The 120453-nt window shown below is 44.3% G+C and overlaps 3 protein-coding genes across 3 annotated transcripts; 2 read left to right on the top strand and 1 right to left on the bottom strand.

The window, feature by feature from the left end:
- Window positions 1-6444: 6444 nt before the first annotated feature.
- LOC311112413 (atrial natriuretic peptide receptor 1) lies at window positions 6445-52601 on the top strand. Its single transcript, XM_084155525.1, has 28 exons — window positions 6445-6713; window positions 6900-6978; window positions 7172-7362; window positions 7622-7743; window positions 7849-7938; window positions 8060-8205; window positions 8330-8460; window positions 8808-8954; window positions 9080-9234; window positions 9778-9913; window positions 10443-10540; window positions 12111-12246; window positions 14227-14305; window positions 15635-15731; window positions 16610-16702; window positions 17197-17274; window positions 17468-17572; window positions 17718-17789; window positions 17977-18145; window positions 18435-18587; window positions 19168-19357; window positions 31866-32009; window positions 32349-32472; window positions 49159-49227; window positions 49944-50118; window positions 50367-50465; window positions 50949-51040; window positions 51794-52601. Exons 1-28 carry the CDS (start codon window positions 6707-6709, stop codon window positions 51839-51841), a joined length of 3225 nt encoding a protein of 1074 aa, XP_084011651.1. The 5' UTR covers window positions 6445-6706; the 3' UTR covers window positions 51842-52601.
- A 6652-nt stretch (window positions 52602-59253) lies between these two features.
- LOC311112072 (5-hydroxytryptamine receptor 4) lies at window positions 59254-66805 on the top strand. The gene is made up of 2 exons (XM_084155051.1): window positions 59254-59349; window positions 65235-66805. The coding sequence occupies exon 2, from the start codon at window positions 65249-65251 to the stop codon at window positions 66341-66343; it is 1095 nt and encodes a 364-aa protein (XP_084011177.1). The 5' UTR covers window positions 59254-59349; window positions 65235-65248; the 3' UTR covers window positions 66344-66805.
- A 10875-nt stretch (window positions 66806-77680) lies between these two features.
- Window positions 77681-101670, bottom strand: adra1d (adrenoceptor alpha 1D). The gene is made up of 2 exons (XM_084155735.1): window positions 100292-101670; window positions 77681-79546 (listed from the first exon to the last, which is right to left on the bottom strand). The coding sequence occupies exons 1-2, from the start codon at window positions 101241-101243 to the stop codon at window positions 78936-78938; spliced, it is 1563 nt and encodes a 520-aa protein (XP_084011861.1). The 5' UTR covers window positions 101244-101670; the 3' UTR covers window positions 77681-78935.
- Between the last annotated feature and the right edge of the window lie 18783 nt (window positions 101671-120453).

Here is a 120453-nt window from a genome sequence, read left to right as displayed (position 1 = left end):
ACACAGAGACACTTACAAAGCTCTCCCTCGCCCTCCATTTGGCAAATCTGACCATAATTCTATCCTCCTGATTCCTGCTTAGAAGCAAAAACTAAAGCAGTACCAGTTACTCGCTCAATATAGGAGTGGTCAGATGACGCAGATGCTAAGCTACAGGACTGTTTTGCTAGCACAGACTGGAATATGTTCCGGGATTCTTCCAATGGCATTGAGGAGTACACCACATCAGTCACTGGCTTCATCAATAAGTGCCTCGATGACGTCGTCCCCAAAGTGACCATACGTACATACCCCAACCAGAAGCCATGGATTACAGGCAACATCCGCACTGAGCTAAAGGGTAGAGCTGCCGCTTTCAAGGAGCGGGACTCTAACCCGGACGCTTATAAGAAATCCTGCTATGCCCTCCGACGAACCATCAAGCAGGCAAAGCGTCAATACAGGACTAAGATTGAATCATACTACACTGGCTCCGATGCTTGTCGGATGTGGCAGGGCTTGCAAACTATTACGGACTACAAAGGGAAGCACAGCCGCGAGCTGCCCAGAGACATGAGCCTACCAGACAAGCTAAATTACTTCTATGCTCGCTTCGAGGCAAGCAACACTGAAGCATGCATGAGAGCATCAGCTGTTCCAGACGACTGTGCGATCACGCTCTCCGTAGCCGATGTGAGTAAGACCTTTAAACAGGTCAACATTCACAAGGCCGCAGGGCCAGATGGATTACCAGGACGTGTACTCCGAGCATGCGCTGACCAACTGGCAAGTGTCTTCACTGACATTTTGAACCTGTCCCTGACTGAGTCTGTAATACCAACATGTTTCAAGCAGACCTGTGCCCAAGAACACTAAGGTAACCTGCCTAAATGAGTACTGACCCGTAGCACTCAGGTCTGTCGCCATGAAGTGCTTTGAAAGGCTGGTCATGGCTCACATCAACACCATTATCCCAGAAACCCTAGACCCACTCCAATTTGCTTACCGCCCCAACAGAGCCATAGAGGATGCAATCCCTATTGCACTCCACACTGCCCTTTCAAATCAAATCAAATGAAATTGTATTGGCCACATGCGCCGAATACAACAGGTGCAGACATTACAGTGAAATGCTTACTTACAGCCCTTAACCAACAGTATTTAAACTGCATCTACCACGCTGATCCTCAACACGGGGGCCCCTCAGGGGTGCTTGCTCAGTCCCCTCCTGTACTCACTGTTCACCCATGACTGCATGGCCAAGCACGACTCCAACACGATCATTACGTTTCCAGACGACACAACAGTGGTAGGCCTGATCACCGGCAAAGATGAGCCTATTGGGAGGAGGTCAGAGACCTGGCCGTGTGGTGCCAGGATAACGACCTCTCCCTCAACGTGAGCAAGACAAAGGAGATGATTGTGGACCACAGGAAAAGGAGGACCGGCACACCCCCATTCTCATTGACGGGGCTGTAGTGGAGCAGGTTGAGAGCTTCAAGTTCCTTGGTGTCCACATCACCAACAAAATGTCATGGTCCAAACACAACACAGTCGTGAAGAGGGCACGACAAAGCCTATTCCCCCTCAGGAGACTGAAAAGATTTGGCATGGGTCCTCAGATCCTCAAAAACTTCTACACCTGCACCATCGAGAGCATCCTGACTGGTTGCATCACTGCCTGGTATGGCAACTGACCGCAAGGCACTACAGAGGGTAGTGCGTACGGCCCAGTACATCATGCCATCCAGGACCTCTATACCAGGCGGTGTCAGAGGAAGGCCCTAAAAATTGCCTAAGACTCTAGCCACCATAGTCATAGACTGTTCTCTCTGCTACCACACGGCAAGCGGTACTGGAGCACCAGGTCCAAAAGGCTTCTTAACAGCTTCTACCCCAAAGCCATGGGACTCCTTTACAGCTAATCAAATGGCTACCCGGACTAATTGCATTTTCCCCCACCCCCTCTTTTTACGCTTCTGCTACTCTATTTATTATCTATGCATATTCACTTTACCTCTACCCACATGTACATATTACCTCAATTACCTTGACTAACCTGTGCCCCCGCACATTGACTCTGTACCTGTACCCCCTGTATATAGCCTCGCTACTGTTATTTTACTGCTGCTCTTTAATTATTTGTTATTTTTCTTATTTTTTTATTTTTGCTGATCTATTTTTTACTTAACACTTATTTTTCTTAAAACTGCATTGTTGGTTAAGGGCTTGTAAGTAAGCATTTCACTGTAAGGTCTACACCTGTTGTATTCGGCGCATGTGACAAGTAACATTTGATTTGATTTGATTTTAATGTCACATGCACAAGTACAGTGAAATGCCTTTCTTGCAAACTCAAAACCCAACAATGCAATAATCAATTACAATATTTTACTAGAAAAAAGAATAAGAAATATGAAATACACAATTAAGTAAGTAAGCAACTACAGTTGAAGTCGGAAGTTTACATACACTTAGGGTGGAGTCATTAAAATTCGTTTTTCAACCACTCCACAAATTTCTTGTTAACAACCTATAGTTTTGGCAAGTCGGTTAGGACATCTACTTTGTGCATGACACAATACATTTTTCCAACAATTTTTTACAGACAGATTATTTCACTTATAATTCACTCTATCACAATTCCATTGGGTCAAAAGTTTACATACACTAAGTTGACTGTGCCTTTAAACAGCTTTAGAAGCTTCTGATAGGCTAATTGCCATCATTTGAGTCAATTGGAGGTGTACCTCTGGATGTATTTTAAGGCCTACCTTCAAACTCAGTGCCTCTTTGCTTGACATCATGGGAAAATCAAAAGAAATCAGCCAAGACCTCAGAAAAGAAAATGTAGACCTCCACAAGTCTGTTTCATCCTTGGGAGCAATTTCCAAACGCCTGACAATAGTACGCAAGTATAAACACCATGGGACAACGCAGCCTGCATACCGCTCAGGAAGGGAGACGCGTTCTGTCTCCTAGAGATGAACGTACTTTGGTGCGAAAACTGCAAATCAATCCAAGAACAACAGCAAAGGACCTTGTGAAGATGCTGGAGGAGACAGGGACAAAAGTGTCTATATCCACAGTAAAACGAGTCCTATATCGTCATAACCTGAAAGGCCGCTCAGCAAGGAAGAAGCTATACTGTTCCAGAACTGCCATAAAAAAGCTAGACTATGGTTTGCAACTGCACATGGGGACAGATTATACTTTTTGGAGAAATGTCCTCTGGTCTGATGAAACAAAAAACTGTTTGGCCATAATGACCATTGTTATGTTTGGAGGAAAAAGGGGGTGCTTGCAAGCTGAAGAACACCATCCCAACCGTGAAGCACGGGGGTGGCAGCATCATGCTGCGGGGGTGCTTTGCTGCAGGAGGGACTGGTGCACTTCACAAAATAGATAGCATCATGAGGAAGGAAAATTATGTGGATATATTGAAGCAACATCTCAAGACATCAGTCAGGAAGTTAAAGCTTGGTCGCAAATGGGTCTTGACCCCAAGCATACTTCCAAAGTTGTGGCAAAATGGCTTAAGGACAACAAAGTCAAGGTATTGTCCCACCTATAGCTCAGTTGGTAGAGCATGGCGCTTGCAACGCCAGGGTTGTGGGTTCGTTTCCCACGGGGGGCCAGTATGACAAATTTATGCACTCACTAACTGTAAGTTGCTCTGGATAAGAGCATCTGCTAAATGACTAAAATGTAAATGTATTGGAGTGGCCATCACAAAGCCCTGACCTCAATCCTATTGAAAATGCGTGTGCGAGCAAGGAGACCTACAAACCTGACTCCGTTACACCAGCTCTGTCAGGAGGAATGGGCCAAAATTCACCCAACTTATTGTGGGAAGCTTGTGGAAGGCTACCCAAAACGTTTGACCCAAGTTAAACACTTTAAAGGCAATGCTACCAAATACTAATTGAGTGTATGTAAACTTCTGACCCACTGGGAATGTGTTGAAAGAAATAAAAGCTGAAATAAATCATTCTCTCTACTATTATTCTGACATTTCACATTCTTAAAATAAATCCTAACTGACCTAAAACAGGAAAGTCCTAAGCTTGGTGACGAGGATAGGGCTGCTGATTTAGGATCAGTTTTGCCTTTAAGATCACAAATAATATTACACGGACAGAGCGACCTGATCCTAGATCAGCACTCCTTCTGTGAGACACTTTATGAATACAGGCCCAGAGTTTGATTCTATTTGCCTAGAGTTTACAAAGGATATGACTGCCATCTACTGGATAATATTATGTACTGTATATGGGACTCTAGTGCATGGTGGTCCCAGCTGTTTTCTCATCTGTTATCTCTAGTTACAGAACAGCTAATCACCAGCCTAGACTCGGGAAAGGGAACCCTCCAATGCAAAATCCTTGAATTCAATGTACAAATTCACATTTTACATGTCAAAATGATTCCAATCCAGTAACCAGGTTCCCCCTGGGATGCAGAATATAAACCTAACAAGTTAGGACATGTTATGTCATGCTATGTTATGACATTGGCAAAAAAAAAAAATCCATCTCCAACATTTAGCTCAGCAGCCACCAGCACTAATGCGTGTCATCATCTTGTTGGTAATAAATCACAGCAGTAAAGCAACAGTCCATGACCTGATAGTAATGGAAGGTCACCTAGAAGCACATCAACACCTCTCTATGGTAGGCCTACTGACACATTACTCTCTCTCTCGCTTTCTCTCTCGCTTTCACCCTCACTCACGCAGTCGCAGGCACACATGCAATATCAACAGTGACGGAGAGTAAATGGCTGACCGATATCTGACTAACGAACAACTAGTGTCAGGGGTTAGGGTTTAGGGGGTGAGATGGTCATTAATGAGTCCGAGGTCAAAGGTGAGACTGAAAGGGGATGGAGGGTTAGAGTCTAACCAAACCTACTGTGGTGATAGATTAAACCTTTGGATGGGAAAAAACGAAAGTGTGTGTGTGTGTGGGATAGAAGGGGAAACTTTCCACAGGGCCTTATTGTGTGATTATTATTTTTAGGGATAAGATTAAAGTATAACCCCACAGCGGTTAAACTGACCCAGATGTTGTGCTCAGTGCTTTTTGGTCCAGGAGTAGGTTTAATCCGGGTCAGGGACTCTGGCCCTTATACTTTAATCTCATCTACCCAGTGTGACAATTCAATATTTTCGTGTTTATTAATCCAACATTTCTCACTGGAACATCGTCACCATGAATTACGTGCAGAAAATCAGAACGTGCTACCATGTGTTTTAACATTGACTTCTGAATAATTGCTACGACGCTGACTTGGGGCCAATCCTCAATATAAACATAACTGTTTTTCTAAGAGGAAGCTACTCTTTTCTTAAACCATCCATCTTCAGGCTGAGCAGATATCATTTTTTATCTTTATTTGTCATACAGACTAGTGGTGTTGAGTCTATTTGCAGTAGCGATGGGCCTCCTTTGGCTTTCAGCCTGTTTGGAGCTTCAAGTCATTTCCCACGATCCTGTTTTCTCACAGTTCATAGATAGGGGTATTTTTGTCCATTTTAATCCAATTAAAAAATTAAGTTTTTGTTTTATATAAACCTTGTGTTTTTCATAAACCTTTTGGTTATTTTACTTCCCAAATCCCCTGTGAAATAAGACAAATGAGATAACAACCATTCCAAAAAAGGGAATGGTTTGGAACTGCACTTGGAGAAATCTATTCAATTCAATGTAATATCCCAGTTGGGACTGCTACTCTGTAGCCCCAAGGAAGAAGTGAACCTGAACAACTTTATTTATTAAACATTAACAATTCAGGGTTGGGTAGGTTATTTTCTAAATGTCATCCATTACAGTTACTAGTTACCTATCCAAAATTGTAATCAATAACGTAACTTTTGGATTACCTGAAATTCTGTAACATAATTTGATTACTTTCTGTTACTTTTGGATTGCTTTCCCCTTAAGAGGCATTAGAAGAAGACAAAAATGATCCATTAAACGCCTTTGGTGTGTCATAATAGTGGTCTCTGATTTATGGTCAGACTCACTCAGGTGGACAAACTTAAACGTGCACCTTTTTTCAATTCTGAATTGAATGTTGTTGGGAAAACAGAAAATTGTCAATGTATTTTTTTCGCAAACCTTTTAGAATTTAAAAGTAATCCAAGCAATAATCATGTAGTTTTTCACAGTGTCTGTAATCTGATTACAATATTTTTTGCTGGTAATGTAACTGATTACCTTTATTGCTATTTTTTTTAGATTACATGTAACTGATTACTCCCCAATCCTGATTATCATTGACAATTGATGTCTACTAAATTCCCATTTATTTATTCTATGACAACAGGAAGTATTACTACCAATATAAACAAGCCAGCACTTAAGTGCTTCCATAATTGTCCATGTCAACTGTTTACTTGTGCAGTCGTTAAGTTAAACAAACTCGTGGTGCGTTGTATCTTCCCAGGGTTTAGCGAACATGTTGTAAGATTAATTTGAGAACCACAAGATGTATAATAGGCAATTGGGGAGCATGCATGTATTCTCTGGCCAGTAGTTGATGCAGTTGCGAGTGATATGTATTTGAATACGTTTCACGGATGCACGCGCATCTTATCAGAGGCTTTGATATACTAACTAGTCTAACTGATGGACAACAGGTGGTGCTAAATTGTAATTTACTGTAGTGGGGCATCGGAGAACATCATTTCGAAATATGCCACGTTTTTATAATATTTGACTGAATGACTGGTAAGTGAATTTCATATTGAAATGTATATTGAACCGATACTTTGTTGTAAACGGTATTTCTCATGTCTACTGTCTATATCTGTATTTTTTTAGTGTGAGTAGGCCTTATATTACTGTATTTTGTGTAAGGTGTCATGTCGAGATTTTTCTAAACAATTTCTGGATGTTGCACATTCAACCTACCAGCTCTCACAGTCTACATTCAACAGCATTTCTTTGAACGGTTTTCCAAATCTTACACGTTTGGGATTCTGAGTAAAACAAAGTGAGTGTTACCCCATGCAATTTGGAAACGTATTACTGTATAATGAGCCTATCATATGCCTTAGCTAAAGCATTATCAGAGCACATCCAGACACAAACAATATAGACTTCATTGAAGGCTTTGTCCTTTTATGGAGCCTCCTCCACAGTGAGTTAGCAACCAGGGTCCATTCTTACATTCCTGTATCTCCCAGAGTGATGGCGCTCCTGCTTAGGGCTCTAGTGCTACCTGTCTTTCTGTCCTCGGTGCCCTGGGTGACAGGGTCAACGTTCACCCTGCTCCTGTCCTTGCCCAACACCTCCATGCCCTTCAGTGTGGGCAGGATCGGGGCGGGAGCCCTCATCGCCATCGACGCCGTGAACCAGAGCCCCGATCTGTTGGCAGGTCAGTACACAGAGACATTGTATAGTATATAATATGTTATATATTATATAATATTTATAATGTAAAGAGACAGATCTGTTGTTTGCTGTAATGAATGGACAATAACGTTGTATTGTACTATTGTATTGTATTGTATTGTATTGTATGGCATGCAACTGCTGGGAGTCACTGAAGCACACTGAGAAACACTGGCCAAGAGGACATCAGAAGTCATACTCAGTCAATAGCCACTGTAAGTTACTGTGTTGTATGTCCTCAGGTCATTTGCTGAAGCATGAATACGTGGATGACGAGTGTAGCGATGTGAATGGCCCGGGGAAGATAGTGGAGCTACTGCACATACGGAACTACAGCGCTTTCATCGGCCCCGCCTGCTCCGAAGTAAGGTCACCACCTTCACCTGTATAAATAAATAAATCGTAAATCATATTGCACTAACTATATTATCTGCATTACAATCCAATGATGATAGAACACCCTCTTTAGGTGTGTGCGATCACTGCCAAGCTTGCAGCTTTCTGGAACATTCCCGTGGTCAGTCCCACCTGTGCAGACCAGCAATTTCTCATCAAAAAGGTCAAATATCACTTTAATATAACTCATATACCAATAACTAACTATAACTAACTTACATCCCTCAGAACCTGGAGTACACAGTTGCTACTTTATCACATGCTATTTTCTGTGACGGTGACAGGCTTACCCCACTCTTACCAGAGTGTTTGGCCCCTTCACCAAGATGGGCTTGTTCTTCGTGAAGATCTGTGAGAAGTTTGGCTGGAGACGTATAAGCATTATCTACGACCACAGACCTGCCTGGATCATCCCTGCTGAGGGAATCAGGTACGATACGACGCCGCACGATACAATACAATAGATACACTTGAAATAGGACACTGGAATGTGAGGTAGGGCTACATGTAGGGAGGAACCTGAGAAAATGAGCTACCGTTTCTATTTCTATAAGGTATCAAGCTGAAGTCAATAATATCACTGTGGCTAAATACCTGGAGTTTCGAACACCTCTCGGGCAAGACAACACTCACACAGCCCTCACACAAGCACGTATGCTACAGGAGGTTGCCGAGGTGTCTCGCAGTAAGTCATTTTTTGGAATGTTCTATTAGGTTATTGGCTCTGTATTCCAATGTCCACACCAGCGTACTATTTACAATTAACATTTACATTTACATTTTAGTCATTTAGCAGACGCTCTTATCCAGAGCGACTTACAGGAGCAATTAGGGTTAAGTGCCTTGCTCAAGGGCACATCGACAGATTTTTCACCTAGTCGGCTCGGGGATTAGAACCAGCGACCTTTAGGTTACTGGCACTACGCTCTTAACCACTAAGCTACCTGCCGCCCCGGCCATGCATTCTAACTGGTATACTAGTATGGGTATTTTAATGTAGCCTATATTTAGTATTTGTGTCTTGCCCTGTAGTCATAGTGATCTCAGCGCGTGGGGAGGTGGTCAGGGGCTTCCTGATCGAGGCCCACAGGAGAGGCCTCACCACAGGGGATTACGTCTTCTTCTGCTTCGAGCCCTACAGGCAGGAGGAGATGTTTGGCAAATTTGACTGGAAAAGAGGTAGGGTGTGTCCCAATTGGCACCCTACGATACAATACAATACAATACTACATGGGAATTTTGGGAATGCTACTGGAATTTTACAACCTTAGGACAAATCCATGAATGGTGTTGATGTGTTGTAGGAGATGTGGATGACTCTGTGGCTAAGCAGGCCTACAAGGCTCTGTTTCTACTCTCTCTGTACAAACCCAACGACCAGAGGTACTGGAACTTCTCCAACGACGTCATCCGCAGATCCAGAGAGGACTTTGGCTATGGCTACGCACCCAACGAAAAGGTGTGCTATAAAACATTTACATTTACATTTTAGTCATTTAAAACACACACACCTGTCGATTGACCCTGTCTGGAGTGCCAGATGGGCTGGGCTTTCTACTTTTGGGACGATTTCATTGATTCCATTGCGCCAGGCAAGCTCAATTCAGCGCAGCTAAAAGATTTGACCGATTTCCAAATACTATTTTGAACCCGGGTCTGGTACTTAGCTACTATGTTTAGCTGTATATATACTGTACACTCTTAGAAAAAAAGGTGCAATCTAGAACCTAAAATAGTTATTCGGCTGTCCCTGTAGGAGAACCCTTTGAATAACCTTTTTTGGTTCCAGGTATAACCCTTTTGGTTCCAGGTATAACTCTTTTGAATTCCATGTAGAACCCTTTCTACAGAGCGTTCTACCTGGAACCCAAAAGGGTTCTACCTGGAACCAAAATGGGTTCTCCTATTGGGACAGCCGAAGAACCCTTTTGGAGCACTTTTTTCTAAGAGTGTATATACAGTATATGTAACTCTCTGTTTCTGACTGTTTGTCCAATGGCAGGTGTCGGTGCTGGCAGCCATAGCCCATGACTCTGTATGGCTGTACGCTCAGGCTCTGAATGAAACCCTGGCGGAACACGGAGACCCGTACGACGGCTTCACCATAACCCGCAAGATGTGGAACCGAACCATCACAGGTCAGCCATTTTGTATTATTTATTTCACCTGGTAGTTATAACTTTAATGGTTAATGGTTGCAGTTAAAGGTCATTGAGATTATATACAGATATGATTTACAGTTATTTACAAGAGTAATTGTATTTTATTTATAAAATGCAATTATTTCATTTTCTTTTATCGTTTTGCACAGCAGTCCCATTGATGTCAAAATGCCTATTTTTCAAGGGAGACCTGGCAGCTTCATTGCCTCACAGAGAGATGTACAGGTAACTGCAAAAACAAAGAAAAAACTTGAGTAAATGAGGAATACAAAGTATATTGAAAGCAGGTGCTTCAACAGTTAATTAAGCAATTTACATCCCATCATGCTTTGGGTCTTGTATAAAAATAACCTGTAGCCCATTATTTTGGCCCAATGCCTTATTAAGACACTATGTTGGTGTTTCCTTTATTTTGGCAGTTACCTGTATATGACTGTATTTAAAACATAATGACACATAAGGTGTGGATAGCCCATATGTTCGTTTTCTGGACTCTATCCGTTAGGTATCCAGGGTGACGTTACCATGGACGCCAATGGAGACAGGGAGACTGCCTATATGATGAAACACATCCAGGGCGGAGACAACGATAGCGAGTTCAAAGTCAGACGCTGATACACTATCACTCTCTCTCTTTCTCTCTGTCACTCGCTCTCTTTTCTTTCTATCACTCTCTCTAACACTTTCTTTCTATTTCTAGCACTTTGTCACTCTCTGTCTCTCAGTCCTTCTGTCTCTTACATCACACTCTCTATGTCACTCTCTTTCTTCATCTTTGTCTTGCCATACCTCTGTCTCTCTCTCTGTATGTTTGCCTATTTCTCTATTGAAAAAATAAGAATATAATAATGTATCGCTCTCTCTCTCTCTTGCTCGCTGTCACTCTCTCCCTCCTGCCCCTTTTATAAAATCTCCTTCCCCCTCTCTCTCTCTCAACTCTCTGTTTTCCCTTTATTTTCTGCTAATGTCTACACAGTGTTCACATCTTAAGCAACCACTTTTATCACAGCCTGTCCAAAATGTAAACACTCTTCTGAACAATTACAGTGCTGATTTAATGCTTTGCCACTGTATCTATTGTCGTTTTGCTTTTCAACCCCAATCTGTCTCGTTGGCCCACATTTCAGTTGTCTGATTTCAGTGTATTTCTGATCCTGTACACACACACACACACACAAATTGTCCCGGAATCTCCAACCATGCCCAGCTGGCACTGCAGGCACGCTGAAGCAAATGCTCAAAGTATTTGAATAGCAAACAAATACTACTTGAACCCAGGTGCAGTAATAGAAAATAACAACTGAGAGTTGCAGAGTGGCGGAGGCCCCATTATACAGGTTAGGGATGGCAGACTCCTACACAAAAGGGCGACATGACGGGCAGAATCCTGGGAGAGAGAGAGAGAGATAAAGAGAGAGGTGGACATGCAGTGCAACACACACACGACCCTACTCTCCTCTCAAGTACCCACCTAGGACCAACTTGGCCATTAGGGCCACTACTAAAAGCTCTTGAGAGTGCATTCTCTTAATTACCGCCTTGAAATGGCTTTGAAGATTGGATCTTAATGTTTCAAATTGTAGTTGTTGAAATAAACGTATTTTGTTGCAACATTCTTCTCTGATGGCCCCTCGTTGCTGGTTTCATTGCAGCTAACCAAAATGAAGGACTTTCTTCCTGTCCCATGTAATTTTGGTTTCTGTGAATGTGGTTTCTTCCGACCATGCATCACCTTTCAAGACTCATGTCTTCCCAGGAAACGAGTGATGTGGCAATAAAATGAGTCAATTTAAAGAAGATCTAAGGGAAATGTAAACAGATCAGCCAGGAGGTTTTGAGCTTGCCAATAGTGAGGGCATGCATACTGGGAAAACAACAATTAGAATTGGCATGCACTGTGAGACATTCAGTATTACAGTAGATCTGGCTCGTATTTTGGATAGCAGATGGATGCTATATTGATTACCATGGCAAATTAAGATCATGCCAGCAACTACTGTATGTGACATCCATAGACCATTTCTAAAAGGAAAATCACTCGTAAACGTTAACTTCCTGGCCCTTCTTACTGTGATTGACTTCCCTGAAATGGGCTGCGTCCAACACACAGCCTTTAATGTGCACATTTTTTAAAGTAACCCTTAGATGGTCATGGTATCTTCTCCCCTGGTAGGTTATCGCCAATTACTTTGGTACGAATAAGGCTTATGAGCCAGTGGAGGGGGTCCAAGTCTACTGGCCAGGAGGGAGGAAGACTCCACCGAAGGACACACCCGACTTTGACTTCAAAGATGAGCTCTTCAATAACGGTACTGTGTGTTTGTTACACCAATGGACCTTCTCTAGTATTCTCTAGTCTCCGCAGTACGCACATTATCATTTTGTGTTGAGTTGATAGCTGACCCTTAACAGACCTGCTTGGGTTAGGTAGATATGACCAAAAATGCAGCTGCTGGTGAAATTTTGTCCCATGCTTTCTGGTAATACTTTTTGTCAGTTTAATGCAATGATGTATACAAACCCTGGATTGCTGATGAAATGCGCCATTGAGAGGCTTTGAAGCCACCGGTCGGCCATATTGGCACTCTCCAGTAGGTGCAGTCATCCATAGGAATTAATGGAATTGTACAGTATTTCAATTAAATGTTTCAAGGACAAAATGTATTTAAGTATTTTGATGTTGTAGTGGGGACAGTACCATTAGTAATCCAAAAATATATATACTTTAAATAAGGAAAATTATGTATATATGTTTCTATTTTTATGTTTAGCTCACGTAATATAATTTAAAAGTATGCATTAAGGTGTCTGTAATATTATAAATGTGGCAAAAACGAATGTAGACATTAATAAATGCATTTCTATAGCTTCCAAAAATATTTTTTTGCAACGTGGGGGAGTGCCAAGATGGAGGCAAAGTGGCTTCAACACAGCACCTCCTGTTAGCCATCTAGTGTATATATAAATCATTGGTCTCATTATATAAATGTATAATTTATTTAGTCATAATTTATTTCCAATCTTTATTCATTTATCAAAGTAGATTAATTTGATTAGTTCATTTGTTTACTTGATGAAGAACAGCAGGCAGCAGGCATTGTGGTCTGTCCGCTCCAGGCTTGTATGTCCTTAGATGTCATGTAAGTATTGTCACTTGACAGCATATGCAGTGTGTTACCACACCAACAGGCGGAGCCAGAGCCCCATATATCCTCTAAAGCTGTGTCTGTTCTGTTGGTGTCGGTTCAACTTCTCTGCTCTCTGATATGCTGTGTATGCACCTGATTGCTCCGGCTACACCATAGTTCACCCAACTCCCATCAACCCCGGTAACGGCACTGTCTCCCCCAAGATTAACACAAGGAGGGAGGGAGAAAGAGAAAGGAGGGAGCCAGAGAGAGGGAGAATGACGGAGGCAGAGAGAGAGAGAACCAGAGAGAACGAGAATTGACTCCCAAAAACAGTTACACATTGAATTATTCACTAGTGCCTGCTGGACGAAAGGAAATCTTTATTTTATTTTCCACTGAAATATGGACTTCTTTTAATACCGTTTTATTAAAGTCCCCCCCAGCTACCTAGGTAGACCTCAGTCTACCTCATAACGGTCTAGCCAGGGTTATGTAACAGGGATTCCATCCCAAATGGCACCCTATTCCCTACACAGTCCTGGTCAAAAGTAGTGCACTGTTAAGGGAATAGGGTGCCATTTGAGACGTAACCAGGGTTTTATTCTTTGTTATCAATTGTTTTCTATCCGGAATTCTCTCTGGATGGATTTGATATGTGGTCCGAAAATGTTTTCTTTGCCGTTGCTTCCAGCTTGGTTTGGCAGACAGGGACTCGTACATATGGCCCCGTGAAGAATGTGTGGAACTTATTGATGTTTGGGCTTTATTATATATATTTTTAAAATTAGTATTAAGAAGGGATAATGTGGAAGAGATGCAATAATGCAAATGAGAAAGTTTTGTTTGGCGACCTGTTTATGAAAATAACACTTTTATACATTTATGAGTAAAATAATCCCCTTAAAATGATGATGAAGATAAAGATTTTAACTTCTAATCTAATACATTAGATACTTTATTTATTTATCCTTTATTTATTCAGGAGTTTATATTGAGATGAGCAAATCTATTTCCAATTGAGTCATGAAAAGCAATAACATAAATGTTTAATAAAAGGTTTGTCTGAAAACAGTCTATGCTACCATATATTTCGGGCAGTACCATTTGGCATTGTCAACCTGTTATCGAAGCTTATGCTACAGTGTATTTGTGTTGCAGAGAGGAGGTTTGCGATAGCTGTGGGGACCATTGCTGTTTTCCTGGCCACCGGGACACTTATCGTTTGTCTTCTCTACAGGTACACACACACACACACACACACACACACACACACAGAGACACACACAGAGACACACACACACAGACAGACAGACTCACGCACGCACGCACGCACTCACTCACTCACTCAGTCACTCACACACCTAGTATTGTATTTTTTCCATCTAGTGGTAGTCTAGCCGTGCAAACGTACAACATACAGCACTGTTCCGGTAAGTAATGTGGATAGTCCATAATGTGGATCTCGCTCTATCACTCTCACTTGCTCTTACTTCGTGATTAAAGGAGTTTTTCAGCAAACGCAGGGATTTTTGAATATTCCAGAATTATTCAGGAAAGTGGGGAGAGGACGTCATAAGGCTCACATTGCTTTCAAACAAAGGATGGATTAATGAAGAATGAATCTGTACTGACTTTTTCTCGTCATGAACTCACTCAAAGCCCCGTGTGTGCGTGCATGTAATTGTGTGTGTGTGCGGTGTGTGTGAACCCACTCAAACCTGTGTGTGAGTGAGCATGCATGAAACTATCATCCTTAGGAAGAAGTCATTATCTCGGATGTCTCAGTATCTCAGCCTCTAGTTTAGCCTCTATTACCCTTTCATGTGATAAATTGACTTTTCCTTTCCAAATGATTACTTTTAAATTATCATTTGAAGTGGGAACATTTATGCTATAATATGAATGGCGTCGTGATCGCTAGTCCTGGAATGAATGAGGGAGTAGGCCTTGATGCCCACGAGCATTAAGAATGACGGTTCAATAATAGTTAATAATAGAGAGAGAGAAAGGGAGAGAGAGAGCGAGAGAGAGGGAAAGAAAGAGAGAGAGAGAATGGTACACTGTACTACTGTGAAGGCCCTATCTGCAGCCGACGTGTAGGCATTGTGTTCACAACGCATGAAACAAGTTCTGACATTGTTTATTAGGTAGAGCAAGTTTGTAGATTTGAAATTGTGTGTAAGTCCTATATAATAGGTCTGAAGTATTGTTGCAGACACTAAAATGATCTAAATGTATGAAACAAGAATTGACAATTGTGTTCCCCTACCTGTAAATGAAGTGTATGAAATACATTTGACATTGTGTATAAAAGCCAATTGAACAGGTGCCAGTGTTGTGACCCAGGTACAAACATGTGCATGTGTGACAGAGTGGAAATTCCACTAGTTACATATGCACTAAACCCCCATGGAACAGGCTTTGATGTTGCTTTGCACTGTTATATGAGATTTACATACAATAGAAAACCTGCACAGGTTCTCAAGAGAAATACAATTCGATGTAGTGTAAATTGCAGGGTCATCATGATGTTATTGAACCAGGAAGTACTTCTCTTGTGACACAGGAAGCACATCATCCAGAAGAAGGTGTCTGTGATCCTATGGAGGGTTAGCCCCGGTGATTTCACCATGATGGAGCACAGCTCGTCCTCGGCAGGAAAGGTGAGGCAGGGGAGGAGGAGTTTGAGTCACTGGCCACGTTCCAGGCTGACTACACTGCAGACGCCTGCTAGATCTCCCACGCCTGGATAGGTGTTTAACATATCAGCTATCATCTGATGCCTGACTGCACATTTTATGACGTACACGTTACCTTTGGTTGATGCCAAACCCCCCAAAGCATGTATTCCCTACAGTAGCACCTTACTCTCCTTTCCTTAAAACTGCAGCGTTACGACCGTACTGAAGCAAGCACTTCATTTTTCTATTCCTCTACTTTCTTTTAGAGCATAATTTCATCATTATACATTTTTCATTTTGCCATGACCATACTGCCTTTACTATTGTGAATTGGTACTCAACTTTGCGCACCCACTCCTCTCAGTTACTATGGCCTGTTTTGAATGTGTAATGAAAAGCATAACTACAAACAATTCAGTGTGATGCCATATGCCATTTAGCAGACACTTTTATCCAAAGCAACTTACAGTTATGGATGCATACATTTTAAGTATGGGTGGTGGCAGGAGTCGAACCTGCTGTCCTGACGTTGCAAGCGCCATGCTCTACCAACTGAGCTACGGTGGACCACAGAGAATGGCGCGCACGCACGCACACCACACCACACACACACACACCACACACACACACACACACACACACACACACACACACACACACACACACACACACACACACACACACACACACACACACACACACACACACACACACACACACACACACACACACACACACACACACACACACACACACACACACACACACACACACACACACACACACACACACACACTACTTCAATGGTCACGTGGCTCATATAAAGTTCATGATAAAGTAGACTGCTGTGTGTTTACTAGGTACCGTACCTCAACTCCATCCACGCTTCTCTGGAGTCCATCCTCGGAAATATGAAAGACAAACCATCCTCCCACAGAACGGCCGTTTATAAAGTGAGAATTGCTTGTCCTTATTGGTAACTTTTATGATGTTGTTTTTGGCCCTTGAGTTTTTCCTGTTAGGGATAATTAACTTCTGATTGGTTGTCCTAATTGGCAACACTTTACCTTTACAATGTTGCATTTAGGGCCTTGAGTTTTTCCTATAACTTACCTGACTGGAGGGGGAGAGAGAGGTGAGAGGGGGAATATAACTTGGGCCCAGAGTTTTTCCTGGCTACAAACTCTAGGGCTAGGCCTTATTTATATTCAATCCCCACCATGCCTCAGACGTGGAATAACTATACTTTGAGACTTTCTTACCGTAATACGCAGGTGTCCAAACTCGACACCTGGTCCTGTGAAATTACATCTAATGAAATGATCCTGCTGATTAGAAGCCAGGCTGTGCCATTATGTATTTTCCGTCATCATCATTATCGTCATGGGGCTTTGGGTTATTTTTAGTCTGCCATTTTGGCTCTGTCGTTCCCCCCGGTTTCTTTCAGGAGAACATCTGTTCAGTGCGACTGCTGAATGTGAAGAGTGTGTGTCTGAACAGAGAGCTGCTCACTGAACTGAAACAGGTGAGGCCCTCCTCGCTGTAGAGAAGTGTTTGTGTCTGTTATCGTTATCGAGTGTTAGTAGAGAGTGGAGTGCTTAATGTAATGTTTATGAATACTGATGCTGTAAGTTTATAATTTTATCATATCTGTTTTATATGGACTCCTCTCTCTTTCTCTCTCTCTCTCTCTCTCGCACATGCGCGCGTGTGTGCAGTGTAAAGATTTGAGCCACCCAAACATCTGCAGCTTCATCGGTGCTTGTCTGGAACCTCCACAGCTCGTTCTGCTGACTGAGTACTGCCCTAAAGGGAGCCTGCGGGTAACCCACACACACACACACACACACACACACAGACAGGCAACATTACACACACCACTGCTTTAAACGCACATAACCCTCTCTTCACTGCTTCTTCGATACATCACAAGAGCAATAAAGTCCAATTGCACCTCCCGAACTCCAGGACATTTTGACGAATGGTTCCATTAAGCTTGACTGGAGCTTCAAGTTCTCCCTGATGCTGGACATTGTCAAGGTACATTTTCTCACAACTCTAGATTTTTCATGCGTTATGAGTTACATAATGTATATGACTGTCTCAATGGGAGTGATACAAGGCAGACAAAACTGAAGTGGAAGTTGATATCAGTGCAATTCCAGTCTATGTGGGAATTGGTTCTATCAAACTGAAATGTGTGTGTGCGCGCGTGTGTTCGCTTTAGGGGATGGACTACCTGCACCGCAGCCCCCTGCGCTCCCATGGTCACCTGTCGTCATCTAACTGTGTGGTGGATAGTCGCTTCGTCCTCAAGGTGACCGACCATGGCCTCAGTCTCCTCAGAAGACCCCCAGGACAGGACGAGAAGGGCTGGTCCAAAGAACACTGGACATGTAAGTGTAGGGTCGCAACATTTCGGTAACTTTCCCAAAATTCTCAGGTTTTCCAGAAATCCCAGTTTCCCTGAATCAGGAGGGAATAAGCAGGAAATCCATAGTCTTCCAACCAGGATTTCTGGAAAACCTTGGAATTTTGTAAAGTTACCATATAAAAGGAGGGAAAAGCGAGAGGGGCGAGAAAGAAGAAAGAAGAAGAGGGAGAAAGAGATGACAGATACACAGTGGTAAACAGTGTAACTAACAATATGAGCTTTTCATACATTAAGCCCCTCTCTCTTCCCAGCCTTACTGTGGAGGGCCCCGGAACTGCTGAGGGACAGCATGCCCTCCTCTGGCACCCAGAAGGGGGATGTCTACAGTTTTGGCATTATTGTTCAGGAGGTGGTGTACCGCAGCGGCCCTTTCCACATCCCCAACAACAACCTCAAGGCAAGAGGTATGTAGAGAGAGACCCCCATACCTTACTGCTCTGGGGTGTGTTCTCTCCTCCTCACTGTCTTATTCAAAACTCTCTCTCTCTCTCTCTCTCTCTCTCTCTCTCTCTCTCTCTCTCTCTCTCTCTCTCTCTCTCTCTCTCTCTCTCTCTCTCTCTCTCTCTCTCTCTCTCTCTCTCTCTCTCTCTCTCTCTAACACTTAATTGGCTAGGTTAGCTAGCTAGCCACATCCAGAACAAGCTCACTACTAAACTGACATCGCAATCCTACTATCGTGGACACTTGTCTCCAAGCAGCATTTTTTGCTTTTATGTCCCTGTAGCTGTCAGCAGTTGTGTCAAAAAGACACGGTTTTGAAGATACTGCGAAAATAATTCTCTCCTCCATGTGTCCAACAACCGCATGCGACCATCTGCAACATGTGTGTAGATACCTGCATTCAGTATAGTTGCATAGCTGTGCATAGCTCTCTCTCTCTCTCTCTCTCTCTCTCTCTCTCTCTCTCTCTCTCTCTCTCTCTCTCTCTCTCTCTCTCTCTCTCTCTCTCTCTCTCTCTCTCTCTCTCTCTCTCTTCCCCCCCAGACATAGTGGAGAGGGTCAGGGCCGGGGTGGGCGTGGGGGGCGGAGGTAGCCCCCTCAGGCCCCACACGGACAGGGCAGAGTGTCCAGAGGGTGTGGAGGCTCTGCTTTGGGCGTGCTGGAGTGAGAGACCCAGCGACCGACCAGACTTCTCCTCCCTCAGGGTGACCGTAAAGAAACTCTGCCCCAGCGGGTGAGACATCACAGTCCACAATCACATATACACTGAGTGTACAAAACATTAGGAACACCTTCCTAATATTGAGTTGCACCCCCTTTTGCCCTCAGAACAGCCTCAATTCGTCGGGGCATGGACTTTACAATGTGTCAAAAGCGTTCCACAGGGATGCAGGCCAATGTTGACTCCACTGCTTCCCACAGTTGTGTCAAGTTGACTGGATGTCCTTTAGGTGGTGGAACATTGTTGATACACACGGGAAACTGTTGAGCGTGAAAAACCTAGCAGTGTTGCAGTTCTTGACACACTCAAACCGGTGTGCCTGGTATCTACTGTACAAAGGCACTTAAAGCTGCAATATGTAACTTTTTGGCCAACCCGACCAAATTCACATAGAAATGTTAGTTATAGATCTGTCATTCTCATTTAAAGCAAGTCTAAGAAGCGGTAGATCTATTCTATGTGTGCCATGTCTATGCTTTCCGTTCTTAAGTTCAGTTTTTGCATCTTTTACATTCTGTTTTGTGTATCAGCTTCAAACAGCTGAAAATACTATATTTTTTATTATAGAAAAGATAGTGTTTCACAGCGGTTTAGATGGTACAATTATTCTCTACACTATACTTGCTTGTTTTGTAACATACAGTGGGGAAAAAAAGTATTTAGTCAGCCACCAATTGTGCAAGTTCTCCCACTTAAAAAGATGAGAGAGGCCTGTAATTTTCATCATAGGTACACGTCAACTATGACAGACAAATTGAGAATTTTTTTCCCCGAAAATCACATTGTAGGATTTTTAATTAATTAATTTGCAAATTATGGTGGAAAATAAGTATTTGGTCACGTACAAACAAGCAAGATTTCTGGCTCTCACAGACCTGTAACTTCTTCTTTAAGAGGCTCCTCTGTCCTCCACTCGTTACCTATATTAATGGCACCTGTTTGAACTTGTTATCAGTATAAAAGACACCTGTCCACAACCTCAAACAGTCACACTCCAAACTCCACTATGGCCAAGACCAAAGAGCTGTCAAAGGACACCAGAAACAAAATTGTAGACCTGCACCAGGCTGGGAAGACTGAATCTGAAATAGGTAAGCAGCTTGGTTTGAAGAAATCAACTGTGGGAGCAATTATTAGGAAATGGAAGACATACAAGATCACTGATAATCTCCCTCGATCTGGGGCTCCACGCAAGATCTCACCCCGTGGGGTCAAAATGATCACAAGAACGGTGAGCAAAAATCCCAGAACCACACGGGGGGACCTAGTGAATGACCTGCAGAGAGCTGGGACCAAAGTAACAAAGCCTACCATCAGTAACACACTACGCCGCCAGGGACTCAAATCCTGCAGTGCCAGAAGTGTCCCCCTGCTTAAGCCAGTACATGTCCAGGTCCGTCTGAAGTTTGCTAGAGTGCATTTGGATGATCCAGAAGAGGATTGGGAGAATGTCATATGGTCAGATGAAACCAAAATAGAACTTTTTGGTAAAAACTCAACTCGTCGTGTTTGGAGGACAAAGAATGCTGAGTTGCATCCAAAGAACACCATACCTACTGTGAAGCATGGGGGTGGAAACATCATGCTTTGGGGCTGTTTTTCTGCAAAGGGACCAGGACGACTGATCCGTGTAAAGGAAAGAATGAATGGGGCCATGTATCGTGAGATTTTGAGTGAAAACCTCCTTCCATCAGCAAGGGCATTGAAGATGAAACATGGCTGGGTCTTTCAGCATGACAATGATCCCAAACACACCGCCCGGGCAATGAAGGAGTGGCTTTGTAAGAAGCATTTCAAGGTCCTGGAGTGGCCTAGCCAGTCTCCAGATCTCAACCCCATAGAAAATCTTTGGAGGGAGTTGAAAGTCTGTGTTGCCCAGCGACAGCCCCAAAACATCACTGCTCTAGAGGAGATCTGCATGGAAGAATGGGCCAAAATACCAGCAACAGTGTGTGAAAACCTTGTGAAGACTTACAGAAAACGTTTGACCTGTGTCATTGCCAACAAAGGGTATATAACAAAGTATTGAGAAACTTTTGTTATTGACCAAATACTTATTTTCCACCATAATTTGCAAATAAATTCATAAAAAATCCTACAATGTGATTTTCTGGATATTTTTTTCTCATTTTGTCTGTCATAGTTGACGTGTACCTATGATGAAAATTACAGGCCTCTCTCATCTTTTTAAGTGGGAGAACTTGCACAATTGGTGGCTGACTAAATACTTTTTTTCCCCACTGTAAATTAGTCTTGCCCATTTACCCTCTGAATGGCACACATACACAATCCATGTCTCAATTGTCTCAAGGCTTAAAAATCCTTATTTAACCTGTCTCCTCCCCTTCATTTACACTGATTGAAGTGGATTTAACAAGTGACATCAATAAGAGAACATTTCACCTGGTCAGTCTGTCATGGAATGAGCAGGTGTTCCTAATGTTTTGTACACTCTGTGTATATCAAAGATGTCAGAATAAGAATACAGTGATACTGTGTTGTAACACCTTAACGGTCACCAAGATGTCTGAAGATCTTGGCAGTTCAACCCAATCACTCCGACCATAAGATAGATAGGATGTTTTTTATTGTCGCAGTTCCAGTTCAGTGTGTCAACCGTACTTGCATTTTAAGTACACTGTGCTCCCTCTAAATGTTGTAGTGTTAAGGGCAATAAAGGCCCTATTGGGACTAAAGATCTCTGAGAGGGCTGTTGGGCATGTTATACACAGACCTGTGTTCAAATTATATACTACTGTTCAAAAGTTTGGGGTCACATAGAAATGTCCTTGTTTTCGAAAGAAAAGCAATTTTTTTGTCCAATAAAATAACATCAAATTGATCAGAAATACAGTGTAGGCATTGTTAATGTTGCAAATGGCTATTGTAGCTGGAAACTGCTGATTTTTAATGTAATATCTACATACAGTAAGGGAAAAAAGTATTTGATCCCCTGCTGATTTTGTACGTTTGCCCACTGACAAAGAAATGATCAGTCTATAATTTTAATGGTAGGTTTATTTGAACAGTGAGAGACAGAATAACAAAAAAAAATCCAGAAAAACGCATGTAAAAATGTTATAAATTGATTTGCATTTTAATGAGGGAAATAAGTAGTTGACCCCCTCTCAATCAGAAAGATTTCTGGCTCCCAGGTGTCTTTTATACAGGTAACGAGCTGAGATTAGGAGCACACTCTTAAAGGGAGTGCTCCTAATCTCAGTTTGTTACCGGTATAAAAGACACCTGTCCACAGAAGCAATCAATCAATCAGATTCCAAACTCTCCACCATGGCCAAGACCAAAGAGCTCTCCAAGGTTGTCAGGGACAAGATTGTAGACCTACACAAGGTTGGAATGGGCTACAAGACCATCGCCAAGCACCTTGGTGAGAAGGTGACAACAGTTGGTGCGATTATTCGCAAATGGAAGAAACACAAAAGAACTGTCAATCTCCCTCGGCCTGGGGCTCCATGCAAGATCTCACCTCGTGGAGTTGCAATGATCATGAGAACGGTGAGGAATCAGCCCAGAACTACACGGGAGGATCTTGTCAATGATCTCAAGGCAGCTGGGACCATAGTCACCAAGAAAACAATTGATAACACACTACGCCATGAAGGACTGAAATCCTGCAGCGCCCGCAAGGTCCCCCTGCTCAAGAAAGCACATATACAGGCCCGTCTGAAGTTTGCCAATGAACATCTGAATGATTCAGAGGAGAACTGGGTGAAAGTGTTGTGGTCAGATGAGACCAAAATGGAGCTCTTTGGCATCAACTCAATTCGCCATGTTTGGAGCAGGAGGAATGCTGCCTATGACCCCAAGAACACCATCCCCACCGTCAAACATGGAGGTGGAAACATTATGCTTTGGGGGTGTTTTTCTGCTAAGGGGACAGGACAACTTCACCGCATCAAAGGGACGATGGACGGCGCCATGTACTGTCAAATCTTGGGTGAGAACCTCCTTCCCTCAGCCAGGGCATTGAAAATGGGTCGTGGATGGGTATTCTAGCATGACAATGACCCAAAACACACGGCCAAGGCAACAAAGAAGTGGCTCAAGAAGAAGCACATTAAGGTCCTGGAGTCTCCAGACCTTAATCACATAGAACATCTGTGGAGGGAGCTGAAGGTTCGAGTTGCCAAACGTCAGCCTCGAAACCTTAATGACTAGAAGAAGATCTGCAAAGAGGAGTGGGACAAAATCCCTCCTGAGATGTGTGCAAACCTGGTGGCCAACTACAAGAAACGTCTGACCTCTGTGATTGCCAACAAGGGTTTTGCCACCAAGTACTAAGTCATGTTTTGCAGAGGTGTCAAATACTTATTTCCCTCATTAAAATGCAAATGAATTTATAACATTTCTGACATTCGTTTTTTTCTGGATTATTTTGTTGTTATTCCGTCTCTCACTGTTCAAATAAACCTACCATTAAAATTATAGACTGATCATGTCTTTGTCAGTGGGCAAACGTACAAAATCAGCAGGGGATCAAATACTTTTTTTCCCTCACTGTAGGCATACAGAGGCCCATTATCAGCAACCATCAGTCCTGTGTTCCAATGGCATGTTGTGTTTGTTAATCCAAGTTAATCCTAATTGATCATTAGAAAACCCTTTTGCAATTATGTTAGCACAGCTGAAAACTGTTATGCTGATTAAAGAAGCAATAAAACTGGCCTTCTTGAGACTAGTTGAGTATCTGGAGCATCAGAAAATGTGGGTTCGATTACAGAATCAAAATGGCCAGAAACAAAGAACTTTCTTCTGAAATTCATCAGTCTATTCTTGTTCTGAGAAATGAAGGCTATTAAATGCGAGAAATTGCCAAGAAACTGAAGATCTCGTACAACGCTGTGTACTACTCCCTTCACAGAACAGCGCAAACTGGCTCTAACCAGAATAGAAAGAGGAGTGGGAGGCCCCGGTGCACAACTGAGCAAGAGGACAAATACATTAGAGTGTCTAGTTTGAGAAACAGATGCCTCACAGGTCCTCAACTGGCAGCTTCATTAAATAGTACCCGCAAAACACCAGTCTCAACGTCAACAGCGAAGATGCGACTCCGGGATGCTGACCTTCTAGGCAGAGTTGCAAAGAAAAAGTCATACAGTGGGGGAAAAAAGTATTTAGTCAGCCACCAATTGTGCAAGTTCTCCCACTTAAAAAGATGAGAGAGGCCTGTAATTTTCATCATAGGTAAACGTCAACTATGAAAGACAAAATGAGATTTTCTTTTCCAGAAAATCACATTGTAGGATTTTTAATGAATTTATTTGCAAATTATGGTGGAAAATAAGTATTTGGTCAATAACAAAAGTTTCTCAATACTTTGTTATATACCCTTTGTTGGCAATGACAAAGGTCAAACGTTTTCTGTAAGTCTTCACAAGGTTTTCACACACTGTTGCTGGTATTTTGGCCCATTCATCCATGCAGATCTCTAGAGCAGTGATGTTTTGGGGCTGTCGCTGGGCAACACAGACTTTCAACTCCCTCCAAAGATTTTCTATGGGGTTGAGATCTGGAGACTGGCTAGGCCACTCCAGGACCTTGAAATGCTTCTTACGAAGCCACTCCTTCGTTGCCCGGGCGGTGTGTTTGGGATCATTGTCATGCTGAAAGACCCAGCCACGTTTCATCTTCAATGCCCTTGCTGATGGAAGGAGGTTTTCACTCAAAATCTCACGATACATGGCCCCATTCATTCTTTCCTTTACACGGATCAGTCGTCCTGGTCCCTTTGCAGAAAAACAGCCCCAAAGCATGATGTTTCCACCCCCATGCTTCACAGAAGGTATGGTGTTCTTTGGATGCAACTCAGCATTCTTTGTCCTCCAAACACGACGAGTTGAGTTTTTACCAAAAAGTTATATTTTGGTTTCATCTGACCATATGACATTCTCCCAATCCTCTTCTGGATCATCCAAATGCACTCTAGCAAACTTCAGACGGACCTGGACATGTACTGGCTTAAGCAGGGGGACACGTCTGGCACTGCAGGATTTGAGTCCCTGGCGGCGTAGTGTGTTACTGATGGTAGGCTTTGTTACTTTGGTCCCAGCTCTCTGCAGGTCATTCACTAGGTCCCCCTGTGTGGTTCTGGGATTTTTGCTCACCGTTCTTGTGATCATTTTGACCCAACGGGGTGAGATCTTGCGTGGAGCCCCAGATCGAGGGAGATTATCAGTGGTCTTGTATGTCTTCCATTTCCTAATAATTGCTCCCACAGTTGATTTCTTCAAACCAAGCTGCTTACCTATTTCAGATTCAGTCTTCCCAGCCTGGTGCAGGTCTACAATTTTGTTTCTGTCACGCCCTGGCTCTGGGGACTCTAGTATGTTGAGCCAGGGTGTGAGTTTTCATGTGTGTTGGTGCTAGTTGTTGTATATCTATGTTGGCCAGGGTGGCTCCCAATCGGAGACGGCTGTAGCTCGTTGTCTCTGATTGGGAGTCATACTTAGGTAGCCGTTAGGCATTCATTCATTGTGGTTTCTTGTTCCGTGTTGGTTCGTGTATGTAACCAGGGACGTCACGTTTTCGTTTTGTTGTTTTGTTCGTGTGATCATTATATAAATAAATATGTTCGCATTCAACGCTGCGCCTTGGTCCTCCTCTCTCACCGACGATCGTGACAGAAGAAACCACCAAGACTGGACCAAGCAGCGTGTCCAGGAGCCATCGCCAGGGAGATCTCTAGCAGATCTCCTTCGCCTCCTCGACTGGGTCAAGCCGGGTGAGGAAGAGAAGGGCTTGACATGGAAGCAGAAGGGCGAAAGGCTGGCGAGGGACATGGAGACCTGGTCCACGGGTAGGAGAGACCGCCAGAAAATTTTTAGGGGGGGGCTAACGCCGTGGACGACGGGCCAGCAGGAGACCGCGGCAGAGCGGCCCAGCGGGTTGGCAGAGGAGGCCGCCAGGTTACGGGGGCCACTGGTCGAAGAGGGGATGGAAGGTGTAGAGGCACGGCGAGAGGTACTGGGGTGTGTTACCAGTCCGGTCCGGCCCATTCCAGATCCCTGCGTAGGACCAGTGGTGTGTGTCCCCAGTACGGTCCGGCCTGTTCCTGCTCCCCGTACCAGGCCAATGGTGCGCGTCGTCAGCCCGGCTCGGCCCGTTCCTGCTCCCCGCACCAAGTCAGTGGTGCGCTTCGTCAGCCCGGCTCGGCCCGTTCCTGCTCCCCGCACCAAGTCAGTGGTGCGTTTCGTCAGCCCGGTTCGGCCCGCTCCTGCTCCCCGCACCAAGTCAGGGGTGCGTTTCGTCAGCCCGGCTCGGGCCATTCATGCTCCCCACACCAAGCCAGTGGTGTGCGTTGTCAGTCCGGCACAGCCCGTGCCTGTTCCACTGGTGCCTGGTTCAGCACGGGTCAGCTTCTTCACGCCGGAGCTAGAGCAATCCGCTCCACCAGTGTGCAGTCCAGCTCCGGTCAGCAGGGCCAGACCGGACCAGGGGTACTTTGGGGGGTTAGAGAGCGAGTTGGGATCATGCCCGGAGCCGGATCCGCCGCCAAGGCGGAGTGCCCACCCGGTCCCTCCCCTGTGGTATTTGGTTGGCGCGGTCGGAGTCCGCGCCTTTAGGGGGGGGTACTGTCACGCCCTGGCTCTGGGGACTCTAGTATGTTGAGCCAGGGTGTGAGTTTTCATGTGTGTTGGTGCTAGTTGTTGTATATCTATGTTGGCCAGGGTGGCTCCCAATCGGAGACGGCTGTAGCTCGTTGTCTCTGATTGGGAGTCATACTTAGGTAGCCGTTAGGCATTCATTCATTGTGGTTTCTTGTTCCGTGTTGGTTCGTGTATGTAACCAGGGACGTCACGTTTTCGATTTGTTGTTTTGTTCGTGTGATCATTATATAAATAAATATGTTCGCATTCAACGCTGCGCCTTGGTCCTCCTCTCTCACCGGTGTCCTTTGACAGCTCTTTGGTCTTGGCCATAGTGGAGTTTGGAGTGTGACTGTTTGAGGTTGTGGACAGGTGTCTTTTATACTGATAACAAGTTCAAACAGGTGCTATTAATACAGGTAACGAGTGGAGGACAGAGGAGCCTCTTAAAGAAGAAGTTACAGGTCTGTGAGAGCCAGAAATCTTGCTTGTTTGTAGGTGACCAAATACTTATTTTCCACCATAATTTGCAAATAAAATCATTAAAAATCCTACAATGTGATTTTCTGGATTTTTTTCTTCTCAATTTGTCTGTCATAGTTGACGTGTACCTATGATGAAAATTACAGGCCTCTCTCATCTTTTTAAGTGGGAGAACTTGCACAATTGGTGGCTGACTAAATACTTTTTTCCCCCACTGTATCTCAGACTGTCACACCCTGGCTCTGGGACTCTATTTGTTGAGTCAGGGTGTGTTTATTCTATGTGTGATATGTCTATGTTGGGGGTTCTAGGTTGTCTGTTTCTATGTTTGCCTGTGTGACTCCCAATCAGAGGCAACGAGTGTCAGCTGTCGGCTGGTTGTCTCTGATTGGGAGCCATATTTAACTGTCTGTGTTTCACTTTATGTTTGTGGGTTTTTGTTCCGTGTCGGTATTTGTTTACCGTGGACTTCACGAGTCGTGTTTTGTTTGGTATACTTTAACTAATTAAAGTCATGTTTGTTTCACACGCTGCGCCTTGGTCTACTCACTCCTACGGCGATCGTGACAGAAAAACCCACCGTAAAAGGACCAAGCAGCGTGTCCAGGAGCAGGCAGACTGGACATGGGAGGAAGCGCCAGGAAAGGAGATGGAGAGGCTGGCGATGGCCCAGGTGGGCAAAGTGTGGTCCTGGGAGGACATGCTCGGGGGCAAGGGACCTTGGGGTAGGATTAAGGCCCTGGCGAGAGAGGAGCAGCGGCGTCAGCAGTGCCATCGTCGAACGGACGAGAGGCACCCCCAATAATTTTTTAGGGGGGGGGCACACGGCATGGGCGACTGGGCAGCAGGAGGCTGCCACAGGGCGAAATGGGAGACGAGGAGAGAAGGCCACCGGGTTACGGGAGCCATTGGCGAGAGGAGGGAAGGAAGTTGTAGAGGCACGGCGAGAGGTACTGAGGTGTATTGCCAGTCCGGTCCGGCCCGTTCCTGATCCCCGTTTAAGGCCAGTGGTGTGTGTTCCCAGTACGGTCCGGCCTGTTCCTGCTCCACGCACCAAGCCTACGGTGTGCGTCGCCAGCCCAGTCCGGCCTGTCCCTGCTCCACGCACCAAGCCTACGGTGTGCGTCGCCAGCCCTGTCCGGCCTGTCCCTGCTCCACGCACCAAGCCTACGGTGTGCGTCGACAGCCCAGCCCGGCCTGTCCCTGCTCCACGCACTAAACCTACGGTGTGCGTCGCCAGCCCAGCCCGGCCTGTTCCTGCTCCACGCACCAAGCCTACGGTGTGCGTCGCCAGCCCTGCCCGGCCTGTTCCTGCTCCACGCACCAAGCCTACGGTGTGCGTCGCCAGCCCTGTCCGGCCTGTCCCTGCTCCACGCACCAAGCCTACGGTGTGCGTCGCCAGCCCAGCCCGGCCTGTTCCTGCTCCACACACCGAGCCTACGGTGTGCGTCGCCAGCCCAGCCCGGCCTGTCCCTGATCCACGCACCAAGCCTACGGGGTGTGTCGCCAGCCCGGCCCGGCCTGTCCCTGCTCCACGCACCAAGTCTACGGTGCGCGTCGCCAGCCCGGTCCGGCCTGTTCCTGCCACTCACACCAAGTCTACGGTGCGCGTCGCCAGCCCGGCCCGGCCCGTTCCTGCCACTCGCACCAAGCCAGGGGTGCGAGTCGTCAGTCCGGCACAACCCGTGCCTGGGTCATCGGTGCGAATTCAGGTACCGCTCAACTGCTCCACTAAGGAGCTGAAGCCTACCGCTCCTGCTACGTCCAGTCCAGCTCCAGCCAGCGGGGCCAGACCGGACCAGGGGCGCTATGGGGGGTTTGTTGGAGGGTGGTGGGCAAGACCGGAGCCGGAGCCGCCGCCGAGGAGGAATGCCCACCCAGCCCTCCCCTGTTTTGCTCGTATTTAGGCGCGGTCGCAGTCCGCGCCTTTAGGGGGGGGTACTGTCACACCCTGGCTCTGGGACTCTATTTGTTGAGCCAGGGTGTGTTTATTCTATGTGTGATATGTCTATGTTGGGGGTACTAGGTTGTCTGTTTCTATGTTTGCCTGTGTGACTCCCAATCAGAGGCAACGAGTGTCAGCTGTCGGCTGGTTGTCTCGGTGCGCGTCGCCAGCCCGGTCCGGCCTGTTCCTGCCACTCACACCAAGTCTACGGTGCGCGTCGCCAGCCCGGCCCGGCCCGTTCCTGCCACTCGCACCAAGCCAGGGGTGCGAGTCGTCAGTCCGGCACAACCCGTGCCTGGGTCATCGGTGCGAATTCAGGTACCGCTCAACTGCTCCACTAAGGAGCTGAAGCCTACCGCTCCTGCTACGTCCAGTCCAGCTCCAGCCAGCGGGGCCAGACCGGACCAGGGGCGCTATGGGGGGTTTGTTGGAGGGTGGTGGGCAAGACCGGAGCCGGAGCCGCCGCCGAGGAGGAATGCCCACCCAGCCCTCCCCTGTTTTGCTCGTATTTAGGCGCGGTCGCAGTCCGCGCCTTTAGGGGGGGGTACTGTCACACCCTGGCTCTGGGACTCTATTTGTTGAGCCAGGGTGTGTTTATTCTATGTGTGATATGTCTATGTTGGGGGTACTAGGTTGTCTGTTTCTATGTTTGCCTGTGTGACTCCCAATCAGAGGCAACGAGTGTCAGCTGTCGGCTGGTTGTCTCTGATTGGGAGCCATATTTAACTGTCTGTGTTTCACTTTATGTTTGTGGGTTTTTGTTCCGTGTCGGTATTTGTTTACCGTGGACTTCACGAGTCGTGTTTTGTTTGGTATACTTTAACTAATTAAAGTCATGTTTGTTTCACATGCTGCGCCTTGGTCTACTCACTCCTACGACGATCGTGACACAGACTGGCCAATAAAAAGAAAAGATTAAGATAGGCAAAAGAACACAGACACTGGACAGAGGAAGATTGGAAAAAAGTGTTATGGACAGACGAATCGAAGTTTGAGGTGTTCGGATCACAAAGAAGAACATTTGTGAGATGCAGACCAAATGAAAAGATACTGGAGGAGTGCTTGATGCCATCTGTCAAGCATGGTGGAGGCAATGTGATGGTCTGGGGGTGCTTTGGTGGTGGGAAAGTGGGAGATTTGTACAGGGTAAAAGGGATCTTGAAGAAGGAAGGCTATCACTCCATTTTGCAACGCCATGCCATTCCCTGTGGACGGCGCTTGATTGGAGCCAATTTCCTCCTACAACAGGACAATGACACAAAGCACAGCTCCAAACTATGCAAGAACTATTTAGGGAAGAAGCAATCAGCTGGTATTCTGGTTATAATGGAGTGGCCATCACAGTCACCTGATCACAACCCTATTGAGCTGTTGTGGGAGCAGCTTGACCGTACGTAAGAAGTGCCCATCAAGCCAATCCAATTTGTGGGAGGTGTTTCAGGAAGCATGGGGTGAAATCTCTTCAGATTACCTCAACAAATTGACAACTAGAATGCCAAAGGTCTGCAAGGCTGTAATTGCTGCAAATGGAGGATTCTTTGACGAAAGCAGAATTTTAAGGACACAATTATTATTTCTATTAGAAATCATTATTTCTGACCTTGTCAATGACTACATTTCCTCCGCATTTTGCTATATTTCCTATTCAAACTAATTTCATGTATGTTTTCATTGAAACAACGACCTTTCTAAGTGACCCCAAACTTTTGAACGGTAGTGCATATTTTTTATTTCAGACACCCCAATTTTAAGCATAAGTCTGGCATAATGGAACCAATAAAATAGTCCCTAAATCTCCAACCATGCCCAACTGGCACTGCAGGCAGGCTGAAGCAATTGCTCAAAGCATTTGAATAGCAAACAAATACTACTTGAACCCAGGTGCGGTAATAGAAAAGAACAACAGAGAGTTGCAGAGTGGCGGAGGCCCCATTATACAGGTTAGGGATGACAGACTCCTACTCGCAGTACACAAATGGACGACATGACGGGCAGACTCCTGGGAGCGAGAAAGAGAGGGCGAGGGACATGCAATACAGCACACACACAACACACACACACACACACAGTCTCTAGGGACAGGCAGTGTCAGCATGCATCACAACAAGCATTAATCCTGCTCAGAGATAGATAGAAAGAGAGAGGGAGGGAGAGAAAAATAAAGAAGAAGGTAGCATGGGGAGCAACCGATAAGGAGGGGAGAGGTGTCAAATACACACACACATCCAGGTGACATCCAACCAAACTTCCTTTGAGCATCCAACTAATGCCCTTTCCCGTAGCGTGTGTGGGTGTGCCTATGAGCGCACCTTCATCTGTGCATGTGTGCATGTGCCTTTGTCTGTGTGTGTTTGTTTGTGTGTGTGTGCATCTGCATGCATATGTGTGTATGTTTTTGTGTGTGCATACATGTATACGTTCGTGCTTGCACTCCTGTGTGTGTGTGTGTGTGTATTTGCCCATGTCTATGTGTGTCCGCCACCAGCGTGGGCGAGAACATTCTGGATGACCTGCTGTCCCGCATGGAGCAGTACGCCACCAACCTGGAGGAGGTGGTCAGCGAGCGCACCGCCCAGCTCCTGGAGGAGAAGAGGAGGGCCGAGGGCCTCCTCACCCAGATGTTGCCACGGTAACGCACCCCCACACACACTCGTCTCCTTTCGGTTTCGATGCAGATGCGTTAAGAAGGTTTGTCGATTGTAAAGGAGCAACCTTTTTTTTATCTTCTGTCTGTCTTTGTGTCTGTTTTTCTCTATTTTTCGCTGTGTTCATATCTGCCTCTCATTTGACTAGCAGCCTGTCTTGTGGACACTTGGGTGGGGGTGGACAACAATTGACCTTGTGTATATGAAACACCAGAGCATCATTGTCCACTTTTAGAAGCAGTGCAAAGTTCATGCGATCCCATGTTTGTGTTTGTGTCTGTCTGTGTGTGTCTGTTGTTTTGATCTGGTTTCTGTATTTATAGATCGGTGGCTGTCCAGCTGATTGCTGGTAAGACGGTGCAGGCGGAAACCTACGACTGTGTCACCATCTATTTCAGCGACATCGAAGGATTCACCGCCATGTCGGCCAATCTCACGCCAATGCAGGTAGTCAGATAACCTTGGACCTTCTGTCTCCGCACACTGAAGGGGGAACCAGATTTCAAGGGTGCATGTGTCTAAAATGGGGTTATAGGGCTCTGGTCAATGTAGTGCACTATATAGAGCGGTGGTATTCAAACTATTCAAACAGCGGAGACCTGGGGACCCAAATCTAATGACACAACCTTAAAATCTGTAAATTTCGATTTTTACATCAACAAATAACCTTCAATGCAATGCATTCTCATCTCTTATCAAAATGAAAAGAAACAATACAGGTCTATCTGTTCCTCAGTTTATCTCTGTCCAATGTCCTTGACTACACGCCCAGACCAGCTGCAGGGAGCTAGAGGGGACCCTCCTTATGAAAAGCACATCATTGGTAGGTAGCTTAGTGGCAGGTAGCTTAGTGGGTAAGAGCATTGTGCCAGTAACTGAAAGGTCGCTGGTTCTAAACCCCGAGCCGACTAGGTGAAAAATCTGTCGATGTGCCCTTGAGCAAGGCACTTAACCCTAATTGCTCCTGTAAGTCGCTCTGGATAAGAGCGTCTGCTAAATGACAAAAAATGTAAAAAAAATGGTAGTTAAGAAATGTCTCTACTATTGTTAAGCATATTAATATTAAACAAATCAGGTAAATACTTGTATTCCCCATCATTCCCCTCTTTGAGACTACTAGTCTCAACAAAATCTAGTAGTTTTAAAACCAACCAGTGAAAATAAAAAGACAGAACACCTTCCAGATGTAACATATGACATGTATATAATCCTTATGAGGAACCTCACTTCAGGTTACTGCGTCTCAAACCATTTACCCTCTACACATACCATATACAGTTCTAACTTGCTGCTGATGATTAGGTATAACAAAGATAGTCAAGTGGATTCTTTCTCAGTAAAGAGTTTGCTCCCAGAGTACGGCTGCCCAGGAGAGAACACCTGGCAATCACAGAGTCTGGGTTTTCAGCCAATATTCCACTCCTACCGAGCCGACCCTGTGAGCAAACCTTTGACTACAACAGGCGCAATTCTAAGTATGCAACAGGTCAAACATCACAGTCTTCAGCAGTAAAGGGTAGCTCAGCTAATCCTTCGCAACCTACATTCTGGCCCTAGGTCATGGCACATTTGGCCTTGAATTTCTTACCAGTTATAAACACATATTGTAGCAGAACTTCAACACGAGGATGAGCAGCAAAATCAATATAATGATGAAAACATTTGCATATTCAGATTTACCCCTATGGGAACTCCCACAAGCGGTAAACCCGCTCCTACCTTAACCGGCCCCAACCCACACACCAAAAACAATTTTTGTCCAGATGTAAGATTAGCAACCATTTCTGCTCTAGATAAGAACAAATTGTCCTCATTGTTGTGAGGGCCCAGCCGGGCTCTCTTCCGACGATGACCATCTGCTTCTGGGCCTCTACTCCGGGCCGGCGTTGGGTCCCTTTGGCTCGGGACCTTCTTCCGTCACTAGGGTCTCGGCATCCTCAGCTTCCTCATCTCTCGGTCGTCGGTTTCCATGCGGTACTCTGGTGCAGTGGTTTAGATGATACCAGGTCGAGCTCCCCTCGACCCTTACGACAGTTAGTGTAGCCTGGGTGACGGTGTAGGGTCCCTCACGTCTCTGTTCGTTCCACTTCCTTCTGAAGACCCTGACGTAGACCTTCTCCCCCGGGAACACTGGTCGTGGTGGATTCGCCTCTGGTTCTGGAACTCTGCTTCTCTCCTGTTGGTATATAACTTAATGTATAACAGTTAGTTGCCTGATATACTCTTCTAATTCCTTTTCCAACTGTTCTAGAGGTGGACCCTCATATGGTCCTCTAAGAACTGGCACTGGCATGGGTCGACCCGTAAGCATTTCATGCGGTGTTAGATGCGTTATTCTGTTAGCTTGCATATATGGAGACCAGAAACCCTGTTTTCTAAGTTGCGTTACTACCTCCCCTCTTCCACAATGATCAAACCCATTAATTACTGCTGCTTATATTCTTCATATAATTTGCATATTTACCAAAAGCCCCAGGGGACCGGTAATTCCCCCTTTGGACACATGACTCACATCGTGATTCATGCGCCCAAAAAACAAAACAACACTGCCTGTTAAATCAAAATAACAAATCAAATTAGAATGATAACCCTTGATAACATCTTAACTTCATTGTATCCCATAAGGTAATTCAAGGAATAGTAAAATTGACTAGCGACAGGTGTCCCTCATTCAGGGCTAGTTCTCTTTCTCTGTCCTTGTCATGGTCCGAATCACACATAGGACTATTGCTAAATTATAAACTTCTTCCTAATCATTAATGTTTACATATTATATTTAAATCTCACCCAATGTCTCTAGGCTCTCTAGTGAGGGTGATCAGGCCTCACCAGAAAGTCAGAACAGAGGTCAGAGGGCATTCAACCCAATTAAGTGAGTGTCTCTTTCCCTTTCCCCCCCCTGTACCTCAGACATTATTTAAAGACAGTTCAAACATCATGTGTACCAGGTTTATACTGGGTTTTTCAGTACATTTGTTTTCAGGATAATTTACATGTGTGCAACCAAAACTCTGGCAATAGAAACATCAGAAAATGTAATTGATGTGCCCTTGAGGGTGTATCATTTGTAACCTGTGAAAAATCCACTAAACCCAAAAAAAAACACAAGAAATCAAACACGGTATTAACACCATTAACAAATATTCATAACAAGTGTGTTGTGTGTGGTTATTTACAAACCATATGGTACAAACAAACAAAAATTGCCAGGCCTTATTTAATTCTTAGTGTATGTAAATTGCTGTCCTTTGTAAGTAAACACAAACAAGTGTCCACTTTCTTCTGCTAAAGGTACACTAAAAAGTGCTCCACATCAGTCTATTACTGAGAACTATTTTGCATCTGGTGGAACGTTTGTTAACAGTGTGTGTAGATTGGGCACCTCTGCTTGGTAGTCTTCAACTACGTCATTCACTGCTCTCAGGTCATGGACCAGTCTCCACTTCTGTTTGTCTGCTTTTAGTACTGGTAGCAGTCACTCTGGGTTTTAACCAGTACTCCTGCTTCTAGTTTTACTGGAACTGTCAAAGGTATTAGCTGCGTTTGTCCCGGAAATCCTACTGTCTTTGCATATCTACCTAACATGGGGAGGTGAAAGGCATAATTTGGACTTACACATGAGTAAGTTGCTCCAGTATCCATCATCATGGGTGTGCCTCTATCATTCATCTGAACCTGCAGCATAAGTTCTTCATCAGCCTGCATAGTTACTGCCACTAGCTGACCCTCCCCTCTAGGATTCTCTTGGCATCCCTAGTATCCCTGATTTGTTCCTCCCCACGGGTTCACTGGGCCCTGTGGAGCCCGTGTCTGAGACTGCCGCCATGCATCTGAGCTGGTGTCATTTCTTTGCCAATTACCCTGTTGTGGTTGTCTAGGCCACCACGGTTTGGTAGGACAATTCCTTCTTGTATGTCCTGATTGATTGCACCTCCAGCAGACACGTAGAGGTCTTCCTGGTCCACCATTTTGGTATGCCTGCTGCTGTGGTTGGTGCCCTTGATTCCTGGGTCCATTATTTTTGTTTTGCCACTGTCCAGGGGATTGTTGTGTGTACACATTCACTACTGGTATGGCAGGAGCTCTTTGTCCTTGCGGTTGAGGCGGTGGTTGTGAACCTCCCTGGAGAACAGGTGCCATTGCGCCCTCCTCTGGCAGTACTGGAGTAATCACTGGGGCTTGTGTTTTCTTTTTGTCCTTTCTTGTCAGCTCTTCCAGCTGCATTTGTCTCAGTTTTCTGTGAATGTCTCTTCCCTCTCTGTCAGTTTCTGTTCGTCCTTCCTGTATTTCTCCATTGCGTGGATAACATGGTCGCAGAACTCTTTGTGTGACTTTGACGTTAGTCCCACCACATCCTCCAGTCTGCTTCTGACAGGCGTTGGCATTGCCTCCATCAGTGATGTCCTGAATAGTGTTGTCATCAGTGGATCCCCCTCTGGGTCTTTTTCTGATTCTTGTCGCCACCTCTTGAGCTGGTCCTCCAGGTAACCTGCCGGGTTTTCTTTATCCCCCAATGGCTCCCCTCTCAGTGCTTTAGGGTCTGTTTTGGCTGGATACTCTATTCTCAGAGTGTGCCATAGTCCTGACCTAGTTCCTGTGGCTATGTGTATCAAGTCATAGCGCACAAACAAGTAACAATGTTAGCTCCGTTACTGCCCATATCTCCACACAGCTGTGCCCTTGGAAGATAGTAAAAGACAGAATGTACTGAAAAACTGTGGTCACTGAGGCTCTGTCTTAACCATGTGACCAGGTTACTCAGAAGCAACGAGAAATTGAAACAATACAGGTCTATCTGTTCCTCAGTTTATCTCTATCCCATGTCCTTTACTACACACCCAGACCAGCTGCAGGGAGCTAGAGGGGACCCTCCTTATGAAAAGCACAGCATTGGTAGTTAAGAAATGTCTCTACTATTGTTAAGCATATTAATTGTTAACTATTAATATTAAACAAATCAGGTAAATACATGTATTCCCAATCAACACACAGCTGTATCTCAGCAGAAAACCTCCATGTATATTTATGTGTGTGTGTGCAGTAGCGGTGCTTAGGTAAAGTTTATTGGGAAGCCAAGCCAGTAAAAAAGCCATATTACAACCTATGTTGTGAGATTTGTGTTGTTTGCTCTTTAACCCATTTGTTCATACCCCACCGTGATATACAATAAGGCCGTGACAACAGAAAGAGAACAGTCCCACATTGGTGGAATGAATTAAACTACAGATACGTTTGTTTCATCTCAAAACCGGAGAGCAACATCTGTCCGGTGAAGTCCACAAAGCAAATATTGCATGTAACAAACAGTTATATCACCTGTAACATGGTCAAGCAAGTTCATGTTTTCGACAGTTTACTAAACAACTACTGATTTACAGTGCCTTCGGAAAGTATTCAGACCCCTTGACTTTTTCCACATTTTGTTACGTTACAACCCTATTCTAAAATGGATAAAAATATAAAATACCCCATAATGACAAAGGGAAAACAGGTTTTTAGAAATCTTAGCAAATGTATTAAAAATAAAAAACAAAAATACCTTATTTACATAAGTATTAAGACCCTTTGCTATTAGACTCTAAATTGAGCTCAGGTGCAACCTGTTTCCATCCATCATCCTTGTAGATGTTTCTACAACTTGATTGGAGTCCACCAGTGGTAAATTCAATTGATTGGACATGATTTGGAAAGGCACACAACTGTCTATAAATGGTCCCACAGTTGACAGTGCATGTCACAGCAACATCCAAGCCATGAGGTCGAAGGAATTGTCCGTAGAGCTCTGAGACAGGATTGTGTCGAGGCACAGATCTGGGCATTGAAGGTCCCCAAGAAGACAGTGCCCTCCAGCATTCTTAAATGGAAGAAGTTTGGAACCACCAGGACTCTTCCTAGAGCTGGCCGCCCAGCCAAACTGAGCAATCGGGGAAGAAGGGCCTTGGTCAGGGAGGTGACCAAGAACCCGATGGCCACTCTGACAGAGCTCTAGAGTTCCTCTGTGGAGATGGGAGAACATTCCAGAAGGACAAACATCTCTGCAGTACTCCACCAATCAGGCCTTTATGGTAGAGTAGCCAGACGGAAGCCACTCCTCAGTAAAAGGCACATGACAGGCCGCTTGGAGTTTGCCAAAAGGCACCTAAAGACTCTAAGACCATGAGAAACCAGATTATCTGGTCTGATGAAACCAAGATTGAACTATTTGGCCTGAATGCATCACGTCTGGAGGAAACCTGGCACCATCCCTACGGTGAAGCATGGTGGTGGCAGCATTATGCTGTGGGGATTTTTTGCAACGGCAGGGACTGGGAAACTAGTCAGGATCGAGGGAAAGATGAACAGAGCAAAGTACAGAGAGATCCTTGATTAAAACTTGCTCCAGGGCGCTCAGGACCTCAGACTGGGACGAAGGTTCAGCTTCCAACAGGACAACGACCCTAAGCACACAGCCAAGACAACGCAGGAGTGGCTTTGGGACAAGTCTCTGAATGTCCTTGAGTGGCCCAGCCTGAACCTGATCAAACATCTCTGGAGAGACCTGAAAATAGCTGTGCAGCAAGAGGATCCGCAGAGAAGAATGGGAGAAACTCCCCAAATACAGGTGTGCCAAGCTTGTAGCGTCATACCCAAGAAGACTCGAGACTGTAGTCGCTGCCAAAGGTCCAGGGTCTGAAAACATATGTTAATATGATTTTTCCTGGGGGTTTTTAAATGATAAATTAGCAAACATTTCTAAAAACCAGTTTTTGCTTTGTAATAATGGGGTATTGTGTGTAAATTGATGTGGGGGAGAAAATGCTTGCTAGCCTAACTTACTTGCATGGGCAACAATCAACCAGCAAAGTTAACTAGCTAGTTAACGTGAGCCTACTAGACTACATATTTAACTTCAATCATCTCAGGCCAGTGTCACAATATATGAATGTATGGTTAGATCAGAATCACTGTCATAATCATTGGCCTGTACAGAGAATGAAGTCAAAACCTCAAGTCCAAATCCACATCTCCATTAATGGCTTAGGAATAGGCCGATTTAGCAAGCTACAGTGGGGAAAAAAGTATTTAGTCAGCCACCAATTGTGCAAGTTCTCCCACTTAAAAAGATGAGAGAGGCCTGTAATTTTCATCATAGGTACACGTCAACTATGACAGACAAATTGAGAAAAAAAAATCCAGAAAATCCCATTGTAGGATTTTTAATGAATTTATTTGCAAATTATGGTGGAAAATAAGTATTTGGTCACCTACAAACAAGCAAGATTTCTGGCTCTCACAGACCTGTAACTTCTTCTTTAAGAGGCTCCTCTGTCCTCCACTCGTTACCTGTATTAATGGCACCTGTTTGAACTTGTTATCAGTATAAAAGACACCTGTCCACAACCTCAAACAGTCACACTCCAAACTCCACAATGGCCAAGACCAAAGAGCTGTCAAAGGACACCAGAATCAAAATTGTAGACTTGCACCAGGCTGGGAAGACTGAATCTGCAATAGGTAAGCAGCTTGGTTTGAAGAAATCAACTGTGGGAGCAATTATTAGGAAATGGAAGACATACAAGACCACTGATAATCTCCCTCAATCTGGGGCTCCACGCAAGATCTCACCCCGTGGGGTCAAAATGATCACAAGAACGGTGAGCAAAAATCCCAGAACCACACGGGGGGACCTAGTGAATGACCTGCAGAGAGCTGGGACCAAAGTAACAAAGCCTACCATCAGTAACACACTACGCCGCCAGGGACTCAAATCCTGCAGTGCGAGACGTGTCCCCCTGCTTAAGCCAGTACATGTCCAGGCCCGTCTGAAGTGCATTTGGATGATCCAGAAGAGGATTGGGAGAATGTCATATGGTCAGATGAAACCAAAATATAACTTTTTGGTAAAAACTCAACTCGTCATGTTTGGAGGACAAAGAATGCTGAGTTGCATCCAAAGAACACCATACCTACTGTGAAGCATGGGGGTGGAAACATCATGCTTTTGGGCTGTTTTTCTGCAAAGGGACCAGGACGACTGATCCGTGTAAAGGAAAGAATGAATGGGGCCATGTATCGTGAGATTTTGAGTGAAAACCTCCTTCCATCAGCAAGGGCATTGAAGATGAAACGTGGCTGGGTCTTTCAGCATGACAATGATCCCAAACACACCGCCCGGGCAACGAAGGAGTGGCTTCGTAAGAAGCATTTCAAGGTCCTGGAGTGGCCTAGCCAGTCTCCAGATCTCAACCCCATAGAAAATCTTTGGAGGGAGTTGAAAGTCTGTGTTACCCAGCGACAGCCCCAAAACATCACTGCTCTAGAGGAGATCTGCATGGAGGAATGGGCCAAAATACAAGCAACAGTGTGTGAAAACCTTGTGAAGACTTACAGAAAACGTTTGACCTGTGTCATTGCCAACAAAGGGTATATAACAAAGTATTGAGAAACTTTTGTTATTGACCAAATACTTATTTTCCACCATCATTTGCCAATAAATTCATTAAAAATCCTACAATGTGATTTTCTGGATTTTTTTTCCTCATTTTGTCTGTCATAGTTGACGTGTACCTATGATGAAAATTACAGGCCTCTCTCATCTTTTTAAGTGGGAGAACTTGCACAATTGGTGGCTGACTAAATACTTTTTTTCCCCACTGTAGCTACTGCAGGACATCAACACAAGCAGACCAGAAACAGACAAGTTTTTCTGACAATTATTATGTTTAGCTTTGAGCGAGTCACTGGTAGTTCCCGAGACAGAAGAGTCATTTTCCTGTGCGTTTTTGCTGCCAACTTTACTTTATTTTCCTTTTTTCCATCGCAACTTTTTTCCCTCATTCAACTTTTTCACTCCGGACGCTTTATCTGGACATGGTTCGTCAACATCTTCAACAGCCGAAGCTAAGTAGTAACATTAACATGATGTCTTCTAATTGCAGTCGCTGTACTCATAATATACAGGAGAACGATCGCCTTACGGCGAAAATAGCTGTGCTACAAGCCCAGCTTCAGACGCAATCGTTAGGCAAGGGTAATTTCAGTGTAGGAAAGGAAGAAACAGCGTCTGTGCCACCAGTAAGTACAGATAGTAACGTTAGTATAAATCCCCCCGCACAGTCCCCGCAGCCGGACAACTTTCTCATGGCTTCTGGAGGGAAATACTGTTGGAATGCTCAACCGGTGTCGCTCATTCAGCCGACAGAAACTTTCAACCGGTTTTCCCCATTATGTAGCGAGTCGGAGTCTGAGTCTGAGTCTTCTCTTGTCTCTACTCCTCCCGTTACGGGGTCTGAGACGCCGAAGGCTCCCACCATTAGCTCTGACAAATTGAAAACCCTAGTCATTGGCGACTCCATTACCCGCAGTATTAGACTTAAAACGAATCACCCAGCGATCATACACTGTTTACCAGGGGGCAGGGCTACCGACGTTAAGGCTAATCTAAAGATGGTGCTGGCTAAAGCTAAAACTGGCGAGTGTAGAGAGTATAGAGATATTGTTATCCACGTCGGCACCAACGATGTTAGGATGAAACAGTCAGAGGTCACCAAGTGCAACATAGCTTCAGCGTGTAAATCAGCTAGAAAGATGTGTCGGCATCGAGTAATTGTCTCTGGCCCCCTCCCAGTTAGGGGGAGTGACGAGCTCTACAGCAGAGTCTCAGCACTCAATCGCTGGTTGAAAACTGTTTTCTGCCCCTCCCAAAAGATAGAATTTGTAGATAATTGGCCCTCTTTCTGGGACTCACCCACAAACAGGACCAAGCCTGACCTGCTGAGGAGTGACGGACTCCATCCTAGCTGGAGGGGTGCTCTCATCTTATCTACCAACATAGATAGGGCTCTAACTCCTCTAGCCCCACAGTGAAATAGGGTGCAGGCCAGGCAGCAGGCTGTTAGCCAACCTGCCAGCTTAGTGGAGTCTGCCAATAGCACAGTCAGTGTAGTCAGCTCAGCCATACCCATTGAGACTGTGTCTGTGCCTCGACCTAGATTGGGCAAAACTAAACATGGCGGTGTTCGCCTTAGCAATCTTATTAGGATAAAGACCTCCTCCATTCCTGCCATTATTGAAAGAGATCGTGATACCTCACATCTCAAAATAGGGTTACTTAATGTTAGATCCCTCACTTCAAAGGCAGTCATAGTCAATGAACTAATCACTGATCATAATCTTGATGTGATTGGCCTGACTGAAACATGGCTTAAGCCTGATGAATTTGCTGTGTTAAATGAGGCCTCACCTCCTGGTTACACTAGTGACCATATTCCCCGTGCATCCCGCAAAGGCGGAGGTGTTGCTAACATTTACGATAGCAAATTTCAATTTACAAAAAAAAAAATGGCGTTTTCGTCTTTTGAGCTTCTAGTCATGAAATCTATGCAGCCTACTCAATCACTTTTTATAGCTACTGTTTACAGGCCTCCTGGGCCATATACAGCGTTCCTCTCTGAGTTTCCTGAATTCCTATCAGACCTTGTAGTCATAGCAGATCATATTCTAATTTTTTGTGATTTTAATATTCACATGGAGAAGTCCACAGACCCACTCCAAAAGTCTTTCGGAGCCATCATCGACTCAGTGGGTTTTGTCCAACATGTCTCTGGACCTACTCACTGCCACAGTCATACTCTGGACCTAGTTTTGTCCCATGGAATAAATGTTGTAGATCTTAATGTTTTTCCACAAAATCCTGGACTATCGGACCACCATTTTATTACGTTTGCAATCGCAACAAATAATCTGCTCAGACCCCAACCAAGGAGCATCAAAAGTCGTGCTATAAATTCTCAGACAACACAAAAATTCCTTGATGCCCTTCCAGACTCCTTCTGCCTACCCAAGGACGTCAGAGGACAAAAATCAGTTAACCACTTAACTGAGGAACTCAATTTAACCTTGCGCAATACCCTAGATGCAGTTGCACCCCTAAAAACGAAAAACATTTGTCATAAGAAACTAGCTCCCTGGTATACAGAAAATACCCGAGCTTTGAAGCAAGCTTCCAGGAAATTGGAACGGAAATGGCGCCACACCAAACTGGAAGTCTTCCGACTAGCTTGGAAAGACAGTACCGTGCAGTACCGAAGAGCCCTCACTGCTGCTCGATCATCCTACTTTTCCAACTTAATCGAGGAAAATAAGAACAATCCAAAATTTCTTTTTGATACTGTTGCAAAGCTAACTAAAAAGCAGCATTCCCCAAGAGACAAATCAACTGTACATTTCGGTGTTCCTCAAGGTTCCGTTTTAGGACCACTATTGTTTTCACTATATATTTTACCTCTTGGGGATGTTATTCGAAAACATAATGTTAACTTTCACTGCTATGCGGATGACACACAGCTGTACATTTCAATGAAGCATGGTGAAGCCCCAAAATTGCCCTCGCTAGAAGCCTGTGTTTCAGACATAAGGAAGTGGATGGCTGAAAACTTTTTACTTTTAAACTCGGACAAAACAGAGATGCTTGTTCTAGGTCCCAAGAAACAAAGAGATCTTCTGTTAAATCTGACAATTCATCTTGATGGTTGTAAAGTCGTCTCAAATAAAACTGTGAAGGACCTAGGCGTTACTCTTGACCCTGATCTCTCTTTTGACGAACATATCAAGACTGTTTCAAGGACAGCTTTTTTCCATCTACGTAACATTGCAAAAATCAGAAATTTTCTGTCCAAAAATGATGCAGAAAAATTAATCCATGCATTTGTTACTTCTAGATTAGACTACTGCAATGCTCTATTTTCCGGCTACCCGGATAAAGCACTAAATAAACTTCAGTTAGTGCTAAATACGGCTGCTAGAATCCTGACTAGAACCAAGAAATTTGATCATATTACTCCAGTGCTAGCTTCCCTACACTGGCTTCCTGTTAAGGCAAGGGCTGATTTCAAGGTTTTACTGTTAACCTATAAAGCGTTACATGGGCTTGCTCCTACCTATCTTTCCGAGTTGGTCCTGCCGTACATACCAATACGTACGCTACGGTCACAAGACGCAGGCCTCCTAATTGTCCCTAGAATTTCTAAGCAAACAGCGGGAGGCAGGGCTTTCTCCTATAGATCTCCATTTTTATGGAACAGTCTGCCTACCCATGTGAGAGACGCAGACTCGGTCTCAACCTTTAAGTCTTTACTGAAGACTTATCTCTTCAGTAGGTCATATGATTGAGTGTAGTCTGGCCCAGGAGTGTGAAGGTGAACGGAAAGGCTGGAGCAACGAACAGCCCTTGCTGTCTCTGCCAGGCCGGTTCCCCTCTCCACTGGGGTTCTCTGCCTCTAACCCTGTTGCAGGGGCTGAGTCACTGGCCTGCTGGTGCTCTTTCATGCCGTCCCTGGGAGGGGTGCGTCACTTGAGTGGGTTGAGTTACTGACGTGATCTTCCTGTCTGGGTTGGCGCCCCCCCCCCCCTTGGTTTGTGCTGTGGTGGAGACCTCTGTGGGCTATACTCGGCCTTGTCTCAGGATTGTAAGTTGGTGGTTGGGGATATCCCTCTAGTGGTGCGGGGGCTGTGCTTTGGCGGAGTGGGTGGGGTTATATCCTTCCTGTTTGGCCCTGTCCGGGGGTTTCTTCGGATGGGGCCACAGTGTCTCCGGACCGCTCCTGTCTCAGCCTCCAGTATTTATGCTGCAGTAGTTTATGTGTCGGGGGGCTGGGGTTAGTTGGTTATACCTGGAGTACTTCTCCTGTCTTATCCAGTGTCCTGTGTGAATTTAAGTATGCTCTCTCTAATTCTCTCGTTCTCTCTTTCTCTCTGAGAACCTGAGCCCTAGGACCATACGTCAGGACTACCGGGCATGATGACACCCTGCTGCCCCCAGTCCGCCTGGCCTTGCTGCTATTCCAGTTTCAACTGTTCTGCCTGCGGCTACGAAACCCCTACCTGTCCCAGACCTGCTGTTTTCAACTCTAAATGATCGGCTATGAAAAGCCAACTGAGAGACCTGAGCCCTAGGACCATACGTCGGGACTACCGGCCGTGGTGACTCCTTGCTATCCCCAGTCCGCCTGGCCTTGCTGCTATTCCAGTTTAAACTGTTCTGCCTGCGGTTATGGAACCCCTACCTGTCCCAGACCTGCTGTTTTAAACTCTAATGATCGGCTATGAAAAGCCAACTGAGATTTATTCCTGATTATTATTTGACCATGCTTGTCACTTATGAACATTTTTGAACATCTTGGCATGGTTCTGTTATAATCTCCACCCGGCACAGCCAGAAGAGGACTGGCCACCCCTCATAGCCTGGTTCCTCTCTAGGTTTCTTCCTAGGTTTTGCCTTTCTAGGGAGTTTTTCCTAGCCACCGTGCTTCTACACCTGCATTACTAGCTGTTTGGGGTTTTAGGCTGGGTTTCTGTACAGCACTTCGAGATATTAGCTGATGTAAGAAGGGCTATATAAAATAAAATTGATTGATTGATTGATTGAGAGGATGGCTTTCACTTCAGCAGTAATAAATTCATGAACTTCTTTGAGGAAAAGAGCATGACCATTAGAAAGCAAATTACGGACTCCTCTTTGAATCTGCGTATTCCTCCAGGGCTTAGCTGTCCTGGATCTGCACAGCTCTGCGAGGGCCTGGGATCGGGAGAGACACTTAAGTGTTTTAGTACTATATCTCTTGACACAATGATGAAAATAATCATGGCCTCTAAACCTTCAAGCTGCATACTGGATCCTATTCCTACTAAACTGCTGAAGGAGCTGCTTCCTGTGCTTGGCCCTCCTATGTTGAACATAATAAACAGCTCTCTATCCACCGGATGTGTACCAAACTCACTAAAAGTGGCAGTGATAAAGCCTCTCTTGAAAAAGCCAAACCTTGACCCGGAAAATATAAAAAACTATCGGCCTATATCGAATCTTCCATTCCTCTCAAAAATTTTAGAAAAAGCTGTTGCGCAGCAACTCACTGCCTTTCTGAAGACAAACAATGTATACGAAATGCTTCAGTCTGGTTTTAGACCCCATCATAGCACTGAGACTGCACTTGTGAAGGTGGTAAATGACCTTTTAATGGCGTCAGACCGAGGCTCTGCATCTGTCCTCGTGCTACTAGACCTTAGTGCTGCCTTTGACACCATCGATCACCACATTCTTTTGGAGAGACTGGAAACCCAAATTGGTCTACACGGACAAGTTCTGGCCTGGTTTAGATCTTACCTGTCGGAAAGATATCAGTTTGTCTCTGTGAATGGTCTGTCCTCCGACAAATCAACTGTACATTTCGGTGTTCCTCAAGGTTCCGTTTTAGGACCACTATTGTTTTCACTATATATTTTACCTCTTGGGGATGTTATTCGAAAATATAATGTTAACTTTCACTGCTATGCGGATGACACACAGCTGTACATTTCAATGAAACATGGTGAAGCCCCAAAATTGCCCTCGCTAGAAGCCTGTGTTTCAGACATAAGGAAGTGGATGGCTGAAAACTTTCTACTTTTAAACTCGGACAAAACAGAGATGCTTGTTCTAGGTCCCAAGAAACAAAGAGATCTTCTGTTAAATCTGACAATTCATCTTGATGGTTGTAAAGTCGTCTCAAATAAAACTGTGAAGGACCTCGGCGTTACTCTTGACCCTGATCTCTCTTTTGACGAACATATCAAGACTGTTTCAAGGACAGCTTTTTTCCATCTACGTAACATTGCAAAAATCAGAAATGTTCTGTCCAAAAATGATGCAGAAAAATTAATCCATGCATTTGTTACTTCTAGGTTAGACTACTGCAATGCTCTACTTTCCGGCTACCCGGATAAAGCACTAAATAAACTTCAGTTAGTGCTAAATACGGCTGCTAGAATCCTGACTAGAACCAAGAAATTTGATCATATTACTCCAGTGCTAGCTTCCCTACACTGGCTTCCTGTTAAGGCAAGGGCTGATTTCAAGGTTTTACTGTTAACCTATAAAGCGTTACATGGGCTTGCTCCTACCTATCTTTCCGAGTTGGTCCTGCCGTACATACCAATACGTACGCTACGGTCACAAGACGCAGGCCTCCTAATTGTCCCTAGAATTTCTAAGCAAACAGCGGGAGGCAGGGCTTTCTCCTATAGATCTCCATTTTTATGGAACAGTCTGCCTACCCATGTGAGAGACGCAGACTCGGTCTCAACCTTTAAGTCTTTACTGAAGACTTATCTCTTCAGTAGGTCATATGATTGAGTGTAGTCTGGCCCAGGAGTGTGAAGGTGAACGGAAAGGCTCTGGAGCAACGAACAGCCCTTGCTGTCTCTGCCAGGCCGGTTCCCCTCTCTCCACTGGGGTTCTCTGCCTCTAACCCTGTTACAGGGGCTGAGTCACTGGCTTGCTGGTGCTCTTTCATGCCGTCCCTAGGAGGGGTGCGTCACTTGAGTGGGTTGAGTTACTGACGTGATCTTCCTGTCTGGGTTGGCGCCCCCCTTGGTTTGTGCTGTGGTGGAGACCTCTGTGGGCTATACTCGGCCTTGTCTCAGGATTGTAAGTTGGTGGTTGAGGATATCCCTCTAGTGGTGCGGGGGCTGTGCTTTGGCAGAGTGGGTGGGGTTATATCCTTCCTGTTTGGCCCTGTCCGGGGGTTTCTTCGGATGGGGCCACAGTGTCTCCGGACCGCTCCTGTCTCAGCCTCCAGTATTTATGCTGCAGTAGTTTATGTGTCGGGGGGCTGGGGTTAGTTGGTTATACCTGGAGTACTTCTCCTGTCTTATCCAGTGTCCTGTGTGAATTTAAGTATGCTCTCTCTAATTCTCTCGTTCTCTCTTTCTCTCTGAGAACCTGAGCCCTAGGACCATACGTCAGGACTACCGGGCATGCTGACACCTTGCTGTCCCCAGTCCGCCTGGCCTTGCTGCTATTCCAGTTTCAACTGTTCTGCCTGCGGTTACGAAACCCCTACCTGTCCCAGACCTGCTGTTTTCAACTCTTAATGATCGGCTATGAAAAGCCAACTGAGAGACCTGAGCCCTAGGACCATACGTCGGGACTACCGGCCGTGGTGACTCCTTGCTGTCCCCAGTCCGCCTGGCCTTGCTGCTATTCCAGTTTCAACTGTTCTGCCTGTGGTTATGGAACCCCTACCTGTCCCAGACCTGCTGTTTTCAACTCTTAATGATCGGCTATGAAAAGCCAACTGAGATTTATTCCTGATTATTATTTGACCATGCTTGTCACTTATGAACATTGAACATCTTGGCATGGTTCTGTTATAATCTCCACCCGGCACAGCCAGAAGAGGACTGGCCACCCCTCATAGCCTGGTTCCTCTCTAGGTTTCTTCCTAGGTTTTGGCCTTTCTAGGGAGTTTTTCCTAGCCACCGTGCTTCTACACCTGCATTACTAGCTGTTTGGGGTTTTAGGCTGGGTTTCTGTACAGCACTTCGAGATATCAGCTGATGTACGAAGGGCTATATAAAATAAAATTGATTGATTGATAGCTTTGGATGTGATTTGATTATTGTGAAGCCAAATCCAAACTGACCTCTCTTGGGGGGTGATTTGCTGCGCCAGGACATCCCACAGTTGAGCTCAGCTCAACGCTGATTGGCTAATAATTGTATACTTTTTTTATCAAGGGAGGCCAAATGCTTGCTGGCATCAATCGATCAAATGCTACGGCGGCAACATTTCATACCCTTTTGTTCCAGACAGCATCAGATACATGAGCCACACATACTGAGACAGAGGGGGCTCTGTTTCCCTCGCTAGGAGGATTTCACCGGTGAGATTCAGCCACTTGCAAATTGACAGAAAAATATGAAAACACAGAGAGACTAAATATATATATATATTTTTTTAATCAAATATTTGAGGAAGCTTGGCTTCCCTTGGCAACCATGAATACATGCCACTGTGTGTGTGTGTGTGTGTGTGTGTGTGTGTGTGTGTGTGTGTGTGTACGTATATAGGATCTTAATTTGGTCACCCTGTTGCAGAAGAACTTCCCTGCAATGCACGAAATGTAAAACTTGTAGTGTATCAGAGGTTTAAAAAGGATACTGAAGTTTGTAATTTCCACTTTAACATTTCAAATTTGCATCATTCACATTTCCTGTTGCTGCGGGATTATTTTCCTGCTGTAGCGAACTGGCTCAAATTAAGATCCTACATCTGTGTCCATGCATGTGTGATTAGACCAAAAAATTAATCAATGCTGAAAGTTTCTTTCCCTTTAGGTGGTGAACGTGCTGAATGACCTGTACACGTACTTTGACAATATTATCGACCACCACGATGTTTACAAGGTAGTCCAACAATCTACAGATGTAGGATCTTAATTTGATCACTCTTTTGTTGCTGAGAAAATGCAAACTTGTAGTGTATTTGAGTTTTAAAAGGTTGTCTAAAGTTTGTATTTCCACATGGAAATTTCAGACTTGATTTCCCCTAATGAAAAATGTATCAATCCCTACAAAAATGTCCATTAATTATAATCCACATATTAATTCACATTTGCTCAAATTAAGATCCTACATCTGTATTGCTTGTTATATTACACTGTATTGATACTGTATTCAATTAACGTTAAATATTTTCTATTGTTTAAATTTTAACAAAAAGACATCTACCTGTATAGCACAGGAGGTTTGTGGCTCCTTAATTGGGGAGAACGGGCTCGTAGTAATGACTGGAGCGGAATTCTGGAATGGTATCAAATACATCAAACACATGGTTTCCATGTGTTTGATGCCATTCCATTGCTCCATTCCGGACATTGTTATGAGCCGTTCTCCCCTCAGCAGCCTCCTGTGATGTATAGATTAGAAATGTACTGTTCAATGTGTGTAATGATGTATGCATGTTATATGTCTGTTTTTACCTTTTTACCTTGTAAGCCAGAGCGCCGAAGTCTAATTGGCATTTTGTGACAATATAATTATCTTATCTCCTTCATCTGAGTGGGATCGACATCGACTACTGTACCAACAAAATGGATGACCTGTACCATCCTCTTTTTCAGGTGGAGACCATTGGCGATGCATACATGGTGGTATCTGGCCTGCCCATTAGGAACGGGGACGACCATGCCAAGGAGATTGCCCGCATGTCTCTGGCAGTGGTGCGGGGCATGAGACAGTACAACAGTCCACACGTGCCCCAGCAGCAACTCAAAGTCCGCATTGGACTCCACTCAGGTACAAAGCAATCCTTAACTAAGATAAACTGTAGTCTTAAGGACAAGAAACATTATAACGAACATCGGCCGTCCGCAGTAGATCGCCTGCTGGGTTTTGATGAACGGTGGCAATTCATCATGTAGAATCGTTGGGAAATGAACAGGAAACGGCGGCTGATGTTCTGTGGTCAGAGGTGATAGGACGGCCAACCGCTTTTAACCGTTCGTCAACACGGCCTGTTTTGGCCTTTAAAATCTGTCTCTCAGGTCCATGTGTGGCTGGTGTAGTGGGACTGAAGATGCCCCGGTTCTGTTTGTTCGGAGACACAGTTAACACTGCCTCACGGATGGAGTCACATGGCTCACGTAAGCTCACATCACTACTTTCTATACTCTCAAAATGTCTCCCTTCATTCGATATGTCTTCAATGGAAATATGCAAATCACATACAAATGAAGGCTTTTAGCCGTTAAAGCTGGAGTGCCTTCACTGCCTCGAATGAAATATATATATTTTATTTTATTGCCAAAAGGAATTGTATTTTTTTTATTGCCTTTCATCCAAAGTGCACCCTTCCTAATACTCTGATAATAAACAATGTAAGCTACAGTAAGTAGCACTCCCACTAGCACCAACCATTCTCTTCAGTATTCATTATGTCTCTACTGTTCTCAAAGGTTCTTGAAACCACTGCATTCAGAATTGGTGCGTTAACCAAAATCAAAACATACGATTCCGTGTAGAGGGTCGGCACTCCAAAAAGAGAGTGGTTATTTGATGCTATTTATTCATTTCAGAGGCAACAAGAGTAAAACAAACATGTTGATAGTGTTTACTGTCCTCTTCAGCATTGAAGATCCACGTGAGCAGCTCCACCAAAGCTCTCCTGGACACATTTAGGACGTTCCGCTGTGATCTGAGAGGAGACATCCACATGAAGGTACAGGAGCTCTTTACACACATAAATATCATAGAGGACCACTCTTCACTTACACACCCACAACATGCTGCACTTAGGCCTACCTCTAAACTACCATCTCTGACATCAGCAAAATGAAATTATGGTTTCAAAAACACTTTAATGGGTTGTCTTTTTAGGTTGTGACTTGTGAGCATAAAGACACATTTCCTGTGAGTTAATGGACAGAAAAGTACATCTTATCATACCTTATCTTATATCATTAGTGATATAACCTGGGGATGTGTCCAAGTGAATGGTCATTTTATCCAAAATGGCTTACAGATGTCGCAATGTCCTATCACAGCTGAGGGGAGACAATTCTAAAAACTCTGATGTAATAACCTGATACTCATATGTTTCCCATATAGCTTGGTGAGATGGCTTTAGGTATATGCACTGGTTCAGGTTAACAAAGCATATACAAGTAGACCAATTCCGCTAGGACTTGGCAGATCGTTCTGTAGATAGAGAAGAAGAGAAATCCAAATTAAACAAATGGGTTAAAGCTTTTTGAATGAACCCTATCATCTCTCATTTGTATCTATTAAGGAGGATACACGAAAGCATACCAAGTCTACAACATTCTTGTAAAGTAGCGGCCAGTTTAGTTGACTGGCCACAGCTGGGGCATGGGATAATAATACGTTTGGCTGCTTTTGACAGCTTTTATATTGAAGGCAATTTCTAAGTTTGTCCACTCTAGACATTTTCCCTCTCTTTGTTTTATTGCAGGGGAAGGGGCTTGTGAGGACATTCTGGCTTTTGGGAGAAGACCAGTGAAAATGTTATGTTTTCTGTAATTTGATTTGGTCTGTCTCTCAGAAGTAAAGAGCAAATAAAAAATTAAAACATCTAATATATTTGTATGTACTGTAACTTATTTTCCTATTTTTTTTGATGCAATTTGTAGTTTGAGTGCAATGTCAAGGATCACTGAGCAAATGCTTATTCTTTGGAAAATGGATGTAGTATCAAAATATCAAAGCTATCACCATTCCAATTCTTGGATGTTGTGTACTGTACAGTATTTTCTCTACCTTTATGTTTTTGTATGGCTTCTTATTTATTGGTTCACCTTTAAAGAGCCAACTCTATTCACTAGAGGTTTTATATATTTCTACATTATTTTATATATACAGTATTATGTTTTTTAAATCTTATATCTCATTGCATGATCATTTATTAAAAAAAAATATTAAATAATTATTTCACAAATGATTGATGTGTGAGTGTCACGGATTCTGCCGAGGCTGCTCCTCCTCCTTGCTCGGGCAGGCTTCGGCGTTCGTCGTCCTCGGAGTACTAGCTACTGCCGTTCGATGTTATCGGTGTTTGTTTAGTTTTGTCTGTATTGTTTACACCTGTTCGTCATTATGTTTAATTGTTTCCCTTATATTACCCCCGTCTCTCATCAGGACATTGTGTGTGATTGTTTTTCCCTTCACGGTTGTCATTTTAGTGAGCGGGTTATTTCCTCCCTGCGTGGAGTTATTTTCTGTGTTCTTTTGGATCCTTATCGGATTAAAGTACATGTCCGAGAGTTCTGTATCCTGCGCCTGACTTATTTTACCGCATCTCACCGACAGTCGTGACAGTGAGACTCTAGTAGAGTGTAAAATTTCTGGTATGTTATGTGATCCACTACATTTCTCCTGAGTGGTGCAGTGGTCTAAGGCACTGCATCGCAGTGCTAACTGTGCCACTAGAGATCCTGGTTCGAATCCAGGCTCTGTCGCCGCCGGCCACGACCGGGAGACTCATGGGCGGCGCACAATTGGCCCAGCGTCGTCCAGGGTAGGGGAGGGAATGGCCGGCAGGGATGTAGCTCAGTTGATAGAGCATGGTGTTTGCAACGCCAGGGTTGTGGGTTCGATTCCCACGGGGGGCCAGTATAACAAAAATATTTATTCACTAACTGTAAGTCGCTCTGGATAAGAGCGTCTGCTAAATGACTAAAATGTAAATGTAAATGTAATTTCTCACAACATTTCTTTCTTTGTTTATAACCAATTTGGATAGATTACGCAACTAATGGAACACTTTTATTGAGCAGTGATAATGGTAATTTCACTCTGTACCAGAGAGATAAGCTAGTTCAGCTTAGTTCACTTCCTAAAGGGGTGCAGCCTATGTCAGCACATTTTAATGGAAAACATTGTTTATCATTGTTTTGACTCAGTGGCAGATCGTTTAGGAGAGATCAGTCATTAGAAGGACTAAATTAGACTTGACAATAGCAGGCCATTCAGGCCATTGACCAAAAGCACACACACACACACACACATACACACTCGTCTCAAGTACCCACCTAGGACCAGCTTGGCCATTAGGGCCATTACTAAAAGCTCTGGAGAGTGCAGTCTTTTAATTATCGCCGTGAAATGGCTTTGAAGATTGGATCTTAATGTTGTTTCAAATTACAGTTGTTGAAATTAACTTCTTTTGATGCAACATTCTTCTCTCTTGGCCTTCGCTGCTGGTTTCAATGCGGCAAAACAAAATGAAGTACTTTGTTCCTGTCCCATGTTATTTTGGTTTCTGTCAACGTGGTTTCATCCGACCTTGCATCACCTTTCAAGACTCATGATTTCCCAGGATACGAGTGACTGACAATAAAATGAGTCAATTTAAAGAAGATCTAGGGGAAATTTAAACAGATCAGCCAGGAGGTTTTGAGCTTGCCAATAGTTAGGGCATGCATACTGGGAAAACAACAATTAGAATTGGCATGCACTGTGAAACGTTCAGTTTTACACTAGATTTGGCTTGGATTTTGGAGAGCAGCCGTTTGCTACATTAATTACTATGGCAAGTTAAGATGATGCCAGCTGCTACGTGACGTCCATAGACCATTTCTAAAGGGGAAATTACTCGTAAACCTTTACTTCCTGGTCCTCCTTCCTGTGATTGCCTTCCCTATAATGGGCTGCTTTCCAAATGGCACCCTATTACCTCAGCCTGTAAATTGTAAGCACTGTATAAGGAATCAAAAGTAGTGCACTATATAGGGAATATAGTGCCATTTGGAACGCAGATATAGTCCTACTGATGCAACTAAACTCCTAAGTCAGTGTTTCCCAAACTCGGTCCTGGGGACCCCAAGGTGTGCAACTTTTGGTTTTTGCTCTAGCTGATAATTAATTAATCAAGCTTTGATTCTTTGAATCAGCTGTGTAGTGTTAGAGAAAAAACCAAAACGTGCACCCCTTGGGGTCTCGAGGACCAAGTTTGGGAAACGCTGTCCTAAGTACAGTGAGGGAGGAGGGACAAAAGAGAGACAGATAAAGGTTAAAACCCTTACAAAATTGACTCATAACGGATGGCTTTAAAGGTTGCTCTGCATGCATGAAGATTGTCCATTTAAAAGGTGGTCCTAGTGTGTCATAGTCTAAGGTTCTTTTATTGATCTAAAATGCCAGGCTTTGTATTTCTTAAAGCACTACGTTCACCCTCAGTGTGACCATTTAAAGGTGGCCTCACTTGGACAGTTTTCTTTCTCTGTTCGTCTAGTGTTGTGATCTGGTCTGGTCTGGTCTCAAACCTTTATGAAACATTTATCTACAATATTTTTGATAAATGATTTAATAAACATTAGCCTTTATTAAACATTTACCCCCCCTCCACTATGTGTTCTTTGATGTGTGTTCTACAAAATATATACAGTATGTTGTATTATAATAGGGAACATTATTGCACCGACTATTGTTGTTTAGCTATCCTTGAACCAAAACAGGTTTTTAGTCTGTGGAGTTGACATTTCAAACGCATTAGGTGTCAGGTAGTACAGTACATCTAGTGTCCTTCCGAAATGGCACATTATTCCCTACATACCCATAGGGTTCTGGTCAAAAGTAGTGCACTATGTAGGGAATAGGGTGCCATTCGGGACACAACCCTAATAAAACTATTAATAATAAGTACATGGAAGACTTTTAGCGGTTTGGAAATATGTCATGTTTTATATGATTGGACATTATGGAAGTGTATCAGAGGAACGACTGCGGCTTAGTCTGCATGCAGCACTTCCTTTTAATTTAGATACTTTAAAGTACAACAGTGCGTTTTAATACACACAAATGCCTATTTAAAAGCATCCGACTTCATTAAAGGAACGCAGATGAGGATGAATTAATCCCTAATATACAAACTCATGAATATTAAATTGGTCTCCATAGCAATAGCAGTGAAATAGGCTATTGAAGTATAATTATGCACTGGGCTGAGATGGGTTTCGTGCTCCACTTTAGAAAAGCAATGACTTTTTCTTTGCAATTTTATTGTTGTTGTATTATACCTATATTTTGTCAGTTTCTTATTCTACACTGCTCAAAAAAATAAAGGGAACACTAAAATAACACATCCTAGATCTGAATGAATGAAATAATCTTATTAAATACTTTTGTCTTTACATAGTTGAATGTGCTGACCACAAAATCACACAAAAATTATCAATGGAAATCAAATGTATCAACCCATGGAGGTCTGGATTTGGAGTCACCCTCAAAATTAAAGTGGAAAACCACACTACAGGCTGATCCAACTTTGATGTAATGTCATTAAAACAAGTCAAAATAAGGCTCAGTAGTATGTGTGGCCTCCACGTGCCTGTATGACCTCCCTACAACGCCTGGACATGCTCCTGATGAGGTGGCGGATGGTCTCCTGAGGGATCTCCTCCCAGACCTGGACTAAAGCATCCGCCAACTCCTGGACAGTCTGTGGTGCAACGTGGCGTTGGTGGATGGAGCGAGACATGATGTCCCAGATGTGCTCAATTGGATTCAGATCTGGGGAACGGGCAGGCCAGTCCATAGCATCAATGCCTTCCTCTTGCAGGAACTGCTGACACACTCCAGCCACATGAGGTCTAGCATTGTCTTGCATTAGGAGGAACCCAGGGCCAACCGCAACAGCATATGGTCTCACAAGGGGTCTGAGGATCTCATCTCGGTACCTAATGGCAGTCAGGCTACCTCTGGCGAGCACATGGAGGGCTGTGCGGCCCCCCTAAGAAAACCTTCTTGCCACAGCTCGCATTGATGTGCCATCCTGGATGAGCTGCACTACCTGAGCCACTTGTGTGGGTTGTAGACTCTGTCTCATCCTACCACTAGAGTGAAAGCACAGCCAGCATTCAAAAGTGACCAAAACATCAGCCAGGAAGCATAGGAACTGAGAAGTGGTCTGTGGTCACCACCTGCAGAACCACTTCTTTATTTGGGGTGTCTTGCTAATTGCCTATAATTTCCACCTGTTGTCTATTCCATTTGCACAACAGCATGTGCAATTTATTGTCAATCAGTGTTGCTTCCTAAGTGGACAGTTTGATTTCACAGAAGTGTGATTGACTTGGAGTTACATTGTGTTGTTTAAGTGTTCCCTTTATTTTTTTGAGCAGTGTATATATATATATACATTCTTTACATGTATTTATCCCCTTATTTTAGGCACTAAACTATCTCCATACATACTTCCATTCATTTTTTAAACTGGTATCAGGACCTTCAGACGAGTCTTGTGAGGGTTGTGGGCGTCCTAGAGCTAAACGGAGAACACCATCGTGTTCGTTAGAATCTCAGCTGTCCACAGATGCGTCATGTTAGTGTGTAGCCATTTGGACGCTACAGACAGAAGTTGGCAGAAGAGGTTGTATCGACTTCAGACGAGTCTTGTGAAGCTTGTGGGCATCCTAAAGCAAAACGGAGAATGCCATCCTGTTCATGAGAGTATTGTGGTCAGTACTTTGTAGGCCAAACCTCCATGGGTTGATAAATTTGATTTCCATTGATAATTTTTGTGTGATTTTGTTCTCAGCACATTCAACTATGTAAAGAAAAAAGTATTTAATAAGATTATTTCATTCATTCAGATCTAGGATGTGTTGTTTAAGTGTTCCCTTTATTTTTTTGAGCAGTGTAGTTTCCTGATCTTTCTTATATCTCTCAGATATAGGACAAACTTCAGAATAAAATTCCTTTAGATTTTTGGGGGGTATTATCTGTTGTTCCATGTAGTGAATCTATTATTCAATGCGTTTCAATTGGCTAGAGGGTTTTTAATCCCCTAAATGGAAGCTTGGTTTCAATGAAAGACGTTGATGATGATGAGGATGTTTAAACGGTGACTTCACTCTTTTCATCGGTGCTGTTTCATTACATTACACCCTGTCTCTTACTGCCAGTTCTTAATAAAAAAGAATTTAAAAAAACATCTAAATGAGTTACGAAAAAAGAGGAAAGGGAGGGAGGGAAGTCTGAGGCAGACATGGGTGTGCCAGATTGGCGGGGGTTTTCACTTTTGTGACTATTCTATTGCACCAGGCAAGCTACATCAAGCCCAGTTAAACCATTTGAAATGGTTTAAAGTAGTATTTGAACCCAGCTCTGGTCTGGGTCTCTAACTGTTTGGCTTGGCTTGCTGCCAGGCAACCAGGAGGAGTTTTGAAGTGGTCATTAGGGGGCTGGGTTGTGAGAGTGGTGCCTTCTGGGTCACGGTGCCCTGGCCCTTCCCCGAGTAACAGTCAAAGCCAATTAGACCTGGGTTTAAGTCGTAATTGTTTTCTTTCAAACAGCTCTATGAGAGTTTGATTGAGCACTTTTGGAATAGTTCCAAAAGTGCAAAGTCCTTTCCCACCCTGCACTCTAGGCAGTTTCAATCAAATGCTCAAAGTGTTTGGAAGAAAACAGATACTATTTGATCCCAGGTCTGGAGCGAGCCATCCGGCTCCACTGTAATCCATCAATCTCTTGTGGCAGACAACTGATGGCCCTTTAACAATTGGAGGTCATTTTGTGGCAGTTTTATGGGGATGAGAGGGTTGAGAGGTTTTTGTGATTGGCCGTAATTGGTTTTTCTGGGACAATTTGAAGCTATTGTTTTGAGAAAGGCCCTATCTTGAGGGACAAAAATAATCAGCTCTATAGCATGATTTCATGCAGTTACATCATTACAAGTGACCAAGATTTGAACCCAGGTCTCCTGCGCACCAGTAGAGCATATAAGCCTTTTAGCCAAAGCAAGGTAAGGTAAGGTTACTTGAGCATGGTTCACTCCACCGACTCGCCTCTGTTACATCAGTTGCACATTGACAACATCAAAACATATTCTGCCCCACCATAACCCTCATGCTGCCTCTTCCTATAATAATATGCGTGATCATGTTCTCGATTAAACAGCCAGGCCAATTAAACCCCCTTGAGTGAACATAACAAATCGCCTATCGCCCAAGAATCCAACCACGTCCTCCCTTTTCAAAAGCAACAGATGTGCCCGCCGACTGTCGCTCCTCTCTTCCTCACCTTTCCTCTCCTCTCCGCTGCAGAGGGAAACACTCACATTACACATATGAATGACTGGTCTGAAAGAACACTAGTCGGGCAAGCCAAAGAGGCCTTTTATCCCTGCTTAATTAAAAAACTCCCAGCATGGTTAATTAATTAAAATACATCCGCCATGCCACACAGAAAGCGTACTCCGTCCCTGGCTGAGATAGAGAACCCAGGTATGTAGAATAGGGGTGGGGAAATTGGCTCCACTTTAATGCATTACTGGGGAGATGAAAGAAGAGCGTGAGAGCCAGGCTGCGTACCAATGGCACCCTATTCCCTACATAGTGCACTGCTTTTGACCCGGGTCCTAGTCAAAGGTAGTGCACGATATAGGTAATAGTGTGCCATTTGGAACGCAGCCCTTGTCTAGTGGTGGGAGGACAGCAGGGATGGTACGTACCTATCACATACTCAGGTAGTCACCCACTGTGCACTTATGCTCATGTAACAGAGGTGGTTAGGAACCACGCTCAAGTGAAGAGTAACCTTGCCTGAGACCTGATGACTTGTGTTGGCTCCCAGAGCTAAAGCCTAGTCTTTAGCTCTGTGGGCTAATATAGTCTATGTAAGTCGTTCCCATCCTCTTGTAACGTGGCAGACTTGCCTCATCTGGTAGAATCGGGGTGAAAGAATCAGGGATGTAGCGAAGTTGTCTTTAACAAAGGGATGAAAGTGAGAGACAAATGTCAGGATTAGCATCACAATGCCCAACGTTGCGTTTCCCCCCGCCCACCTCCCTTTTGTTAACCATCCACCCTTCTGTGTATGATGACAGGGGACTGTCTTAGTTTACCCTGATTAGCGCTTCACGCCTTTCATTAGAGCGATACACTCCTCTGCATCTCCTCATCCCTTCATCATCTCAAACAGATGAGAGATAAGAAAGGAACCAGACACCTGTTGTCCTGTAATGTGCAGTATGGAGAAATGAGGACGGACGACCAGCCATCTCACTCACAGGTGAGTACTATCGTTCCTTACCGTGCTTTCACGCTTTTCCTCTTTTCTAAAAGGTGTTTGTGCCAGGCATTCTTTTGTAGATCAAATGTATTCAAATCAAGAATTTGATTAATTGGAATTCATCTCTATTGACTCCATTAACTCCATTATGACTGCAGATGAAAATGAGCCGACTGGTTAAATCTGGCAAATTCATATACATTTGGATGAATACGCAAAGTTACAGTTTACATATTTTTTACATATTTGATAACACAATCACTAGCTCTTTTTAAAACTATTTTTCACATTGGTTAAACCATATCACATTGGTTAGACATGTTATGTGTTATGTGTGCTTTGCCATTGTCTTGCTTAAGTTCACTGTCTTTTTCTCACTGTGGCATAACATGCAGTTTTTGAGCAGTGCACCCTTTGACAAAATTATTTTCTATATTGTACATTTAGTCCAGTCCCAGTTTATATCAATATTAGTTTTCACATTTCCACAATGAATTACACAATCCACAGCCATACATTTCACTGTAAGTGAATTGACCCCTGGTGAACATCTAGCATTTTTCATCTGCGATAAATCTGTCAGCACTGAATGTAATAAAACCATATAAACCGGCCATGAGTCAAATTATGATACATTTGAATAAATCATTTTCAATTATTACTAAACCCACATACTACCCTTCTGACAGAAAGGTGGTAATATCAGGTGATACTATCAAAATAATAAATTGTGCATTTACAGTACAGTAATGATACATATACTGCTAGACGATTTGGAACAACCCCTCACTCCCAATTCAAAATCATTATTAGAAAGTGAACTCAAAACATACTTGGCAAGTCTACTGGCGGAGCAAATCCTTAAGATTGACTCCCCTAATCTGCTTACTTTGGAAAATGCAGTAGGAGAGCTCGTACAAAAATAACATGACTCAAAAGTGCAATAAAAGGCTAACTCCACTCCAAGGTCTTATTCACAAGGCACAAAACGGAAGAAACCGGGCTGAAATGGAGAGATACGTTTTTATTTATTCTGTTGCACAATGTTTTGAAACACTGTACCCTAATGGACGACCCCAACATACAATCCCTCTGCTTTTGAATGTGTGGATAGATTAAAAGGGATGAACAGGAAACGATCAGTGTCAGATAGAGGACGTTCAAAATTGGCTTCTCATCCCGGAGGGATTAGAGTGGGGAGCTATGTGCTGTCCACTCCAATGGATTGTAATGAGCTTCAGGCTATTATGGGTTGTATAGTTTATAGACTAACTGAGTGTTGCACTCCTCTGATCATGGGAAGTAAATGTTTAATGTTGGTGGTTGTTAGCAACGTTGCATCAAATCCTCTCTGCAGTGTTTCTCAAATGATGCAGATATATGGACACAACACTAGACAGACAGGAAGATCAGCCTGATCACTACAAATAGACAGCGATTTCGGAGTCTGAAAAGGTCCTGAGAACGTCGGTATATGCCTTCCTCGGCACTCACAAAAAAAGAAAAACGATTGCCCAGCACTGGGCGCCAACTCGTGATGCTCGGAGCCGAAGCGCGCTGCTTAGAACACTATACCACCGCAGTTCACAATGCTCTAGCAAGTCGCAAGAATACTTGAGGATACTTGATGGTAATAGCACCTCGTTTTTAGTTATTTTGTTTTAAGCCTTCCCCAAACCATAGCCCTAACCTTAACCACTCAGAAATAATACCTAAACGTAACCCTTTGAATTGTTTAAAATTAAATCAAATCAAAGTTTATTGGTTGCATACACAGATTTTCAGATGTTATCACAAGTGCAGTGAAATACTTGTGTTTCTCTCTCCAACAGTTCAGTATTAAAATTACAAAAATTCAAAACTAAATACATAATCACAAAAAAAAGAAAAAATAATGAAATAAAAGTGGGTATTTAAAAAAAATATATATATATGTATATATGTATATAATGGTGTGTATAGACAGGATGGACAGTATATTAACAGAAAAGGTGTGTACAGCAGTAGTTATATAGGATGAGCCATGACTAGAATACAGTATATACATATAAAGTGTGTAAAACAGTATGTAAACATTATTAAATTGACCAGTGTTCAATGACTCTATAGGGCAGTTTCTGTTTTAACCCTGTAACCACGCAAAATGAATGCGTCAAAAATAGATGTTCATCCATAATACATCGAAACTATGAGATCCTGTTGAGGAAGACAGGCAGGCTCTCTCTCTCTCTCTTTCGCTCGCACACGTTTTTCCAACCTCACAGACAGACACACACAAACACACACATACACACACAAACACACACACACATTCCCGGCTCCTGTTCTGTTCTGATGTGTTCTGATCTTCTGACCTCCCCTCTTGACCACTCAGTAGTGAGTGCGGTGTTCTCATTAGGAACAGGACGTACTGTCTGTTTGTCTGTCTGTGTCTGTTCAAACGCCCCCGTTCTTAGAAGACCAGAAGCAAAAAGCAACACTATGTGCACTGGGTAGAGTTATTATTTTAGCTTGTACTCATACTGTGTGTTGAAGGTGTTTGTATGAGGGGTGGTGTGTGGGGTGGGTGGTGACGCGGTTGGTGTATGTGTGGGGGGGGGGGGGGGGGGGGGGCGTCGACTGTGTGGAGTCTGTCTGTCTGTGAAGTTGGGAGAACATAACATATTTCTGTAATCACATCAACCGAGATCCATCGTGACCATTGATCCTTTGAACCAATGTCCAAAACTCCCAAAATCCATCATGCACTGGAAAGAGCCAACATATAGAGTTTAGTGGAGATGGATTGCTCAGGGGTTGGTGTGGTTTTTGAATTGTGACTGTAACTGCACTTCAAGCGCTAACACTTCTGGAAGAAGAGGGTAAAACTAGAATGATCAGTCTATACTTTTAATGGTAGGTTTATTTGAACAGTGAGAGACAGAATAACAACAAAAAAATCCAGAAAAACGCATGTCAAAAATGTTATAAATTGATTTGCATTTTAATGAGGGAAATAAGTATTTGACCCCTCTGCAAAACATGAATTAGTATTTGGTGGCAAAACCCTTGTTGGCAATCACAGAGGTCAGACGTTTCTTGTAGTTGGCCACCAGGTTTGCACACATCTCAGGAGGGATTTTGTCCCACTCCTCTTTGCAGATCTTCTCCAAGTCATTAAGGTTTCGAGGCTGACGTTTGGCAACTCGAAACTTCAGCTCCCTCCACAGATGTTCTATGGGATTAAGGTCTGGAGACTGGCTAGGCCACTCCAGGACCTTAATGTGCTTCTTCTTGAGCCACTCCTTTGTTGCCTTGGCCGTGTGTTTTGGGTCATAGTCATGCTGGAATACCCATCCAGAACCCATTTTCAATGCCCTGGCTGAGGGAAGGAGGTTCTCACCCAAGATTTGACGGTACATGGCCCTGTCCATCGTCCCTTTGATGCAGTGAAGTTGTCCTGTCCCCTTAGCAGAAAAACACCCCCAAAGCATAATGTTTCCACCTCCATGTTTGACGGTGGGGATGGTGTTCTTGGGGTCATAGGCAGCATTCCTCCTCCTCCAATCTTGCGTGGAGCCCCAGGCCGAGGGAGATTGACAGGTCTTTTGTGTTTCTTCCATTTGCGAATAATCGCACCAACTGTTGTCACCTTCTCACCAAGCTGCATGGCGATGGTCTTGTAGCCCATTCCAGCCTTGTGTAGGTCTACAATCTTGTCCCTGACATCATTGGAGAGCTCTTTGGTCTTGGCCATGGTGGAGAGTTTGGAATCTGATTGATTGATTGCTTCTGTGGACAGGTGTCTTTTATACAGGTAACAAACTGAGATTAGGAGCACTCCCTTTAAGAGTGTGCTCTTAATCTCAGCTCGTTACCTGTATAAAAGACACCCGGGAGCCAGAAATCTTTCTGATTGAGAGGGGGTCAAATACTTATTTCCCTCATTAAAATGCAAATCAATTTATAACATTTTTGACATGCGCTTTTCTGGATTTTTTTGTTGTTATTCTGTCTCTCACTGTTCAAATAAACCTACCATTAAAATTATAGACTGATCATTTCTTTGTCAGTGGGCAAACGTACAAAATCAGCAGGGGATCAAATACTTTTTTCCCTCACTGTATAGGGAATATGGTGACATTTGAGACAAGATATTCTCTGTGTCAGTTCGAGAACTTTGCTTAGATTCTGTCTCATTGCCGAGCCAATATAAATAGGTTATGTGGAGTTGCTTGATTTACAAATGCAGTATGGGTTTAAGTATAAATAAGGAAAGGTGAGAACTATCTGATAGAATCAGGTCAACTGTCATAAGATGAGAGGAATGGTGTTCCTTCCTGCTATTTCGTAAAAGCGTGAATTCTGCTCATGAAAATGATGACAACGATGATGACTAAGATGACCAGAATAGGAAAGACAGCGTTGTTGATGATGATGATAAGGATGATGATGATGATGATGATGATGGTAGTAGTGGCAACAATATTCACAAGGATCGTGACAGTGATAAAGATGATGATGATGATGATGATGATGAAGGCCTTTGTTTTGACATATCAGTATGACTGACAGGAGCAGGGCATATTGCTTCACTCGGCCCCCTCCCCTCTCCCCTCACTACAGCACTAAAGTCCCTTTGGTGTTAATTAAAAAGCCATTCTTACTGAACTAAAACCGTTTCTCTATGCTTCCTCTGCTTTAGTCCCCCAAACAATGAACACCTCCAGCTGCTGCTTTCATACCACAGTCACTCGATGAGTTGCGTAGCAAACACCCGTCTGAGTAATATTATATTCACTGTGTATGATAATGTCTAACAGATTAGACATTATCACTGCAACAGCAAAGCAGGGCTAACCTTTACAGGATCGGTGTCCCGGGACGGTTGTTGCTAACGTGCGCTTCTCAGGAGTATAGTGTACATATTAGGACAGTTTGTGGACAGATGCTATCCTAATATGGACACCATACCTGACCACTAACAACCTACTCTACCAACCTGCCAGATAGGAAATCCCCAGAACACCCTGCAAACATCAGTTACGTTTAGGAGAGAAAGGAGAAAACTGCTTTGTGCCACAGTTAAATAGGTCCCCAAAGGGTTCAGTTGAAAGGTGTAAAATGGTATGCCTGTCTATCTGTCACAGTGTGTGATTATGTTTCCTGATGGACAGTTCCACTCCAACAGAACTGATGACAGCTGTATCCACAAGGGAATATTCTTGAAGGTTCCACTGGGAAAAAGGGAGCTTTCTTTTGCATTGTGCTTGACAGTTTTACAAAATGGCCGCCTCCAAGCCCCACACAGGCATCATCCCAGCAAACAAGACCCAATTGGCCCCATGTTGGTATTCGGTGGGCAAGGTGAGCACGGGCTAGCCCACACCAAGCCCACACCAGCCCAGCACGAGCTAGCCCGCAGCAATCCCACATCAGCCCAAAACGGGCTAGCCCACACCAAGCCCAGCATGGGCTAGCCCACACCAAGCCCAGCTAGAGGCGGGCACTCTTTAGAATATTTGTGGGCGTGGTTTGCACACAGTTATTTTACTGAGAGTGTCGTGTGATGGCAAAAAAAAAGTTTTTTATCTTGTACACTGCCAATGATGAAGTCATCTTATTTAAAAGACTTAAATAAGTGCAAATGATTTATGAGAAACTTAAAGGTAGACTCAATAAAATAACTTTGCCACGAGAAGCACCACAGATATGAAGATTAGTGAGATGCAAGACTTCGCTCTCACAGTCACACACAGTATCTGCACAGGTGTATGGGTTTGCTTCATGCTGTTCACACCGGGGTAGCCAGGGCACTGTTTTGGAAATGTTTCTCCCTACTACTAAATCATGCCAAAACTTTCATTAATTCATTAACATCATGGTTGTTGTGTGTATTTTGACAGATCAAGACCAAGCCATGGATAATACCAGCTTGGGCTGGCCAGAGGATCTGGATGGTGATGCCAACCTTTCTTCTCTCCATGGCGACCTGGAGGACTTCTGCGCTACGTCGTCGAGGCACCAGGCATCCCGGGTGATCCTGTACGCCTTCTTTACGACGGGCATCGTGTGCACGGTGGTGGGCAACTTCCTGGTGGTCCTGGCAATCGCTTACTACAAGCAGCTGCAGTCACCCACCAACTCGTTCGTCATGTCCTTGGCGGTGGCCGATTGCCTGGTGGGGTTGGTGGTCATGCCCTACAGCATGGTGCGCACCGTGGAGGGCTGCTGGCTCTTCGGCGCCCTCTTCTGCCGGGTCCACTCCAGCCTGGACGTCATGCTGTGCACCGCATCCATCTTCCACCTCAGCTGCATCGCCTTTGACCGCTACTACGCCGTGTGTAACCCCTTGGTCTACCACCTGAAAATGTCCCAGGGCCGGGTAGCCTTCCTGATCGTGGTCTGTTGGGCCATCCCGTTGCTCATCTCCTTCGGCCCCATCATGCTGGGCCTCCACAAGGCCGGGGTGGACGTGGTGCCCATGCCGCCCGAGGACGCCTGCGTCTTCCTGGTCAACCGCGTCTATGCCGTCATGGCCTCCTTGGTGGCCTTCTACCTGCCAATGGGCGTCATGCTGGCGGCCTACTGGAAGATCTACAAGGCGGCCAAGCGGCAGGCCATGCAGATCAGCGCCATGGAGAGCCAGTTTTCGGCCGGGGTGGGCAAGGACTCCAGCAAGAAGCAGAGGCACCGCAATGCCATGAGGAGGGAGAGGAAGGCAGCTAAGACCCTGGGGATCATCATGGGGGTCTTTCTCATCTTCTGGCTTCCCTTCTTCACCGTCAACATCGTGGATCCCTTCATCGACTACAGCACAGCGGTGGAGGTGTGGGAGTTTTTCCTGTGGCTGGGGTATGTCAACTCGTCGCTTAACCCGTTCTTGTACGGGTTCTTCAACAGATCCTTCCGTAGGGCGTTTATGATGATTATGGGATGTCGGATATGTCTGTCGAGCTCCTCACCGGGTATGGACTTATCAAAAGAGGGCAACGAACGCAAGGTCAACCAATAGGAGACTAGAATTGCAACAGTTCACACCTGGACGGGCATCGACCTATCACACGCCAGGAAAGAGGGCAACGGGACACACAGACAACCAGTAGGAGACTGGAGACTTTTAAAATACTTCAATACCGGCTAATTGTGTACAGGTAGAGGACAATTTAAGGGATGAAGTTGTTGTTGTTATATTAGAGAGGATTAAACTGCTGACTGATGAAAACATTGACATTTTAAAAAATCTCTTCATTTTTGAAGTGCAAAACCCTCAAATGACAGGGTGCAAATAAACATTGTGTTTTGGTAGCCGTTATACAGAAAAAAAGAGAGAAAGAAAATATGTTTAAAAAAAGAAAGAAGTGATTACTCTTCAGCAAATGTTGTCCTAACTTTGTAAATAAATATAATGTCTGGTTCTTCCCTTGCATTTCTAAAAACCTCAGCGATCCAAAATAAATAGTCATGTCTGCTTGTCTGAATTGGTCGCTCGATTGTGTTTGGGTTTTCTATGATGATTGACGTCATCATTAACGTATGGGGTATAATGATGTACACAACCAAGGTTATTATAGTTTTGTGTTTTTATGTTTATTTTTTATTTCTATTAGTTTTTCAATTTTATTTAGAATTCAGTTTAATTTCAGTTAGCTGAGGTGATTTGTTTAAGTGTGAAATGCTCTATCTAGAAACAATCGACCCTTGATTGCAATACGGTTTTAGAAACCTTGAACACTCAACTTGATTATCATCCAAAATAACTTTACAAATTAAAAAGATACACTTACAGTTTTACCACAGATTTCCACAGTTTTTTTTTGTGCATCACAGCGTTGAGCCAACAGTTTTTTTTTGTTCCCTCCCAAGTTTCCATTAGCTCAGGAAGTGCAACTCAAAAAAACTCAGTGAGAATCTGTGTTAAAACGACACACAGTAAGTGTATCTTTTGTATTTCTAAAATAATGTTGGGGTGATATGAAAGTAGAATTTCTGAGGTTTCTGTATTGAACGCAGTGATTATTAAGTTGTAGGAACAGCGTCGGCACAGTGGTCAATTGTTCAAACGAGAACCCTATGGCTGTATGTCCTTGGGTTCTTGAGAGCTAAGGTTAGGTTACGTTTAAAAGTCAATCTCAATGTAACCTTCTCCCGGTCTTTCTATATTGGCTAACGAAGGTCAAATTTGACATGTTGGTCCACCAGACTCTTCGTGCATTTGGGATTCATCTTAATGGGACTTGGATTTGAAAGGAATAGCGCCGAGACTGGTGCAAAAAATATGGTGGAAGGAAACTCTCTGGCACATGTTTACACCAATCCAATGCTTTTTATGTAAGAAGAATTAAGTTAGCCACCTAGACGTTTTTTTGACCTTTTAGCAAGTGATAGCTAGTGATAGTGATGCACAAGCTAGGCCTTTTTGAAACATCGCCATCTGGCGGCATTAACCCGCCAGATTCAGTTGCTTGAAAACGCCCCAGAAGCTTAAAAACCCCATTTGATTTTTGGCCAAAGTTGAACTAAAACTAAACATAATTCATGCTGGTTTTGATTTTATTTTAGTTCGCTTTGGAGTCAAAGATAATAGTTTCAGTATAGTTTTAGTTTTTCAAACGGGTTTGTTCATAATTTTATTTCAGTTTACTAAATAGTATTTTCATGATTGGTTTTCGTTATAGTTTCAGATTTAGTTTACTATAATAATCTTGTACACAACTCTGATGAAAGTTTTAATAATCTTATATAGTCACCTTATAATGAGGATACTGTGTACACTCTGAGTTCTTCTGACTACCGACTACCGTGTTGATTAGAGAAGAGAGGAGCACACAGAAGTAATTGGGCTCAACTTGTTTATAATAAGAGGATGGTCTCTATATGACTTGGCCATGAATGTGCGATGTGTCCCCTGCCAAGTGTGGACCCATTAGAAACTAGTTTCAAACTGATTACTGTAATAAATAATTATGCACACACACACACACACACACGCACGCACGCACGCACGCACGCACGCACGCACGCACGCACGCACGCACGCACGCACGCACGCACGCACGCACGCACGCACGCACGCACGCACACACACACACACACACACACACACACACACACACACATACACACACACACACACACACACACACACACACACACACACACACTCACACACACACAAACACACACACACGGTACAAACACTTGAGTTTAGATTGCCTTTCAGGACATATTTGTTCGAGGAAATAGCCGGGGCGAAAATAGAATCTGAAATATGGTTATGTTTTGATGAAATGGTGCTTATGAAATGATTACTGCCTGTGACTGGACAGACAGGGTCAAGCACTGGCACCAGCCAGTCCGACCATGCAAAGTAAGAATAATAAGGGAGTGAATGGACTTCTGGTCCGTGCCAAGGAGTGAGAGGGAGAGAAGGAGAGTGGGGGAAGAGATGAGAGAGAGGGGAGAGGGGAAAGGGAGAGAATAAGTAAGAGAAGGAGAGGGTGTAAGTGAATAATAATGTGAAGAAGGAAAAGAGGGAATAGAACAAGATGAGAAAGGAAATTCCACCTGTGTACTCCTATGTACTTTGTCCAAAAAAGCTAACACATCTCCCAAATGTTCTCTCTACTCTCTATTCTAACAAAGTGAGTCTCCACTTTCTTTTAGAGATCAAATTAACCAAAACTAAGTCAGAACCTGGCCAACATTGAAAACAGCAAAGACACAAAATATCATTCAAGCAGAATACCAAATGATATCATTTTGGGAACATTTACTTGAGTTTTACGAGATGTATATTTATGGGAGAACCAGGGGGAGTCGAGAGACAGATAGGGTAACGGGAGTGTGACTTGAAGCATAGCTTTGTCATGCTGAGTGCTTTGTGTTTACGCCCAGAGAGATTCACAGCTCACACACACCTCAGGTGGATTAGTCATTTGGAGGTGCAACAGGAAGAACACATGCACGCACACAGGCACACACACAAATCACACACACATATTTCAGATTTGTTTCTCAATCCTTCATCTGAGGCAAAGAGTCTTGAGATCTGGTTTGTGTGAGGTGGATGAGAAGAGGCGAAGGAGAGGAGTACACATTTCCCATGTTTGTTTCTACAGTATCTGATGTGTAACTCCATATAGTTTACCTTCGCACTAGAAAATTATCAAACAGTTCCATTATTCGAATGTTTGTAACTATAACTTGACCTAAAAGGACCCTACCCTGTTTAATCACAGCAGGAAGCCTTTGAGAGGCGTTAAAACACGTGTCCTCCTGGACTTTCCAATCTGCCCTTGCTTGGATGATTATTGTGATAACAACAGTCCTCTCAGCAAGGCCTAGTGATTTGGAAGAGGAAAAGGAAAAACAAACGTATCTCCCTGCAAAAGGTTATATAGGCTGTTTGATGAGTATGGCAGATGTGTTCTCACAACTCATAGAGCATAATTTGTTATGGCTGATTTAGTCTGCAAGAAACATCAAAACAAGCTCTTATGGAGGATGAACCTCATAGGCTGGGTTATAGTTTATGTTATAACACTGTAGGTTACCATTCTACACTGCAGCTGTGTTGCACCAGTTAAGTTTGTCAGTAAAGTCATGTGTAAGTCTTACTAAATCTTTAGGCATTACTAGTGAGTTTATTTTTGGTTCGATCCTCGGGACCACCCATACGTAAAAATGTATGCACGCATGACTGTAAGTCGCTTTGGATAAAAGCGTCTGCTAAATGGCATATTATTATTATTATTATTATTATTATTATTATTATTATTATTATTATTTATAATGGGTGGTTTACTACATTTGGTTGCACCATGGACATGTGCAGTGCATTCGGAAAGTATTCAGACCCTTTGACTTTTTCAAAATGTTGTTTCGTTACAGCCTTTTTTTCCTCCCTCATCAATCTACACACAATACCCCATAATGACAAAGCAAAAACAGGTTTTTAGAAATGTTGACAAATTAAAAACTGAAATTTCACATTTACGTAAGTATTCAGACCCTTTACTCAGTACTTTGTTGAAGCACCTTTGGCAGCGATTACAGTCTTGAGTCTTCTTGGGTATGACGCTACAAGCTTGGCACACCTGTATTTGGGGTGTTTCTCCCATTCTTCTCTGAAGATCCTCTCAAGCTCAGGTTGGATGGGGAGCGTCGCTGCACAGCTATTTTCAGGTCTCTCCAGAGATGTTAGATCGGGTTCAAGTCCGGGCTCTGGCTGGGCCACTCAAGGACATTCAGAGACTTGTCCCGAAGCCACTCCTGCATTGTCTTGGCTGTGTGCTTAGGGTTGTTGTCCTGTAGGAAGCTGAACCTTCGCCCCAGTCTGAGGTCCTGAGCACTCTGGAGCAGGTTTTCATCAAGGATCTCTCTGTACTTTGCTCTGTTAATCTTTCCCTCTATCCTGACTAGTCTCCCAGTCCCTGCCGCTGAAAAACATCCCCACAGCATGATGCTGCCACCACCATGCTTCACCGTAGGGATGGTGCCAGGTTTCCTCCAGACGTGACGCTTGGCATTCAGGCCAAATAGTTACATCTTGGTTTCATCAGACCAGAGAATCTTGTTTCTCATGGTCTGAGATTCCTTTAGGTGCCTTTTGGCAAACTCCAAGCTGGCTGTCATGTGCGTTTTACTGAGGAGTGGCTTCCGTCTGGCCACTCTACCATAAAGGCCTGATTGGTGGAGTGCTGCAGAGATGGTTGTCCTTCTGGAAGGTTCTCCCATCTCCACAGAGGAACTCTGGAGCTCTATCAGAGTGGCCAACGGGTTCTTGGTCACCTCCCTGACCAAGGCCCTTCTCCTCCGATTGTTCAGTTTGGTCTGGCGGCCAGCTCTGGGAAGATACTTGGTGGTTCCAAACTTCTCCATTTAATAATGATGGAGGCCACTGTGTTCTTGGGGACCTTCAATGCTGCAGAAATGTTTTGGTACCCTTCCCCAGATCTGTGCCTCAACACAATCCTTTCTCAGAGCTCTACGGACAATTCCTTCGACCTCATGACTTGGTTTTTGCTCTGACATGCACTGTCAACTGTGGGACCTTATATAGACAGGTGTGTGCCTTTCCAAATCATGTCCAATTAATTGAATATACCACAGGTGGACTCCAATCAAGTTGTAAAAACATCTCAAGGATGATCAATGGAAACAGGATGCACCTGAGCTCAATTTCGAGTCTCATAGCAAAGGGTCTGAATACTTATGTTAATAAGGTATTTCTGGTTTTAAATGTTTATACATTTGCACACATTTCTAAAAACCTGTTTTTGCTTTGCCATTATGGGGTATTGTGTGTAGCTGGATGAGGATTTTTATTTATTTAATCAATTTTAGAATAAGGCTGTAATGTAACAAAATGTGGAAAAGGGAAGGGGTCTGAATACCTTCCGAATGCACTGTACACATTTTCCTAACTACAGCAGTAATGTGTTGGTAGTGTTGGTGTTAGTTAGTGTTAGTATTGTAGGCAAGTTATCAAGGATGATCAATGGAAACAGGATGCACCTGATATCAATTTCGAGTCTCATAGCAAAGGGACTGAATACTTATGTAATACTTATACTTTCTCATCAGATCATTTGTTGATAATTTTTTTCAAAATGTAAGGGGGGGGGGGGGGGGGGGGTGTTCTACACAAAATACAAAGTGGAAGAAAAATCATCCCCAAAAAACAAATAATACAAAAACACTAACATACCTTGATTTTATACGTATTCAAACCCCTGAGTCAACATATGTTAGAAACACCTTTGGCAGCTATGAGTCTTCTTGGGTAAGTCTCTAAGGGCCAGATTCCGATTTAGGAAATTATGCCTTTCTTACACACGCCTTTCCTATGCACTTCTCAGTTTGTATTCAGACTTACCTTATGAAGGTGTGTAACGGGTTTGCAGGTTTGGTTCCCTTGCGCACGCTGAATAAACGTAATTCAACCACTGGAAACCCTCCCACTTGCTGGCCAACAGATGTTCTTGTGTAGTTTTCATTCAATAAGGTTTTCAGTACATTTATCTTAAGCCATCCCTTTAAAAACAGTGTACCTTTAATTCGAATTTGGTTGACAGACTAGAATACATCGAGAGCACGGGTTCAGAAAATAGGGATCAATGAAAGAAAGGCGTCTAAATACATGCATATTCGTCTCCGTTTCAACACCAACTGGTAGATTTCAAAATATTCTGATGTTGTAGATTATTTAGGCACATTTTGGGGTTAGAAAAGTATGAATCATAAAAACAACTGGTTTGGAAAGCCTTTTACACATCAAATATATTAACCTATGGTAATGTTGGAAGATTAGTGTACATATAATTATAATAGGGAGAATAGTGTACAATACTAGGCTATACTCTCCTCTATTGCCTGGAACTGTGTGATGACACAGCCAAGTATTGCGCCATGCGTCAGGTTCAAACTGTTGCGGCTAGGTCTATGCTCAGCTCCATAACAATTGAATTAGCCTACATTTCAATTTATTTTATTTTAATAACTGTTACTAATGATCTCAGCAACAACGGCATGGCCGTTACTATGTATACAGAGGAACAAATTAAGGTAATTCAATGGAATGATAATGTAGGCTATACCACCTGAAGGGAATTAACAGTAAATTGGCAGATTAATAGGTGTGATTATTAAGCCTACTGACGGTCGATACTGATAGTGGTTAATATTTAACATGACAGAAATAGGAAACAGAGAAAGTCGGGGTAGCCTATAACTAAGACATTCGAGACTGCCCATTCCTGCAAGTTAAAAGACTGTACAATTAAAATTCTGCATAATGGCACAGCATTTCATAAACTTTACTGTGGGAAAGTTGATACAGTATGTTGATATAATTAAGTTTGCTGTCATATGACTGGTTTCACATTTGTCTCCAGAGATAAGGTAAAATAGATCTAAAACAATAGTCATTTATATTTAAAATTCCCTTATCCAAATGGATAACTAATTTACCTAGCTCTTACCAATAGTTATTATCAAGTTGTAAATTACAGTGCATGGAGAATGCTTTTATTTATATCTGAAAAAATAAAGTAGATGCTTTTTCCACTTGGAACCGGCAGGTTCGTGTGACCTTATTAATGGTTTCCTCTCGCGTAAAGGTGGTGGAATTATGAGGGAATTAAGTCAAGGTCTGAATATCTGTAGACACACCTCCGTCACACCTTAATTTCTTAGATCTCCACCCAGAACGAATAGCAGGGGAATATAATGCTATTCTCATGCTTGTAGTAAGTTCAAGATCAGAATACGCATAGAGAGAAAAGTGCATAAAAAGGGGATAACGGTCAATTTACGCGTGCTTAACTCGGGTCGGAATAGGGACAGAGCTTTGCACACCTGGATTGTGCAATATTTGCCAATTATTTGTAAAAAAAATATTCAAGCTCTGTCAAGGTGCTGGGGATCATGGCTGGACAGCAATTTTCATGTCTTGCCATAGATTTTCAAGCAGATTTAATTTTAACTGTAACTTGGCCACTCAGGAACGTTCACTGTCTTCTTGGTATGCAACTCCAGGGTAGATTTGGCCTTGTGTTGTAGGTTATTGTTCTGATGAAAGGTGAATTCCTCTCCCAGTGTCTGGTGTAAAGCAGACTGAAGCAGGTTTTCCTCTAGGAATTTGCCTGTGCTTAGCTCCATCTTTTCATCCTTAAAAAGTATTTTCCGGTGTCAAGCAAATTGTTACAAAACCCATAACTAGCCTAAAGATATTGTTACAGTTGCTTTGTATATGGGTCCTAGGCCTAGTTACAGGGTCTGTAACCTGAATGAATGTGTGCATTTATGTGAGAAATCAGTGTTTGAGGACTGTGTTGTAATTGGCAGAGTTTCGGGCCAGCTCAGTCTTGACCTCTTGGTTCGACAGTCCAAGCGTATAATTCTCTTTTCAGATGGTGACGAAACTTAAATATGTACAAATAGGAAAAATACCAAAGGCATGCCCAAACTCAAAACTCAAAAAACAACGAAAGGTCTCATGGCCACCAAACAAACCCAGCAGCCTCACGGCTTGCCAAGCTGGCACTCTGACTGATCACCTTAATTGGAAGCACCTGGTGTGCTTATCGAGCAGGCGCAGCATTTAGACAAGATTGCTGCTGCCCACTTGGGGAATGGAGTGTGGAAGTGTAACCTGGATAGTGCGTTTGTCTATGTCCTGACACTAACCTTCCCCCATATCATAACAATACCCATACCATGATGCAGCTACCACCATGCTTGGAGGCAGTTACTCAGTGATGTTGGATTTGCCCCAAACATAAGGCTTTGCATTTAGGTCGAAAAGTTTACTCCTTTGCCATGTTTTTTTTTTCTGTATTACTTTAGTGCCTTGTTGCATACAGGATGAATGTTTTGGAACATTTGTATTCTGTGTATTTTTATTCTTCTTTTTACTCTGTCATTTAGGTCATTATTGTGGAGTAACTACGATGTTGTTGATACATCCTCAGTTTTCTTCACAGCCATTGAACTCTGTAGCTGTTTTAGAATCACCATTGGCCTTATAGTGACATCCCTGAGCAGTGTCCTTCCTGTCCTGCAACTCAGTTCAGAAGGACGACTGTTTGTATCTTTGTTGTGTCTGGGTGGTTTAATGCATCATCCACAGCATAATTATGTGACCATACTTAAAGAGATATTCAATGTCTGATTTGATATTGTTACCCATCTACCAATCACTGCCCTTCTTGAGGCTTTCGAAAAGCTCCCTGGTCTTTGTAGTTGAATCTGTGCTTGAAATTCAATACTGACTGAGGGACCTTACAGATGTTGTATGTATGGGGGACAGAGGAAGGGGTAGTCATTCAAAACTCATGTCAACCCCTATTATTTCACACAGAGTGAGTCCATGTAACTTATTATGTGATTTGTTAAGCCAAATTTGACTCCTGATCTAATTTAGGCTTGCCTAAACAAAAGGGGTGAATACTTTTGCAACAACTATATTTTAGTTATTTAATTTTTATTCATTTGTTAATATTTGTAGAATTTTCTTTTCACTTTCACATTATGGAGTATTTTGTGTATATCGATGAAGAAAATCACAATAAATCCATTTCAATCTTGGTCATGCAACAATGTGAAACAATTCAATTCAAGGGGGGTGAATACTATACCCACAGTATGCTAACTCAACAGTAAGTTGAGACCCCGTTGTATGTTTTGCCAATTCGTAACATATCATATGAAATGGATGATGGACATCCACAAATTAATACATACCAGTGTCTAGGATTTACGAAATGCTCTGAGACCAGGTTTCCATATCAGGTGGTGTGATAGGAAGGCCCAGAAAATTGTTAAAGACTCCAGCCACCCAAGACATGGACCAGGGATGGGCAACTTTGATGGGGGTCGGGGCCACCAAAAATCTGAACTCATCACGAGGGACCGCAGTTGCTTGCTGGTCTGGGTACCCACATTCATAGCCATGGGCTAATTTACCGACTATCAGTGACTGACATAACAAGAAAAAAACTGCTGATGCACAACCACATTTCTAAATTGCACCTTGTGTGTTCTATTATTCTAACTCGCAACAGTAAGTTGAGACATGAACTGAGTTCCCTTCCCCAAAAAATTATAAAATAAAATAAAAAAGTGAATTGATCCGAGGGCCTTGAAAAGTGGGGCCCCCTCTCTGCTTCCACACAGCAAGCGGTACCAGAGCAACAAGTCTGACACCAAAGGCTCCTGAACAGCTTCTATCCCCAAACCTTAAAACTGCTAAATGGCTGACAAAATGGCTACACGGGCTATCTGCATTGACCCTTCTATTTAATTTTTGCACTGACTATGCACACTCATTCACTCACTCACACACACACACTCACACACACACACACACACACACACACACACACACACACACACACACACACACACACACACACACACACACACACACACACACACACACACACACACACTTCATTTGCTCTCACACACAAAACACACCACACATTCATACTGACTCTACACACACACACACACACACACATACAATCATCATATACTGTATTCTGCTGCTACTCTGTTGATCATATATCCTCATGACTAGTCATACCTTACCCTTATACTTATCTACCCCTACCAGTATTCCTGCACATTATAAATATGGTATTGGCACTGACCCTGGAACTGACCCTTTATATTGCTCACTTTCTTGTGTTCTTTTTTGTTCTGCTTTACTTTTTTTATATAGTACTACTGATATTGATTACTTCATTGTTGGGAAAGCAAGAAAGGCATTTCACTGTACTTGTGCACATGACAATGAAACTTGAAACTCTCTCTCACTCGCTTCTCTCTCTCTGTGTCTCTCTTTCTCCCTCTCTCAGTCCTCTTAGCTGAAGTCTCTGTCTGGAGTAATTGCTTGTATGGCCATTTTGTTATTGTCAGCTCGGCAGAGATTTTGGCTGGGCCCCTCACACCGCGGCTGACTCATACAATACTTAAGGTAGCGTCCCAAATGGCACCCTATCCCCCATTAAGCCCCATAGGGCTCTGGTCAAAAGTAGTGCACTATATAAGGAATAGGGTGCCGTTTGGGACACAGAGGACTATGATTTATGTCTAGTGCTTTCCTTTGTCTCAATAGTTATGGGGGGATATACACTGAGTGTACAAAACATTATGAACACCTCCTCTTTCCATGATGTAGACTGACCAGGTGAATACAGGTGAAAGGTATGATCCCTTATTGATGTCACTTATTAAATCCACTTCAATCAGTGTAGATCAGGGCTGTCAAACTCATTCTATGGAAGTCCAAGTGTCTGCAGGTTTTTGGTTTTTCCTTTCAATTAAAACCTAGACAACCAACTCAATATTAGGAAGGTGTTCTTAATGTTCTGTACACTCAGTGTATAACACACAGAGACAAGGAACCATCTTTTATGCCCTCATCTGAGGTAGTGATACTACTCTTGTAGTGCTACTATTACTCAAATGGTGTCAGAGAAGTCATCTTTGATCTGATCATGGACATTTGAAGTGAATTGTGATTGTGAGGGATTGCAGCTGGTAGGGCATTGCAGTAAATGGTAAATAGCAGCTGCCAATAGTGACACCTGCTGGGAATGACAGGTACAATACAATATGTAGTTACAATGCATATGTGGGGTGTAGTTTGTGTGGGTATTTTGTCCAAACCTAGCCACCGTACAATGTACCTGGTACAGTCAGTTAAGGTTTCGCTAGTTCCTCAGTTGAATCGTTCCAGCCTAGCCTAGATTTCCCTAACTAGGCTGGAACAAAAGCCTGCACCGACCATGGCCCCCCAGGGCTGATGTAAAGTAAAAAATAAGTGGTATTTGTTTCCCATTTTATTTTGCTTGAACATTGACAGACGTCATTGAACCATCAGCAAATACAAACAAAACCAAAGTGTATTTTTGGCAATGCAAAGAACAGACAAATACCATAATCACTGGGTTCAAGGCTTTGATTCTGGCAATCCTTGTCCTTTCAAAATATAAATGACCTCTTGTCTCTCTGGCTCTGATTGCAGTTAAGGTAAATACACCAAGATACTTATTCAACTGGTCCATACATTGTTTCCCTCATATCCAGTCTGAACGTGACCCATCACTCTTATAATGCAATTTTACAGAGGTCTGCTAATGTCAGTTCATCACAGTTCACTTCACTCAATCACTTAGCAAAATAATCAGATGCAATTATTATTAACCACACATTACCCTATGTTTACCCATATTATCCCGAAATTGTCCTGTGCAATGGTTTCGTCATTCAAGTCAGTGGCTTTCACTTTGTGATATGTGTTTGCTCTGTTAAGACAACACACGTCTGTGCCCAGCTGCATTGTGTTAAGTTGAGCTGGATGGTCTGATATCCTAGAAAAGGGGTGTTTGTCTGTAGGTTATGGTAAAATGGAGGTTATGAGTGGTGACATAGTGTCTCTATGTTGCTGCTGGTTGTAGGGGTTGAGAGTGAGAATGCTCAAAGGACACAGTGACCAGCTGCTGATGATCCCAGCCTATCATTGAGAAGTCAGTTTGATATCTTGCCACCTGTCCATAAAGTGCCTTTTCCATACCCACTTATTGTTCTGCGTTTGCTTTTTTAATGCAGCTCAAAGAAATAACACTCCATTGCACTTCACTTCAATCTCCATCCAACAAAATGAAACAAACACGATACAATCATTAAGGTTTGATATCATATTTTGGAGCAATTTGTGCTTGGATCAAAGTGGGCCATTACCAGACAAAATTAACTCAATCTTTTGATCGATGTCCAAACAACTCTCTGCAGACAAATGTTCCTTCAGTCCTGTTTGTTTGCTGGTCAAATGGTCCTATGAGTTCCAATCTTACATTTGCGGAATTTCCGCATTGCATCCTTTTACTTTGACCACTTTCTGCTTTGTAACGGCAAACTCCATCTAGGTGCTTTAAGGCGGAATTATATTGGTCATTCCCCATGCTGATACCCCAATGGCAACCATCAAGCGCTAACACTTGCAGCGTCACTGTAAATGTCATTGAAGAAGGTTAAGCAATTGAATGAAAGTAGCCATCCATATTAGCCACTCCCTTTGTCTGTCCGTCTAGAATCTAGATGTCCGTCTCCTTCAGGCCGTAGCACTCTGTGAGGTCATAGATCTGATAGCAGCTCTGCTCGGCGACATTGTTGTAAATCCCCATGGAAACTGTGTCGATCTCAGTCCTCGCCAGGGTGGGGGCCGTGACGCCTCCCTTCCCGCCCGGACCTCCCTTAATCTTATTGGACAGATTGTTCATCTTCGCCTTGAGCTGGAACGATGACTTCTGTAGCGGCGGGAACAGGCTCCACCCTTTAAAACTCAGCGAACGCCCTTTAGTACCCTTGTAGTAGTGCGAGCTCCCACACAACTCGTGGTTGATGCCGTACTCCGGCCGGTAGTCTGTCACCCTGGCATTGCCAATACCCATAGTACCCATTTCCCTGCCACCTATGCCCTGGTGGTGGTGGCCCTTGATGGCCGTGCGCCAGCGCTGGTCGTAGAAGCGCCGCAGGACCCGGCGGCGGCGGTGGCACTGGCAGCGGAGGAGGCGGGTGAAGGCGCGCTGGAACTCTTTGCTGGAGCACGGGTAGATGATGGGGTTAATGCAGCTGTTGAAGTAGCCCAGCCAGAAGATGACCTTAAAGACCATGTCAGATGGCTTCAGTGCCGGGAAGAAGGAGCCTGGGAGGGGACAGAGGACAGAGGAGAGAGGTGTTAGGATGTGTGATCATCTCTAAGATAACTTGTGTGCTAGACATTTTAATCTCTCTTCATTTTTAAACTTGTACTTATTGGGTGTAAGACAAGAATTGGCCTCAAATTTGATACATCTAGCTGTTTTTTCTATGCATCGCCAAGACCGAATGGCAGCTTCTTCGGGTACAGTTAAGGGGAGAGGTGTATGTTTCTTTGTGCGCGATCTCTAATATTAAGGAAGTCTCTAAGTTTTGCTCACCTGAGTTAGAATACCTCATGATAAGCTTCAGACCATACTATTTACCTAGAGAGTTTTCATCTATATTTTTCGTAGCTGTCTATTTACCACCACAAACTGATGCTGGCACTAAGACTGCACTCAACGAGCTGCATAGGGCCATAAACAAACAGGAAAATGCACATCCAGAGGCGGCGCCCCCAGTGGCCAGTGATTTTAATGCAGGGAATCTGAAAAACTGTCTTACCTAATTTTTTCCAGCATGTCCTCTGTGCAACTAGAGGGGAAAAACTCTAGATTACCTTTATTCTACACACATAAACGCATACAAAGCTCTCCCTCGTCCTCCATTTGGCAAATCCGACCATAACTCTATCCTCCTGATTCCTGCTTACAAACAGGAAGTACTAGTGACACACGCACTCAATACGGAAGTGGTCTGATGAAGTGGATGTTAAGCTAGAAGACTGTTTCACTAGCACATACTGGAATATGTTCCGGGATTCATCTGATAACATTGAGGAGTTTACCACATAAGTCACTGGCTTCATTAGTAAGTGCATCGACGACATCGTCCCCCATGTACATATCCCAGGCAGAAGCCATGGATTACAAGCAACATCCACACTGAGCTAAAGGCTAGAGCTGCCACTTTAAAGTAGCGGGACACTAATCCGTATGCTTATAAGAAATCCCACTACAACCTCCGACAAGCCATCAAACAGTCAAACAGTCAAACCGTCAAAAATCGAATCCTACTACGCCGGCTCTGATGCTTGTCAGACGTGGCAGGGCTTGCAAACTATCACGGATTACAAAGGGAAACTCAGCCGCGAGCTGCTCGGTGACGCGAGCCTACCAGACAAGCTAAATTCCTTCTATGCTCGCGTCGAGACAAGCAACAGTGAACCGTACCTGAGAGCACCAGCTGTTCCGGACGACTGTGTGATCTCGCTCTCTGTAGCCGATGTGAGTAAGACCTTTAAACAGGTTAACATTCACAAGGCCACAGGGCCAGACGGATTACCAGGACGCATGCTCAGAGCATGTGCTGACCAGCTGGCAAGTGTCTTCACTGACATTTTCAACCTCTCCCTGACCCAGTCTGTAATACCTACATGTTTCAAGCAGACCAACATAGTCCCTGTGCCCAAGAACGCCAAGGAAAACTGTCTAAATGACTAAAGCCCCGTAGCACTCACATCTGTAGCCATGAAATACTTTGAAAGCCTGGCCATGGCTCACATCAACAACATCACCCCAGACACCCTGGACCCACTCCAATTCACATAGCGCCCCAACAGATCCACAGATGACTCAATCTCTATTGCACTCTACACTGCCCTCACCTACCTGGACAAGAGGAACACCTACGTGAGAATGTTGTTCATTGACTATAGCTCAGCGTATTTCCCTCCAAACTCATCGCTAAGCTTAGGACACTGGGACTGAACAACCTCTGCAACTGGATCCTGGACTTCCTGACGGGCCACTCCCAAGTGGTGAGGGTGAGCAACAGCACATCCACCACGCTGACCCTAAAAACAGAGTCGCCTCAGGGGTGCGTGCAGAGCCCCCCTGTACTCCCTGTTCACCAACGACTGTGTGGCCGCGCACGACTCCAACACCATCATTAAGTTTGCTGACGACACAATGGTGGTTGGCCTGATCACCGAAGGTGATGAGACAGCCTATATGGAGGAGGTCAGTGACCTGGTAGTGTGCTGCCAGGACAACAACATCTCCCTCAAAGTCAGCAAGACAAAGGAACTGATCATGGACCACAGGAAACGGAGGGCTGAGCACGCCCCCATTCACATTGACAGGGCTGTAGTGGAGCGGGTCGAGAGCTTCAAGTTCCTCGTGTCCACATCACTAAGGAATTATCATGGTCCACTTACACCAACACAGTCGTGAAGAATCAAATCATATCAAATCAAATTGTATTTGTCACATGCGCCGAATAAAACAAGTGTAGACCTTACTGTGAAATGCTTACTTAAAAGCCCTTAACCAACAATGCAGTTTTAAGAAAATAAGAGTTAAGAAAATATTTACTAAATAAAAATAAAGTTGGCCAATCGGACGGATAAAAAAAGTTACACAATAAAATAACAATAACGAGGCTATATACAGGGGGTACCAGTAATGAGTCAATGTGCAGGGATACAGGTTAGTCGAGGTCATTGAGGTAATATGTACATGTAGGTAGGGGTAAAGTGACTATGCATAGATAATAAACACAGAGTAGCAGCAGTGTAAATAAAGGGGGTCAATGCAAATAGTCCGGGTAGCCATTTTATTAATTGTTCAGCAGTCTTATGGCTTGGGGGTAGAAGCTGTTAAGGAGCCTTTTGGACCTAGACTTGGCGCTCCAGTACCGCTTGCCGTGCGGTAGCAGAGAGAACAGTCTATGACTAGGATGGCTGGAGTCTTTGGCAATTTTTTGGGCCTTCCTCTGACACAACCTGGCATAGAGGTCCTGGGTGGCAGGAAGCTTGGCCCCAGTGATGTACTGGGCCCTATGCACTACCCTCTGTAGCGCCTTCTGGTCGGATGCCAGCAGTTGCCATTACAGGCGTTAATGCAACTAGTCAGGATGCTCTGGATGGTGCAGCTGTATAACTTTTTGAGGATCTGGGGACCCATGGCAAATCTTTTCAGTCTCCTTAGGGGTAATAGGCGTTGTCGTGCCCTCTTTACGACTGTCTTGGTGTGTTTGGACCATGATAGTTTGTTGGTGATGTGGGTACCAAGGAACTTGAAGCTCCTGACCCGCTCCACTACAGCCCCATTGATGAGAAAGGGGGCGTGCTCGGCCTTCCTTTTCCTGTAGTCCATGTTCAGCTCCTTTGTCTTGCTCACGTTGAGGGAGAGGTTGTTGTCCTGGCACCACACTGCCAGGTCTCTGACCTCCTGTCTCATCATTGTCGGTGATCAGGCCTACCACCGTTGTGTCATCGGCAAACTTAATGATGGTGTTGGAGTCGTTCTTGACCACGCAGTCGTTGGTGAACAGGGTGTACAGGAGGAGACTAAGCACGCACCCCTGAGGAGCCCACGTGTTGAGGATCAGCGTGGCAGATGTGTTGTTGCCTACCCTTACCACCTGGGGTAATCAGTCTGGCCCAGCAGCCATGTGAATGTTGACCTGGTTAAAGGTCTTACTTACATCGGCTACGGAGAGCGTGATCACACAGTCGTCTGGAACAGCTGGTGCTCTCATGCATGCTTCAGTGTTGCTTGCCTCGAAGCGAGCATAGAAGGCATTTAGCTTGTCTGGTAGGCTCACGTCAATGGGCAGCTCGTGGCTGGGTTTCTCTTTGTAATCCGTAACAGTTTGCAAGCCCTGCCACGTCTGTCACGACTTCCTCTGAAGCTGCCTCCTCTCCTTGTTCGGGCAGGCTTCGGCGTTCGTCGTCACCGGCCTTCTAGCCACTGCCGCTCCTCTTCTCATCATTCCATTTGTTTTGTCTTGTTTATTACACACACCTGGTTCATATCCCCTCATCAGTACCTGTATAAGTGTTCCCTCTGCCCCCTTGTCTTTGTGTGTGATTGTTTATTGTAGAGGATATTATAGCTCGGTAACGCTTTTATCAAATAAACCATTTATTACGTTATTTACTCTCCTGCGCCTGACTCCGTCCTAAATCACCCGCTACACCGTCCGACAAGCGTCAGAGCCGGTGTAGTAGGATTCAATCTTAGTCCTGTATTGATGCTTTGCCTGTTTGATGGTTCGTCTGAGGGCATAGCAGGATTTCTTATAAGCATCCGGATTAGTGTCCTGCTCCTTGAAAATGGCAGCTCTAGCCTTTAGCTCAGTGCTGATGTTGCCTGTAATCCATGGCTTCTGGTTGGTATATGTACGTATGGTCACTGTGGGGACGACGTCATCTATGCACTTATTGATGAAGCCGGTGACTGATGTGGTATACTCCTCAATGCCATCGGATAAATCCCGGAACATATTCCAGTATGTGCTAGCAAAACAGTCCTGTAGCATCCGCGTCATCTGACCACTTCCGTATTGAGCGAGTCACTGGTACTTCTTGCTTTAGTTTTTGCTTGTAAGCAGGAATCAGGAGGATGGAACTCTGGTCAATTTAGCCAAATGGAGGGCGAGGGAGAGCTTTGTACGCATCTCTGTGTGTTGAGTAAAGGTGGTCTAGAGTTTTTTTTCTCTGGTTGCACATGTAACGTGCTGGTAGAAATGAGGTAAAACTGATTAAAGTTTTCCTGCATTAAAGTCCCCGGCTACTAGGAGGCATTTTCTTGTTTGCTTTTGGCGTTACACAGCTCGTTGAGTGCGGTTTTAGTGCCAGCACCGGTTTGTGGTGGTAAATAGACAGCTACAAAAAATATAGATGCAAACTCTCTTGGTAGGTAGTGTGGTCTATAGCTTATCATGAGGTACTCTACCTCAGGCGAGCAAAACCTTGAGACATCCTTAATATTAATGATCGCACACCAGCTGTCTTTCCATAAGTAGCTGTCTTGCCGATGCACAGAAATCCCAGCCAAATGTATATTATCCATGTCGTCGTTCAGCCACGACTCGGTGAAACATAAGATATTACAGTTTTTTATGTCCCGTTGGTAGGATAGTCTTGAACGGAGCTTATCCAGTTTATTCTCCAGTGATTGCACATTGGCCAATAGGACGGATGGCAGTGGCGGGTTACTCACTCGCCGCCAAATTCTCACAAGGCACCCGGGTCAGCGGCCTCTGTATCTCCGTTTCCTCTTCATGCGAATGACAGGGATTTGGACCTGGTCCGGGAGCAGCAGTAAATCCTTCGCGACAGACTCATTAAAGAAAAATCTTCGTCCAGTTCGAGTTGAGTAATCGCTGTTCGGATATCCAGAAGTTATTTTCGGTCATAAGAGACGGTAGCAGAAACATTTTGTACAAATAAGTTACAAAAATCTATGTGAAAAAACACACAAAATAACACCATTGTCTGTCATCTTTAACAGACAACTATTTTTATATACCAGATGTCCAATCAGTGCCGATGTTGCCCTGTGCATATTTGATGCTTCAGTGGAGAGGAATGCTAGGTACAGCCCCCACGTCCCTAATCTCATCTCATCTGACTGGCCCTCCTTTCCCTCATCTCTCCTTGCCCTGGCCTGACCCCTCTCCTTAGGGACTTGGGGGCAGTTTAGTTTAGATTGGAGCTGACATGGCACACACGCACACACACACGTTTGTTTTACTATCCTTGTGGGGTCCAAACAATTGATTCCCATTCAAAATCCAATTTTCCCTAACCCCTAACCCTAAACCTAACCCTAATGCTTAACCTAGCCTTAACCTTAAAGGGAAATGTCACAATTTTCAACTTCATATTCATACTCTCAAGCACCACCCCACCATCAACATATGTGAAATTGGCACGTTTCTATGTTTTGTACTAAAAAAGATGGAAGTGTTTCCAATGACATCATCAACCAATTCGTAGACAATTAGTAGGCAATTAATTAGTAGGCAATGCCTACTCATAATTGGTTAAAATCACATAATGCACACTGATGTCATTGGAAACACATTGTTTTTACTACAAACATAGAAACGCACCATTTTCACGTATGTTGATGTTGTGGTGGTGCTGGAGATTATGAATATGAAGTTGAAAATTGTTGAAAATGTCCTTTAACCCTAACCTTAACTCCTAACCCTAAACCTAACCCCTAACCCTAATTCTACCCTAACCAGGGGTGAAAGTAGGATTTGTTTCTTCCCGGAATGGGACCTCCTATATGTGCACACACTTGCATGTTTTTTTTATGCTCCTAATCATTGAATTACATATAGAATCCCTATTAATTCAATAGGATCTCTGTGGGCCTAGTCAAAATGTATTACCTTTTATTGTGGCATTAACACAACCAGTCATGTTTTCATCTGATTGTCAAACAATCACTTCAAAGGGATCCTTTACTAGGCTACCCACGTACGTTCATCCACTCGCAACATATTTCCAGCCTCCAAACAGTGGTGAATGGAAAGAGACATCTGTTACACAAAACACCAAAGAGTGTAATGACATTTGGCAATTGTCATTAGGCCAGAATTTATGCGTCCACTGCTGTCCGCGCACACCTCGGTGTCGGCCGCTTGTCTCTGCCTTGGTGAAATGTACGTGTTCTTGTCGAACCACAACTCATTTTGGAGCGTAGGCTATACCACACGTTTCCATGTACATTCGTAAATTTTTCATGCCGCTTACATGATAAAAAGTGGTGTAATAGCCTACAGTTTCCTTGACATTTTGATTTAATTATTGTGATAGGCTTGTGTTTTACCTGTACGGCGTACATACACTATTTATTTTGCCGGGACGCCGTACTGGACCGTACTGCCTTTCTTTTACCCCTGACCCTAACCTTAATTGTAACCCTAACCCTAAATCTAGCCTAAAATAGCATTTTTCCTTGTGGGGACAGGTGAAATGTCCCCACTTATCCACATTTTCCTTGTTTTACTATCCTTGTGAAGAAAACACACACACAGTTGTCATCCCCTTCTCACCCTCAGACGCCAGTGAGCAATTGCCAACGTTGCACCGGCTTCACAGGCACTATATCAGTATGAAAGCTATAAAAAGCGAAAGAGAGGGACACTTGCAAATAGAGAGAAAGGGAGGGGGCGCAGTAGGGGAAGGGAGCTTTAACAACCTGACATAGGGTCACAACAGGCCCCCTCTCTTGGCCAGTATGCCGATAATTTGGGGGCAATCAGGTCTCTGAGATGAAAGCGTGTTCCTTTGGACAAGATGGGTGTGTGTGTGCATGCTTGTGCGTGTACAATGGGTAATTGGTGTGTCTGCTTGTGCTTGTGTGTAATGGGTAATTGGTGTGCTAGTGTTGCTCTGAGGAACCCATCACCACCAAGCAGGATGTTTGGAGGATTACTGTATACATAAATACATAACTATCCATTTAAAGAACCAGACAACCCCCTGTGACCCCCTGTGTGGGGTATGACTGATGACACCATTATAGACTACTGTACTGTTGTTGGATGTATGGGGCCCATTAGGCTACTACTGTACTGTTGTTAGAAAGGGCCCAATAGGGGCCCCACAGGAAGCCTCAGTATCATTAGGTGGGTGATGTAGACAGAGTGAAACTAACTGGTGGTTTATTGTTTGAGGCTTGCTGTGTTTTTCATCATTATTAGTGTTTTGTACTTTATGTGGAAGGCTGATGATGAAACAAAGATAGAACTACCAGTGTGTTGTATACAGTACATCCCATTTTCTGCCACTTTTTGGGAAATAGACGATAGTTCAAAGACTGTTAAAAATCTTTAAAATCAGTTTGCTGTGATTGAGCTTGCCTGGCGCAATGGAACCAATGAAATAGTCCCTAAAGTGTGAGCCGTCTGGCACTCCAGGCAGACTCAAGTGAACGTTCAAGTATTTGTAAGGATTTCAAACCCAGGTCTGTTGTGCATACGGTACACACAGATGCATTATTCACACTCACATACACACACTTTTAACTTTGCCGCATGGGGTATGTGACATTTAAACAACTCTGTACCCTCCTTCCCCTAGTCTGCCCTCATCTGCCCAGTTTGAGATTGGCTTTCATCTGGTGTGGAGCTAGGAATCGTGTTTCAAGAATGAGTCACGCCAATTTACATCTGCCAGAAGGAGAGATTTATGTCCCTTTGGTCCTGTTCTTCCCAAAGGCTTCACTGCTGACTGGTTCAACACAACAACACAGTATTAAAATGAACTATCAGACACAAGGCATCATTGAAAAAGTAGTTGTGTATTGATTCTAATTGGCAAAAAGACATCAACTTTGAGCGATGACTTCCGATTATAGACACGAGTCATATGCTACTTAGGAAGTGCCTGGATTGATTTGGCTTGCTGCCTTGACACATCGCTGCTGTTGCCATGACCACATCAGCAGCGGGAGATGAATAACTACTTTATTGTACTTTAGCTGCTTTTAGGAGATTACAGAGTCTCTTTAATGTGGAGCTTCTCTGTCAAGAAGATGTTTTGTTTTAGTCTTTTGTGAGGATATGGTTTTGAAAAGTTCAGTTGTGACAGTTTAACAGAGTCCCCAGAGTCCCAGCCTTACAGTACCTTCAGAAAGTAGTCATACTTATTGCACATTTTGTTGTCTTACAGTCTGAATTCAAAATGGATTAAATATTACTTTTTCTCGCCCATCTACATACAGTACCCCATAATGACAAAGGGAAAATATGTTTTTAGAAATGTTTGCAAATTTATTGAAAATTAAATACAGAAATATCTAATTTACATAAGTATTCACACCCCTGAGTCAATACATGTTAGAATCACCATTGGCAGCAATTACAGCTGTGAGTCTTTCTGGGTAAATTACTAAGAGCTTTGCACACCTGGATTAAAATTCTTCAAGCTCTGTCAAGTTGGTTGTTGATCATTGCTAGACAGCCATTTTCAAGCCTTGCCATCGATTTTCAAGCAGATTTAAGTCAAAACTGTAACTAGGCCACTCAGGAACATTCAATGTCATCTTGGTAAGCAACTCCAGTGTATATTTGGCCTTGTGTTTTAGGTTATGGCCCTCCTGAAAGGTGAATTTGAATTTACTTTAGTGCCTTATTGCAAACAGGATGCATGTTTTGGAATACTTTTATTCTGTACAGACTTCCTTCTTTTCAATCTGTCATTTAGGTTAGTATTGTGGAGTAACTACAATGTTGTTGATCCATCCTCCGTTTTCTCCTATCATAGCCTTTAAACTGTAACTGTTTTAAAGTCACGGTGAAATCCCTGAGCGGTTTCCTTCCTCTCCGGCAACTGAGTTAGGAAGGACGCCTGTATCTTTGTAGTGACTGGGTGTATTGATACACCATCCAAAGTGTAATTAATAACTTCACCATGCTCAAAGGGATTATATTCAATGTCTGCTTTTTCTTTTTTACCCATCTACCAATAGGTGCCTTTCTTTGCTTGGCAGTGGATCATCTTTGTGGTTGAATCTGTGTTTGAAATTCACTACTCAACTGACGGACCTTACAACTAATTGTATGTGTGAGGTACAGAGATGAGTTAGTCATTCAAAGATTATGTTGAACACTATTATTGCACACAGAGTGAGTCCATGCAACTTATGTGACTTGTTAAGCAAATGTTTACTCCTGAACATATTTAAGCTTGCCATAACAAAGGGGTTGAATACTTATTGACTCAAGACATTTCTAAAAACATAATTCCACTCGGATATTATGGGGTATTGTGTGTAGGCCAGTGACAAAAAATCCTAATTTTATCCATTTTAAATTCAGGCTGTAACACAACAGAATGTGGAAAAAGTCAATAGGTGTGAATACTTTCTGAAGGCACTGTATACATAAACTCAAGCAACAAATTGAATGCTTTGAAAAATGCAGGTTTTTAAACTTTTAAGTATGTGAGGAGCTGGTGATGTCTCAGTGGTAATATTCCCACTTCCAGGAGAAACACTGTAATACTTAGAACCAGCAGATATAATGCATTATGATACAGTTATAATGCATTGTAAGACTTATAATGGCTCATACATGCTTACAAAAAGTTATAAAGCATTATAACGGCAGGTTTTAAGTTAAGTGTTACCGGAAAATATTCTGTATGTCAGCCATTTCTAATATGCAAATGAGCTACCTGTCAATCAACTGCGGTGTAGTGTTGGGGGAGAGGATTACTTCATTGAAGAGGACACTCAAAGTAAAGGTCATTGTTCTATGAATCTATGCTTTGTAACTGAAACCTTCAGTTGAGAGGGCTACAATGGACTGTGCAACAGTGTAATGAGTGTTGTGTGAGTGTTGTGCAAGCTTTGACAGGCGCCACTCACTCAGAGTGAGTCACGTACAGGTCTGGCCGATGGATCTGGCTGGGCCATATGATACTTACTTTGAATACTAACTTCCTGTTTTTACTTACACTTACTGTAAGCCTTTATAGGGTATGCATTTTCAAAAGAGCATTACAGGTATAGCTCAACCAAATTAGAAAATGTCATTGTTTTTCTTACTCCTGTAAGCAGTCTATGAACAAGGTAACACAGCAGTCCATGTCCATAGACCGCTTACACATGGTAGGGAAACCATTTTGTAATTTGGATGAAGTATCCCTTTAAGTCTGTCTTATGGTGTGTTAAAGGTGAGTTATATGATGCTTGGTCCAGACTAGTGACGTTGGATGTCCTATAGAGATGTGGCTAAGAAAAGCACAAGAGGACATAGTAGGACACACTCTGATTCAACATTCTCTTTTCACTTGGTTGGTTTCTGGCAATAGCGGCCCATTATGAATCAGAGTGAACAGATGAGTGCCACAGAGAAAGGAGTTGATTGTAAAAGTGCTTAGAAGTGCTAAGAAGCCTCATTCTCTGTGCAAACTGACATATATCCTCTAAGGGTAACACCCATTTGGATGTACAAAACATGTATGTAAGAATATTTATTATTGCATCTGATAGGCCTACAACAGGTTGTATATTGGACCAACATTGGGGAAAATGCAAAACCATGGAAAATTAGACCAACATTGATCACTATATATATAGCCAATGGGGAAGGGTAAAACTATGCTTACAGAGGTATTCTATTGGTGGACACAACCTGCAAAATTGGACAAGCCATCACAATTTGTCTTCTTTCAAATAGATGATGAGAGAAACAAATGGTAAAGCCCCTCTCGCTATTGGCCAAAGAATTCTCAGAACCTATCAAGTATGTGAAGTGAAAAAAAAAGCCCTCAAAAATAACATCGTGCAGGCCTGTTTTTCATGATCTAATTATTTCCTTTGGCAAAGCAGAGCTCCCTTTGCCCCCTCCCCCCACCACGGGTATGGGGATATTCTCAGTGGCATCATGGGAAAAAAGCACAATAACATATTAGTCATGGGGTATGTCCCAAATGGCATCCTATTCCCTATATAGCGTACTACTTTTGACCCATGTGGCTCTGGTCAAATTAGTGCACTATGTAGGAAATGGGGTGCCATTTGGGACGAATCCATACAGTAGTCTCGTTTTGCTTGGAGTCAAAGGCCTCCTTCCTTACAGCATCAATGTCCTCAATAACATTTTGATAGTGGTGCTGAGGCCATCATCAGATGCCTTTGTAACAATCAGAACCGATACGTAACTACAGTTTCAGGTTAAGTACAATGTTTCTGTTCTGTTTGTAAAAGTATTGAGTTCGGATATCTATATGGTTAGAGTTGTATTACTAATGTTTATGATGCCTCGGAGCGTGGTATGCTATCCTGTGTATCCTTTATCAAAGGTTTTGTCACATTACTGTACACATTGCACAATGCATATAATATAGATAGCATTGAGGAGTACGCCACATCAGTCACTGGCTTCATCAATAAGTGCATCGATGACGTCATCCCTACAGTGACCGTACGTACATACCCCAACCAGAAACCATGGATTACAGGCAACATCCGCACTGAGCTAAAGGCTGGAGCTGCCGCTTTCAAGGAGCGGGACACTAACCCGGACGCTTATAAGAAATCCCGCTATGCCCTCCGACGAACCATCAAACAGGCAAAGAGTCAATACAGGACTAAGATTGAATCGTACTACACCGGCTCTGACGCTTGTCGGATGTGGCAGGGCTTGAAAGCTATTACAGACTACAAAGGGAAGCACAGCCGCGAGCTGCCCAGTGACACAAGCCTACTAGACGAGCTAAATCAATCTATGCTCGCTTCGAGGCAAGCAATACTGAAGCATGCATGAGAGCACCAGCTGTTCTGGATGATTATGTGATCACGCTCTCTGTAGCCGATGTTAGTAAGACTTTAAAGCAGGTCAACAATCACAAGGCCGCAGGGCCAGACAGATTACCAGGACGTGTACTCCGAGCATGTGCTGACCAACTGGCAAGTGTCTTCACTGACATTTTCAACCTCTCCCTGACTGAGTCTGTAATACCAACATGTTTCAAGCAGACCACCATAGTCCCTGTGCCCAAGGACACTAAGATAACCTGCCTAAATGACTACCGACCCGTAGCACTCATGTCTGTAGCCATGAAGTGCTTTGAAAGGCTGGTCATGGCTCACATCAACACCATTATCCTAGAAACCCTAGACCCACTCCAATTTGCATATGGCCCCAACAGATCCACAGATGATGCAATCTCTATTGCACTCCACACTGCCCTTTCCCACCTGGACAAGAGGAACACCTACGTGAGTGTCACGACTTCCGCCGAGGCTGCCCCCCCTCCTGGTTCGGGCAGGCTTCGGCGTTCGTCGTCACCGGAGTACTAGCTACTGCCGATCCCATTCTCATCACTCCACTTGTCATGTCTTGTCAACCACACACACTTGGTGCTCATTCCCCTAATTAGTATGTGTATAAGTGTTCCCTCTGTTCCCCTTGTCTTTGTGAATGATTGTTTTGTTGTGAGAGCGTGTAGCTCGGTTGAGCTACATTTCACTGTGTTATTTGACAAGGTGGATGTTTTCCCTTGTACAGTGTTGTTTGACGCTTGGGGCGTTTGATTTATGCAAACGGATTAAACTCTGGACTTCGGTATTTTACCTCCTGCGCCTGACTCCTTATTTCACACCTCATCACAGTGAGAATGCTATTAATTGACTACAGCTCAGCGTTCAACACCATAGTGCCCTCAAAGCTCATCACTAAGCTAAGGACCCTGGGACTAAACACCTCCCTCTGCAACTGGATCCTGGACTTCCTGACGGGCTGCCCCAGGTGCTAAGGGTAGGTAACAACACATCTGCCACGCTGATCCTCAACACGGGGGCCGCTCAGGGGTGCGTGCTCAGTCCCCTCCTGTACTCCCTGTTCACCCATGACTGCATGGCCAGGCACGACTCCAACACCATCATTACGTTTGCAGACGACACAACAGTGGTAGGCCTGATCAACGACAACGATGAGACAGCCTATAGGGAGGAGGTCAGAGACCTAGCCGTGTGGTGCCAGGATAACAAGCTCTCCCTCAATGTGATCAAGACAAATGAGATGATTGTGGACTACAGGAAAAAAAAGAGGACTGAGCACGCCCCCATTCTCATTGACAGGGCTGTAGTGGAACAGGTTGAGAGATTCAAGTTCCTTGGTGTACACATCACCAACGAACTATTATGGTCCAAACACACCAAGACAGTCGTGAAGAGGGCACGACAAAGTCTATTCACCCTCAGGAGACTGTAAACATTTGGCATGGGTCCTCAGATCCTCAAAACGTTCTACAGCTGCACCATCGAGAGCATCCTGACTGGTTGCATCACCGCCTGGTATGGCAACTGCTCGGCCTCCGACCGCAAGGCACTACAGAGGGTAGTGCGTACGGCCCAGTACATCACTGGGGCCAAACTTCCTGCCATCCAGGACCTCTATACCAGGCGGTGTCAGAGGAAAGCCCTAAAAATTGTCAAAGACTCCAGCCACCCTAGTCATAGACTGTTCTCTCTGCTACCGCACAGCAAGCGGTACCGGAGTGCCAAGTCTAGGTCCAAAAGGTTTCTCAACAGCTTCTACCCCCAAGAAGCTACAAGCCATAAGACCCCTGAACAACTAATCATGGCTACCCGGACAATTTGCAGTGCCCCCCCACCCCCACCCCGTCCCCCTTTTTTACTCTGCTGCTACTCTGTTTATTATTTATGCATAGTCACTTTAACTTTACCCATATGTACATATTACCTCAATTACCTCGACTAGCCGGTTCCCCCGCAAATTGATTCTGCACCGGTACTGTATATAGCCTCCCTACTGTTATTTTATTTTACTGCTGCTCTTTAGTTATTTGCTTTTCTTTTTTTTGCCTAACACTTTTTTTCCTTTTTTTTTACTTTGCATTGTTGGTTAAGGGCTTGTAAGTAAGCATTTCACTGTAATGTCTACACCTGTTGTATTCGGCGCATGTGGCAAATAAAATATGATTTGATTTGATTATATATGACTAGTTTATCTCCTTAAGGTAGAGACATTACAGCCTCAAAATGTCTTGTTTGTTTTGTTTCTCGGCTTTAACAGCACACAGCACACAGACCTAAAATTTTTATTTTTCTCCATTTTAAATTAGACCTATGGACAGCACTGACATTTTGTTTATAGGAAAAGTCAAACATTGGGCTGACTGTATTCGATAATTTTCTGTGCTGTCAGTCTGTCGCAGTTTCTACACCACATTAACACTGACATTCCTACAGCGATAAGGCTCGTAGAATAAGTGTAAAACATTATCTCTTTTGAGCTGCTCTGCATTCCTAGAATTTTAAAGATTTTGGTAACTTTTTAAGGCTGTGTGTGAGTGTGTTTGTGTATGTGTGTGTTTGCGTGTGCGTTTGTGTGTTCGGACAAATGCTAAAGCTTGTGTTCCAACACAAATAGATGTGTCATGGGGACTGGAGCCACAGAAATGGAGTCATGAGCACCATAAGAGCCACATTTCTTTAGCCTAAGATAATGACAATGGCTTCAGTGGTTGCTTATCGTGGATTTAATGTTGTGCCCTGAATGAACTGTCTTGGTAGTTGTCTTCCTCGCTCTATGCACTATCAAGAGGTTATCAAGCCATGTTTTTCACTTTGTTCTACCAAGACATTGCATGCAAAGGCTAACTCAGAGACATGAAGAGGAAAGGCAGAGAAGTTTTGAGAGAGAAGGGGGGGGGGGGTGAGAACAAAAGAATGAAAGGGGTATTGTACGTGTGGAATGGTGCCATCTTTACCTCCTCCCTTCCCCCTCATCCTTTTTCTTGCCCCCATCCTGGCTGTTGGGCGTGTGTTGTTGGCTCAATTACAGCTGTCATAAGGGAAGTGGACCGCTGGGTTCCTGGGGTCAGCGGGCTGAATACCGCAATTAGAATTACCCATCTATCTTAATAGTGGAGATGAAATGTAAACTTCCTTGTTTCACTTTCTAAATAGTGCACTTGGAATATGTAAACATAAGCACAGTGATAGAGATGTATAACTTTAAAGTAATTTTGAATCGGGGTTGGGGAGCTGGGGCTGGGGGGCTGGGGGGGCTGCAGCTAGCCTGGCACAAGTAGCAGAGCGTGCTGGCTGGGGCCGAGCCAGGAGATGCTATCAGCCAACCAACAGCCAAGTACACACAATAACATTCCGGGGGATTGGAGGAAATTAGGAAGTTCTATGGAACTCAAGTTGATTAGTAGGCATAGTATGTTATGTGTAGGCTTATACAAAACAACGAGGCTGTGGTGGCTTGCGCTGTATGAGAAGAATGTTACAACAATGTTACAAACATTGGTCCATTGACACAGAAATCCCCAATGGTTTTAAACACACTTTTCTGGCTAAACCTAACACCTGTGGTGGGAAAAGGATTTCCCATTATAGAAAGCCCTATTGCAAAGTTAGTTGTTGTTGACTCTCAGAGGCAGAGTACATCTTCTAAAAGATGCCTCCCTCTCTAAACTCTATGGTGCGTGACTAAACTCCCCAATTGTTCCAAAAAGCAACGTTTGCCAGAATATCACTATTAGAATTACCCATCTCTAAAATCTTTTGTCTGTCTTGGGGGCACAGTACATTTGTTCTATCGTTCTGTTAAGAGTATAGAACTGCGGCCAAAAATGTGAGCGCTGGGTGGAACTGGTTTTCTAATGAAGTGGTGCTGGCCATCTTTCTGCTTTTGAATGATTTCCTGATACATACTGTAAATAATGCATGAGAAAGGATGAGGTATAGAGTGTGTGTGAGCGTGTGTATGTACCAGTGGAGGCTCCTCAGAGGAGGACGGGAAGGACCGTACTCCTCAGTGAATTTCATAAAAATAAAAGTTTTAAAACATTTTAAAACGTATCCTTTTTAGATAGAACTATACTAAATATATTCACGTCATCAAATAATTGATTAAAACACACTGTTTTGCAATGAAGGTCTAAAGTAGCCTCAACAGCACTGTATGGTAGCACCATAGTGTAGCCAGAGGACAGCTAGCTTCCGTCCTCTTCTGGGTACATAGACTTCAATACAAAACCTAGGAGGCTCATGGTTCTCACCTCCTTCCATAGACTTACACAGTAATTATGACAACTTCCAGAGGACATCCTTCAACCTATCAGAGCTCTTGCAGCATGAACTGACATGTTGTCCACCCAATCAAAGGATCAAAGAATGAATCTGTTACTGAAAGCATAAGCTACAGCTAGATAGCACTGCAGTGCTTAAAATATAGAGAGTAGTTGACTCCAAGAGAGAGAAAGACAATAGTTGAACTCTTCCAAAATGAAGGAGAAGCAATTACTTAGCTAGCAAATGCAGCTAGCTTGTTTAGCCTACTCAAACACCCTGCTCAAACAGAGGGATGCTATGTTAGCTAGCTGGCTACACTGGAACTCTTCCAAGTCAAGGTAAGCTTTTGGTTTTACTAATTTATTGCCCCCGGGGCCTGACGGTGTAAGTTCTAAACTGCTCACTGACTGTACACTGTAATGTTACTGCATGATTGTAGCGGGTTTACGAACGCGTTAGTTCTATTAGCTATGTTGACTATGACTTTACTTTCGCTAATTTAAGTGATGATACCTGAGAAGCGGGGGTTTGGAGGATATAAAGGTGTTGTTAGGCCCAAGACGAAGTCGAGGTCCAAACACTGGCTTCGAGGGCATTATCACTTTTATACAACGGGTTACCAACATATTCAAATGATTGACATTTTTCCTTAAAAACTATATTTTAAAGAATTTATTCACACTATTTCATCCTTCCACAAGATATAGTTCTGACACAAATCTAGGGTTGCTACCTATGCCGGCTGGTCATTCGTTCTATCGGTTCAGTTGCCAGAGATGCGACCTAGTCGTTCAGTCTTTTTGTTCTGTGTCTATGGACATTCTAAATGTTCCATTGCCATACTGGCTGGCAACGTTCTTATCCCTTCCTTGCTAGCTAGCCAACTTTGGCTAACTTACACTTACATTCTGCAGACAGAATAACAGCAAAGTAGCTGCATTTGCATTTGTTTAAGCTGTTTTCTAGTGACATTTATTTGGATACATCCATAACAATGAGCTAATGAGGTGCTATTTCGCCTGGCATAGAAAATATGCTCACTTGTTAGGACACTTATTCAGAGGAGCTAGCCAACAACACAGCTAACACAATCACTTCAAACTGAAGCTGGAAAGACTACAAACTAGCTACATGTTTCATTTGACCTTTTTTCAATTGACATTTCTTTGTATACAGTGCATTCGGGAAAGTATTCAGACCCCTTGACTTTTTCCACATTTTGTTATGTTACAGCCTTATTCTAAAATGGATTAAATAAAACATTTCCTCTACACACAATACCCCATAATGACAAAGCAAAAACTGATTTTTTGAAATGTTTGCAAATGTATAATAAAATTTAAACTGAAATACCTTATTTACATAATTGAGCTCAGGTGCATCCTGTTTCCATTGATCATCCTTGAGATGTTTCTACAACTTGATTGGAGTCCACCTGTGGTAAATTCAATTGATTGGACATGATTTGGAAAGACACACACCTGTCTATATAAGGTCGCACAGTTGACAGTGCATGTCAGAGCAAAAACCAAGCCATGAGGTCGAAGGAATTGTCCGTAGAGCTCCGAGACAGTATTGTGTCGAGGCACAGATCTGGGGAAGAGTACCAAAAAAATTCTGTAGCATTGAAGGTCCCCAAGAACACAATGGTCTCCATCATTCTTAAATGGAAGAAGTTTGGATCCACCAAGACTCTTCCTAGAGCTGGCCGCCTGGCCAAACTGAGCAATCGGGGGAGAAGGGCCTTGTTCAGGGAGGTGACCAAGAATCCGATGGTCACTCTGACAGAGCTCCAGAGTTCCTCTGTGGAGATGGGAGAACCTTCCAGAAAGACAACCATCTCTGCAGCACTTCACCAATCAGGCCTTTATGGTAGAGTGGCCAGACGGAAGCCCTACTCAGTAAAAGGCACATGACAGCCAGCTTGGAGTTTGCCAAAAGGCACCTAAAGGACTCTCAGACCATGAGAAACAAGATTCTCTGGTCTGATGAAACCAAGATTGAACTCTTTGGCCTGAATGCCAAGCGTCACGTCTGGAGGAAACCTGGCACCATCACTACGGTGAAGCATGGTGGTGGCAGCATCATGCTGTTTTTCAGCGGCAGGGACTGGGAGACTAGTCAGGATCGAGGGAAAGATGAACGGAGCAAAGTACCGAGAGATCCTTGATGAAAACCTGCTCCTGTGTGCACCTACGTTGTTAGCTTTCATTCATAGGCTAGGTTGTAGAAACCTCATGATGGGTATAGTGAAAATGTTAGTATCATGTAGTAGCCTAAACCTATCGCTGTTACATTGAACTGGGTGAATGGAATATGAATGACAGCCATCCAATAGGCTGTAAGAGAAATAAGGCCTTATCGTTGGATGTAGGTGGAAATTTGGTTGAAAAAAATATGAAATGCCCTTACGTTGATCCAATCAGTTTTCCATGTTGATTCAATGTCATCACATAATTTTGGGGGGTTGAAATGATGTGGAAACAATGTTGATTCAACCAGTTTTTGCCGAGTGGGATGTTATCATAAATGGCTCTGCTGTGCCCCAGTCTTTCCCATTGATGCTCCTTATAAAACCTATTACTTGACATAATTAGGGTGGCATTTGATTTCCTCCTGTTATGCCTCTCATCTCTACATCCGACCCCATTTCACCATTAAAGCACCTTTCTACTCATTAGCATTGTATTGACTGTATGCTGCTCCGTGAGGAAGTCACCTGTTTGTTTCTCAAATCACCATCAGCCAAAGGTTCTTACACTTATTCTTGCACATTGTTTTTATTGCTGTTTGATTATCTGTATAGTATAATGTGTTGTGCTTTTACACCTTCTACTCCCTTTCGACTACTTTTTTCTATTGTGCTGTTGTTGTAGAGAAATTCACTGTAAAAAAAACAAACACCCACAAATCTAGTTATTTCAACTAATTATTATTAAGTAACTGGTTACACAGCCTTTTTTTTGTTACTCAACTCTTCGGTCCAGGTGTTACCTGAACTAAAAACATTTAGTTGGCCCAAACTAAGCTCCAACTTGAGAACTTTGTCAAAAATTCTGTCAATTTAAAATGATGTTTGCTCAACTCATATGTTCATTCAACTAGAAACTATTATTTGGGAATCTTAACTAAAAAAAGGCTGTGCAACTGATTACACACAGCTTTTAGCATACAATGTTTTCAACTTATATAGTTGATGCAAGATTACATGGTGCATGTTCATTTATACAGTAATTATGATTCAACATGTCCTCATCTGGGATTTGAACTCCCAACCTCTTGGTTCATGGCATGCCAATCTTCCTGCTACACCACCATGTCTGTGTCAATTATCAATTAATATGACTATTCTCTCATCATTGACTTGACTTACTTATTTAAGCAATTTTAGTTTCTCTGTATAGTTGTCTAATGTTGGTGGGCATATTATATATTTTAATGTGACTCCTTTATCACTATGATGAATAAAATAGTTTTTCTTGAGTGTACTTTTATGTCAGGACAGAAATAGGAAAGACTTGTTTGTGCTCTTCAACATACTGCTACAAAACAGTAGGGCTTTAAGCACAACTGAGGACGCCATTGAAGGATGTTTTATGTCTATTTTACATTTACATTTTAGTCATTTAGCAGACGCTCTTATCCAGAGCGACTAACAGTTAGTGAGTGCATACATTTTTCATACTGGCCCTCCGTGGGAAACGAACCCACAACCCTGACGTTACAAGCGCCATGCTCTACCAACTGAGCTACAGGAGGCCTATGGACTGCAAACAATAAATCAACGAATTGCACATGTATATATGCATATGAAAATCGGACTTGTAGTTATGTGTGATGATGCCGGATATCACAATTTATGATTGGGTTTAGTACAGTATTACGGAGCATATGTCGTGAGTAATTGTGCGTAATTGTGGATTTGCTCAGTCTGCTACGTTTATCTTCTAGAGACAATAGTGGTCATCTCACTACATTTACAGTAGGGGCCAAAAATAACAAATAAAACCTCACAATTCCATATAACAAAATAATGTATTGTATTGGCAGTTTGCATGCTTCGCGCAACCTTCTCATATAATTATGCACTTGGAGCAATTTTAAACATCTTTGTTTAACGTTTCACGTTCTAAATAGTGCACTTCAATATGTAAACATAAGCACAGTGAACAATATATAACTTTAAAGTAATTTAATCGTATTTGAGTAATATGGACACGTTGTCTAGGCTGCATCCTTGCAGTAGTGAAGTGCACACTCCTCAATCAATACAGCGAATCCTACTGATTACACAACGGAGCGCACCCACATATTTACAGGTTCAGAGACACATATTTTACACATGGTAAAACTTTTTTTTTTATTAAACTGTAGCCTCTATTATGGACCTCTTTAACCCCCAATACATTGCTATTTAAATGTTGATAATGTAAACCAACACTTACCCAGTGGTAAAACAAAGAAAAACGGTAGCCAACACAGGATGAACATCCCGACTACAATCGCCAGGGTTTTGGCAGCCTTCTTCTCCCGGGAGAACTTCATCAAGCGCACGGACAGCGAACTCCGGAACGGGTGGTTTTTGCTCTTGGAAGTATCCTCCAGCATGCTCCGACAGTGTATCCTAAGCACCACTTCTATCGACTTATTTCTCTCCCGTTTGACCCCCGCTTCTAAACTCTTGGTAGTCCTCCGGGCCACCACGTAGACCCTGAAATACATCACTAGGATGACCATAAGCGGGAGGTAGAAGGAAAAGAGCGAGGAGAAGAGGGCATAGCCCGGTTCTTCGGTGATGCTGCAGACGCTCTCGTCGGTCGGTGGCGGTTCCTTCCATCCCAGCAGCGGTCCTATGGAGATGACCATGGAGGAGACCCAGACCACCACCAGAATGACAGCGGCTTTCTTCTCCGTCATGATGGTGGGGTATTTGAGGCAGTGTTTGACCCCGATGTACCTGTCTATGGAGATGATACAGAGACTGAGGATGGACGCGGTGCAGCAGAGAACATCCACCGCTGCCCAGATGTTGCAGAAGACCCGGCCGAACACCCAGCATCCCAGCACCTCCAAAGACGCGGAGAAAGGCAGCACAATAATGCTCAATAGCAAGTCCGCTATAGCCAGGTTGACTATAAAGAAGTTGGTGACGGTCTGTAAGTGTCTATTGCATAGCACGGAGAGGATAACCAAAATGTTCCCGACGATAGCCACCAAGATGAACACGGATAGAAAGACCCCGACCGCAATGACCTGGGGGTCCAGGGTGATGTTCGTGCAGCTGGTGGAGTTGGTGCTGTTGTCTGTGAATAAGATTTGGTCCAGGAAAGATTCGTTGAGAGCTTTTTCAAAATATATTCCATCATTGCTTTCGTTCATCAAATTAGAATATGTCATTTTGAAACTCCATAAAGAAAACTTTATAGTTTGATTCCAAGGGAAAACAAAGAGGTATTCATAATGTTTTTTTCAGTGTTGTTTGTTTCCAATATGAAAAGAAAACGAGATGAAATGGGACATTCTTCTCACATATTGTGAATTGTCTTCCATTTATTAACAGCTCTAGTGTTATCTAGATTGTTTCATCTATTAAATGCGTATTTTTTCCCCATCAAAAATAAAACCGACGCGCAATAACAGCACCATCCCTCTGTCTGAAAATGCAGGATCAACTATTAAACTGAAGACTGCTCCAGCCAGGGATTTTCTTTGAGTTCTTTGAGGTAGTAAAAATGTCAGAAAATGTCACATTTTTGTAGCGCCATAGCACCGGTTGGTCCGATTCTATTCCACTGGTGGCATTCTATTAGTGAGAAGTCCAAACCCAACCACAGAGTCGCAGCCTGCCTAGGACCCCAGCATCTGAGCCCTGCGCTCCTCCCTAGCAAGTGGATTCAGTGACGCGTCGCATAACTGCGAAGCCAAAAGAGGGAGTCGCGCCCTTCTCCACACACTCAACAGGCATGCCAATGTAGCCGCTAGTGTATAGATTTTACCCATAGCCTAATATTCAGTTCATGTTTTGACTACTTCAGTATTACATCACTGACATATGTAACCTGAAGCCAGACTACATGCAAACTAAAGCCTTCAGTAGAATATAATTCACTATATGGCCAAAAGTATGTGGACACATGCTCCTCGAACATCTCATTCCAAAATCATGGGCATTAACATGGAGTTGGTCCCCCCTTTTCTGCAATAACAGGCTCCACTCTTCTGGGAAGGCTTTCCACTAGATGTTGGAACATTGCTGTGGGGACTTGCTTCCATTCGGGCACAAGAGCAATTAGTGAGGTCGGGCACTGATGCGAAGTCGGCATTCCAATTATTCCCAAAGGTGTTCGATGGGGTTGAAGTCAGGGCTCTGTTCAGGCCAGTCAAGTTATTCCACAGCAATATCGACAAACCATTTCTGTATGGACCTCGCTATGTGCACGGGGGCATTGTCATGCTGAAACGGGAAAGGGCCTTCCCAAAACTGTTGCCACAAAGTTGGAAGCACAGAATCGTCTAGAATGTCATTGTATGCTGTAGCATAAACATTTCCCTTCACTGGAACTAAGAGGCCTAGCCAGAACCATGAAACACAGCCCCAGACCATTATTCCTCCTCCACCAAACTTTACAGTTGGCACTATGCATTTGGGCAGGTAGCGTTCTCCTGGCATCCACCAAACCCAGATTAGTCCTGCCAGGTGGTGAAGCGTGATTCATCACTCCAGAGAACGCGTTTCTACTGCTCCAGAGTCCAATGGCTGCAAGCTTTACACCACTCCAGCCGACGCTTGGCATTGCGCATGGTGACTTAGGCTTGTGTGCGGCTGCTCGGCCATGGAAACCCATTTCATGACGCTCCCGACTAACAGTTATTCTGCTGACGTTGCTTCCAAAGGCAGTTTGGAACTCAGTAGTGAGTGTTGCAACCGAGGACAGAAGATTTTTACGCTAGACGTTTCCACTTCACAATAACAGCACTTACGGTTGACCGGGCCAGCTCTAGCAGGGCAGAAATTTGATGAACTGACTTGTTGGAAAGGTGGCATCCTATGACGGTGCCACGTTGAAAGTCACTGAGCTCTTCAGTACTGACCATTCTACTGCCAATGTTTGTCCATGGAGATTGCATGGCTGTGTCCTTGTTTTCATACACCTGTCAGCAACGGGTGTGGCTGAAATAGTCGAATCCACTAATTTGAAGTGGTGTCCACATACTTTTGTGTATAATAGCTATAATATAATATAATATAATGGAATAGATACTTAATTGTGCATTTTGTAACTCTGGTACATGTTAGATGTGTTTGTATTATTTACATTTTTTGGCAGAGATATTTGAAACATCATAAAACCCAAACCACAAGTGAGATGAAATGACCACTGCAACAAAAACACTGTCAGTCATGGCCCCAACCCAGAGCTGTTGGTTTGAGTGAAAATTGCCTTCTGGGTCCTAGCTGTAAAGTTATAAGTCCCCAGTGACTCTATGCAGCTGCTTCCATCCCCCAAGGAGGGAGGAAGGGGGGGATTGGTCGCTACGAGTCACCAGGGAGCTCTGGGGGAGAGCGGCGGAGGGGACACAAGCTCTGGGAAAATGGTGCGAGGCAGAATGCAGAGTCGCTGCAGGACTCACAAGGGGAAACACACATGCTGCGCTTCAATCTGCACTCCCCCTTTTTTTGCGGTTGCATTTCAAAAGATACGTAAGTGGAGAAAAACACACAAAAGCATAGAGCAGGATGCTTGGCAGAGGAGTATAGGCTAGCCGTGAGATTGCCTTAAAGATAGGATTGAATGATACATTTCTATGCATATTGCATGGGAAGTATGAGAAGTATGGCCATTTAGGCAGGAGCTGAATGAGCATAGGCCTACATCACATTTTTCTCATCACTGGTCATGGTTTGATAATATCTGATGATCTCTCCTTAGGCTACACATCCAGGGATATTCCTCAAAACAAGACTAAGATATTTCCTTTTCCATTCTTTTCTGATTCATTGTGTCATATGGGTGAGAAGGGGGTATGATACTATGTGTGTACAAATTACAATGTGCATGATCATACCCCCCTTCTCACCCATATGACAATTGCACGTTTAGTAACTACAGTGAGGGAAAAAAGTATTTGATCCCCTGCTGATTTTGTACGTTTGCCCACTGACAAAGACATGATCAGTCTATAATTTTAATGGTATGTTTATTTGAACAGTGAGAGACAGAATGACAAAAAAAAAAAAACTCATGTCAAAAATGTTATGAATTGATTTGCATTTTAATGAGGGAAATAAGTATTTGACCGCTCTGCAAAACATTTGGCAACTCGAACCTTCAGCTCCCTCCACAGATTTTCTATGGGATTAAGGTCTGGAGACTGGCTAGGCCACTCCAGGACCTTAATGTGCTTCTTCTTGAGCCATTCCTTTGTTGCCTTGGCCGTGTGTTTTGGGTCATTGTCATGCTGGAATACCCATCCACGACCCATTTTCAATGCCCTGGCTGAGGGAAGGAGGTTCTCACCCAAGATTTGACGGTACATGGCCCCGTCCATCGTCCCTTTGATGCGGTGAAGTTGTCCTGTCCCTTTAGAAGAAAAACACCCCCAAAGCACAATGTTTCCACCTCCATGTTTGATGGTGGGGATGGTGTTCTTGGGGTCATAGGCAGCATTCCTCCTCCAAACACGGCGAGTTGAGTTGATGCCAAAGAGCTCCAATTTGGTCTCATCTGACCACAACACTTTCACCCAGTTCTCCTCTGAATCATTGATGTTCATTGGCAAACTTCAGACAGGCCTGTATATGTGCTTTCTTGAGCAGGAGGATTTGCGGGCGTTGCAGGATTTCAGTCCTTCACGGCGTAGTGTGTTACCAATTGTTTTCTTGGTGACTATGGTCCCAGCTGCCTTGAGATCATTGACAAGATCCTCCCGTGTAGTTCTGGGCTGATTCCTCACCTTTCTCATGATCATTGCAACTCCACGAGGTGAGATCTTGCATGGAGCCCCAGGCGGAGGGAGGTTGAGAAGTCTTTTGTGTTTCTTCCATTTGCGAATAATCGCACCAACTGTTGTCACCTTCTCACCAAGCTGCTTGGCGATGGTCTTGTAGCCCATTCCAGCCTTGTGTAGGTCTACAATCTTGTCCCTGACATCCTTGGTGAGCTCTTTGGTCTTGGCCATGGTGGAGAGTTTGGAATCTGATTGATTGATTGCTTCTGTGGACAGGTGTCTTTTATACAGGTAACAAACTGAGATTAGGAGCACTCCCTTTAAGAGTGTGCTCCTAATCTCAGCTTGTTACCTGTATAAAAGACACCTGGGAGTCAGACATCTTTCTGATTGAGAGGGGGTCAAATACTTATTTCCCTCATTAAAATGCAAATCAATTTATAACATTTTTGACATGCGTTTTTCTGGATTTTTTTGTTGTTATTCTGTCTCTCACTGTTCAAATAAACCTAACATTAAAATTATAGACTGATCATTTCTTTGTCAGTGGGCAAACGTACAAAATCAGCAGGGGATCAAATAATTTTTCCCTCACTGTATTAACTAAGTAACAACTGTTATATAATCATGCAACCTCATCACCTTTTTCCATACGTCAGTAATCAATAGTCACAACATGGCAAAGAGTTGCGGCACCGTCTGATTGGACGCAGCCCCCTGTTCTTGTGAGCGAATGACTCAATGATGTCTGTCAGGGGTCTGGATGCTGGATGCATTTCCGCTGATGCAGAATAATGCAGTAACTAACTAAACAATGTCAGTCACCCTGAACCTTAACTGCCAGTCTGGAGGCTAGAGGCAGCCCCTTGGAACACTGCAGAACACCTCCCATGGACCATGATTACGGATAACTGGAGCCTGAAGGGTTTGCAAAATAACTCTTATGCAAGCTTCCTTCCAAGATGGCCGCCTGTCTATCATCTCAATATTCCATCATGTTCTTAAAGCACCAAGTGCATATCAGTTTTTTTATCATAATGGATTCTAAATCTGTGCATTTGTAGGTTCTGGACATCACTACAGAACATGTGAGGGAATATATTTACTAGTGTGCTGTGTCAGCAGAACAGTACTGTTATCCAATCCAAAATGCTTTTTTTCAAGTTTTTTTTCTCCACTTTTGGACACCTGACACAAGCAGACATTATATTGTATTTTTGCCCTTTGAATGTATTCACTTCTACAGACAAACGTGTAACTTTTCTGTGAGGTTCTTTAAGGAATAATGAATCTAGTCTCCTCCGGTAACAAACAACTTTAAAACGAGGAAATGAAATTAACATGGTCTGTGATGTGACTGTGTAGTGCAATTGACAGGTCTAGGTGAAAGCAACCTCTATCGTTGTACTGCTTTTTGTAGCAGACACACTTGACCATACAAGGTGACTTACAAAGTTAATATTTTACATGTTATCCATTATTTAAGGAGGATATAGACTAATGCTATTTAGGAGAACTTCTTGCCCCAAGGGCACAGAAGTACAGTCTATATCCAAATCCAATTATCCAGCCGACTCATTTCGGTATATCTTAACACTGCACTACATTTGAAACATGGAAAAGAGGAATGAAAAACAGATGAGGTACATTTCCCCTGCATCTGTTTTCCTCCTGTCACTAAATCAACTGTTAAGATTTCAAATACATGCTGGATAGTGGATATCCCCCCCTGTCCAAACTGGTAAGAGTGTCTGAAATGTAATCCTGTGTCCAGCACTTTCTTATGTAGGGTTGAGGACGCTCAGCTGTCAGAGCCACTGCCTAGTTACAGTTCCCAATCAGAAGCCTTATGTGCAACTGGGGCTCCTGTCCTGTTAAAACGTGCTGTTGCACTTTTGGGACTATTCCATTGATTCCATTGTGCCAGACAACCTCAATCAAGTGCAATTGAAGTTCTTTAAAAAAAAAGAATACTATTTGAACCGAGGTCTTGGTTGGACTGCATCTCTCTATCATTGATCAATATTCTGCCCTCCATTGTTTATCTGAGCTCATCCTGTTCCCCTTAAGTGAAGGGTAACTCTGCAGTTATACATTTCACCCCCCAGGGTAGGGCGTCCAGGCAGTGATGACAGGATGACATTTCTCCTGTGTGTGCGTGTGCGCATGTGCATGTGTGTATGCACGTGTTGTGTGCGTGTGTGCATGTTTCTTCAATGAACAGCATTAACTGGAGAGTTGCTCGTGTCGCTGGGAAATATGTTCATCATAACAATATCACATTTCCATGAACTTCAGTGGTAACAGCTGCTTCACTATATCGTTACCTAAACATGCACACTTCCATGGTGCTCTTGTTCACAAAGCACGCAAGTGCAACACTTTCATGTCCTTGGCAGTGGTTACTTAAGTAAAAATACTTTAAAGTATTACTTGAGTAAATTTTTTTGGTATCTGTACTTACTCTACTATTTATTTATATATTTTTTTTACAACTATTCACTTTTACTTCACTACATTCCTAAAGAAAATTATGTACTTTTTACTCCATACATTTTCCCTGACACCCAAAAGTACTCTTTAAATGTGTTATGCTTAACAGGACAGGAAAATGGTCCTATTCACGCACTTATCAAGAGAACAATCCTGGTCATCCCTACTGCCTCTGATCTGGCCGACTCACTAAACACACGTGCTTCATTTGTAAATTATGTCTGAGTGATGGAGTGTGCCCCTGGCTATCCGTAAATAAAAAAAACAAGAAAATATTGCCATCTGGTTTGCTTATTATAAGGAATGTGAAATGATTTATACTTTTACTTTTGATACTTAAGTATATTTTAGCAGTTACATTTACTTATGATACTTAAGCTTGTTTAAAACCAAATACTTTTACACTTTTAAGTAGTAATTTACTGAGATTTCTTTCACTTTTACTTGAGTCATTTTCTGTTAAGGTATCTTTACTTTTAGTCAAGTATGACAATTGAGTACTTTTTCCACCTCTGGTTCTCGGTCACGTTTACATCACAATGACAACATACTGCCATACATAGTATTGTAGAGACCAGGGAACCATAGCTATAGGCATGACTTTGATGCATCTGGTTTGGTCATTTTCGGACTCATAATAACCAGCAAATAGGACGGCATGCAGAATTAAGTTATGAAGTGTCCTTGCTATTCACTGACACGTAAATGAGTAACATAAAGTGTTGGCTGGCTGCGTTTTGCCAGACCTTTATAAGTTGAACTCTGGTCTGGCCCCTTTGTGCTCTGTAAGAAATGTCTGGTATTTCCTTTGATAATCTGCTTTGACATACAGCCCACACCCAAGGAATAAGAATCTCAGCAATTTGGATTTAATTGTTGTGTATGAAGAGTCCTCTACCTACAGTGAGGAAAACAAATATTTGATCCCCTGCTGATTTTGTACGTTTGCCCACTGACAAAGAAATTATCAGTCTATAATTTTAATGATAGGTTTATTTGAACAGTGAGAGACAGAATACCAACAAAAAAATCCAGAAAAACGCATGTCAAAAATGTTATAAATTGATTTGCATTTTAATGAGGGAAATAAGCACTCCCTTTAAGAGTGTGCTCCTAATCTCAGCTTGTTACCTGTATAAAAGACACCTGTCCACAGAAGCAATCAATCAATCAGATTCCAAACTCTCCACCATGGCCAAGACCAAAGAGCTCTCCAAGGATGTCAGGGACAAGATTGTAGACCTACACAAGGCTGGAATGGGCTACAATACCATCGGCAAGCAGCTTGGTGAGAAGGTGACAACAGTTGGTGCAATTATTCGCAAATGGAAGAAACACAAAAGACTGTCAATCTCCCTCGGCCTGGGGCTCCATGCAAGATCTCACCTCGTGGAGTTGCAATGTTCATGAGAACGGTGAGGAATCAGCCCAGAACTACACGGGAGGATCTTGTCAATGATCTCAAGGCAGCTGGGACCATAGTCACCAAGAAAACAATTGGTAACACACTACGCCGTGAAGGACTGAAATCCTGCAGCGCCCGCAAGGTCCCCCTGCTCAAGAAAGCACATATACAGGCCCGTCTGAAGTTTGCCAATGAACATCTGAATGATTCAGAGGAGAACTGGGTGAAAGTGTTGTGGTCAGATGAGACCAAAATGGAGATCTTTGGCATCAACTCAACTCGCAGTGTTTGGAGGAGGAGGAATGCTGCCTATGACCCCAAGAACACCATCCCCACCGTCAAACATGGAGGTGGAAACATTATGCTTTGGGGGTGTTTTTCTGCTAAGGGGACAGGACAACTTCACCGCATCAAAGGGACGAAGGACGGGGCCATGTACCGTCAAATCTTGGGTGAGAACCTCCTTCCCTCAGCCAGGGCATTGAAAATGGGTCGTGGATGGGTATTCCAGCATGAAAATGACTCAAAACACACGGCCAAGGCAACAAAGGAGTGGCTCAAGAAGAAGCACAATAAGGTCCTGGAGTGGCCTAGCCAGTCTCCAGACCTTAATCCCATAGAAAATCTGTGGAGGGAGCTGAAGGTTCGAGTTGCCAAACATCAGCCTCGAAACTGTCACGGATTCTGCCGAGGCTGCTTCTCCTCCTTGCTCGGGCAGGCTTCGGCGTTCGTCGTCCCCGGAGTACTAGCTACTGCCGTTCGATGTTATCGGTGTTTGTTTAGTTTTGTCTGTACTGTTTACACCTGTTCGTCATTATGTTTATTGTTTCCCTTATATATACCCCTGTCTCTCATCAGGACATTGTGTGTGATTGTTTTTCCCTTCACGGTTGTCATTTTAGTGAGCGGGTTATTTCCTCCCTGCGTGGAGTTATTTCTGTGTTCTTTTGGATCCTATTCGGATTAAAGTACGTGTCCGAGAGTTCTGTGTCCTGCGCCTGACTTCTTTTACCGCATCTCACGGACAGTCGTGACAGAATCACACACCTTAACATGGAGTCAGCAGGAGCGACGGCACCGACTGGATCACTCGAGGAGCGCGTCCTACAACAGGCAGCGATGCTCAAAAATCTTGGTGCCGCTATGGATAACGTTATGAACACTTTGGGATGATGGGAGAGAGGAGGTTTGCCCACACCTCCTCCAACGATACCACCACCATCGGCTACTCCTATCGTCTCACATCCGGAGTCCAGTGGGATTCGGCTCTCGCTCCCGAGGGCTTATGATGGCACCGCAGCCGGGTGTCAGGGTTTCCTGCTCCAGGTGGAACTTTACCTGGCAACCATTCACCCGGCACCCTCGGGATACGAGAGCATGTCCGCCCTCATCTCCTGTCTGTCCGGCAAGGCACTGGAGTGGGCCAACGCCGAGTGGGGAGGGATAGACGCCGCTACTGTGAACTATGCAGAGTTCACCCGCCGCTTCAGGGCAGTGTTCGATCATCCCCCGGAGGGGAAGGCGGCGGGTGAGCGTCTATTCCACCTCAGACAGGGGAGGAGGAGCGCGCAGGAATTCGCACTGGACTTCCGGACTCTGGCTGCCAATTCGGGATGGAATGAGAGGGCCCTCATCGACCACTACAGGTGTAGCTTAAAAGAGGACGTTCGTCGAGAGCTGGCCTGCAGGGACACCAACCTAAGCTTCGATCAGCTGGTGGACATGTCGATTCGCCTGGATACCCTGTTGGCTACCCGCGGACGTCCGGCGCTGGGGCCGTCCATTCCATCCCCCAGCACCTCCGAGCCGAGCCCTATGGAGCTCAGGGGTGCTGGTAGTAGGGAGGCCAGGAAGGAGGCTGTCCCCTGCACCAACTGTGGCCGCCGAGGACACACGGCGGTTCGGTGCTGGGGAGAGTCTCCTTGGATTCGAGGCAGCAGGCAGCGCACTGATGAGTCATTCCCGGTGAGTAAGGTCCCAACTCACCCAGAGCTCTCTGCTGTTCATATGTGTATCCAAGTTATGTTTCCAGAAGTTTCTTCTTACTCCCAGCATAAGGCGCTAGTCGATTCAGGCGCAGCTGGGAATTTTATCGATCGCCATTTCTCATATAAGTTAGGAATCCCTATATTACCAGTCGATGTGCCCTTCCCTATCCATGCCCTAGATAGCCGGCCTTTGGGGTCGGGATTGATTAGGGAGGTCACAGCGCCACTGAAGATGAAAACGCAGAAGGGTCATGAGGAGACTATACAGTTGTATTTAATTGACTCTCCTGCGTTTCCAGTGGTGTTGGGACTTCCCTGGTTAATATCTCATGACCCCAACATTTCATGGCAACAGAGGGCTCTCAAGGGATGGTCTGATCAGTGTGTGGGGCGGTGTGTAGGTGTTTCCGTAGGGGCAACGACGGTGGAGAGTCCGAACCAAATGCCCACAATGCACATTCCTCCTGAGTGTGCCGATTTGGCAAGCGCCTTCTGTAAGAAGAAGGCGACTCAATTACCACCTCATCGACAGGGGGATTGTGCGATAGACCTCCAGGTTGGCGCTGCGCTCCCTCGCAGCCATGTGTATCCTCTGTCTCAGGAGGAGACGGCTGCTATGGAGACATACATCGCTGAATCCTTGAGACAGGGATACATACGGCCATCCACTTTTCCTGCGTCCTCAAGTTTTTTTTTTGTGAAGAAGAAGGATGGGGGTTTACACCCGTGTATTGATTACCGTGGTCTCAATCAGATCACCATTAAATACAGCTATCCTCTCCCTCTGATTGCTAGTATGATGGAGTCATTACACGGGCGCGCTTCTTCACAAAATTGGATCTCAGGAGCGCTTACAACCTGGTGCGCATTCGGGAGGGAGATGAGTGGAAGACAGCATTCAGTACCACCTCGGGTCACTATGAGTACCTCGTCATGCCATACGGGCTAATGAATACTCCTTCAGTCTTCCAATCATTTGTAGACAAGATTTTCCGGGATTTGCATGGACAGGGGGTAGTGGTGTATATTGATGACATTCTGATATACTCCGCTACACGTACCGAGCATGTGTCCCTGGTACGTCGGGTGCTGGGTAGACTGTTGGAGCATGATCTGTATGTGAAGGCAGAGAAACGTCTGTTTTTCCAGGAGTCCATCTCCTTCCTGGGACACCGGTTGTCTGCGTCAGGGGTGGAGATGGAGATTGACCGCATTTCAGCCGTGCGTAATTGGCAGACTCCAACTACAGTAAAGGAGGTGTAGCGTTTTTTGGGTTTTGCCAATTACTACCGGAGGTTTATCCGGGGTTTTGGACAGGTAGCAGCTCCCATTACCTCCCTGCTAAAGGGGGGCCCGGTGCGTTTGCAGTGGTCGGCTGAGGCGGACAGGGCGTTTAGTCATTTGAAGGACCTGTTCACCTCAGCTCTGGTGCTGGCACATCCGGATCCCTCTTTGGCATTCCAAGTCGAGGTGGATGCGTCCGAGGCGGGGATCGGTGCTATACTGTCTCAGCGCTCGGGCACGCCTCCAAAACTCCGCCCCTGTGCTTTCTATTCTAAGAAGATCATTCCGGCGGAACGCAATTATGACGTGGGGGACAGGGAGCTGCTAGCTGTGGTCCAGGCCCTGAAGGTGTGGAGACATTGGCTTGAGGGGGCTAACCACCCTTTTCTCATTCTGACTGACCATCGTAACCTGGAGTACATCCGGGCAGTGAAGAGACTGAACCCTCGTCAGGCTAGGTGGGCCATGTTTCTTGCTGCCCGGTTTGTCTTTAAGATCACGTATATCCCAGGGTCACAGAACGTTAAGGCAGACGCCCTGTCCCGACGATATGACACAGAGGAGAGGTCCATTGAGCCCACTCCCATACTACCGGAGTCTTGTCTCGTGGCACCGGTGGTGTGGGAGGTCGACACGGAAATCGAGCGTGCGTTACGTACCGACCCTTCTCCCCCAGAGTGTCCAGAGGGACGGAGGTACGTACCGCTCGAGGTCCGTGACCGACTGATTTATTGGGCTCACACGTCACCCTCCTCTGGTCATCCTGGTATTGGTCGGATGGTGCACTGTCTTAGCGGGAAGTACTGGTGGCCCACCTTAGCTAAGGACGTGAGGGTTTACGTTTCTTCCTGCTCGGTGTGCGCCCAGTGTAAGGTGCCTAGACACCTGCCCAGAGGGAAGTTACAACCTCTCCCCGTTCCACAACGGCCGTGGTCTCACCTGTCGGTGGATTTTGTCACAGACCTTCCCCCCTCCCAGGGGAATTCCACGATCTTGGTCGTTGTGGATCGGTTTTCTAAGGCCTGCCGTCTCATCCCTATGCCAGGTCTTCCTACAGCCCTACAAACGGCCGAAGCCCTGTTTACTCACGTTTTCCGGCACTACGGGGTGCCTGAGGATATAGTGTCTGATCGGGGTCCCCAGTTCACCTCTAGAGTGTGGAGGGCGTTTATGGAACATTTGGGGGTCTCGATCAGCCTTACCTCGGGTTTTCACCCTGAGAGTAATGGGCAGGTGGAGAGAGTAAACCAAGATGTGGGTAGGTTTCTGAGGTCCTACTGCCAGGACCGGCAGGAGGAGTGGTCGGGGTATATTCCCTGGGCAGAGATAGCCCAAAACTCACTCCGCCACTCCTCCACTAATCTCACTCCTTTCCAGTGTGTGTTGGGCTATCAGCCGGTTCTGGCACCCTGGCATCAGAGCCAGATCGAGGCTCCTGCGGTGGATGAATGGTTTCGGCGCTCGGAGGAGACATGGAACGCTGCGCACGTCCATCTGCAGCGGGCCATCAGACGGCAAAAGGCGAGCGCCGATCGCCACCGCAGTGAGGGTCCGGTTTATGCACCGGGAGATCGGGTCTGGCTCTCGACCAGAAACCTGCCCCTTCACCTGCCCTGCCGGAAGCTGGGCCGGCGGTTTGTGGGGCCATTTAAAGTCCTGAGGAGATTGAACGAGGTATGTTATAGGTTACAGCTGCCTGTTAATTATCGCATTAACCCCTCGTTCCATGTGTCCCTCCTCAGGCCGGTGGTAGCTGGTCCACTCCAGGAGAATGAGGTACGAGAGGCCCCTCCGCCCCCACTAGACATCGAAGGGGCTCCGGCGTACTCAGTCCGTTCCATCGTGGATTCGAGGCGTCGGATGGAGGGTCTGCAGTATCTCGTGGAGTGGGAGGGGTACGGTCCGGAGGAACGGTGCTGGGTCCCTAGGAGGGACATCCTAGATCCCTCCCTGTTGACAGAGTTACACCGGAGTCACCCGACTCGCCCTGCTCCGCGTCCTCCTGGCCGTCCCCGAGGCCGGGGTCGGCGCACGGCTGGAGCCGCGCGTCAAGGGGGGGGGGGGTACTGTCACGGATTCTGCCGAGGCTACTCCTCCTCCTTGCTCGGGCAGGCTTCGGCGTTCGTCGTTCCCGGAGTACTAGCTACTGCCGTTCGATGTTATCGGTGTTTGTTTAGTTTTGTCTGTATTGTTTACACCTGTTCGTCATTATGTTTATTGTTTCCCTTACATTACCCCTGTCTCTCATCAGGACATTGTGTGTGATTGTTTTTCCCTTCACGGTTGTCATTTTAGTGAGCAGGTTATTTCCTCCCTGCGTGGAGTTATTTCTGTGTTCTTTTGGATCCTATTCGGATTAAAGTACGTATCCAAGAGTTCTGTGTCCTGCGCCTGACTTCTTTTACCGCATCTCACCGACAGTCGTGACAGAAACAATGACTTGGAGAATATCTGCAAAGAGGAGTGGGACAAAATCCCCCCTGAGATGTGTGCAAACCTGGTGGCCAACTACAAGAAACGTCTGACTTCTGTGATTGCCAACAAGGGTTTTGCCACCAAGTACTGTCATGTTTTGCAGAGGGGTCAAATACTTATTTCCCTCATTAAAATGCAAATCAATTCATAACATTTTTGACATGCGTTTTTCTGGATTTTGTTGTTGTTATTCTGTCTCTCACTGTTCAAATAAACCTACCATTAAAATTATAGACTTGATCATGTCTTTGTCAGTGGGCAAACTTACAAAATCAGCAGGGGATCAAATACTTTTCCCTCTCATTGTACCTGCCCTGTGGCACTCTGGGCATTGTATTCAATTACAGACAATGTGTCCTCGTGGTCTGATATATGTCAGTCAGACAATGGAAAAATGTGACAAATATTTTTGTTGTTATGCTTTGAGAGTCATTTGAAAAATGCCGGCTGTTTTATTTTTGTTTTGATCTATTCTAGGGGTAAGGAGGGGTTGCAGGGCGGACTGGTGCAGGCAGCTAAAGAAGATCGAAAGCTCTCTGTTTTCAAAGCACGTCGCTCCACGATTGATGTCTCCTGTTTCACACAGCTATTGCAAAGACAATTGAAACGGCACACTTTTACTGGCAACTAGATTTGATGCCGTTACCATAACTCTGGTGTTGGGAGGAAAGGGCCCACTCATGGTTTGCATCCCAAATGGAACCCTAATCCCCCCTTTCGGCCCTTGTCAAAAGTAGTGCACTATATAGGGAAGTGGGATGAAGTGGTCCGTTAACCGCAACCCTGTCCTCCTCGTGTGAAAACACTACTTTTGTCTGCCTGCCATGAAGACATTAATAGCAGCACAGTGCACCTGTCTGTGCCACTGTTCAGTGAAACAATAGCCTGGTTAAAGAAGCACCACACCCATATCAGACCTGGGTTCACATTTAGCTGGGGTTGATTGAGCTTGCCTGGTGCCTTGGAACCAAGGGAATAGTTCCACATTTTCAAATCCAGCACATCTGGCACTCCAGGCAGGCTCATTCTAACGCTTACATTCCAAATACTTTTTGAACCCAGGTCTGATTCTCACAGATAATGAGTTAATACTAAACCCAAGCAACTTAATATGAATGACTGTGGCGTAATACAACATTTACATACAATACAATGTATTATTATTTACTTTTACTTGTTGTGATCTTGCAGCGACAGTATTACAGCGACAGTATTGTAGTGGGCATAATATTTATAATGTATGATAAATACCTCACGTAATAAGACTAAGCAAATAAATCATTTCACATCACGTATATTTAGTAAACCAGACGGCACGATTCGTGTTTTTAAAATTCATGGATAGCCAGGGGCACACTCAGGGGAACACTCAGACATAATTTACAAACAAAGCATTTGTGTTTAGTGAGTCGGCCAGATCAGAGGCAGTAAGGATGACCAGGGATGTACTCTTGAGAAGTGTGTGAATTGGACCCTTTTCCTGTCCTGCTAAGCATTCAAAATGTAACAAGTACTTTTGCGTGTCAAGGAAAATGTATGGGGTAAAAAGTACATAATTTTCTTTAGGAATGTAGTGAAGTAAAAGTTGTCAAAAATATAAATAGTAAAGTAAAGATACCCAAAACATTTTTATTTAAGTAGTACTTTACAAAACTGCACACACCCTCAGACTGTCTCTCAACATGGCTTTCTCTGCTCCAGCCTCCAGTCTGTTTGAGTGTCTGCAGTCTTATCAGCTTCTCTGCAGTGTGCAGGTTAGGGCTTCTGCTGAACACCTATCACGTGTGTTTGTGTGCATCCATGTGCGCTTGGGTGCCTGTGCGTGTCTGCACTGTGGTGACATCACCCGGCAGGGTTATCCTCTTCTCTTCAGAAGTGCAGCTGGCTGTCTCCTGTCTCTCAGGGGGTTGGTGGGGAAGCTCTCCATAGGATGTTGTGGTCCACAGGGTCAGGCTTTTCACAGATCAGCCCCTGGCCTATCACATCCGTTGGTCTGCAGCATGTTTGTGTGCATGGGTTAGGGCCGGAGTCGGCCTTCACACTTCAAATCACACACACGCACGCACGCACGCACACACACACACACACAAACACACACACTGTAACGGTTTTGACTTGAGGTATTTATAGGGGTGCCAGGTAGGTTGTGCCTACCAGAGAAAGCATGGGTTTCTCCTTTTAGTTCGGGAGGGAATGAGTCCCCTCTGGTCCGTCAAGTCACACCAATACAAAGGACTTAGGTAAAAGTCAAGATGGAAATATACTTTTCATAAACCCCTTAAAACCTTGGAAAGAACTTCAAACAAGTGTATTCTTTTGCTTGGTTGTATTCACAACATAAATGATCACCCCCACCCACACACAACAATATAACAAATCAATGCACTTATCTTCATTTAGAAATGTCCTGTACCTCGGGCATAAAAAGAGTCCAGCCCGGTAAATAAGTTCCGTGGCTCAAGTGCCCTTAGTCCCGCAACGCTTGTCCGTAGCATAAACCCAGTATATTCATACACTCAAAATAACACTTATTTTGTAACACAACTATAAAGCGTATCAAAGACTACCCAAAGAATAATACGTCCTCACAACTACATAAATCACAGTATACATCACCCCAAACAAATGAAATACCGTATACAAAAAGTTGTAGTCAGTCGGTCAGTCAGACAATCCGTCAACAGCCCTCCAGCGGAGGAAAGGCCACGAAAACCAACGGAGAGTTGTAATCCACAGACGCACAGAGTGGATCCAATCCTGGGTAAGCTCGCTTTAAGGCCACAAAACACACTGTAAGGCCACAAAACAAACGTAATGGCGAAGCTTCATGAACTGAAGGTAGTACACATCCTCATTCAGGTCTCAATCACCACTTTCTTTTTGCGCAGCTGATGCTGGCTATTTAATGGGGAATTAAAGGGGAAGCGCCCTATTAGAAGGAGAAGCCTTGAGACGGTTCAGAAATATTCAGGGCCGTCACACACCCCCTCCCCTGGAAAAAGCCGACCATTGCCCGGGAAGGCAGATCTTGGTCGGGGAAACCGAGAAAGGTCTCCTCATCACTTTCCTCTACAAAAATATTCATTACTTTTTGGCGCTCACGCTCCTCAGCTGAGGGGTCACAGGCATTAAGCCGTGAGACTTCTGGGTCTGGGAATCCGAGAAAAGTCTCCTTACTTTCCTCTTCAAAGATCTCCAGGACCTTGCGGCGCTCAATCTCCTCCAATTCCTCAGCCGAGGGGTAACAGGCCTTAAGGCGTGAGACATGGACAACGCGCATATCTTCACCTGTGTCCTCTTTCACCACTCGGTAGTTCAAAGGGCCCACCTGCTCCACAATCCTATATGGTCCTTGCCATTTAGGAGCGAGCTTGGCCGAGAAGAATTGTTCAGCTTTCGAGTAAGGATGAGAGCGAAGCCACACCCGATCACGAAGCTGGAACTGCAGGTCTCGTCTGTTCTTATCATAATTTTTCTTCTGCTTGAGTCGAGCCTGGATCATGTTCCTTGAGACAAGAGCTCTCAAGTCGTGGAGATGGACTACCTGGTCATAGCAAGCCGCGTCTGGAGTAAGCTGCTGGGGCTGTAGCACCAGATCCAAGGGTCCTCGGAGGAGACGACTTAGGTTCAGCTCTGCAGGTGTGACTCCAGTGGACTCTTGCACAGCAGAATTCAGGGCAAATCGAAACTCGTGAAGGTGCTTGTCCCAGTGTTTGTGCTGGGTCCCTACATAGGAAGCAACCATGGTCTTCAAGGTTCGATTTACTCTCTCAGTGAGGTTGGTCTGTGGGTGATAGGCTGTGGTCAACTTCTGTCTCAGGTTCCATCTTTGGCAGGTCTCTCCAAAGAGATCAGAGACAAATTGGGAACCTCGATCAGACAGAATGTAATCAGGCACTCCCCAGCGAGTCAGGATCTCTCTCGTAAGGATGTTAGAGACGGTCCTCGCTGTGGCCTGACGCAGGGCAAAGAGCTCAACCCACTTGGAATAGTAATCAACAAAAACAAGCATGTACACATTCTGATTGGAGCTTCTAGGAAATGGACCCATCAAATCCACTCCTAACATTTCCCAAGGTCGGGTAACCACAGTTTGCTGCAACTTGCCAGCAGGTTTTCTACCTTCCGGTTTGTACATTTGACAAACCTGACATTTTCGGATATGTGATTTCACATCCATGCTCAGATGTGGCCAGTACAGTAATGCTTGCAAACGTTTGTAGGTTTTGAACCTGCCCAAATGACCAGCTAATGGGTCTTCATGGAAATGTTGAAGCAGTTGAAGGCGTAGAGTTTCAGGTATGTACATTTGGTAGAGTGTTCTGTGAGGTAGTTGTACAACTCGGTAGACTTTGTCTTCAATGATGGTCAGCTTTGTGGTAGGGTTGACCATCTTTTCTTCATCTTCCAGGATAGTCTGGTACAAAGCCTGTACTTCGGGATCATCCTGTTGGGCTTTCCAAATGACCTCATCAGAGATGGGCAAGTCAGTTTTGGGTGAGTCTCGACTGCTAGACAGGACAGTAGCACATGTAAGATGAGGGCCACCATTACCACAAGCAGGAGCTCTGGATAAGGCATCTGGAACAGTGTTGTATTTTCCTTTCCTGTATTCTACGGCAAAGGTGAACTCTTGCAACCGTAGAGCCCATCTGATGAGCCTGGTGCTTGGTTTGTTGGTCTTGAACACCCACACAAGGGAGGAATGGTCAGTGACCACAGTGAAGTGTCTTCCCTCCAGGTAGTACCTCCACTTTTCCAAAGCCCAGACAACTGCAAGGCACTCTTGCTCGGTTGTGGAGTAGTTCCGTTCTGCTCCATTCAATGTCCGACTGGCGAACGCTAGCACTTCTTCAGTACCAAGTCCAGTCTGTTGGACTAGGACAGCACCAAGTCCAACATCACTTGCATCAGTGTAAACAACAAAAGGGAAATCAAAGTTGGGATGACCCAAAATGGGAGGGGTGACGAGGTGTCGTTTCAGGGTTTCAAAGGAGTTCTGGCACTCTGCCGTCCATCGGAATTTCGCTCCTTTTCGCTTCAACCCGTTGAGGGGTTCTGCCACCTGGGAGAAGTTCCACACAAACCGATGGTACCATCCAGCCATCCCAAGGAACCGTTGAAGGGCCTTGAGTGTGGTTGGCACAGGGAAGTCTTGTACAGCCTTGGTCTTTTCAGGATCCACATGAATACCATCACAAGACACAATATGGCCAAGGAACTTCAGGGAGGTTTGGCAGAAGTTGCTCTTCTTCATGTTCACTGTCAGACCAGCTTCTCTTAGCTTGTCCAACACTGCTTGAAGGTCTTGAAAGTGTTGCTCTCTGTTCTGGGAGTAGATAATTATATCGTCCAGGTAGACGAAACATATCTTCCCTTTGAGCCCACCTAACGCAATCTCCATGAGTCTTTGGAAAGTGGCAGGTGCATTCTTTAATCCAAAAGGCATCACCTTAAAGGAAAACAAGCCCTCAGCACAGACAAAAGCAGTCTTGTCCTTGCTTTCCTGGTCCATCTCAACCTGCCAATAGCCACTATTGAGGTCAAGGGTAGTGAACACAACCGCGCCAGACAATGACTCCAGGATCTCGTGGATGGTGGGAAGAGGATAGGCATCAGTCTGGGAAACATTGTTGGTCTTCCTATAGTCCACACAAAATCTAAGACCACCGGTCTTTTTTGGAATGAGGACAACAGGAGCAGCCCAGGGAGAGGAGGAACGTTCTATTATATCTTGTGTCAACATATCATTAATGAGTCCCTTTTGGATGATTAGCTTCGCTGGGGACAAACGATATGGCTTTTGCTTGATCGGCATTTCCTGTGTAAGGAATATTTTGTGCTTCAGGAGTCCGGTGCGTCCTAACTTTGAAGTACACACATCGGCATTATTCTGCAACTGTTCCAACAGCCTTAACTCCTCTGGCTGTTCCAGCTGAGCTCTTCTTACAGCCTGTAAAAGGAGATCCTCAGAAGGATTATCCAGGGTTAGTGGTACCGTAGCAACGGCAGA

This window comes from Coregonus lavaretus, assembly GCF_964263955.1.
Source record: "Coregonus lavaretus genome assembly, chromosome: 38".
Taxonomy (NCBI): domain Eukaryota; kingdom Metazoa; phylum Chordata; class Actinopteri; order Salmoniformes; family Salmonidae; genus Coregonus; species Coregonus lavaretus.
This window is presented reverse-complemented; position numbering and strand designations above follow the sequence as displayed.

What these genes read in the sequence shown, in the direction of transcription:
- LOC311112413 (XM_084155525.1), top strand. An exon ending in TGCTCACTGAACTGAAACAG is followed by an intron (nt 17,275 to 17,467) that starts GTGAGGCCCTCC and finishes GCGTGTGTGCAG; the next exon opens with TGTAAAGATTTGAGCCACCC. An exon ending in AAGAAACTCTGCCCCAGCGG is followed by an intron (nt 19,358 to 31,865) that starts GTGAGACATCAC and finishes GTCCGCCACCAG; the next exon opens with CGTGGGCGAGAACATTCTGG.
- LOC311112072 (XM_084155051.1), top strand. Translation starts at nt 65,249, where the DNA reads ATGGATAATACCAGCTTGGGCTGGCCAGAGGATCTGGATGGTGATGCC.
- adra1d (XM_084155735.1), bottom strand. Translation starts at nt 101,243, where the DNA reads ATGACATATTCTAATTTGATGAACGAAAGCAATGATGGAATATATTTT. An exon ending in TTTCTTTGTTTTACCACTGG is followed by an intron (nt 79,547 to 100,291) that starts GTAAGTGTTGGT and finishes GTCCCCTCCCAG; the next exon opens with GCTCCTTCTTCCCGGCACTG.